This window comes from Anolis sagrei, chromosome 1, assembly GCF_037176765.1.
Source record: "Anolis sagrei isolate rAnoSag1 chromosome 1, rAnoSag1.mat, whole genome shotgun sequence".
NCBI lineage: Eukaryota > Metazoa > Chordata > Lepidosauria > Squamata > Dactyloidae > Anolis > Anolis sagrei.
In genome coordinates this window covers 141612442-141756620 of record NC_090021.1, presented here as the reverse complement: position 1 = coordinate 141756620, position 144179 = coordinate 141612442, and the positions used below count along the sequence as shown (strand labels likewise).

Sequence of the window (144179 nt, the reverse complement as noted above, 5' to 3'; positions counted from 1 at the left end):
AACATTTTACTGTTTCCTTTGTGCCTGTAAAACAATTCAGCAAGAAAAAAACTTGTGTGGGATTAACTCTTTTCATAGTGGGAGCTTTTCAAAATATATATTGCTACAGATTATCCAATTAAAGAAATGATTTGCAGCAATTCCACACATTCACTGCCAAACCGTCTCTCTCTGCATTTGACACAGGTGCTTATTTGTATAAGGCTAGAGGCAAGCAATATTTTTCAGAAGGTTGACAGTGTATTGAGAAAGGATTAGCTTCTCATGGGATACAGGCATCCCCCTTGTCTCACTGTTGTCACTGGTCAAGTAGGTCTAACAGGCCTGAGAAATGTGTACAGATTGTGCATTGTTTTTGAAGATTACAGGAAATCAACCAGTAGGTTGTGATATTGGCACACTGTGCAATTATAGCTCGATATTCCACTTGAACTGCCATGTTTGTATTTTATGTAATCCTGAGATTTGTCACCTGGGAAGGCACTTGAATTCTTAGTACCCTCTTTAAACGACCAACCCCAGGACTCCATAGGATGTAGCCATGAGAGATGAATTGGAATCGGAGCAGTATAATTACATCGTGTGAATGGGTCCATTGTCCTCCACTCTATGGGAGGATTTGTTTTTGAGAGGTGTGGCATTTTCAGAAGCTTTTCTTTAAAAAAAAACACATGAAGAAGCTAAAGCGATTGCAGAAGTATGGCCCTGCAGGAACCCAATGTAAGGACCATTGGCACCACAATAACTTATAACATCTGTTTACCAACTTCCTGCTCACCGTCTTCCCTACACATCAAGCCAACCTTGAGTTTGCAACCAGAACAAAGTTGAACATGCAGGGTTTTTTTTTAATTGAGATCCATATGGAGTCAATAAAATAATATTGGTGGCTCACTCTCTTAGAGCACTGCCCCCATACTCCTGAATTATGACAGTGGCCATAACAATGTTTATGAATTTGTTTGTCTGCTAATTTATGCTGTGATATGGAGACATGGTGGAAGGGGGGAGCTTTGATTTCAGTTTTCTCTAAGGATCTTTTCACTTACTCGGTGCATTGCTCAACTAAAAGAGGGAGGGAGAAATAAAAATTCAACCCAAAGATATCATGGAGAACAATCACATCATGCTGTTATATCACCATAGTGATATATAAGTCCTGCTTTTGCCTTAGCTTTATCATATGATGTTGTTGCTCTCCAGCCATTGTTACATTACTAAATAGTTGAAAATGTTTTTCTCCCGCTGGAAATAATCCCGTTATTTTGCCACAACAATTCAGTAATCAGTTCAGGAGTGGCTATCTCATAATGCTTTCTTCCATGGATGAGCTATTAGTAGACACAGTGTGGTTATGGCCATGTTATTCCTCCCTCAAGGGTTCTCTGCTCCCTCAAAGCAGTTGCTCTACTCCGAACTTAAGAACGGAAAACGGAACGTTGGTGGACAGGAAAAGAAATTTAAAGATGGGCTCAAAGCCAACCTTAAAAACTCTGGCATAGACACTGAGAACTGGGAAGCCCTGGCCCTTGAGCGCTCCAGCTGGAGGACAGCTGTGACCAGCAGTGCTGCAGAATTTGAGGAGGCACGAGTGGAGGGTGAAAGAGAGAAACGTGCCAGGAGGAAGGCGCGTCAAGCCAACCCCGACCGGGACCGCCTTCCACCTGGAAACCAATGCCCTCACTGCGGAAGAAGATGCAGAGCAAGAATAGGGCTCCACAGCCACATACGGACCCACAAGGAAATCCATAATGGAAGACCATCTTACTCGTCCAACGAGGGATCGCCTAAGTAAGTAAGTAAAGGTTATGGCCATGTTATTCCTCCCTCAAGGGTTCCCAGGGAAATCTCTGGCAAAGAAGCCCCAGACAACTTCTGGTCCTTGGGGAGACAAGATCACTTTGTTTGTGTGTTCAAATCACTTTTCACCCAATCTTCTGAATTTGCCTTTTTGTTTGTTTGTTTGTTTGTTTGTTTGTTGTGATATTGTCATAATGACACATCCTACTGTCATGACAGTGCAAATCATGCTTCCAAAGATCAAATATGGCAAGGGCATGACAGAAATTATCAACAATCAGTTACACTTATGAGACTGCCTGGAGCAGATTTCAACTATCTTTCAAGGTCTGTAAGTGATGTAATCTTTCTTTGGATGAAAAGCAGTGCCCACTGAAGTGTGTGCCATTTGGTTAAACCCCATTCTGTTTTCAGTATTGGGATTTTGGTGGACCTCCAGATCCATTTTTCAGGAGCCTCCCAAATTCAGTTGAAGAAAATCAATTTTTTGTGTGAAGGGCACCATTGGTAGTAGTTTGTATGTAGAAAGCAAACTGCTTATTTACTGCTATTTGAGTCAAAAAGCAAGCCAATCCATGCAAAGCTGTGAGCAGCACTGAGAATTTAGATCACTGATCTGTCTCTCTCAGAAACCTGCTCGCAACAGAAAAATGGAAGCCCAGCTTGGCTAAAAGACACATCCTGACTTTCTTCTGTTCTGATTGGATCAATGGGCAGGGCTCATAGGGAAACCCCGTGCGGGCACACAGCAGCCTCTCCATGCTCCACGTGCAACTGAAATAAACAGAAAGCAGCCATGTGGTCTGTTGTGGCTGGAAAAAAATGGCGGCAGAGCCTGTGCCATTACAGGTAGCCAAAAGGGCTGAACCAGCCAACCAGCCAGAGCCCATTTGTAAAAATGAAAATGTGCACAACGCTAGTGCCCACCTAGAAATTTGTTTCAGAATTAAACAGGGGATGGGAATACAACATTGCAGGTAGTTTCAAGAATCATCAGAAAATAGTTTGGGGTCACAGTAATGCCATTTGATTTGTTTAAAACTTCCAAGAACTGCAGTAATACCTAAATACCACAACTTCTCAACATATTTGTTATTATGGAGAAGCATGTGACCTGAAATACTGTATCCAGTTCTGAGCACCACAAATCAAGAAGGATATCGACAAGGTGGAACATGTCCAGAGAAGGACAACCAAAATGATCAAAGGTTTGAGAGTCAAGGAGCAATTTAAGGAGTTGATTATGTTCAGCTTGGAGAAGAGAAGGCCGAGAAGGGACATGATTGCCATGTTTAAATATTTAAGAGGATTTAAGAGGGTGTCACACTGAAGCTGGAGCAAACTTGTTTTTCTGCTGCTCTGGAGACTAGGACACAGAGAAATGGATTCAAACTTCTGGAAAAAAGATTCCACCTACACATTAGGAAGAACTTGAGCTGTTCAACAGTGAAATATGTTGCCTTGGAGTGTGGTGGAGTCTCCTGAGTGTTGACTGCCTCCAAAACTAGGACATTCTGAAGAGTTCAGGTAACTCTCCAAGTAAAACTCTCTTTCTGGTGTGCTCCTTTACCAGAGAGGCCCATCCAAGAATGCTCGTCAGCCGAACATACTGTGACTTCTTTATTCCATGCTAATAATATGATCCAGGCCTATGGACAGAGTGACATAACTTCTGAGTCAAGAGTATCTGTGGTAGGAAAAATCATAAAGGTGACCCTTTAAGCACTTCACCATTTTTCCTAAAGACTTGGTGTCTGCATCTTATAAACATGGGCATCTGCTGTTGCCAGTTTGGGGGCTGAGGATCATGACGGGATGACACAATGGCTTAATGACTGAGGTTATTTACATTAAATCTCCAAACACTTTTTCAAGGCCCAAATGGGAGTGATGTAATATAATACCTATTAAACCATTCTCAAGGGTAGAAAAACTAATGCTGACCTCCAGGCCAAAAGTTTCATTTTTATCTTTCTTAAACACTGAGAGAGAAGAACTCTACTTCTTAATCAGATAGTCCTATGATACCAAAAGGAGTTGAAAACTTTTAATTAAAGAAGAATCCCTTAAAATCCCAGCAGTGGGATCAGGGCTTGATACAGCTAAATCTTTCCAGGCATATGTCAGCCAGCTTGAAAAATGAGCTCCAGAGTAGGATCATTTTAAAAGTTACTACTCAGCACGTCACAGAAAATGGTAGAAGAACAGAGAAAGCGATGGATTTCTGAAAATACAAGACAGAACGCAGCAAATAGACTGAATGATCACACCCGTTTATTTGTTGCAGAGACCTAATGCTTGGAAAATGAGACTAAATGAATTTTAAAAAGGGAATCAAGTGTCTTCATGGAACGTGAATTATTAGATGCTTCAAATGGAACACTGATTCAAATAATTTATTTTATTTTCCAATGTGGCATAAGTATATTTAAAATATATCACTGCCATTCCTGATTTGAAGATAGTAATATGTAGCAAGTAACACCAGTTTTGGATTTTCCCACACTATCTCCATGTTCAGGCTTTAACTCTTAAGATTTTGAGAACCACTAATACGTGAAATAATTCTTTTTCCTTTGTGTATCTAACGTTACACCGTTAAGCTGAATTTCTGGCATCACAGAGGGATTGGTTGGTACCTGCTGAGAGAGCAGTTTAGTTTTCTCAATGTTCAGTGAGAAACCAAACTTTCCAAATGCTTCTATAAAGGTGTTTAAAGTGGCTTGTAGGTCTTCTTCTGAATGAGCACAAATTACATTATCATCAGCATATTGGAGTTCTTTAACAGATGTTGTGACCTTGGTTTTGGCTTTCAACTGCTGAGATTGAATAGTTTTCCATCTGTCCGATATAGGTGATTTCTACACCAGTGGGAAGCTTCCCACCAACAAGGTTCAGAATCATAGTGATGAAGATGGAAAATAAAATTGGGGCAATAACACATCCCTGTTTAACACCTGATTCCACCTTAAATGGGTCACTTTGGGAGCCATTGCTGTCCAAGGCTGTTGCGGTCATTTGATAATGGAGGAGCAGCAGGATGTTCAAAAATATATCAGGGCATCTGATTTTTAAGAGAAAGGTCCAGAGAACATTGTGATTCACTGTGTCGAATGTCTTTGCAAGTTCTATGAATGCCATGTACAAAGGTTGAATTTGTTCCCTGAATTTTTCTTGGAATTGTCATGAAGTGAAGATCATATCCACTGTTCCTCTGGAGGAGATTCAGAGAAGGAATCAGAGAGGATGTCCTCTGAGATAGGTAGAAGGTGGTTTGCAAGAATTCTTGCAAGGATTTACCAAGCAGAGTTTAAAAGGAAGATACCTCAAGAGTTTCCACGGTATGTTATATCCCCATTTTTGAAAAGGGTGGTGATAATGGCCTCCTTGAAGTCTGCTGGGATCTTCTCCGTCACTCAAACCTTTTCAATGAGCAGGTGGAGTTGTTGTTTCAGCTCAGTCCACCCTCTTTAAAGATTTCAAAAAGGATCCCATCAGGTCCATTGGCTTTAACTATAGGTCAGGGGTCCACAAACATTTTAAACAGAGGGCCAGGTCACAGTTCCTCAAACTGTTGGAGGGCCGGATTATAATTTGAAAAAATGAATGAATTCCTATTTACACTGCACATATCTTATTTGTAGTGCAAAAACACTTAAAAATACAATAATTAGAATGAAGAAGAAATTTAACAAATATAAACGCATTAGTATTTCAACGGGAAGTGTGGGCCTGCTTTCGGCTGATGAGATAAGATTGTTGTTGTTGTTGTTGTTGTTGTTGTTGTGTGTTTTCAAGTTGCTTCAGACTTAGGCTGACCCTAAGCGAAGGCCAAGTAAATGAACTTGGAGGGCTGTATCCGGCCGCGGGCCTTAGTTTGAGGAACCCTGCTATAGGTCAACAGACAACATGAAGACACAAACAAATCCTGACATATGAAGATGTAACCAAAAGTTACACTTGCATGTCAGATTTCTGAACTATTTTGGGATTTTGTGGCAGCAAGAATTCACTACTTGTGAAACAACCAAGACATGTTCAGGACTTAATTCCCTCCTGTAGGAGGCCTCTTCCATAACTATTTAGTAGCTGTTGGAAATGAAGGAGCTTCAGAGAAGTCTCTGGGTGTATCTCTACAGCCAGACACAAAACAAAGACATCCTGTAAGATCATCTAGAAGTCCTCCAGAGGTCACACATAATGACATTACCATTAACAGCCAGCTATAAATAGTCAGGTGCTTCTCCAAAGCCCCCCTCTCCATCAGTCACTAAACCACCCTGTTTGGATGATACAAGAGAAAGGGGAGACCTGCAGCAATTGAGAGGGAAGATAGACCATATTTTCATTTGCCTAAAACCTTACAAAATGTCTACCAATGCAAGATTCTGGTTGTAAGCATTCATAAACTTAAAAAACTGCAGTCTTTCATCAGTGCCACCCTTCCACTAGTAGAGAAGATTCATCTTCTGATGACTCTTCTGATGAAAGATTTAAGGGAGATCTCTAGATACCTAGGGAAGGCCTGTTAATAGTCTGCTCCCATGAAGGGGAATGTCATGCTTCAAACATTCCTTTTAAAAAGCAAATGGTTCTGTTAACTTTTTAGTCACTACCCTTGCTCACTGCAATGTTTAAGGAGAAGCATGTTGAAGTCCTCATGGAATTACTTGTTATTTTCGTTACTTTTTTCCTATGTTAGATAAGAAGGTAGCCCAAAACCTAGAACAATTATATTCAATATGTCTATAATATGCTGATGAATGCAAGGAAAATTTCACTCATTTACACAAACATACACATTCGTTTATACTCTGGGACTGTGCTGTCACACGCTGGGCCTGTAGCAATTGTCTATTAACAGGATGTGATCTTTATGTGCCCAGCAGGACGTCGGGGTGCCTCGGCTGAGAGGCCCTATGAATTTCCCTATACAAAGTCTTTAGAAGCTTGGAAAGTTTAACGAAGTTCTTTATTGGTGCAACAAATCAGTCAAATTCTTCTTAGATCTTCAACAAATCAACCAAATATTTCTTAACTTGTCCACAATGGACAGGCAACTGGCTTCATGAACTGTTTCTTTCTTCTATGAGAGAAATCCTTTTGACCCCTCCCTGGGCAATCTGTCTTTTAGGCTTAGCTGACGTGGGGTCCTACTCTCAGTTCCAATTTGTTTTATGGGTACCCGAGTAGATCTTACTGGCTAAAACTGAAGATTTTCCAGCTGGAGTCCTTTGGATTTTTTTTCCACAAATGCTGTGGATCTGTTTCTTTAACCCCAACAAGGGCTGTGCTGTATTTCTTAGTAAAGCTGTGAGAATTGTCTTCCCCAGCCAAGCTTGTAAGAAACGAAGCTTTTCTACAGGAGGGAAGAACTCACACGTTCTGTAGTTGGGCTTCAAACTGTAAGATTGAACAAACTGTCTCCTTTTCCCTCCTGAACCTGGGGGAAAGGGCGGTTCCAAAAACCCCAACAATGATAGGCAGGCTGCCAGCCTATGAATGTAGCCTGGGGAAAGCTGCTTAACTGCAAAATGCCTGGCTAACAGAAACACGTGCAAACTAACCATGCATAGAAAAAGAAAATTTAGCTTCTGGCACAGCTGTGCCAGCACAGGGACAGAAATATCTGACCCACAGGGGATTGAAAATCAAGCTGGAATATGTATATCTAAAGGGTGTATCACTGACTCCAGAGTCTCAAATTATGTTCAACTAGTACCACTCCTTGAAGAAACCATGAAGGACAATCTCTCCTGAATCCCTCAGCTCAGCTGCTATAACTAGTAGCATCATTTATGAGCCAAGCTGTGTCACCCAGCCTCACACAATAAGTTGTGATGGACACACTTGCTGGAAAACTATCGGCAAAGCTTTCAACTGCATTCAACATGTCTGTCTTTATGCGCGATGCATCTTTACATAAACAACAAAGTCATGGAATAGTGGAGTGACGGATTGTAAATTTAACACTAATCCTCAACTATGAAAAACACCATCATGGCATCTATTTGAAACCAACTGAACATCTGGAGATCAAGTTGTAAGAGAAGCTGTCAAAGCGGTGTCATTTCACAAGGAACAGCTAGGACGTTTGCCAGAGTTTTTCTTTCCCATTTTCCCCTTTCTGTGTGTGCGTGCGAGGGGGGCATTAAGAAGTATTACTGGTTTTGGCCTCTTCCAAGGGCAAAAAAGTCACTCCCACCTGTCAGCTCCCATTAACAGGCATGCAACCTTTCTTTTCCCCATCCCTGAGCTATGTGTTGTAGCTGGGTTTCAGGGGAACCCTTGAAATGGTGAGTAATTTGGGAATACTAATCGAAAGCTCACATCTGCCAGCAATTATATTAATTCACCACAGCACAGAGAAATTTTGCTAGCTTGTATAAAATAGCAAATGCAACATGGCATGGGGATTTCAAACATACAGATGAGCCTGCCGCTGCTTCATTTGCACATTGTACTCAGTCAACAATATTGTGATTTGGTAACACACTGGGTTAGGGAAAAGTTCTTCAATTCATAGGATCCTCAAGCTATTTTAATATGGCACATATTGGCTTGGAGGGGAAAGGAGATGTAGCCCCAAAAAGAAATTTCCACCTGCTCTGGGTTAACCAACATTCTCAAATTCTGGGTTAACACCATTGGATTTTACAAAGATTCCACAAGACATTCAGAGAGGCTGTGACTCATGATAGAGGGTATATTTGGCATGCAAAAGATCCCAATTTCAAGCCTGGCAACAAGAAAGTTCCTATGTGGCCAAATGGGATTGCTTGAAGAGCTCTTGTAAGACAAGAGGGCAGTACTGGCCTAATGGACTACTGGTAGATGGCAGCTGCCTCCCTCTCCCTCTCTTTGTATACAAATATACATATGTATTTTATTTAATGTAAATCAACCCCAATGCCTAGGCAACAAAGCAAAAAGCAGCAATCACAGATTCTTTCACATATTGAACTCAGAACTGTATGGGAACCAGAACTAGGATTTTCTATTGCATTCTTAAGCATAAATGAGTCTAACCCCACATGGCAATCTGTTACTGGGAACAGGTCTGCAATGCAGCTGATTTCTAAGCTGGTTCTAATATCAGATCAAATATGTGTGTACATGCAATGTGGGTGATAATGTTATGGAGTATGCTGATGCTGTGTCCCCATCTGTGTGAGTTCATTGATAATAATAATAATATAATAACTTTATTTTTATACCCCGCCAACCATCTCCCCAAGGGACCCAGAGCGGGTTACAAGGGACAAGCCTAAACAACAATTAAAATACACAATCAAAACACTTACCAATTAAAAACATCAGATAAAACAATACAACACAGTTATACAAAACATAAGAGCAATATGGCTGAAAAGAAAGAACATAGCTGAGATACAAATTCAATGAGTGTGATACATTTTACAGGAGCGCAATAAAAGTGTGACAAACCAGTAAATTGGGTGGGAAATACTGTCATAAAACATGACAGTTGAGGTGGACCATATGAGGGCCAGAATAAAGTGCTACACTCAATAGAGACAAGAAAAATTTCTGGTGAGCTGCACACCAGAACATCCAGGTTTTTAGTTGACTCTGGAAAGAGGACAAGCTGGGAGCCTGTCTGATCTCCCTAGGGAGGGAGTTCCAGAGACGAGGGGCCACTACCGAGAAGGCTCTCACCCTCATCCTCACCATCCGTGCTTGAGATGGTGGGGAGGGGGAGAGCAGTGCCTTCCCAGATGATCTCAAGGTACGCAGCGGTTCATAGGGGAAGAGGCGATCGCGAAGATAAGCAGGTCTTTATTATGTAGATATCTTGTAGGCAGCTAAATCCCATACTTGGTGATATTGGCCGTGTTTTGAAGCATTCTACAGGTTGTGAGGCAGTTTCTGCTATTGCCCTGCTTACTTAGCTTCTCCTTTCAGGCCTAGCATATAGTGGACATGATGGGTATCTACTAGTGTAGTACTTATAATTTCCCACTCTCCCTGTATAATGCAAAGACAAGAGTGCTCTGCAAGTTACTGGACCATCTTCCCTGTTCTATGTGAGGAAAAATAAAGTCTTTTATCCAAGTTTGGATTACATGCCAAATGAATTGGCATAGATTACAGGACAAACAAGAAATTCAGTACATCCATATTGGCGGGCGGGGGTGAAATAAGCAAAACTTTTGCATTTTCCTACACTAAATCAAGAATTTTACTGGTTTCAAAAATGTAAGATACCCACAAATCTCTTTCTTTTGGTCTAAATCCCTATCTGCTTGCTAGGAAAACTACGAAAGTGAATGAAACTTTCAAGAATGTAGCAAATCTTCCCCAGCTCTAGTAATTGCAAGTATCCATAAAAGTTGGAGGTAGGGTCCCATAATTCCTTGGCCAAACCCTCAGTCTCAAGGCCTAGGCCCTCTTTTCCAGTATTCAAAGCAAGAAGGAAGAACCTGAATGTAAGAGCACTGCCTTGAAAAAAGCACTCAGTTAAGGTGTCATATCTTCCAAATGTCCCAATTTGACAGGGACAGAAGAAAGTATAGGGTGAAATCTTGGCCTTCCTAGTAAGGTAAAGGTAAAGGTTTTCCCCGACATAATCTAGTCATGTCTGACTCTGGGGTGTGGTGCTCCTCTCCATTTCTAAGCTAAAAAGGTGGCATTGTCCGTAGACACCTCCAAGGTCATGTGGCCGGCATGACTGCATGAAGCGCCCTTACCTTCCCGCCGGGACGGTACCTATTGATCTACTCACATTTGCATGTTTTCGAACTGCTAGGTTGGCAGAAGCTGGAGCTGACAGCGGAAGCTCACGCCGCTTGCTGGATTCGCTTGCTGCTACCTTTGGGTCAACAAGTTCAGCAGCTCAGCGGTTTAACCCACTGAGCCACCGGGGGCTCCATACTGAAAATTCTAAATGCCCTTGTCTAAACTGCAAATCCCACGTAATGTAGAATATAGTTCTATAGCAGTGTAGTGTGAAAGGGACCTTGGTCCTTCCAAAATCTCCAAGCACATAAACCATAGTCACCAGACCTTTGGAAAAAATACTTTCATTGAATATAAACTCCAGAAAGCTTGTGCCTACATGGCCGTAGATCACGCTTGCAGGGAATTCTGCAAATTGCAGTACATAAAAGTAACCTTTCCAAGCTCTACAATTAGCTGACTGCCACATAAGAGGACCCTCACAAGGTTGGTCCTTCTGATCACTGGGCCCCTTAAAGCAGTGGTTCTAACCTTCGTAATGCCATGACCCCTTAATACAGTTCCTCATGTTGTGATGACCCCCAAGCATAAAATTATTTTCATTACTACTTCGTATCTGTAATTCTGCTACTGTTAGGAATCAAAATGTAAATATCTGATATGCAAGATGTATTTTCATTCACTGGACCAAATTTGGCACAAATACCTACTACACCCAAATTTGAATACTGGTGAGGTTGTGGGGGAATTTATTTTGTAATTTGGGAGTTGCAGTTGCTGGGATTTACAGTTCACCTACAATCAAAGAGCATTTGGAACTCCACGAATGATGGAATTGAACCAAATGTGGCACAAAGAACGCCCATGACCAATATAAAACACTGGAAGTGTTTGGTGGGCATTGACCTTGGGTTTTGGAGTTGTAGTTCACCTACATCCAGAGAGCACTGTGGACTCAGACAATGATGGATCTGGACCAAACTTGGCTCAAATACTCAATATGCCCAAATGTGCACACTGGTGGCGTTTGGGGAAAATAGAGCTTGATACTTAGGAATTGTAGTTGCTGGAATTTATAGTTCACCTACAATCAAAGAGCATTCTGAATCCCAATAACAATAGAATTGGTCATGGAATTCCCATGACCAACAGAAAATACTGTGTTTTCAGATAGTCTTTGGCGACCCCTCTGACACCCCCTCATGACCCCCTTAGGGGTCCCGGCCCCCAGGTTGAGGAACGCTGCCTTAAAGAGAAGGGCAAATTGAGCAATTGGCATTCCTGAATATCTCAACCAGCCTTGACCAAGCAGGAATTTGTCCTTAAATGTGTTTTGCAGAAATACTAGCTGAGTATTAATAATGCAACTGAATTAGAAGCATATGTGGTAGGGAAGAAGTGTGATATAATTGGCATGACAGAGACTTGATTAAAGCAAGACATTGACTGGGAGATTAAATTATGAGAAAGTGTCAAGTACGAAGGAGGAATGAAGGAAAGTAGGAGGAGGAGGAAAGCAGGAACGTGGTGTCAGCAGAAGGAACAAAACAAGGAAAGCAGAGTCAGCAAAATTGAGCAATATTCATTTCTGAACAGGGTTGTGCTAGACACTCAAAGCTCTGCTTGAATTGAGAGGCAGGAGGTCAGAAGTGTTTTCTCAGAGAAAGCACTTCTTTTTTCATTTGTAATGTAGACAAACCTAGATCCCTGCCAAAGAACATAGCATTATGAAAGCCAAAGGAGTCTGCGACATATTGATGCCTGAGGTGGAGCAGAAAATGCTGCTTGTTTCCCACTCAGGAAATACAGTCGTGGTGGCCCGATTTGACCAAATCATTTCAAGGGAACTGAGCCCTCAAGTCTAGTCTGTGGGGGAGTGTGAGTTATCTTAAAATGATAAGCCAAATTGGGTCACCCTTCTGTTCCTGTGTTTCATGGTCCATGAGTTTAATCTACGAGGGTTGAATAAAAAGTAATGCCTCCACCTTCATAACTCCTCAACAGATGGCAATACTGGTATGTGGCACTTACTGACTTGTTCAGCAGACTCTCCTCTACAGTTCCATTTTGGTTGGAAGCTTTAGCATTGAACAGTTGTGTTGTTAAAGTGCGAAGTATGGAACCCCACGCAGACGGTCGGTCAATGCGACTTAAGCAACGTGCAGTCATTGAATTCTTGACAGCAGTTGTCACCTCAACATCTTTAAACTTACTCGCCCAGTGACACACAGTACTCACATCAACACAATCACCATAAACAGCTTGCATTCTCTGATGAATCTCCTTTGGGGTGACACCTTCTACTGTCAAGAATTCAATGACTCCACATAGCTTAAGTCATATTGACCTACTGTCTGTGCAGGGTTCCATACTTCGCACATTAACAACACAACTGTTCAATGCTAAGGCTTCCTGCCAAAATTGAACTGTAGAGGAGAGTCTACTGAACAAGCCAGTACCTGCCGCATACCAGTACCGCCATCTGTTGAGGAGTTACAAAGGTGGAGGCATTACTTTTCATTCAACCCTCATATATGCAGACACTGAATAATTAGATCGGTATTACCATACAAGGAGGTAACATACTATACAGTTGGCCCTCCATATCCATAAATTCAACCATCCACAGCTTGACAATAATTTCAAAATAATAAAGCAAACCTTGATTTTGGCAACTATATAAATAAAAATGTAATGTTCATTTGTGGGATTAACATAACTCAAAAACCACTGGACAAACTGACACCAAACTTGGACACAATACACCTATCACCCCTAAACACACACAAAAAACCCAGCAGAATGGACTTAAATACCCCAAAATAAACTATATATACATATACACGTACACTCATATGCATATACACATGCACACATACATACAGACACACACATATATGCACACAAGCACACACAAATATACACATACCTATACACATGCACACATACATGCACATATATTTACATATACACATGCATACATACACCCTTATACATATAGACATACATACACATATATACACAAGCACACACATATACACAATATGCATATACACATATAAACACAGAAATACACAAATATATACACACGTATACACACATATATGCACGCACACATATACACCCATCTATCTATCTATATATTTGTGTATATATTTGTGTATATGTGTGTTTGCATAGATAGAAAGAGAAAGAGAGAGAGAGAGAGAGAGATACACATATACACACACACACAAAACATATAGACAGACTGGACCACAGCAATGCGTGGCAGGGGATGGCTAGTTTTATATAAAGGAAACTATTTCACTATGCTATTGTATATAATGGGACTGGAACATCCACATATTTTAATATCCATGGGCAGGTTCTGTAACTAAACCCAAGCAGATTCCAAGGGCCCACTGTATATAATTTTTTGTTTTGAAGCATCAAGACTTCGGTGAGGCCCCAAAACCTGCATCCCAGGTGTTGGATCCAATAAAAGGCTATTCCTTACCTGTTCTGTAGATCTCATTTGGGTGGGAGACTAGCATGGCTATTAAGACTTTGATCCATTAGAGAAATTTGATTCCTTGGGAATGAATTATCTCTTGCAATGGTAACGGGTGACCTCCTGCCAAAGAACAGAGATGGATGATATCAGCAGGAAGGGGACACAAATGTTTGTGGAGTTAGCGGAAATAAAACATTAAGAAAAGCCAAATCTGTCTCAGCTCAGTTAATCAAAGATAGTGTTAACATAGTTAGATTCTGCAGCCAATGATGCAACGCTCAGAGATTCCAGAAACTCAAGGAGAAGGATTTGATCTATGAGAGAAATTATTGTTCCTCAGAATTCATTTAACATCTTCCGCCCAGAGCTTTGCTCAGGATACCAAGCCTGAGAGTTTGCACTGCCCAGGCTTATTGCAAATGCAAATCGGCACCTTCATATATTTTCCTTTTTTTCATGAAATAGCTGTCTTCATTTAATCTATACAGTTATAAATCAGCAGGCCCAGTTGCTAAGTGACAATGATGCATTTACAATGTCCAAGCACTTAAAAGCAAGGAAATGAATAATTACCAATGTCATCATCAATCTTTCACAAGCCACGTACTAAGTAACAGACTCATTATTCTTAAAACCAAGCACAGAGAAAAGTGTACTTTTACTATTCCTCCAAGGCTGCCCTTGAAAGGTCATGATCAACCTGTGGTTAGCGTATGATGCAGTGCTGGAGCAGCCTCCCCTGAGTGCTAGGATCAGCAGCATAATCTAACACAGTCAGGTACCTGGTGAAACCAAAATGCACTCGTTTTTTGTTTGGTCCTCTATTGGTATTTGTACATTCAAGGAATCCTTTTTGAAATCAAACTTTGAATACCTGGGTTTTGATTTATCATTCATTTTGTGTGTATGTTTTGATTTGCCATTCCTACCTGTAATTCTTCAGGGAGTCACCCCACTGATTCCCTATTTTATGGCATTGTCTAGAAATATACTACCTTCTGTGGGGAGGTGTCATAACTCAGTAGACAAAGTAGAATATACCTTGTCTGTGGGGTAGGATATGAAGAACCAGTCATCCTTTAGGCCAGGGATCCTCAAACTTTTTAAACAGAGGGCCAGGTTACAGTCCCTCAAACTGTTGGAGGGCCAAATTATAATTTGAAAAAAACATGAATGAATTCCTATGCACATTGCACATATCTTATCTGTAGTGCAAAAAACACTTTAAAACAATACAAGAATTAAAACGAAGAACAATTTTAACAAATATAAAGTTATTAGTATTTCAATGGGAAGGGTGGGCCTGCTTTTGGCTGATGAGATAGGATTGTTGTTGTTGTTGTGTGCTTTCAAGTCATTTCAGATGTAGGTTGACCCTGAGCAAGGGCTGGGTAAATTACCTTGGAGGGCCGTATCTGGCTCCTGGGCCTTAGTTTGAGGACCCCTGCTTTAGGCTAATGAGAAATTGATCTTCCCATCACCCCTAGCTGTGTTGTAGAAGCGGATAGACCTGCCTACTTGCGTGACCGCATCTCCCTATATGAACCCACACGATCCCTCCGTTCATCTGGAGAGGCCCTGCTCACGATCCCACCTGCGTTGCAAGCGCGTTTGGTGGGGACAAGGGACAGGGCCTTCTCTGTGGTATCCCCCTGACTCTGGAACTCTCTCCCCAAAGACATCAGACAAGCCCCAACATTGGCAGTTTTTAGGAAGAGCTTGAAGACCTGGCTGTTCCAGTGTGCCTTTCCAGAATAGGAAACTCCCAGTATCATGTCCCAAACGCACTTTACTAGAGATTTAAAATTGCCTGCACATCGCACCTACCCTAAAATCCTTACACTTCACCTGTCATGTCCAGCACTTTTAATTTTATTCATTAATTTGGCTCGGCCCCCAGTTTTAAATGTGTCATGATGTATTGTTTTAATATTTTACTGTTATTGCTTTAATGTTTATTGGTTTGCTCTATGAGTTTTATTGTTGTATTTGTTATGCTGTTGTTTTTATTGAGTTCCTTGGCCTTTGTAAGCCACACCGAGTCCTTCAGGAGATGTTAGCGAGGTACAAATAATGTTAATAATAATAATAATAATAATAACATTCAGCAACACATGCAAGTACCCACATTCCCCTTCCCTTGTTTGGAGGTTCTAGCAGGGGAGCGCAGTTATCGTATACCCGGGACTGAAGACTGGAGACGTTGGTACACTCCTTCTATACCTGGGACATCGTCCTCTTCCACTGAGCATGCAGCTTTGGGAGGGAGGCACATGGAGCGGTGAGGGAGGAAGGGGACAACCACGGCACCTAGCAGCCAGATCAGCCAAGTCAACCCTGGCAATGAATGAGGTGACAGATGTTGCAGCCAGATTGCCCTCACATCCCATCCTTGATAGAAAAGATACCAGTATTTGAGTTTAGGATACTTACATAACATTTGGAAGGACCACAGAGCAAAAAGCTTTGAGTCTATATAAGAGGAAAAAAGCTAATTATAAATAACAATAATGACATCATCAACAACTATGATGATGATGATATCTTATATTTCTTCAGCGTGTGTCCCGCTTGATGGAGGGGTCCACTTTACTGGTTTGTTAGCATCATTTCACCCGGTCTTGTGCCTGATCAGGGTGTATGCCAGTAATCTCCAGATCATTGTGCAATGTGTCCAGTCAGCATTGCTTTGGTCATCCTTTGGTCTCTTACCAGGCACTTCTAAATCGAGAGCAATCTTGTGAATTAACTTGTCTTCACCTCAGAGAATATGACCATACCATCTGAGGAGTGATTCTCATAGTTTGTCAGCAATTGGAGCAATGCCAAAGCGTTGCCGAATGTCATCATTGTGGATGTGGTCAAGGCATGTGACACCATCTGTAAGTCATAGCATCCACATCTCCATAACACTGAGATGGTGTTCTGCTTCCTTTGTTGCTGGCCAACATTTGGCTCCAATTATATATATATATATATATATATATATATATATATATAAAGAGAGAGAGAGAGAGAGAGAAATATAATATATTGTATATACATATAATATTTATAATATAATAATGTAATACAACATAATACTAATAATAATAATATGATATTATAATTATATATGTTATATTACATGTAATGTTACTAATAATATTACAAAATAATGGTATAGTACAATATAGTAATATATAATACTGATATTGTACTATGCTAATAATATAATATATTGTATGTATATGTATCTTGTAAGCCCCTCTGAGTCCCCTTCGGGGTGAGAAGGGCAACATATAAATGTTGTAAATAAATAAATTGTGGCAGGCCTTATGGCAATTCGATAAATTTTTGATTTTGGCTGATCAGGCATCTTCTTGTCTCAGAGTACACCTGCTACCAAGAGCCATTTCATACAAGCCGCATTAATCAATGTGGTGACTTTGTCAAAGAGGTGGTCATCTGAAGTCATCATCAATCTGAGATACTTGAAGATGTTGACTTTTGGAAGATCCACCCTGTCCACTTGGATGGTACAAGTCTCCCCTTCATTGGTCGTCAGATACTCCATCTTTTTGACGTTGAGGCAAAGATTGAATTGCGCCAACCAATCATGCCATACTTGCATTTAACGTTCAAGTTCTTCCTTGTCCCCAGAAGCAGGCATTATGTTGTCAGATACAGCAAAGTCCAAGGTGCCAGTTTCTGCAGATCTCTAGTAACTACATCCATTACAACAACGAAAAGGAATAGAGAGATGGCTGAGCCCTGATGCATACCAACAGTGATTATACTATCTCTAGCCTGGAAATCCTTGATAGCTGCTGCCAGTCAAAATAGGGAATGCTAACCTTCTGGAATACTGTTGGTAGCTCTCAGGTCAATTGGGTAGTAAATCCATTCCAAGTCCATGACTCTGGATTTGGATTTGGATTTGTCTCTTTTAAATTGCCTTTTTACACTTATGATGATGTTTTAATTAATGTTTAACTGTGTTTTTATTATTGTTGTTGACATCTAATGGTTGTCAGTTGTAAGCCACCCTGAGTTCCTCTCCGGGGGTGAAAGGGATGGGATATAAATGTCTGAAATAAATAAATAAATAAGGACTTAGTCTGAACTATAAAGGAGCTATCCAAGGTACTGAACCAAATCTTCTACAAATAGGTTCAGAACTGAAATCAGTCTCCAAACCAAGTGGGGAACTGTTGTTCCACCAGATCTTCCGATCTACAACTCCCATTAGCCTCCACCTGCATAGTTAACAATATACATTTGTAGGAATTTCAGGCCAAAATATGTAAAAGACAAAATACTACTCACTTCTATAGTACACAAACCTCTTAAGAACAACTGATTCAATAAATAAATCAGTAAAATAGTCAACCAGCTAAACTTGAGTTGCCAGTTGATGAAGCTAAGTCAAAGATCAAGAGAGCTGATGCAGTTTTTCTTAGACATAGAGTTCTTTAGCATAGTGAAGAATGCTGAAGAACTACATGTCTACATTTTCTGGAACATGTAGACAAGACTCTCAAAGGGAACACACACACACAATTTGTTGTCATATATAGTTTTCATTGTCATGGCTCATTGTGTCTTTGTCAGTATATGCCATGAAATATAATCCTAAGAAATACTCTGTCTACTGGGTTTTTTGATTTCCAAGATTTCCTCCAATGCACTGAAAATACTTGCCACATTTCAAGCAGAAACTATTTTAAATATTAGAAATATTAACATAGCAAGCAATACACAAAGACAAGTTGAGTATCCATTAACCAGAATTCTAAAATACTCTAAAATCCAAAAGTATCCACGTGTGTGACTGAGATAATGACATCTTTGCTTTCTGGTGGTTTGGTGTTCAATGGGCTTGAAACAAAGTTTGTTTACATGGAAGCATCAGAAAACAAAGGAATTGTAGTAAACGGTTTTGGATTTTGGAATATTTCAGACTTCAGAATTCCAGATAAGGAATAATGCATTGCCACCTCATGGGAAATATTCCAGTTCACTTGTTCAGAACTGGGATTCCAACTCCACTGAAACAAACAATGAAGAGGAAGCAAGTTAAGTGAACAAAGCTAAAATATTCTTGCTCATGTATAATCTTCTCAGGCAAATCAAACAGATCTATTTTTATACTCCCCTTAATTTTCTTTATTAATGAATCACATATGGCTGCTCTTTTCCATTGTTAAGAGTGTAAACTTAAATCCATCCTAGGGCACAGCAGGCTTCTCAAAGTGAGTATTTTTAATTATTCCTTTAAAATAAGATTGATTCAATGTGACTTGGAGAGGTGCAAATGAAGTGAGAATAACAAGGTGGTGCTTAAGATAAGAATAGAAACCCCCATTTATTTATTCTTGAATGGAGAAGATAGCAAGAGGGTTTTGGGCATTTTCAGAAAACAGTCACATTTGCAAAACACTTCCTTTTGATGGGTTACAGATATAATTGTGGAAATTATAATTGTGGCTGCTTTGTTATATTGACTTTTGAAAAGGAGAAAAATTGGGAGAAATGTTGATATTTTATATCAGGAATACCCCCCCCCCCTTTCTGTGCTTGATCCATGTGTGTTCTCATTAAGGAGAAAGAAACCAGATTTGCAAAGACTTCTTGCATAAAATTAAGAAAAGCTCATGGGGAAGAAAACCATTCCTGCAAAACACAGAAAAAATGTATCTGTGATGGTGATTTCTTTTTCAGTTGTTGTCTTCACATCCTTTGTCATCAAGGGTTTTTTTTTATGTGGTGTGTGTTGTTATTTTCCAAAGCTAAGACAAAGCAATGACAACTCAGGCCCCTTCTATACTGCCATATAAAAGCCAGATTATCTTTTTGAACTGGATTATATGACAGTGTGGACTCATATAATCCATTTCAAAGTACATAATGTGGATTATCTGCTTTGATAATCTGGATTATATGTCAATGTAGAAGGGATCACAGACTGAGAAGTTTCTTATTGCAGCTTTCTCTGGTCTAGTATTCTCCCAATGTATTGGACTATATCTCCCATTAACTTCTGCTAGCACAATCATAGTCTATGGGAATTATAGAAATTATAGTCAAATGTGTTTTGGAAGCCAATTGGTTTGGGTGGGGGGAGTTACATTTTGCCATTTCCTTAGAAACATTTTAAAAGAACAGTAAACAGAAAAGCTACTGATTCCATCATTCCTTTTAGTACCACTTCAGTGGATTTTCTTTTACTGTACTGCATCTTTGAAATTTGCTTTTATTCCTTGTTTATTCATGACAATGAACATCAGTTTATATATCCAATCAATCTCCAAAGGCCTTCTGCTACTATATACAAGGCCATGTCAACAAGAATTTCGGTGTTGATGTAATCAATCTGATTTCGGTGTTGACCATCTGGTGAAGTCCATGTATAGAGCCATCTTTTAGGTTGTTGGAAGAGAGTGTTTGTTATACATAGTGAATTTTCCTGCAAAATTCTATCAGCCTACGTCCCACTACATTTTATTGTCCCAGGCCATGCTTGCCTATGATCCCAGTTGTCATTTGACTACCCACTTTAGCATTCCAGTCTCCTGTAATGAAAATAATATCTCTTTTTGGTGTATTTTCCAGTAGGTACTGCAGATCCTTAAATAACTGATCTACTTTTGCTTCTTCAGCTGCTGTGGTTGGGGTGTAATTTCCCCATTAGTGTTTTTTATTATCTTGCTATGTGGAAAGCAATACCTGCTGGATCCCCTCTTCTATACCACAACGAAAGGTTCAGGAGTCCTCTCCAGTTTTTATTCTAGTGCCCTGAGTTAATTCTGTTCATCTTTGTCTCTACAGTTCTGAATCCTTGAATGTATCCACTGGGTCTCTCCAGCAAATCCCGTCTTTTCCTATGGTTCTGTCCCTGCCTGTTTCCTCCCTTGAATGCTCACTTTGCAAGTTTGCTTGTTTGAACTATGATTCCCCCTCCAGCAAGTTAATCCACCTTCCAGAATGTTTTTGAAGAGTACCAAAACCAAGTCTTGGCTATCCCGTCATATATATCTCAAGACAAAATGTCAGTGTGAAATGTGTACTTCAAGCTACATACATCTCTTCCCTACTATGTATTGCTTCCTATACTTGAGTATATTTTTTTACCTATTCAACTGTTCCATGAATTAAAATTGACCCACTTTGACATGAAAAAAATCTGTTAAAGTTACTTCAAAAGAAAACTGTCTGATCAATGTAGTAAAACACTTGTAACAAAAAAGTGCATTGTGATATAATTCAACAGTGCCATCTAGAGTCTCTGAGGATGGGAAAACCTGCCAAGAAGTCTGAACAGGGCAAACTAGCAAGCATTCTGTAATAAGCATATCTTCTTCATAAAAGCCCATTGTGTTCAAAGGCATAGGCTTCTTTGAAATGTAGGTATGCAATTACACTGTATGATTTATAGCTTGCACTATTGTTCATCAGAAATGGAGCTTATCACTGCAATAGATGAAAAAACTGACTCCACAAATTCATTTATTTAATATTCTGCTCGTGTCAGAACCCTTTATTCGTACTGGCCCCGAAATTCCAACCCCTAGGAATCTGGCCACCCACCCTGCCCTCATTTCCCCAATTATTCCCTTGTTGGATTGTGTTTCTAGGCCTCAGGGCAACCCCGTAAGTATGAACTTTTGGCTGGGTTCTTCAGATGTGGTATCATTGGCCCGATTCCAATTCCAGCTTGATATAAATAGCCAGAAACAGGTTTAAAACAAGAACAGGAATAGGTTTGTTAAACACAATATAAAAATATAACAACCTCCAATAATTGCTTCTTTGACCTCTCCAAAACAATGGGGAGTTCTCCCTTCATTCTCAAATCCAAAACCCTTTCTACTCCAGCTCCATTCCCTGTCTTGATCGGCTCAAGATGCTGTCTGTGTCAGCTTCAAACTCTGTAAGTGCCAATTTACTCTGAATTTGCTCATAGGCAACCCTTTGCCTTTTGATAGATTCTATTCCCCTGCAATGCCACCCCTCCCATCACAGTCTCCCAGAGCCATTATTACATTGAAGTCAAGTCCGTCTTATACACACTGCTTTTCTCCAATATGAGACCTAAAGTGGCTAAAAGAGGTTGTGCTTTCTGAACAAGTAAATCCAAAGCTCATTCCTCTGTCCTTTTTTTCACTAGATCCTAGCTAAACTGAGTGAGTTGTAGCAATACAGGTCAGGGACTCTTTAAACAGTTAGACAAACTTACGTGTCATTCAATGGGTTACCATGGCTGAGCAGGGAATCAAACCCTGGTCTCCAGAATCAGTCCAGTGCTCAAACCACTACAGAGCAGCCTGCAGGTGTTGGTGGTGGCCGGGGGAACCTTCGCACAATTAAAACCCGTGCGCCAACTGCGACCATACCTTGTGAAGTCTGACTTGACCATGGTGGTCCATGCCTTAGTTACCCCTAGACTGGACTGTTGCAATGCTCTCTACGTGGGGCTACCATTGAAGACAGCCCAGAAATTACAACTTGTCCAACAGTCGGCAGCGAGATTAATAACTGGGGCAACTTACAGGGAGAGGTCAACCCTCCTGTTTAAGGAGCTCCATTGGCTGCCGTTCATCTTCCGGTCCCAATTCAAGGTACAGGTTCTTACCTATAAAGCCCTAAATGGTTTGGGACCCACCTACCTTCGTTACCGTCTCTCTCTCCATGTACCCTTCGATCTTCGGGCGAGGCCCTCCTTTCGCCCTTACCAGTCTCTCAGACTCGCCTTATGGGTACAAGGGAGATAGCCTTCTCCTCTGTGGCCCCCCGAATATGGAATTCACTGTCCAGAGAGATTAGGAAAGCCCGTACCTTGGAAACTTGCAAAGATACATGCAAAGGAAACAATAGAAGGGTTGGAAAGGACAGGAAAATATGAGGTTGATTTTTTTTTCTTTTTCCAGTAAGCAGCTCCTTGAAGCTCAACTTCTAAAGTAGCACACCTCACTCCAAACCACAATTAGATGCAGGGACAGTTTACTCATTTAGAAGAATCAGCTAGGAAGACTTTTGATAGCCTGCATCTTCCCAGACTGCAGGTGCTGAAATACATACATACATACATACATACATACATATATATATATAGAGAGAGAGAGAGAGAGAGAGAGAGAGAAATAGCCAAAGAGTGTTGCTTTCTCACCAAACTACATATCCCAGGATTCCAAAGTATTGAGCCATGGCAGGAAAAGTGGTGTCAAATTATATTAATTCTACAAGGCAGTTGTACCCTGAACCATTCCTCCTAACACACTTATTGTCTACATAACAGGGTTTCTCATATGAATCAAAATATTTCACTTTCCTCCTTTCTTTCTTTCTTTCTTTCTTTCTTTCCCTCTCTTTCTCTCTTTCATTCACACACACACCTAACCTTTCCTGTAACCTTATGTGTACCATTACAGGGACATATTAGCCATTTCTTTCTTCTGTTAGAAGTTTTAAGTAGTAAGGTAGAAGTAATACAGGTTGTTGTTGTTGTTGTTCATTCGTTCAGTCGTCTCCGACTCTTCGTGACCTCATGGACCAGCCTACGCCAGAGCTCCCTGTCGGCCGTTACCACCCCCAGCTCCCTCAAGGTCAGTCCAGTAAAGAGGATATGGCAAAAGCATAGTTCAAATGAAATATAATGGGAGTAAATGAAATAATTGTATTGACATAAAGAGTAATATTTTCTCGTGGCTTTTAGGAAATACTTTGTAGAGACATTTTGAAAGATTTTTTTAAATTTTGTGCTAATTTCGCATACACACATTTATATGCCTCAAATATTGGACCTGTTTCTGGGTATGTGTGACCTGCTGGTTCCAAAAATGGCACCAAGATTCTATATCAGCATTAATCTTTGAGATACAGAAAATATGCCATCTACTAGTCACCATCTGCTTGCCCATAAGAAATCATGATAACCATAATTAAGGGCCCACCCACACAGCCCTATATCCCAGAATACCAAGGCAGAAACTCCCATATTATCTGAGTGTGGACTCAAAGAACCCAGTAGTGGGATTTTCTGCCTTGGTATTTTGGGTTATTTGGCTGTGTGGAAGGGTCCTAGGAAACTAGAGGTGAATCAGCACCACAAATAACCCCATGAACAGAGCTAAAGATCAAAGACACATTTCTTTTTCTTGTTGGGTGGTGCAATCAATCTTCCCCACCTCCCACTCATGAAAATGCAAAATATGTGCAGTGAATAACATGAGCAACCGTTACTTTAAAATACTATACCCAGTAAGAGGAATGGGTTACTTTTTATGGGACTCTGCAAAGTTTTCAAACTTTGCAAACTGTATAATAAATAGCTTCTATTAAATACTGGAAGTGTGAATGAAGGAAAACCCTGCATACTGTGTCAAATTCAGAGGAGGGAATAGTTACAGGAAATGTATGGAATGAAGGAGACAGTAAGTCATAAGCGAGGAAGGAAAAGGGAGGGAACATGGTGTGTTTGCATGAAGACAGGAAGGAACACACATGGCCTGCTGCAATTTTCATCTGGCACAGACTGGCACAGCTGCTGGAGCAGCCCAAATGTTGGTTTACACCTGCTGAAGACCTGCAGCCAAGTGATAGAACTTCAGTAATGCCAGGAGGAGACAGTGACCCTTCCCCACCCTAAGCAAACAAGAAGCATAACCTGTTTCCTGAGTTGGCTTGCGTTCAGCCAAGTAGAGAAGGAGCCAAACACCTGAGCATTCCACGTGTTAACTGAGCTAATAATATTCCTTTGCCCATCCAAACATAGTGCCAGTCAGAGGCCTTTTAGTAGAGAAACAATGACATCCAGCGGACAGTGCTGTTAATCACAGCGGGGTGTGGGGATATGGAGAAGGTCACTCAATGTTTTCTAACTTTGAAAGAAAAATAGCCCCACCTAATCCTGTTCTCAAATTGGAAGCTCTCCCCTTTGCCAACAATATTTCATCTTGCCGGCTAGAGTTGCTTTTGAGTGCATAGATCTATATTTATTCTCCTCAAAGTTCTTCTATTGGTGTGTGTGGGGGGGGGTGTAAAGTGGCTACAAGGAACATGTTTCAAGAGCTTTCTCCAACCTAGTATTTTCCAGTAGCTTTAGACTCTAAACTCTATCATGCCTAGCCAGCATAGCCAATGGTTGAAAGTGAGAGTGGAATGACATTTGCATGCTACTATGCTGGGAGAGGCAGCACTGGGAACACCAATATCAAAAGAGCTCACTTCTTTAATATTGGATGCACCTAGCAAGGCCTGGGGTTACATGACTGCGTAGGTGAAATTAAAAGTCCAACTGGACTAGCTGTCCTCATCCTAAGTACCTCCACCTTGTGCCAGCTCCTGCCAACATGGCCAGTGGCCAGGAATTACAAAAACTGACATCCAGAGGAAAAGTCTTTTCCATTTTCAAAAAGGACAAAGCATTTTAAAAAGTTTAAGCAGAAACAGTGGTATTAGCAGCAGTTCAGCAGATAAGAAGCTTCTTGTGCTAGCAGTAGAGCAAGTGAACTTCAGCAATACAAGAGCAAAGTCAAGCTTTAAAAGTTATAAAAGACTTTATTCAAAGAACTACATATCTAGATAGGAAAGTAAACACAGGACCTAGCTATCTAGCTAACTAACTCACAACAGACATATTGTCTCTTTCCATGTTCACCGAAAAAAACAAAATGGAGTGCTCAGGGGCATGACATGTACTCAGAAAAAGAGGCAACTCCCTGAGTCTAACAAGAAAAGTTGTAGGAGGAAAGAACAGGATGACAGACAGACAGAAAGGCCAATTGGAGAAGGGCTTTTTCCTACTGGCTAACTCATCTGCTTATCTAAGTGCTTGATGAGGAATACAAACTTGTGCAGGATGTGATTGAGAGCCCTTCTATGCTGTGCTAAAACCCGGGAGGAACTGGATTATTTTAACCCAGTTCCTCCCAAGTTTTTGTCCCTACCCCAAACCGAACCCCAGGCTTTCCCTCAGGGGGAGGAGGGTGACTAGATGCTGAGGAGGGCATCCAGCCACCCCTCCATCCCTCATTTCCCTCTCAAAAACAATGATTTGTAATAATATATGTGTTTGAACTACAGAGATATTTATTTATCGTGTCAGAAGCGAATTGAGAATGCAGTTACAATTTATTGTACAGTTAGAATACAGTTAATTTTATACAAGGATAATTTTATGAAGGACCCCCTGAGACTTGTGATTTTAATGCAGGAGTTCCATGAGACCTAGAAACTATTTTAATAGTTTTTCCAGGGTAAAAAGAGGTGGAGAAAGGTTCTTCTAATTTGATGGGGTTTAAACTAATTGTTCTAAAAAATATTGCTCTTTTGATGGCTGGGGAAATCTTCAGAGGCAAAACTTTGCCCTGTCCACTAGTTTGTCTGCAAGTAATAAGACAGAATATTTTGAAAACCTAGAACGTTTAAGGAGAATTGCTAACTTCCTTGCTAATCTTCCTCCTGTTTCTTTAAGAGTAGCCAGGCAAGCATTCCCTGGCATGGAACTAAAGTGACCAAGGTATCACCTTCTTAATTCGAAAATAAAGAAAAATAAATACTCTGAAAAACATACTGTGGTTTGCCAACTAGAGTAATTGGCCCTACTTCCATGCCTCTAAGAACAGCTTGACACATTATTGATGTTATTGTTGTTGCTACAGTACTTACATTGACCCATGAATAGTTTGACCCAGTTTTTTAGGGTCATCTTTTTTACTAAAATCTCTAGAAGTATATATTTGCATATACAGTGTTTTGGTTTATACTGAGCACTAATCCTAAATATTCAGTGTCACCTTAGATAGAATACTAACATTTTGGAAACACTGTATGAACACCAAGCACAAAGTAGCTGCACATAATAACATCCTGCAGAAACTTACTGACAGCGCATAGGGTGCAGACCAAAAATTAGTAAGAATATCAGCCCTGGTCTTGTCTTATTCGACTGCTGAGTATGCCTGCCCTGTTTGGCACAAGTCTGTCCACGCAAAGCAGGTGAATATAGCACTGAATGAAACCTGTAGAATAATCACAGGATGTTCCAAAACTACACCTGTTGATAGACTCTATAAGCTAGCTGGCATTGCCCCCCCCCCCCCAATGAGCAATGGGAAGTTGTTGCCAACTGTGAGAGAAATAGTGTTGAACATTGTGAAAGCCATCCAGTCTCCTCCCAGTAGACTCAAATCAAGGAAAAGTGTCATGAGAACCACCACTCTGCTTAATGTTCCCCCAGTAACAGCAAGAGCATCCCTCTGGGCAGCTAAATCAGGAAATCCCAAATGGATGCCCCCCCCCCCCCCAACAAGGGTCTACCTCCAGGAGCAAACCTGGAATGGGCAACTTGAAGTCCCTGAACAGACTCAGAAGTGGAGTTGGCAGATCAAAAGACAACATGACTAAATGGCACTACCTAGAAGAATCCTCCACCTAGTGCGACTGTGGAGCAGAACAGACAACTCCACATCTCTATGCTTGCCCACAATGTCCTGCTTCATGCACAGAACTGTTTAAAGCTACAGCCAATATGGTTGCTGTTGCCCGTTTTCAATCAAAAATTATTTAGCCGCTTGTGTCCCCTCTATTTTATCAGTTTTAAACTAATTTATTTATGCAATAGTTTTGACACAAAGTAAAATAACCAATAAGTAAATAAGCCCTTCCTTCCTTCCTTCCTTCCTTTCTTTCTTCCTTCCTTCCTTCCTTCCTTCCTTCCTTCCTTCCTTCCTTCCTTCTCTCCCTATCACCTTACTAGTAAATGTGTGGAGCCAAAGCATTGAACAGACTTTTGAACATGAGGAGGGATGGTTTAAATTGCCTCTCCTCTGCTCTCAACTGTTTCATTGGTTTCACAGACTTCTCCCTCCTTCCCTCCCCCTTTCAAAGTTTACTATAAAAGAAGAAAAATTCCTTGGAGTTCCCATCTTGTCTTTTTATTCCACACATAATAATGAATTTGAGTGGAAAAAATGCTGGTGGGGAGAGGGGGGCAGAAACCCACATATTTGCCAAGAAAAGAGAAGGGCTTCCTGTACTTAATGGTAGGAATTAGCTTTAATGTTCCTGGGCCTCTGATGTGAATACGTATGTATGGGGAACAATGGGTCCTATCTATAGATAATGATTGGTTCTATATAAGCAAAAATGCATGTCAGAACCAGCAGCATAAAGGCCAGGTGTGTCCTATATTGAAACTTGAACAAAACACCTGAGCCACTTCAGTGGTGGGAGAATGTCCTTAATTCCTGGCCATGCTGGTGTGAGAGAATTGGCTGTCTGCAAGGATGTTGCCCAGGCGATGCCCAGATGTTTTGATGTTTTATCATCCTTGTGGGAGGCTTCTCTCATGTCCCCACAATGAGGAACTGGAGCTGACAGTGGGAGCTCATCCGTGCTCTCATCGGATTTGAACCTGTGACGTGTTGGTCTTTCAGTCCTGCTGGTGCAAGGGTTTAAGGGTTTCACGGGTTAAACTGGATCAGCCCTCACGCGTTCTGTGACCACCTGCAAGCTAGTGTATGGTCAGTGTAGGTGTGCCCTGAATGGCACCTTGGGTGCATTTGCAGCTGTTTGACTGACTAGACAGGTCTAAGTCAGAATGCAGAAAGTTGTTCTTAACTTCAAGTTATGGGTGACTCTATGAATGAGAGATCTCAACATCACCCTATTATCAACAGCCTTGCTCCAGTCTTGCAGATGTATGGCCATGGCTTCCTAGATTGAGTCTATTCATATGGAATGTAGTCTTCCGCTTTTCCTACTGCCTTCTACCTTAGCAAACAATATTGTAGAGTTACCATCTCAAAAATAATTTCATCATCTCCCCCCTCCCTTACTTTCCTTACCTGCTTGAGGGAGATTCCCTGAAGGACATAATGTGTACACAGTGCTCATTTTTAGAACAAAGGGAGTGGTGGCTTTTTGTCTGATTGTCTTTACTCACTTCAAACACTCCATTACTTCCCATCTACGTCTCTCCCTTCCCAAGCAAAACACTCCTTGGCTATTGCAGTTTATCCCCCTACATCAACCCCACCCAGACCTCGCACCATCCTGTGGCAAACTCTTGTCTGATTTCCAAGCCAAAGAAGGTTTCCAGAACAAACCTCCAAAACGTCTGAGGTTTCTCCATCTCTGCAAAAGCCACTTTCCAAGAGCACACTCCCAAGCAATTTTGGAGGCAGCCTTATAAACTAACTGTAGGGTAGTCAAGAACATGTCTGGTTATATTTTATAATGAACATCTATGTTTTGGGGAAGTATTAAGCAGCAATTGGCTAACCTCAGACACATTAGCCGCTTTCTGTTTTGATCTACAGATCTCACTTCGTGGCAATTGGGTTAAGGATGGCTTGCACGAAGCGAGACATTTTCCATAGACAATCAGGGCCAGTCCCGTCATGAGGCAGAGGGAGACAGCCACCTCAGGCAGCAGAAACTGGGAGGGTGGGAAGGAATTTAGGATGTATTGGAGCTGTGGGAAGACCACAGAAAGGAATACAAGACAAGAAAGCATTAGCACCCACTGAATGTGTAGCTCAGAGCTTTTAGATATTGCATTAGGCTTAGCTTAAAGCTGCTTGCCCTTGAGTTAAACTAGAGACTAAAGTGGCTACATTAAAATGACTAAGCCACCTTTTTGGCTTCAGGTATGATGGACAGCATTTTCCTTTGGCAGTGTGAACTAACTCTAGTTAGTTTCTTTATATAAACAGGAGTGGGGAAATGTTTTATCTTTCGCTTTAGGCAGCAAAATATCTTGGGTTGCTCTCTTGTCAATACTGGAAGGGTAATTCGTAATCTGTGTCAACAAGTCCTCTCCAGACTCTTGCTAGTCTGGAGGGGACTTGTCAATGAAGTACAGACAGGAGGGGAATATCCTTTGGGGTTTTCCTATGGCAGAGATGGAAACATGTGGTCCTATAGATATTTTTTGAATTCCAACCCCATCAGCTCCAGTCAGCACGACTTAAGGTCAGAGATCATTGTTGAACTTTTACATTTGATACCCCCACCCTTTTCAATGTTCAGTCATTACAGGAGTAATTTTTTTTTCTAAGAGATCATCACATGGAGAGTTTTCTCTGTTATAGGACACTTTAGGTCCATTTCAAGGATGAAGTGGCATGGAGCCTATCAGATGATGTTTGCCTACTTCCAACCGTCATCCATTGCCCTTCATGCTTGAAATGGAGCTGAAGTGTGCTGAAAGGAGGGAGTTGAGAACACAGGTGAAAAATAGTGTTCTGAACCCCTGGCATGTGCCAGAACTGTTGCTAATGCGAAAAAACACATGTGATGGGATCTGATAGATTCGCTAGTGTTGAATCATTTTATTTATTTATTTATTTATTTATTTATTTATTTACTATACTTGTATACTGCCTTTCTCAGCCTTATTGGCAACTCAAGGCAGACATTGAAGTGACACAGAGAAATGGGAATTCCTCAGCATTTTACTTTCACTGCATTTTCTCCTGAATAGTAACTAGCCGTTCCCTGCCACGCATTGCTGTGGCCCATTCTGTGTATATGTGTGTTTTTGTGTGTATATATTTGTGTATATGTCTATATATGTGTGTTTGCATATGTGTGTGTGTGTGTGTGCGATTTTGCGGACACATTGTAATATTTTTGGGGGGGTTTGGCTTTTTAAGCTCTTCTGCTGTGTTTTTCAGTGTTTTTATGAGTGATGGTCACTCATTGGCCTGATAGATGTATTGTTTCCAAATTTGGTGTCAATTCATCCAGTGGTTTTTGAGTTACATTAATCCCACAAATGAACATTACATTTTTATTTATATAGACTAGCCGTCCCCTGCCACGCGTTATTGTGGCCCAGTCTGTGTATATGTGTTGTGTGTGTGTATATGTGGTTTTGTGCATGCGTTGTAATGTATTTATTTATTTATTGGCTTTTTAAGTCTCTTCTGCTGTGTTTTTCAGTGTTTTTATGAGTGATTATCACTTGTTGGTCTGATAGGTGTATTGTGTCCAAATTTGGTGTAAATTCGTCCAGTGGTTTTTGAGTTATGTTAATCCCACAAACGAACATTACATTTCTATTTATATAGATTTGGCTCAAAATTGTGCTCATTGCAAAGGAGTTTAAAATTACACTGGTATAATGAAGGGGAGCAATATCTTGCAAATGAGGATGGTGGCAATGGGGTTTAAAAGTACACTAGTATAAGGATGAGAAGCAATGCCTTGTAAGAGGGGGTCGTAGCAAAGGGGGTTTAAAATTACACTGCTATAATGGAGGGAGGGAAGACCTGAGAAAGACTTACCATCACAAAAGAGGTTAAAATTCCCCTGCTTCCCCCTCCTCCAAATGGGCTGAGATCCATAGTAATCTTGGCTTTCGGATAGTGAAGTTTTCCCTGATTAAAAGAACAAGTAATATGGAGAGGGAAGAGAAAATGATCCATGTGTTATGTTTCTGAACATATACAACAACTGAAGAGAGCAACATGTGTGATGGGAAGACAGAACTTGAAAAGGGACAATTTGAGATCTAATGGTATGATTCCCAATCCTAGGTAGACAGTCGTCAACACTTCTCAAGGCCCATGTGATGAGATCCTTAATTACCTGCTGGTACATTTTTTTCATTTTTATTCACCTTTGTTCTACCACCTCCACATCCCACCTCTCTTCTGCTGAAATCTTTTTGCTTTCCGCTCCTTTAATGACTAAACCTTGAAATGTACAAAAATCCACCCATCTGGATTGCAGTCTACAAAAGGTTGTGCCAAATAAAACATGGCCTGGCAACCTGCCAATGGCTTACACAGGGAGAAATTCAACTGACCATGCACAATGACCAAACTTACACACATACACAGAACTACCTTTTGCCATAATGGGTTGTGTAGGCAGCAGAGACACCACAAGCTGTGTTCCTACAGCTGGACACATAGCAATGATGTCATCCTCAGGGATCTGTCTCAAAACTGTGACTCTGTATGACTGTGTTGGGGACAGCTGCCGAAGGTCAAAAAGATTGCAGGGGAGAGATGATGAGGCATAGTTTCACCTGGCAGAAATGTATACTATGTCTCCGTGATCCAGAATCATGGCCATAGTCTTGAAGGTACCACAAAACGTTTGGCTGCAAAAGATGGTTGTAGTCGTCCATCCATCATCGTTGACCCCGGTCATTGCAATATTCAGAGATTGACATTTTAAGTTACTTAACTTCAGTCTGTAAAATGTATGTGTATTTAAAGTCTATACATTTAACTACAAAAGGGTGTAAAATGCTCTGGAGAAATAAACACAGCAAATATGAAGTATGGTTAGTAGGGGTCATCACATATCCCAATAGACAGAAGAGTGTCTTCATTGGGAAAGTGTCTCAGAAAATAATCCTTTACTCAGAAGTATACTATTGTGGGCAGACTGCTACTCTACATATATATTCAAAGAGCAAATCTGGATGGTAACACCACAGAGAGAGTAGCTCCATTAGGGTTCCCAGTTTAGAAGGTCACTATAGAGATGCCCTGGAGGACTTAAACTTCCCAGAGAATTGTTTTCTTGGAGAGGAAATACTTTTACTCAAAGTTTTCATTTTGTAGGAGTCTTGCACCCTTAACCAAGCCTATGTGGAGGTTTGGCTGTAGTTTGTAGGTGCACACTAATATTTTAAAACATTGAATGTGGGATGGGGATTTTACATGGGATTGTAAGGAAGGGGACAAGATCAATGGTGATAAATTTTGGAGATTCAGTGACAAACTTAAAAGGCTTGCTACATTATGCTGGAATTCGTTTTGTTTCCATGCTTGGTCCTATATTCTAGAAAACTTTTACTCACCTGTCATCTTGCTCATATTATCTCTTCACATTCTTCACACCGGTTTTAATGACAGTGATAATAATTATTGTGTTAAATAGATTCAGAAGCAATTATCCCATGTTGAAATGCTTAATGGGAAGCAAACTGAAGTACACTATGCATTACTCCTGATTTGTTGAGTAGATTACCAGTTACCTTGCGATGGTAGTAGATCTCTCTTAGTGCATTCTTATGTTTAAGGGTGAGAATTACAGTGTAACTCCACTTATTCATGAGGGATTCGTTTGTGAACTTCACATGGATCCATGAAACAGCAGATCATGGTGAATGCTAGGCCTGGGTAACAACGGAAAAAATTGTTTCTAAAATCGATTCGTTTTTTGGGGGGTTTTGCGTTTAGTTATTTAAAATAATTACAAAATTTTCCTTAAAAAAAGTTCGATATTTACAAAATTTCGTAAATGGTAAAAAAAATTACAAAACAATAACAAAACAATAACGAATCGATTCGTTAATGGCGGCCGCGATCATGCAATACGCTAAAAAAACTTCTGAAGCTTCCCTCTCCCTCTGTTGTTGACTGTTGGTGTGATATTATAATTTTTTTTCACTAATTAAACAAAAAACAACTATAAAACTTGCCCCAGACATGCGGAAATAATAACGAAACGACCTCAAACCAATAACGAAACGAATACATAACAAAATACGAAGCATTTACAAAACGTATTTAAAAATTCGTTTCATTTTTAAGTTGCTCCAGAATGGTTCGTTATCGCTTCGTTATTAAAAAATTAACGAATTACGAATTAACGAAATGAAACCGCCCAGCCCTAGTGAATGCTATTGAAATGAAGGACTCCTGGCCCAAGAATACCATAGAATCATTCTGGTTGACCTAAAATATCTAGAGAGGACATATTTTGTGAGATGAGGATAAATGAAACCACAGACAGAAAGCAGACTGATATGGAGATCATAGTGTATTGCAATTAACAATGCATGCAGATTCAACAAAACATTTTTATTGTGCATGTGTTGCCACATTTCATTTGTATTGTATCATTCTATTGAACATATTTTGATAGTTTAGTGGAACTATGATACTCATACAGTATTTTTGAATGCTCAAAAATGCACATTGTCTCCCTATAATCCTTGCAGTAGAGATGGGTGTGTTCCAGTCTTTTTTAGATACTAATAAACTACTGCTGACATCATGCCGAACCACTGGTAGAAATGGCGAAAATCGGTAGTCAACATATACAGGGCCTAGCCTTACCTTTCAACTACTCTATATAGCTGATCATTATTTTAATGAGATCAGAGGCTGAAAAAGCATATCTTACCAAATGTTACTGTAAGTTTATCATAGCAGAGGTTCAATAGGAAATCAAGTTTTCAGATGTGTACTACTTGCTCATAGCAGTGTTGTCTAATACATATATTTGAGTATCCACATGTCCGGTCTTGGTACATGGGTTTCCTTACTTTGTTGCTCTCCCAGTAATGGGGAACATTTTGAAATGAGAGAACCCATCTTGTTTGTATCTAAGACCAAAGGATTTCTGAACCTGTTAAGCAACACTTAGTCTATGAACATTAAAAAAAAGTTCAGGAAGTCCAGCTGAACAATATCTGGTGTCTAATTTTAACTTCTGAGAGGAACTTTTCTGTTTGGCCTGGCCTGAGCAGACAGGCAATGGCCAATAACTGGCGGTAGTGTTAATATGTCAGGAATTCAAGCTGGCATCCCACATCCTTCTGAAGCTGGTAAGGATTTATGACTTCTCGGCATTTTCTGTCTGCTTCTGAAGATGGCCTATAAGGAACTGAGAGAACAGAGGACTTCTAGGGTCAAGTCTTGGCATTGGTGCTCAAGTACTATATGCTTATGAATAAATGTAGTTTCTTGTGTCTGGGCCACCTCCTGATTCTCAGGTGAAGCCAAGGTCATGTTGGAATACAGCTCATCTGGGTATGTTAGATTGCTTCATTTTGTCTCAGAGGCAAGGGAAATATTTATTTGGAGTTTTACTGATCTCAGATTGAACTTTTTCATTCCTGACATGGAGAAAAAGAAGCTTGAGTCTATAGTCCTAGCTGGATAGTTTTTCAATTGCCTCTTTCTGGAAGAGCGTGAAGAAGGATTTACACAAACTTTTTTTCTAAGTACTTTCAAGAAGAGTAATCTATTGAACCTTTTCCCAAGTCAGAAGGTTTGTCAGAAGGAAAAACATATGTAAGGGATTTCTTCCCACTAAAATCAAATAAACTCACAAATACATGGGGGGGGGGGTGGTCCTTAACCCTACATGGTCATCATGCTAAGATTCCACTGTGGCTACCAAATCCTGGTACTTAAAGTTCAGTGAGGGACACTAAAAATTCTCTGCCTCAGACCTCTTGCCTCATCACTCTACAAACTGGAAGCTGAAGTGGGATTATAGTTCTATAACTGAGTAGCGTCACAAGACCCATGGAAACACTGATGATTATAGGACAAAGGGAGATTTTATAATTCAGTTTAGTTATAAGTTGTATGTATTGTCAATCAGTGAGCTGATTACACCAAAGTCCTAGAATCCAGGAGGAGGTTCAATAACAGGAACCTTTATGCATATGTGGTGGGAATGTGACAAGGTACAAAAGTTTTACAGGAAAATAAAAGGTGAAATGGAAGAAATATCTAGGCTAAAAATAGAGCTGAATAAAAAAGCTGTTTTAACCGTGAAAATGGAAGGAAAAAGTTGTAATACATATTGGGCAACTATTATAAAATATATGATAGGAGTGGCACAAGCACAAAAAATGGGAAATAAACAAATTGTATGAATATCTAGCTGATTATGTGATCCAGGATTATATCATTGAAAGGAAAAAATAAGTATATAAATGGATATCATATGGGGAACTGTGTCTCAAACTGGAAAGAACTGATAGTTAAAGTGAAGGGGGGGAAAGAAAATACAAGGAATTAAATGAGACTATATCCATTATCCAGCAATTAGAATTAAAGCCAAAATTGAATCACAAATGTCCCCAGAGGGTGTGGGCAGAGAGAGGACGGGTGGGAAATAAGGAGAAAGGTATAAATAGGAGACAAAGACGGGATTTGGAAGTAGAAAATGAGTTATAGCAGAAAAATGTGTAATCTCCTTTAAATGTACGTATGTTTTAATATTGCTGTGATATAATGGAGACAGTTCCAGTACAGAATGTCCACCATGGACCTTCAAGTGAGTCAAATTCAGACGGGTTCTGATGAAACAAGAATCACATGTTTCAGAAAGACATACATAGAAACAGCACCATGAAGAACACCAAGTGATACTGGAATGGGAAGCCAGACAAAGGTGCCTATATAGAATCATAGAATCAAAGAGTTGGAAGAGACCTCAAGGGCCATCCAGTCCAACCCCCTGCCAAGAAGCAGGAACATTGCATTCAAATCACCCCTGACAAATGGCCATCCAGCCTCTGCTTAAAAGCTTCCAAAGAAGGAGCCTCCACCACACTCCGGGGCAGAGAGTTCCACTGCTGAACGGCTCTCACAGTCAGGAAGTTCTTCTAGCAGCAATGGATTGAATCTGAACCTAAAGCTTTGACTGTCATTAGACTCATTCCCATACTGACTGATGTTGATCCCTTATTAAAGGATTTTGATCTCTTTCAGGAGCTCTTCAATATCTGAAAAAAGTGGCTGCAACCATTTCTATCCTGTTTGACCCAACCAGAGTAGATGCACTTAATCAATGCAGTGTTGACTCAGTTATAGATACAGTGGGTTCACTTGAATTGGGGATAACCAATAGGATTGAGGCCAGTCTCTTTATAACCTGGATTCTCCAAAATGTGAGGTCAGCCAGCCACATTATTTCACACAGAAGTAGAGGGGGTGGATGCGCTATGGACTTCCCTAGCAATGAGGTTCCACAGAGGCGGAAATCTCAAATTACCTTTCATAACACTGCCTTCACCCCAATCTGTTAAATCAGCAACATTGTCTTGAAGAAGAGAGTTGGACTCACACCAGAACATGTTGCCCCAGCTAAGAGACTAAGATAGCTGAATTCAGCAGCTGCCTTTTAGTTGTACTGTCACATTAATGTTCTAGCACAACACAACTCAAGATGATTGATTGATCGATTGGATAGAGAGCTTTCAGCAAAATGAAATAAAGACTGCCAAAGACTGGGATATTAAAATGTCAATAGCATTGCCTTGTAATCTTATTCTGTTGCCATAGGTTTTGGTGGGCAATGATGTCCATGATAACATGATGGCAACAGTCTTGGACAGCAATGGCTCCCAAAGTGACTCATTTAAGGTGGAATCAAGTGTCAAACAGGGATGTGTTATTGCCCCAACCTTATTTTCCATCTTCATCGCTATGATACTTCATCTTGTTGATGGGAAGCTTCCCACCAGAGTGGAAATCATCTATTGGCAAGCTATTTAACCTCAGCAGACTGAAAGCCAAAACCAAGGTCACAACAACATCCGTTATAAAACTCCAGTATGCTGATAACAATGTCGTCTGTGTGCATTCAGAAGAAGACCTACAAGCCACTCTAAACACATTTACAGAAGCATACGAGAAACTCGGCCTGTCATTGAACATAGAGAAAACCAAAGTGCTCTTCCAGCAGTCACCGGGCAATCCCTCTCCAATGCCAGAAATACAGCTTAATGGTGTAACATTAGAAAATGTTGACCATTTCCGTTGCCTTGGCAGCCACCTCTCCACAAAAGTCAACATTGACATTGAAATACAACACTGCCAGAGCTCTGTGAGTGCAGCATTTTTCCGAATGAAGCAGAGTGTGTTTGAGGACCGGGGCATCTGTAGGGATACCAAGGTGCTTGTTTATAAAGCTATTGTCCTCCCAACCCTGCTATACACCTGCGAGACGTGGACAGTCTACAGACGTCACATGCAACTCCTGGAACAATTCCATCAGTGCTGCCTCCAGAAAATCCTGCAAATCTCTTGGGAAGACAAGCGGGCAAAGGTCAGCGTGCTGGAAGAAGCAAAGACCACCAGCATTGAAGCAATGGTCCTCTGCCATCAACTCCGCTGGACTGGCCATGTTATCCGGATGCCCGACCTCCGTCTCCCAAATCAATAGCTCTACTCCGAACTCAAGAACGGAAAACGGAATGTTGGTGGAAAAGAGATTTAAAGATGGGCTCAAAGCCAACCTTAAAAACTCTGGTATAGACACTGAGAACTGGGAAGCCCTAGCCCTTGAGTGCTCCAGTTGGAGTTCAGCTGTGACAAGCAGTGCTGCCAAATTTGAAGAGTCACAAATGGAGGGTGAAAGAGAGAAACGTGCCAAGAGGAAGGCGCATTAAGCCAACCCTGACCGGGACCGCCTTCCACCTGGAAACCAATGTCCTCACTGTGGGAGAAGAAGCAGATCAAGAATAGGGCTCCACAGTCACCTATGGACCCACCGCCAGGATACTACACTTGGAGGACCATTATCCTCAGACTACAAGGGATCGCCTAAGTAAGTAAGTAAGGTGGACAGTTATGTAATGCTCTAGAAAATCCCAGCCATACTCATATTTGCTGGTAGCAGTATGGTAGTATCATAGCCCTAGCTATGGTTATTCTCTTCTATGGCATTAAAGGGTCTTTTTAAAAAACTGAACAAAGAGTTTCAATTACAATTGTAGGAATAACAACTGTAAGGCAAGGATCTCAATAACAATTGCAGGAATAACTGAGAGAACAGAAAAACAATTTGCCAAAATGATTATTAGACCAAATAGACCGATGATCAAGAATGATGAATCTGAGGTTCAAAGTTGTTATTGTCATCCCCAATTGTGAAGTAGACAAAAGAAATTATGGACTTTGGTAATATATCAAAGAAACTCTTTCCGTGTTGATCTTACAGTATCTTAGCCATTGTTAGCAGAGTCCTGGAATATAATTTGCTCCTCTAAACTGAGAGACTGTTATAGATCCAGGAAATATTAAATCCAACTGTTGTGGAGAAATTGTGTTTTATCAACCACTAAAAAAAAAGATTTATCATCTAGACTCAAAGCCTAGACAAAAGCACCAAACCTTTGCTATCTAATGTGGTCAGACATGGACTTGTGTCTGGGCATTACTCACTATGTTTGCATTTCTCCTTTCTCCGTCTAACTCACATGACCCCTCCCTGCTCATTATGGCTTCAGTCTCCTCGATAGATCATAATTTATACATTATGGGGTGAGGCTTCCATGCCTTCATTTGTAACCTGAGCCCGAGGAACTGAGTTATTTTTGCCCCTCCCGTCCTGCCTGTCTGGTGCTCACATCAGCTGGAATGGGGGCATATATTAAGAATTTGTGGCTGCAGAGCAACAGCCAATAATTTAACAGGGTCATTTAATAATCTGCTTCACTTCCTTTCATTGACACAATATGAATGTGCTAGTATTGGATTCTTCTCCTTGGCATGACTTAGCAAAGACAGAAAAAGAGAGAAATGCACCAAGCGCAAAAGACACACTGCTCTCCTGCTCCTAGATGCCCAAGCTACAGACCAAGTTGGGACATTGATCCATCCCAGTCAGGACTGCGTATCCTGATTGGCAATGTCTCTTCAGTGTTTTAGGCAAAGCAATTTCACACTTTCTAAAGCTTAACCTTTAAAATTGTAGTTTAAAGGAGGCTTCTGCATATAAAAAGTGAGTTCTGAAACTGGTCCCAACTTAAGAAGTTCATCATGGGTTACTTCTCCCTCATGTTTGATTTATGCACAAGCTATGTAAACTGGAATTTATGGACTCAGGTTAAGCTACAGTGGTTCTCAACCTGGGGTCCCCCGATGTTTTTGACCTTCAATTCCCAGAAATCCTAACAGCTGTTAAACTGGCTGGGATTTCTGGGAGTTGTAGGCCAAAACACCTGGGGACCCACAGGTTAAGAACCACTGATCTAGAAGTTCACCTACATCTTTTGTGGTCATACTACTATACCTACTATACTATACTTGTAAATCACAAGAAATCTTGTGATTTCAATAAGATGCAAGAGTATTTATTTGTTTATTGTGTCAGAAGCAGTAATAATCATCATCATCATCATCATCATCATCTTTATTTGTACCCCACCACCATCTCCCCAAAGGGTACTCAGGGCAGCTAACATGAGGCCAAGCCCAAAATTACAGTACAACAAAATAGAATACAAACAAGGAAATAATAGCATCAAAATAAAATACATAAAATAGCAAAGTATAAAATAAACAGTTGCAAAATAACATGATAGAGAAATAAAAAACAGTGGGTGGACCAAATGCACAGGATAAAATTCAAGGTGCAGGTTATCACCTACAAAGCCCTGAATGGTTTGGGATCTGCCTACCTTCGTGACTGCATTTCCTTCCAAAACCTGCACGATCTCTTCGATCCTCTGGGGAGGCCCTCCTTTCACTCCCACCTTCATCACAAACGCAACTTGGGAGGAAGTTTTCCGCTGTTGTCCCTCGGCTTTGGAACTCACTACCTAGTGAGATTAGGCAAGCCCCCACCCCGGCAGCCTTCAAGAAAGACCTAAAAACATGGTTCTTCTGGTGTGCCCTTGATGAGTGAACACATATCCCATATTATGTCTGTTCCAACTACAGTTCCGTCCTCGTGGTGCACTTTTCCCCGCCCTTAATGAAGGTCCAACCCCATTGTTCACCCCTTTTGAGTTCCTCTCTTAGACATTTACTTTACTTATCTCACCCAGAGTTTTAACAATTTTATCCTGTGAGAAGTAAATTGAGGGTGCAATTATAATGTATTTAAAAACACACAAAGTCATTTTAAAACTTGGCATTATGCTAGATTTCCTTTGACCAGAAGTTGGCCACTTGGAGTGCCTCTGGTGACACTGTGAGAAGGTCCTCCGTTAGGCATGTGGCAAGGCTCAGACCGCACTGCAGTAAACAGTCTGTGGTTTGCTCTTCTCTGCACCCGCATGTTGTGGACTCCACTTTGTGACCTCATTTCTTAAGATTAGCTATGCATCTCATGGTGCCAGAGCACAGTCTCTTCAGCGCCTTCCAAGTTGCTGCAAGAGATTAACAGTAGTCTATGAAAGCTTATGCTACCAACCTCATTCTCTTTTGTTCTTAGGTGAGATCTTTGAATCATACAAAGTGGTTTTCTTCACAGATCAAACTATTTTATTTATTTATTTATTTATTCAGTGATTGACATCTATGTACTGTCTGTATATTAAAAATAACAACCAAGGAAATGTACAACAAAGTATTAAAACATAGATAAAACTGTAATAAACTACATCTGAGATCAGAAGATGTATCTGTGGTATACGGTTATGTTTCCTGATGCAACCTCCAACCCAGTTTTCATCTGTTACCATCTTAGCACCAATGAAGACAGCTATTTCTGTGTTTGTAGAATTGTGGTAGGGAGCAGCAGAGAATAATCTGGTTATTTATATTAATGCTTGTACAAATTCATGAGACATGCAGTCACAGAAATACGTGTGTATATGCCTTCAACTCACCTGCCAACTGATTTTCTTAGACAAGGAATACTCACCTCCTTCCTCTGATATAGAGTCAAAAGCACCTAGGATTCATTGACAGTCTCTCACCAAAGTCTAACCAAGGCTAACTCAATTTAGCTTCCAAGATCAGACAGAATCTGGTGCCTTCAGAGCAATGATTCCCAACCTTTGGTCTTTCATGTGCTTTGGACTTCAGCTTCCAGAATTCCTGGTGGTTAGCTGAGGTTTCTGGGAGTTGAGGTCCCAAACACCTGGAGGACCAAAGATTGGAAACTACAGCTCTTGGGTATTTAGGCCCAGTTCAACAGATGCTCCAACCCTAAGCTGTTTAGAGCTGGTGTCCATCAAGGAGTTCTCTGACATCCATCACTGCCTATTGTGCATCCATCTGTGGAATATCAGTCACTCCATTGGCTACCACTAAGCAAGAGACATTAGTATATTGTGACATCACTGCAGCCCATACATGAATAAGAATTTCGTGAAACTCTCCATTCAGCTTTGTTCACAGGTAATACCATTTTGGTGCCTTCAAGTCATATTGACCATCACAAGAAGTTATCATACAGTTTTCCTGGTAAGATTTGTCCTGAGGGGATGTGGTATTACCTTCCTTAGAGACTGGGGAAGTGTGACTTGCTCAAGGTTACCCAGTGGGTTTCCTTGGGGGAGTCACGCTCTTTCAGCCTCAGAGGAAGGCAAAACTGGACTAAGCAGAGATTCCAACTCTGGTCTCCCAAAGTTATAATCTAAGAGTCAAACCACTACACCACACTGAATCCAACAAGGCCATCTATAAAGAGGTAAATCCCAAGCCAAATGTAGCTGGTGTTATTTGTGCAAATAAGTGTTTTTCTTTCAGATGATTTTTTTTTCCAGAAATACAAAAAGCACTTCTGCCAGTGGATGATTTTCTCAAAGAGGTGTCTTGATATCATTTCCATTAAGGATGATAAAAATGTGACTGTTCTCTGCATCCTTGTATGGGATAGCCTTCCCCAACCACATGTGTTGGAATATAATTCTTATAATTCTAGCCATTGTAAGCATCATCACCCTTGGTCAAGCTGCTATTAAATAAACTGCTGTCAGGGAGGTGTGGAGTTAACACTCTTCTTCGGACAATACAGATAACAGATTAGAAATGTTGGACAAGTCTTTGATTTCAAGCCATGTTGCCTGTGAGCAGCCCATGGAAAATCACAGAGACATTTTGAATGACACCCTGTGGGTGAAAATTGGTTCAGCCTGAGTAACGACAGACATTACTTCCTGCTTAAAAGGATGATGTAAAGCCTTCAAAAGAAAACTTTCTCTCATGAGTGGAATTTATATATGATCTCACAAAGGATCAGTCAGAGGAATGTAAACAAGGTTTGGTATTTCTGTTTCTCCACATTTTTAAAAAAACCTTTGTTTTTTGTGTTACAGATATTTTTTACTATGGATAAACAAGGAACATACAATGGATAAAAGCATAACACACATACTAAGATATATTTGGTATGTTTTGTTTGAATGCCAACAAAATATTCATTTGTTCATTTGTTTTATTGATTATGATAATTGTAACCTATGTTTTGTATGAAAAGGTTCATAGGATGTTTAAGTTGCATGTGGAATGAAAATAGGATCTCTGCTAAAATTAAAATGGAGTCTAAACCCCATTTTAATGTTAGTAGAGATCCTATTTTCATTCCTTATGCATACAGCAGCAGCCAAACCATGCTGTGCACGTTATCAAACAGCAGTGCTTAAACCTGTAATCAAAGGAACGTCTGCTAGAACTGACTATGTTCAGCTTTCAAGATCAGACGGGATCTGGTGCTGTTGGGGTATTTATGAACTATACATCACCAAATCCTCAGGTTGGCATGACCAATGGTTCTGTGTGGGGGGGACTGGTCTCTCTCCCCCCACCCACCCCCTCCCGGTACCATTGCAAACATTATTCTCCTGGGACACTATGGAATAGTGGTTCCCAACCTTTTTTTTTTTCAGGGACCACTTAACCAGGGACCACTTTGACCAGAGTCCACTCTTCAACATTAGTACCAAAAGGGTTGCGAATCAGTTTTTGGTCAACTTTAGATTCCGTTTGGTTATTTGGGGTGCTGATACAAAAAATTGCATTGGATAGACCACATCAGTTCTAGTTTCTGATACAGAACATATGTCATCCAGTAGTCACCATCTGCTCACCCACAGAAAACCATATTTAATAATCTAGGTCTATGCAATGCAAATTTCTGAATCAGCACCCCAAATAACCCCAGGAACAGGCCTAAAAACAAAGACAGCAAGGCACCCCCACTTACAGATGCCTCATGGAATGGGGAGGGAGGAAGAGGAGAAGCAGCCGTCAGCCTCTCCCCTCCTGACATCCCCATTGCCTTGGCACTATAAGAGGGTTTCATGAAACCAGTTGCTTTCAGTGCCATGTGATTTCGAGGCAACGGTGTAGTAATAGTGAGGCCACAGACCATATTTTCCTTCTTGCGGACCATTGGTGGTTGGGAACCACTGCTTTAGAGGTTATCTATGCTAACAAAAATATTATGCTCACACCATATCCACTGAGATATGAACACATGAAGTCTTGACAATTTGCTTGCAATGCAGTTTTTTGGACTGTGGTCCTATTTTTTTTAAAAAAAACTTTTCTTTTACCCTAGTTTCCCATAAATCTGGATTTTTTTGGCATGTCGCTTAAGTGATGGAGTTTTCAATTGATCCCAATATTAACTGGATTTCAACTGTCTCATTAATAGGATCCTCTTGTGTATAACATAATTTAATTATTATATAGTTTATATTTACTGTGTTTTGTTGTTATAATTATTATGACTATTACTGTTTTGTTTCTGTTTATGTATCATGATTTGCTGATTTGTTGGTTGATGAATTTTGTTGTCTTGGATGGTCCAGTATTATTATGTATGCTGTATTTTTTGTTGTAAGCCTCCCCAAGTCCTTTTGGGGAGAGGGGGCAGGATATAAATAAAGTTTATTTATTTATTTATTTATTTATTTATTTATTTATTTATTTATTTTTGTTTAAAGCAGTGGTTCCCAACCTTTTTTGACCAGGACCTACTTGACCAGGGCCTACTTGAACCCTCTCCAACATTAGTACCAAAAGAGGTGGGGCTAGTTAGCTCTGCGGAAAGGAGCTGAAATAAAATAAATAAAATAAAATAATAAAGAGGAAGGAGGTTCGCGGACCGGATTTTCATTTTCACGGCGCATTGCTGGGCTGCGGCCCATAGGTTGAAAACCACTGGTTTAAAGAAAAGAGACTAATAAGGGATAACAACCATCAGATACAGAATAGGTTATCAGATTTTAGTAGTTGCTTAGTTGTGGTTTAGTTGCAGAGCATAATACGTAGTTGTATAAATCTTGGTAGTTTTATGTATCTAAAATATCTGTGTGTTTTATTTTGTGTTTTTCTTGAATTTTTTAAAAGAATCCGACTGTCCACCATTGTGAACCGGATACTGGATTAGAGGAACACTTAAATCTGGATCCAGCATTGCTCTGCTTATGTTCTTGAGCTTAAAGTTTCTTAGTTTACTAATTTTAACTGCATATTAACACATCAAAATTTGCAGTCATTTATTATAAACAATTTAAAGTTGCTGGGTATTTGAACCAAAAAAAAAAAAGCCAATGTGGGGAGGGGGGAATGCTGAACATTAGAAAAAAATGCTATGTACACATTTGTTAATTTGTTGGAGCATTTCACTTTTAAGACTGAAAGCCTGGTATGTGTTCTTCAAAATATTTCCATATGCTAAAGGTATGTGAGCGTTTGCCAAGAAACCTGGCTATTAGGAGCAACAGGCCAGTGTGGCTTTTTTAAAAGGGAGGAACGGCTGCAGAGACGAGGTATTCACAGAGGAACGAAACCAACCCTAACTACAGTCACCTCGCGATGACCTACAACTCCTCCGATTACAAAAATGAAAAGGTTATTAGTAAATCTGAGGCCAATTAGGGGTTCTTTTTCCTGGAGACATGATGAAATTTCCTGAAACAAAAAACTTTTTGCAAACTCTATAAAATATTTCTAACTTTGGTGGAAAAATAAATAATCTCCTCTTTTAAAAAAATCTTCTCATTCCTGAGGTGCAAAGCCAGCCCATTTCTGTTTATGCAGATGGATGGGAAACACCCCAAGGAAGAGCCAAAGGCAAGATTCTTGGCAGGAGAGAAGCAAATGTGAAGTTGTTTTCAGGACTGCCGATTTGTCACTGAAGCAGGAATCATTTGACTGGGGGGAGTGAGGAAGGGAGAGTGAACAACATGGGGGTGGGATCCATCTAAATGCAGTGGAAGTATAGGACCAAACTGTGTAATCTAAATATTATGATGTATTTTTTATATTTTTGATTGATTAGTCATATTTATTATTCAGTGATCTGAAGGCAGTATATGCAATTTTTGTGGTTCCCATGCTAAAACACATAGCAACACTGTAAGATAAATCAAGAGTGTAACTAGCTCAATATCACCCATCACATTTAATAACTAAGTGCAGACCTTAACCTGGATCTTCCAAGTCCCAGTCCAAACACTCAATACCACCTTTTTTAGAAAATGGAAATCTCCAGAACCTTTTGGAGATTTTATGATCTTTGGAAATGTATGACCTTTTGAAAAATGATGCCATAACCTTTTGGGCATCGTAAAGAGTAGAGACATCACACTGGCAACAAAGATCCGCCTAGTCAAAGCCATCTGTAGTAACCTACAGATATGAGAGCTGGACCTTAGGGAAGGCTGAGCAAAGGAAGATAGATGCTTTTGAGCTGTGGTGCTGGAGGAAAGTGCTGAGAGTGCCTTGGACTACGAGAAGATCCAACCAGTCCATCCTCCAGGAAATAAAGCCCGACTGTTCACTGGAGGGAAGGATACTAGAGACAAAGTTGAAGTACTTTGGCCACATCATGAGGAGACAGCAAAGCCTAGAGAAGACAATGATGCTGGGGAAAGTGGAAGGCAAAAGGAAGAGGGGCTGACCAAGGGCAAGATGGATGGATGGCATCCTTGAAGTGACTGGACTGACCTTGAAGGAGCTGGGGGTGGTGACGGCCGACAGGGAGCTCTGGCGTGGGCTGGTCCATGAGGTCACGAAGAGTCGGAGACGACTGAACGAATGAACAACAACAACCTTTTGGGAAAATGGCATTCATGCAAGGTAATTAGGTTTCTCAGCTGTTAAACTGATGTACCTAGGTATGTCTTTGAATTGCTACGAACAAATATATGCCAATGTTCTCTATATATCTGTCTGTCTGTCTGTCTGTCTCTCTAAATAAATAAATAAATAAATAAATAAATCTATATAAATAAAAATGTAATGTTCGTTTGTGGGATTAACAGAACTGAAAAACCACTGGATGAATTGACACCAAATTTGGACACAAGACACCTAACAACCCAATGCATGTCCTTCACTAAAAAAAAATGATTTTGTTATATGCGAGTTGTAGTCGCTGGGATTTATAGTTCACCTACGATCACAGCATTCTGAACCCCACCAACGATAGAATTGGGCCAAATCTCCCACACAGAAACCCCATGTGGGCCACAGCAATGCATGGCAGGGGACGACTAGTAAATAAATAAAAATGCTCCGTTCGTTTGTGGGATTAACAGAACTCAAAAACCACTGGACAAATTGACACCAAATTTGGACACAAGACACCTATCAGGCCATCAAGTGACCATCACTCATAGAAACACCAAAAAACACAGCGGAAGGGAGTTAAAAAGCCAAAAAACCAAAAATAAATTACAACACATGCACAAAACCACATATATACACAAACACACATATATGCACAAATATATACACACACATATATGCATATATGCACACACAAACAAATATACACAGACTGGGCCACAGCAATGCGTGGCAGGGGACTGCTAGTATGTGTGTGAGTATATATATATATATATATATAGAGAGAGAGAGAGAGAGAGATAGCAGTTTCAGAAGTGTTATTTGTAGTTGCTCAAAAAAAACTACTCCCCCCTAAAATATATATTTGCCTTTAAATCATGCTCTCAAGAGACAAAAATAAGTAGACTTGTTTAAAAGTAACACAGTTGGTTTACTCACATACTTCATGCATTCCACATACAGGTACTTTGCATATCAGTTCAGGTACAGATAGGATTTGAAGTAGTTTCTCTGTGTAGGTAACATGGGGCATGTTTCTTATAATCAACCATCCAAAGCATCTCTCTGTTCTAAAAGTCTGGTAGAGTCTCTGTATAGTCTGAAAGTTCAATGGAGTCTGTGCAGTCTGAAAACATATATCTGTTCTTGCTGTTATCTCTAAGCATACTGCTCTAAAATGGAGTCTGAGTCCTGAACAAGCCCAGACCTGATCACATGGTCTGCAGCCCCTCCCACAACAAAGAGTTAAAGAAAAAACTGCATACCAATATATACACATAAAATACAGTAAGCAATTATATCTATCTATCTATATAATAAAAGTCAATGTTTGTATGTGGCGGAGGGCGGACGTAGGGAGGATGGAGGGAGGTGTATGTGGCAGCTTTCTGATTAGTTGCCACTGTGGCATTATTTGCATATGGTCTCTGATTGGCCAGCCTCAAAACTCCAAGATTCTGAGGAGACAGAGGAGAGGGAAAGGCCTGAGGCTGTGTCAGAAAATTACCAATAGAGACCAAACTTGGCACACAGAGCCCACAAGACCCACTCTACATCCTAGTGCAGTTTGGAGCAGGGTGGACCATGGATGATGGGACTTGCAGTACCATCACTCACTTTCTGAGACTGCTGTGACCCTCATCCAATGACTGATCAAGACCAAACTTGGCACACAGAGCCCTCATGACCCACTCTACATCCTGGTTCAGTTTGGAGGAGGACGGACCATGGATGATGGGACTTGCAGTACCTTCACTCACTTCCTGAGACTACAGCAATATTCATCCAATTACCAATAAAGACTAAACTTGGCACACAGAGCCCCCATGACCCACTCTACATCCTACTGCAGTTTGGAGGAGGATGGACCATGGATGATGGGACTTGCAGTACCATCACTCACTTTCTGAGACCGCTGAGACCTTTGTCCATTGACTGATCAAGACCAAACTTGGCACATAGACCTCTCATGACCCACTTTATGCCCTGGTGTGGTTTGGCTGGGGATGGACCATGGATTATGGGACTTGCAGTACCTTTGTTCAATTCCTGAGGCCACTGCAACCCTCATCCAATTACGGATTAAGACCAAACTTGGTACACTGAGTCTCCATGATGCACTCTACATCCTGCTGCGGTTTGGAGGAGGATGCACCATGGACGATAGGACTTGCAATACCTGCATTCCCTTCCTGAGACCATTACAACTGCCAACAATGATGGATCAGGACCACAATTCACACAGTGAGTCCACATCTACATGCAGTTTGGAAGAATTTGGAGATGCATGATGGGACTTCACTCACTTCCTGAGACCAGAGACCCTCGCCAATGACTGATCAAGACCAAACTTTTAAAAAATTTTTTAACTGTTTATATCCAATTCTGTTTAAATGTTTTTATATTTGTATATTTTAAATTGTATAGTGATGCTTTTATGTTAAGCTGCACTGAGTCTCCTTCGGCAAAGATAAAGTGGTGTATAAATAATAATAATAATAATAATAATAATAATAATAATAATAATAATAGAAGAAGAAGAAGAACTACAAAGAGGAGACGTGATAGCTGTGTATAAGTATGTGAGAGGAAGTCATAGGGAGGAGGGAGCAAGCTTGTTTTCTGCTGCCCTAGAGACTAGGACACGGAACAATGGCTTCAAATTACAAGAAAGGAGATTCCATCTGAACATGATGAAGACTTCCTGATTGTGAGAGGTGTTCAGCAGCGGAACTTTTTTGGAGGCTTTGAAACAGAGCCTGGAGGGCCATCTGTTGGGGGTGCTTTGAATGCAGTTCTCCTGCTTCTTGGTCCCAGTGGTAATTACTGACAAAATTACTATCTGTCAGCTGCAAAAGGCCACCCTACTCAGATCTTCATGCAGTATTCGCCAATACATCACAAAGTCCTAGACACTTAGGAAGTGTCCGACATGTGATCAAACACAAAAGCCAGCATAATGATCTTGTTTGCTATGCCCTCATCTCGTTGTGTATTTAATAATAATAATAATAATAATAACAACAACAATAGTTTAAAATGTAAATCATTATAATGCACGTTGTGCTGCTATTGTAATTTTTTGTTTGCTACTTTTATTTTTGGAAGAAAGCAACAACTAGGGAGTAATGGAATGCACAGAAGATACTCAGAACCATTTCTCAAAAAGCTGGAAAAAAGGTTGTTCATTGGCATTTTGCCCTATGAGTATCCTAGAGGCCTTCTTCAGGGGGTTACTTAGAATCAGACATCAGAAATTTCTGAGTCAGAAACTTCTGAACCATTTATGGGAGGCAGAAATACGTTGGGCTTTTCTACCAATGAAGAACCATATTTTGAGCATCTTTCTCTTTATTTTTAGGGAAATAATTTAGAACCAACAAGAGACTGTCATAAAAGTGGGAAAATCCCCATTAAAATGCTTCTAAAAGTGCCCTATTTTGAATTTTGCTTGCTACACCAATGCAAATATCTTTGTTACCACTCATGTCATGGAGTCCCAGTGGCACAATGGATTAAACCCTTGTACCAGCAGGACTGCTGACCGAAGAGATCAGTGGTTTGAATCTGGTGAGTGGATTAAGTTCCCTCTGTCAGCTCTAGCTTCTCACGCGGGGACATGAGAGAAGACTCCCACAGGATGGTAAAACATCCAGGTGTACCCTGGGCAACACCCTTGCAGGCAGCCAATTCTCTCAGACCAGAAGTGACTTGCAGTTTCTCAAGTCGCTCCTGACCAAAAAATAAAAATAAAAAATCATATTACTTTTGGAATATAATGTCATTAAAATTTAGTTAATTTAAAAATCTGACTGATTACTTAAAAGGACTGAATTTGGGGTGAGGAAACACTCTGAATCTATAAAGTAAATAAAAGGGGCATTGTTTATGAACCCACTCAGAATAAAATAAAAATATGGACAACTCAGAATAAATTAAAAATACGAACAAAGTTTAGAGGGATTTTTTTTATTAAGCACATTCCACAGTACAAAGCCTTATATCAGGAACAATATCTGTACAATTCAACAGTTGTCCAATAAGCTGTTCATACACAAACTTTTCAAACAGGTAACTGGCAAACATAATTACAAGTTAGAATAAGACTATCCCAGTGCTTCGAAACATTAATCTAGCAGTAACATACAGCTGCTCAGTAATGATTAGCGAAACAAAGTCCAGAGTACAGCCAGTACTATCATTAGTCCCAGGAGCCAAGTTCCTTGGGTGCCAGTCACAAACTCCACAGCTATGTTACACCAAGCACAATCAAAAGTAGTTTAGGCTGCGTCTTCAAAGACCATTATTCCCATGGAAAACATTAATTTCATCTTACACATGCATTTTTTAAAGGAAAGGTTCGTTCTCCATAAATATCGTAGTCTTCAGAGCTGCAACAGGAAATCTTCCATATCACAGTCTCAAATGACAATTTGGGGGGGGGGGGAGGCTAAAACCACTTCTGTAACTCTCATCCATTTTAAAAACTGAGAACATGGGGTTGTGTCCTCTTTAATGTATTTGGTAAGATTTAATCATCGATGTGTGCTGCGTCCTGCTTTGCCACGTTCAAGGGGGAGTTTACCAGCTCAGAACAGTGGATTTAGAAACAGAGGAAAACGAAGGGTGGAAGAGCCAGAAGCAGTTCCAGGTACGACTTTTTCACATCTGGTGTGTGCTTCCATTTTGAATTTGACTGACAAGCTGGCAGGTGTGCAAGAGTGATCTCCAACCATAGCTGTTCCACTAAAAAAAGCAATATTCATTCATTGGTCATTTAAACTTGGTTATCAACATTCCTTAACCCCTCAACCACAGGGATGTGAGGAGAGGACAGAAAGTAGAGAGAGAAAGAGAGAAGGAGAGGGCGAGAAGTCAAAAGAGGGAGCCAGAGAGAAATCAAATGCAAATACAAAATCATGACTAAGGAATGACAGTATCCATATCCACGCCCACTACAATTCATAGACCAACCAGTTATTATATTTATTAGGATTTTTTAAAAAAAAATTGTTAGAATAAGCCACTAAAGGATGTTGCCGAGCAATAACTTAGAGATACAGAGAAAGCATTTCAAGAGGGTTTGCTTGCTTGCATATAGGGAAACGTCTGACCAGCTGCCTAGACCAGTCATTGTTTTCAAGAGAGAAGGAATTCCAGTAATATTTGCGCCATTAATTGCTAGGTTCCTAAATATAAATGATAAGGAACATCCATTATCTCCTACAAGGTCACAATGGAATAGTCATCTCTAACTCCTCATGGTTATCGAGGATTATTCTGAATGGATTTTAACCAACTTTAATGTATCTGCAACTTTGGCCGGTGACTTAGTTGTCCTTCCAAATATTGCAATATGGAAGGGGAGTGGGGTGGTGGGGCACACAATTTTGACTTTTACATTTTGTCAAGAGGTTTTCGAAAGTAAGATATTAAGACATCTCATCTCATTTTTCTTTTAAAGGTAGCATCCTAAAGAATACCAAAATCCTCCTTTCTTTCCACAGAGAAATATTTCTAAATACATCCCAACCCTATACGGTGCCAGTAGTAAGAATGCCTGGATGCTTCGAAACGTCTGTCTTGGCATCTGCATACAGTATCAGGAGACCCTGACTCCCAGCACTTGGAGGTTACAGTGTTTATGTACATTATATCTACATGCTTATACGTTACTGTATGGGAAATAATGAGGCAAGCACACGTGAAGGATCCAACTATACCAAATGGTAGGAAGAGGAGGACGGCTGTAGTACAGAGTACAATTAAAAGAAAAGACAATGCTGTACACCTACTTCAGTTCATCTAGCTCAATTTACAATCTTTAAATTAAAGCAAATTACTGGTGCAGACATAAGTAAACTATCATCCAAAATATCACTGACCCATTCAGAAATAATCCTACCAGTCCAATTCATACTCTGAGCAATCTGAACAGGTTCAGTCATCACCAGTCATGAAACAAAAAAGTCTGTGGGAAGAGGAGGATGATCATTATGATGACGGCCGTGACTTTGAAAGCAAAGCCCTGTACATTCTGGGCATGTGTTTGGCACCCACATTTCACTGAGAATGTTTTTCTTCTTCAGAGTCAGATAAAAGTGCAAAGCAAATATAAATTAGGTCAAGTCCTTCCTTGACGTCCCATTTCCTCCAGGAAAAACAAGCCATCGGTTCAGTGTATATGGGCAATTGACTCATGAAGCTTTGGATCTTGCATTGCAGTGAAGGATAAACTGAGTTTCTTCTACCTGGACTCAGTGAATTCCTAGTCAGTTCCTTAGAGACCACTGAGGGAAGGACGACTGGAAAAGGTAGGTTTAGATACAGAATTGTGCCGTTTTGCATCTACACAGCACCTAGAACCACTTCTGACTTTAGCCGTGGCTAACGTCTTCAGGTGTGTAATAGCCAAATGTCCAGTAGTTCAAAGACTGTGGAATCCTGAAAGGAAAAAAAAGATGTTGAATCAATGTTGACATTTCCTGTTACTGTCAGAAAATAAGACAAGAGACTGCAACATCTGCAACTAACAATAGGCTGAGATCTGATGTAAGACAGGAATTCACTGACTCAAAGAGCAGTGAAGCCTCCTTCTTTGGAGCCTATTAAACAGAGGCTGGATGACCATCTGTTCAGGATGCTTTGATTGTGCCTTTCCTGCATGACACGGGGTTGGGATGAATTGCCCTTTTGTTCTCTTCCCAATTCTAGGATTCTATTATTCCCTTGTATATGCATCCAGACTGTGGATTTCCTCATCCCAAGAGATCTGTTTAACACCCTCTTCAGTGAACTTCAGTGTGTTTAGATGATTTACCAACTGTGGAAAGTGTCATTTACATCTACCTGGCTTTCTAGTATTTTTCTTGCTGTCCACTCTGATTTTAGCTGACATTATCAGTGATATTGTGATTATACCAGGCATGCATTTAACAACTTGCCTAGTAGTCAGCATCAGTATGGGATTTCCATAAAGACCAATAACCAAGCTGATGGTTGAGGAACAGCTCTCTTATTTAGCTCTCTACTTGCTTTGCATGCTGATAAAAGAGGAAGGGAGGCCTATATTCTGCAAGGTGGATCAGTAGAAGGTTTTTGTTTACTATAACTTTTAAACATTTAGGCTTCTCTATTTGTTTTCCCTCCTTCCATTACAAGCATGGAAACACAAAATACTAGCTCCTTAGAAGGCTAGTAAAAGCAAAATTACAGGTCAGGGATTTTGCTAGATTATTTACAAGGTAGCATTACCGCGTGCACAAACTATCTCCCCAATTACTTCACAAAACACACAAAATAAGAGTTGTGACAATATCCACAGCTGGATGTGATGGGGGAACAACTAAAATGATTTTTTAACCATAAGGTTCCAACAGGCAAACTAACCCTAATGACCCCTTTTACATTTTGAACTCATTATCGAGAAAGATTCAACACCTTTGACGAACCCTTTAAAGTTTACTTAGCAATATTACACAGTTGCATAGATGCAGCATTTGAGCGAGTTGTCTGAAAACTAATACAACCTCTTGCAATGTTGACCCAAATAATTAAATCTAATTTTATACAGCCTTCTCCCCCCAAGGAAGGGGGGCTGGGGGTGGTATTCAATTATAGCCATGGGAGTTTCACTGCTAAGAGGTTAAGCATTTTTAGCTTTTTTGCTTAAATGTTTAAGTAAAGGATTACATTAGATTATCATATGGTAACAATTTTGATCTTGTTACAATAAAAAAGGAATTCAACAGAAGGCAATAAAGTTTTTTTAATAGCCAAGAGCAGTAGGGTTGTCAGAAGTTATAGATTTTAAAAGCTATATTCACATGGGACTCTAAAAAAAGCGGGGGGGGGGGGGGGGTTGGTTGAAAAAAATTAGAAGATCTAAGTTATTTGGTTGTATAAAAGTATCTTTCTTACAACGTTATGAAACAAAGCAATGTTTCTGCCCTGTGATTTAGAAAATGTTTTCGAACACACAAATTTTACCATCACTGGTCCATTCTTGCCCAACACAGTCCATATTTGGACGAACAGTAACCTACTAAGCAAAGCCCTACTTTCTCTGTATGCTTTCAAGTCGTATGATGACACCATGAATTTCATAGAGTTCATCTTAGCAGAGATGGTTTTGCCACCTTCTTTCCTCTGAAATACAGCCTACAGCACCTGGTATCCACTGACAGTCTCCCATCCAAGTACTAATGAGGGCTGAACCTGCTTAACTTCCAAAGTCAGATGAGATCTGGTACCTTTATGGAATTTGGACTGACTAAGCTCTATTACCTGGATCAAGATACCAAGGGCTGGAAATCAGAACATCTTGAAAAAAAAGCAAGTCATCCCAAGCCAATTTTCATTACTAGCATTCATATATATTTTAAATATATAAATATAAAGGTAAAGCTTTCCCCTGTCATTAAGACTAGTCATGTCCAACTCTGGGGGGTGGTGCTCATTTCCTTTTCTAAGCTGAAGAGCCGGCGTTGTCCATAAACACTTCCAAGGTTATGTGGCTGGCATGACTACATGGAACGCCATAACCTTCCTGCAGAAGTGGTACCTATCGATCTACTCACATTTGCATGTTTTCGATCTGCCAGGTTGGCAGAAGCTGGACCTAACAGCGGGAACTCGCCCCACTTCCTGGATTCGAACCGCCAACCTTTCAGTCAGCAAGTCCAGCAGCTTAGTGATTTAACCCGCTGCGCCACTAGAGGGCCCATTCATTCATTCATTCATTCATTTATTATATTTATATCCCACCCGTCTCAACCTTGAAGAGGACTCAGAGCGGCCTTACAATTGGCAGCAATCCAACAGACAATAGAAAATACACATGTACAATAAAACAAATTAAAAACAATAAAACATTAAACACAATTTTGAAATCACGTAATTTGAGGACATAGTCAAAGGCTGTTCTGGTCGTTATTGCACGTAAGTCGACTTTACTTATTGCATAGCCCTGTTGGTCAAAAGCTTGGTCCCAGAGCCATGTTTGTACTTGCTTCCTGAAGGTCAGGAGGGAAGGTGCTGACCTGATTTCGCTGGGGAGGGAGTTCCAGAGCTGAGGGCCCCCCACTGAGAAGGCCCTGTCCCTCATCCCCAACAGCCGCACTTGCAAAGGAGGTAGGACCAAAAGCAGGGCCTCCCCAGACAATCTTAATAATTGACAGGTTCAAAGTGCAGAAGAAAAATGCAGAAGCAATATAATCCCTTACATTTATCTATTGCAGAATATTCTTGTGTGCACAATTATTATATCTGGAAGACCCATAAACCTGAGCACTCATAATTAGCATCAGTAGCAACTTACAATGAACCCACTTGAGAAAGAGCAATATCCCACTGTTGAGAGAACTACCATAGAATTGGAAAATTACAATACAAATAGCTAACTTCAGGAAATATTCACATAAGCCAATTAAATAGTTACATTATCAGAACAGTTCACACATACTCTTTCGGAAAATCAAATGGAAAGAATTATAGACTATTCTTATTACTAAAAGCCACATAAGATATAGAGGTCGTGGCAAGTATAAAGGAACACCCTTAAGATAATAAAGACCTACCTCAGAGAGCAGTGAATTGCAGACTGTTATCTGGAGATGTACGTGTATGTTCGGGATGGAGAGCGGGTCTCATTTTGTGCGTTGGGGGGCACATTTAAAAAATCCCAAATCAATATGGTATCATCATGGGAACTACTAATGATCTGGAACTCATCAAACTGGAGTCTAAACACACGTCCCGAGTGTTCCTGAAAATGGCAAGACTTAGTTAGTTAGTGAGGCAGAAGACTCATCAGTTTCACACTTGTACTCTGATATTCATATATACACCGAAGTCACAGCATTTAAAAAAAAAAATCCAAGCTTTATGGAGCAGCTGTTTGTCATTGGCACACTGGTTTTCCACACAACAAAGGTCTACACTAAAAGCAGTTGAGAAGTGTGAAAAGCTCCTCTGAGTCCATTCTCTCAATCTCACCACCATCCTAGGCATATTTCTTGAGAATATGGGAGACAGCCTTTTTGATGGCTGTTCCTAAGTTTTAAAACTGCTTTTTCTTGGGAGATCCTGCTGTCTTTTCGATGGCAGAGAAATATATTTTTATTTAAGGAAGCATTTGGTTTTTAGTATATTGTGTCAGAGCTTTTAATGGAGGTGCTTTATTTTATTATTTTTATTTATTATTTTATTTATTTACCCCATTTTATACCCCGCCTTTCTCTGCCCCAAAGGAGCTGACGTATAGGCATTTATTCAATGTCTTAAAACACATACAAAACATTAAGCTTAAAATAAATCAAAATAAAAATGATACATATTGAACACTTTAAAACATTGCATTCAATATTAAAATCATGCCATCCAGAAATCATAGTCCAAAGCTGTTCCATGGTCATTGCACATGTTCCAAATCTGTTATTGCACTGCACTATTCTCCGAAACCCTGATCCCAAAGGCAAGTTTTTACTTTTTTTCTAAAGGCTAGGAGGGAGGGGGCTGATCTAATGTCACTGGGGGGGGGGGGGTCTTCCACAGCCGAGGGGCCACCACTGAGAAGGCCTTGTCTCTCGTTCCCACCAGTCGCGCTTGTGAGGAAGGCAGGACTGAGAGCAAGGCCTCCCCAGATGATCTTAATTTCCAAGGTTCATAGGGGGAAATACCTTCAGACAGGTAAGTTTTTAATATCTTTTTAATATTGTTTTTAACTTTTGCTTTCAAAATGAAAGTTTGGTTTAACTGGGTTTTAACTTTTGTACTATGAGTTTTGATATCTGTATCATGTTTTTGAAACATTGTACAACACCTTGAATGCTGGAAGAAAAACGGGATATTAATTAAATAACTATAATTAAATCTGTTCCTGAGTATATTGATCCTAATAAACCCTTTCCACCTTTTGTTTAAAAGCACTGGAAAAACAAATCCACAGCTACCAAGAGAGTTCAATACTTGTAACCTTTACTTTCATATTGCTGGGATAGGAAAATAACAGGCCACATGTATTAAGAATATATGGAAAGCTTTTCCCTTCCAACTTCCACTTCTACAACTATAAACTTCCAGAGTAGGACAAGGTGCTAAATGCTTCTCTGCATTTTCTCTGAAATTCAGGATGGAGAATGTTTGCACACGAGAAAGAAAGGGAGAGCGCCGCAGCAGCAAATGCAATGCAGCTCAGGTTAAATTGGGATAAGAAGGAGAGGCAGTGTTCATGATTATCATTGTTTTAGCTTTCTAAAGCATGCCAAGCTCCCCCATGAGCCAAGAAAGATTCTTCTGAAAACACCTCTGGTGCAATGGGGACAGTGCTAGTGAGCTAATACAGCAATAATGAAAAATGGAACCATAAACCAAAGCCATGATTAGAAGCACAAACAGGAGTTTATGAAGTATCTCACTTTGTATTTTATACTCCAGTAATTATGAAGTACAAAATACACAGGCATTGTTGACACAAAGATTCATGTTTCCAAAAACAACTCAGAAGAACCCACCTACTTGGAAACACAGAAGCTACCTTACTCAAAGCAGGAAAATTGATAGTTTTAAAACCACAGCCTTATTTTTTTCCACTGCTGAATGTGAATAGTAACTGTAATAAGAGGTCACAAGAAAGGATGGGAACCTCAGCAGTCCATTCCTGTTTAAATACACCTGAAAGCAGCAGCTAACCTCCACTTAGAAATTTAAGAAGGAAACAGATTTTAATTCCTTATGCCTTTCTGCCTTGAGGCGAGACCAGAGTGTAAGATCTGAATTGGTCCAGATTTTACTTTTGTGAAGAAAAGCCTCTTTTTTCACTCCTGGGATTGAGCAGATGTTAAATATGGAAATACAGGCTATTTCTTAGAATCCAGAAGGGACAATACACAGGCTATTTACTCAGAATACAGAATTATTGAAACAATGAAGGAATCATGAAAGCATGAGTTCCTCGCATAAAGATATGCACACAAATTTTTGCTTTTAACTCTTATTATGGAAGTTTTTCAAACTTGAATTCCTAATATATTACAAGATACTCAACAGACATACAAGAATAATGGCATATGATCTAAAAGAAGTGCTGTGCAACTATATAAACTACCAGTATACACTTACCACCAATGTGCGTAAACATAGTGTACTTGCTGGGGCACGGGGGTCAAGAGCAGCTTGCAAATCCCAAACTTTGATTTTGCTATGAAGGTAAAAGAAAATGTTGATGAGAAAACTGTAAGACGTGTATAGTTACTAATCATCTAAAAAAAACAAAACTAAAATGAGCAATCAAAACAGAATATGCTTTAAAACACATACCCATCATAGGCCCCGCTTACAATCCTCTTGTTATCAAATCTAATGCATCTAACCAGCTCTTCGTGTCCTTCTAGGACTCTTAAACAAGCCCCACATTCGATATCCCAAAGCCTGAAAGAAATAACATTATCAGATTTTAAAAAAACAAAAACCTCATACATCTCCGCTCTTATAAATGTACTTATTTCCATTTAATCATGAATAGACATTTTTCTCAGGAAAGTCTGCATTCAACAGAAAGTTGACTGTAGAATCACCCCAAGAACATCCTGTGAAGTTCCCTTGGAAGGACACTCATCTTCCCCTCAAGAGATTCAGAACTGCCCTGCATGAATAGTTAGTCTAATTACCTGGCTCAAAATAATTTAATGTATTAAGCAGAGTATGCATTAGAAAAAAATATTTTCCAGCACTAGTAGGGAAACAGCCATGTAGCATTGTAAGCAGTTACTGAAGAGCTGTCACTCTCCTGTTGCCCTGATCTCTTTTGCCCTGGCTGATGAAGCACACACTTTACCACAGAGGCCTTATTTCCCTTTTCGCAGTAAATACGTCAGATGGGTTTGCGCATGAAATACATATGCAATGCCCTTCTCCTTTTCTACAAGCTGATTGGTAGAAGACTGCAACCTGATATGCAAGCACTCATTGTAGCCAAGGGCTATCTGGTCCAGGTAATCAAGCCTGAAGGAAACCTATGCTGAAATGCCTGAAAGAGCCACATATATTAAGAGAACGCCAAAAAACAAAACAAAACAACCACTCAAAAAAACAAGGGGAAACCTGGATCTTAATTTTTCCTGTGCTTAACAGCTACTGAACCTAGTCATCAATGCTTAACTGGACAATTAGCATGATATCCAAATCTTGTAACTGTAAGACCTAGTTATTTGGTGATTTTATATATACGCCTTAAGTATAGACAACGTTTTGCTTGCTCTTGGAAGCTTGTTTTGCCCTACTTTCCTCCTCTACAGGCCATGTTTTTCATAGGATATGTGGTTATGACTGCAGATACTGGAAGGGAAGGACATCTTGTCCTGAGAAAGTGAGTAACTCAACTAACTTCCTATATGACAAAGGATTTCAACTGCTTACAGACAGAAAAGTTGCAGGGCAAATGTCAATAGATTTAAAAACAACATAAGTGTGTTAAAGATGCATTAATGTAGGCAGGATTTTTATTATAAAACAGATGTGGCTAACACAGGACTCTAGGGACACAGGCAACTCTCAGCTGATTTTGATAGGTCCTAATTTCAAAAGTTGGTGATGCATTCAAACCTTCAACAAGATCAATGTTATTTTCCCACAATAAAGGAAGTTATAGGAAAACAGAAAAAAGCAATGTATAAACATGCTTCTCGGAGAACAAGATGGAAAAAGAAATGAAGGATGTGATTATCAGAACAGAAGGCACAACAGTTCTTGGAGCCTAAACAACACAATGGAGTATACATCCAGACAACTACATAACCAAAATAAAGACATAAAAATAAGGTATGTGGGACAGTCAAACAAGGGGAGAAACAGGCCGAAAGAGAAACATAGCACTTCCCCTTGTAGCAATAGTTTATCCCTAATACAAGCAAACCTGCTCTCTACCTAATAGTATTGTCCGATGATCCACTGACAACAAGTCTGTCTCTGTATTGGAGACAGGCAATCCCTCGCTTGTGTCCATTCAGAGTGCGAACAAATTCACACGTACTTGTGCTCCAGACCTATGGGGAGAAATAGAAGCTTAACTACAAAATATATTTGGGTAACATGAATGTTTTTAAAATTCAGATTATTATTTTAAAGAAAAAATCAGTGCAATTATGAGATGTAAGACAACATTCTTGAAGTTCAATTCTCACTGCATGGAACATTTTGAACTGTTTCCCCCAAAGTCATAATATAGTTATGGTGATCAATTCATCATATAGTTATGGTGATCAATTACACACTGGGTTGCAGTGAAGGTGACACAATGAGGTCTTTTGAAGGTGTTCTCTCCAGTCCTTCCTCTCTATGGAGTCTGCTGCACTCCCTGAAAGACTTCTTTTAAACATCATGGAGCATGTGGGACAAGGGAGACTACAGTGTGCAGGTGAAATCCATAGAAGGCAGAGTTGCAGGGAGCTGAAATGAGTGGAAGCTGCTGAGGCAAGCTGCCACTGTCTGATCTTCAGTTACTATCGTTCTCACTACAGTGCCTCAATGCCACAAGCTCAACATTTCAGCATCCTTCAAGTTCTTTCATTAGGAGACAGAAGGTGGAGAATTTCCTTTATGGAAAAGCTAAACCTACATCTAGCTCGAGAACTCCTGCTATATGAGTGGCCTTCTGCTCAAATGGCATTAAAAATCATTTTCGATAATTTTAGGAGATAGCACATTTTAAAGGATCTACTAGAGACCTTTATGTGCAAGATACAGCGTGGCAGATTGCAGAAGAGTTCAAATATCTGATGACCAAGAGATGAAAGAAGTAGCAACTCTTAAGTCAACTGCTGAAGAGACAATGAAAACAAAGATCCTTGGACACTATTTCCAAAAGACATTTTCATCACCATCTCACACATGCTAAAAAAAAGTATGTGAAATGCAGTGGCAATTTTGAGAAAATATCTACTTACTTTAATGGTCCTATCACCAGAAGCAGATACAATATATTTGTCATCAAAATCGACAACATTAACAGCAGCCCGATGGCCAACTAATACACGGCGCAGAGTGATGTCAGTCGGAGAGGCCATATCCCAGACTGCAATGGATCTATCCTTTGAGCAGGTCACCATTAAACCATTGCTGAAACGCAAGTGAAGAACTGCCTCATTGTGATGAATCAAGGTGTTCAAGACTTCGCCTGTGTTCACATCCCAAACTCTGAGAGAGACAAAAACATATGGGAAGAGGATTTTAGAATTATATGAGACCTATTCGAAGGCAGAAATACATACTCGGTAGCAGCACATTTGGGAAGTGCACTTGCTGTAATAAAAAGCTGAAAAGTGGCAGAATAAAGGAAGAACTCCAGTGAAAAGGCAGGAATTGCAGAGGATGCTTAACATTTCCGCACTAAAATCTTCCTGCTGCAGTTACCTTCCTGCAGCTATTCCAACATGTCCAAATCTCAGGAATGGATGCAATATTATGGAGTAAATGACAAAAGAGGAGAATGAAGTATTTCCTCTAGCTAGTCACTTCTTCATAGCAAACCGATCAATACCAAATTATTATTTAGGGGATGGGTATCTGCAACTAATTATATTTGCTGTTTATTTGTTCAGTCGTTTCCGACTCTTTGTGACCTCATGGACCAGCCAACGCCAGAGCTCCCTGTTGGACATGGCCACCCCAGCTCCTTCAAGGTCAAGCCAGTCACTTCAAGGATACCATCTTGCCCTTGTAGGCCCCACTTCCTTTTTCCTTCCATTTTCCTCAACAATATTATCTTCTCCAAGCTTTCCTGTCTTCTCATTATGTGGCCAAAGTACTTCATCTTTGCCTTTAATATCCTTTTCTCCAGTGAGTAGTCGGGCTTTATTTCCTGGAGTATGAATTGGTTTAATCTTCTCGCGATCCAAGTCACTCTCAGAATTCCCCTCCAACACCGCAGCTCAAAAGCGTCTATCTTCCTTTGCTCAGTCTTCCATATGGTAGTGTTCTCGTATCCATAGGTTACTACGGGAAATACCATTGCTTTAACTATGCAGATCTAATTAATTGTATAATAATGGGCTAAGAATTCTAAAAGTGACAAGTTACAGAACAATTGAGGAGTATGTGATTCTAGATTCAAGCGGACAACACTGTTTTTCTTCTCCTTCAGAGTTTTTCGTGCCATACTTTTAACAATACAAATGTCTACCTCACAGTGGAGTCCGATGATCCAGTTACAATGACTCTTTCATCATACTGCAGACAGAGGACTGAACCAGTATGTCCTGTTAACACTTTCAAACATTCCAAGCCGTTTTTATCCCAGATCTGCCAATGAGAAACCAAAGTTCATTACATGCAACATCATTTTTTCCTACCACTATAAAGCTAAGGTAAACTGAGCCTGCAAACCTATTTGGCCAGAAAAAGGAACATGTTCTGTTTATCTCTCCAGGTGGTTTGTCTTTTGAAAAGACAAAGTACTCATAATATGAATACAGCACCTGAGCAATGATGATGGGAATGGGGGCAGAGAATCCAAAAGTCATAAAAGCAAGACAGTATGTGTAAGGGGGGGGGAGGGGAAATGGACTGTCTCAATAGGATCTGACTAGGACTCTGTTTCTAAAAATTCATATGACATTCAGTTTCTACAAAAGCTAAAAACTAGATCTGGATGAAGTGACAAAATCAACCATTTCCCTTTTCTACCCATTATGGTTTACTGTCCATTAATGGACAGGGCCCAAACTCTCCTTTATTTCATTTCCTAATTTTTAAACAACATGAAGTGCTTGTAGCAGATCCTTTTGTCTTGTTTATAAGTTATTTATTTATCATCTCAGGCAACTGAACAGTGGTATTACATTTTTGTTTATATATTTTTAATAAATTTTATATATTTGTTTATATATTTTGTTTATATATTGTTTAAAAGTGTATTGTATTTCTTGACTTTATGTTTTGAAGTGTTTCAATATCATCTTAGTGGATAAGGTCTTTTAAATGGACAGATATGATACCTATGCTTCAATCGGAAATAAACCTCTGACCAATATTACTTAAAACTGCACCCAGTTTTTCTAATCATTTCTTTTTTATCTTGAGAGAAGAAAATGTAGCAGGGGTTCAATGGGCTGTGCTTTCTAGGCTTCAGATTCTCCTGATAGTTTAGATTTCACCTTTCAGAAATTCTAGCCAATAGGGCAAATAGCAAGGAATTCTGAGACCTGAACTACAAAACAAATGAATGATCCACATTTTAGAGCCACTGTTATGGACTATTAGCAAAGCTGAAGCCAGGTTTCCAATCCCACAATCAAAGAAAAAACTCCCCACAATGAAGAAAGAAATGAAAAAAAAATCCGAACCAAATCCAGACTCAGTGACACCAAGTAAGATCAAGAACAAAGACGTCAAGCAATGTCTTTACCTTAATGGAATTGTCCCTTAGGCCACTAATAATCTTCTCATCATCATACTGTAAACAGTAGACACCTTTACTATTTTCAGAACGACACTGAATTCTTTGCAAGTTGTGTCTTCCACACCGCCAGTTAGACTCTATAGTCTGCAAGAGAACAAAAATTATTTAAGTTACACTCAAGTTTAAGTTGAAAGTGCTTTAGGGTACTTCCTCAGGCTGCAGACTGGAAGCAGAACACCTCAATCAACTGTCACTCCAGCAGCAGCCAATAAACCATGCTGCAGTAGAGAAAGAAACTGAAAGCAGAGCAGAATTAAAACAGAGGAGAGAATGCAGCAAAGGAGAAGACAGCAAGGAACATATTGCATACCTCCTTCTCCCCTTCTGCACTCACATTCCTGCTTGCCTGGCAACTGATAACAGCATTATAAAAAATTCTGGGTCATTTCCATTTGATTTATTTATTTACGACATTTATATGCTGCCCTTCTCACCCCGAAGGGGACTCAGAGCGGCTTACAAGGTATATATACATACAATATATTATATTATTAGCATAGTACAATATCAGTTTTAAATATTGCTATATTATACTATACCAATATTGTAATATTATTAGTAATATTACATGTGATATAAATATATAATTATAATATCATATTATTATTATTATTATTATTATTATTATTATTATTAGTATTATATTGCCTTTGATCAAATGGTTCTGTTCCTCCCGAACTCCAGTTTCGTTTACCACCTGATTCAATGTTTCAAGGCTGCTGGTGAATCTCAGTCTTTTAAATTAAATGCTCAAGGGTTTTGCCATTCTGCAAACCATGGGGTTCTCCAAAGTCTGCTAATATCTTGTACATGAATGATAGTGATTTTAGCAAAACACTCTTACTTAACACTATCCTATTTGGGGTTTAGCACTTTGGATAGTTTCTTTAAAGTCTGAAATAAAAGACAACACAGATTTACTGTGCCTCTGACATGGAAACTATCAGCTAACAAAATGCTATATATTTACTCTTTAGGAAAATCTCATTTCCCTATTATTATTATCAATCCAAACAATATAGGCAGTTACTTTCCAAGTCATTAAAAGTATTATTTTATCCTGTGTCCAGGATACCTATGAATTCTAAATTGATCAATATAATTCTGAATATAATATAATTCTTTCCCTCCTCACTACAAGCAAGTATTTTTGCTTAACACTTGCAAGAGAACACAGACCCCGTGAAAATCCATTTTATGGCTGCCACTTTTACCTATACATATAAAAAGAACAGTGATGGCATGACCACATGTTTTGGATTATGTTCTCAGGTAAAATGAGAACTTGCAGAAAGTGTACCAAACTTAATTTAAACTCTTATCTGCTTTCTCCAACAATCTGAAATGTGGATTACAATCCTTTGATTAAATCAATCTCTGTCTTGAAGTGGATGAGTTAAAGACTTCATCTTCCAAGACTGAACTAATTAAACTGAATTATTTTAGATTTAATTGGCCTTCTAAGGCACGTTTTCAGTTATTTAGAGTTTGCCATACCAACCAAGTGAGCATAAATAAAGGAGATCCAAGTATTTTGGGATATTATTGTTGTTGTTATTATTATTATAGTTATACCTCACTTTATTTCCCTCAAAGAGGCTTAACATTAAAGCATCAGCATACAATTTAAAATATGAAAATATGCAAACATCACTCATTCTTGTGGCACTGCATGTCAGGGCCTGTTCAGCAAATGCAAACCTAGTCAAAACAATTCTAAGGATTCAGAGAGAACCATATGTTCCATTTGGATCAAGTCTCAGATTTTTTTGAAAGCTCTTTTCTAAAGTTACCAGAAGTAAATGTGGGCTCCAAATCAAAGCAACTCAAGCATGTTATTCATTCCTAGGCCAGAGTGCTGTGAACCAGTAAGACCCATACAGGTGCACCCATTTAATTCTATGAGTAGGTGTGATTTCACAGAGAGTAATGTTGCTACTGTGGGAAAATATTTCATATTTTTGAGAATTTGTAAAATCCCTTTTACTGTCAGTTGCCAGTATACTGGGAAAGTAGCCACAATACACAAAAATATACAGCTGCACAGAAATTGGCAGGCATGAAAACATATGAGGAGCACAAAGAAAAAAGATTGGAGAGAGCTAAATATAGCTGAGCGGGGCCATTCTGGAGGACCATCAGCAAAGGGGCCTACTGAACACAACCCGTTGTAGTTACTTGTTTTGTGCTATGAAAATTCTTTGTCATGCAGGAAGATATAACAATGCCCAGTCACCAAATAATGATTTGTTAACTGGGGCACCCTATCCCTAAGACACTCCTTCCTTTTCACAAACACACCTCCATCCTACATCTCTTTTCAAATTCAGCTATCTCTACAGATAGTGCTATGCCATATATGCAGTGACAATTCTGCTATCTATAGCTTGCACACCACTCTCTCATCATGGGTCTACTCACTACCCATGGTCAGCTTGCCCTCAACTTTAGTTCAGTAACATGGGACTGTGGCCCTTGCTGGAAGTAGAGGGCTTTGCCATGCTAGCCATGCATGCCTTGTTAATTCTGTCTTTTTCTGGATGCTCTCAGTGATATTGCCCTTGAAGGCCACTCAGCTGCTGCTAAATCTGAACTCCCATCCTTTGGCTAGGATTACTCACAGGCAGCATATTCTGTCAATTTTCACCAAGCATACAAAACTGGCTAATGGCTTCCAGTCTGCATTATTTCTCACGGAGTGGTCTGTGATGGTAACCAACATTATTTATATGTTTCTGCTAATAGGTACACAATGGTAAAGTTATATTAAAAGAGCAACCTCGCACATTTTGTACAGGTTGCAGAAGTCAATTTTCTTTGGACTGACTATGTGCAGATCTTATTTATTTCAATGAGAGGTGCTCCAAGCTCTACATATAACTATGGAAAGTTTTTTTAAAAAACTTCTAAGCCCTTTCCAAAAGCTAAAGTGATTTATCAGGCTGAGTATATTCCAGTTTTATAAACTGCAATCTTTTGGAAGAAGGGCCTTCAGGTGGCCAGGCCCACTACCTTGTTTTAGGTTGGAGTCTGCTAGACCATCCGCACTTTGTTCAAGATTCTAGCCCTAGTTACTTCTTGCTGCTGTGGAAAGTCTGTATCTGGGCGGAGCCACTTCACAGTATGTGAACATTCACATCATAGGTTTTCCAAATTGGGTGTTTTAATCCACTAATTGTAAAAAGAGAGAAGTATTGTAACTTGAACTCTGCGAGATGCCGGTTTCCTTTAGGAAGGAAAGATCGGTACTATTCTATGGAAAAGCATTCAATCATATCAGACCTCACCTGTACAATAAAGTGATGTAGACCAGATAAAAAGCTAACTGCCTTAGCAAGAACTAGACCTCAAAGCTACCAGAAACATAATTGAGAGAGAATTACTATTACAAAGATTTTTGAAAGACTCATAGTACTACTCTTTGGGGAAGAAGGAGACAGAACTATGTGGGCTAAATTTGTGGTTGTTGCTCTTGCTTTAATTACTGTCACTCTGGTAAAAGAGGGAGGATATCTATAGAAACCCCATAATGCTGCTGTCCTCACTTGTAGTTCAATTCTGAACCCATTCTTTGACAAGCACTCGTCCACAGGATCACCCACAGCACACTGGAGGGGACTCAAGGGCAAGCAAAACAAGGCTCAGAGCAGCCATCTAACTAGGTATTCACTAGGCTACAATTCTACTTATTCAACACAGAGATATGCTAATAGTCTTTTATTTCTGATTTAGTTGAAAAGAAGCATCTTTCTGGAAAATGAAAGAATAAATTGCATATGCTTCAGTGGCCACTTTGATCCAATTCTATCAGAATGTTAAGGATCAATTTCTGGTGTTTCCTGTCAAACAAAACCAATAAGGCTAGATCTCTCCACACCTAGGAACAAATATAGTGAGTCTTTCTTCCTCACCCCACTAGTTCCCAAAACATTTAAGGAGAAAAAGACCAACAAAATATAAACAGAAAGCAGAAGGGGTATAGTGATGGAGTAAGCTTCCACGTGTTACAAGATATGAGGCAAAAAATAACCTAACAGCTCATGAGGAATAAATTATATCTGTACTAATTCTAAAGGAATAACTAAGCAGTTGGCCCAGCCACATGGATAATGTGGAAAAGGCCCAGGGATTTGGAGATTGGGGGAAGGGGGGATCAACAGTACACCTGGCAACCTGCCTATTAACACAGTCTGCTAATAAGAGTCAAATTGTACTACAATATTTTGGGATGGTGTCCAAGCACATGATTAACTGAACCAAGTCAGATTTCCACAAAAACAACTTTTGCATACCTAAATAAAATTTCCTGGGAAGAACTCAAAACTAGTCTTCCCTTTAAGGGAGTTCCTAAAACAGTTAAATCTGGCAGGTCAGCACAATGGAACCGGGCAGCATCAGAAATGACTGGACCACCCTGGATGCAATAAAGCCACTCGTTAAATAGCTTCTTGCCATTGGTTGCCACTGTGGGAAATAGAGGGACAGAGTAGTACCTATTTCCAAACAATTTCCCTACATAGCTGTCCCCAGAACATTCTGCTATTTTTATTTTCTTTGGAGATATTTTAGGAACCAAGATGCTTGTTGAGGAGTGAACTTTATGTAAAGTCTCTGAGCCAAGTAGCCAATTCATGTGACCTCAAAGCAAGCATCAGTCCTGAAGCATGGATCTTTGGGTTCAAATTTAAATGACAATCAAAAGGGCCAAGTTAGATTTGTTCTTTGCTGTGAATAATTTATCTCTGCCACTGTATTTAAGAATTAGTGTTTAAAATTGCAAGATTGAACTGAAGCATAAATTCATTCAACCTTCCTGAACCTGGTGAATTTCCAGATAGAATGCAATTGGCATAATCCATGACCATGCTTATGGGAACAGCACTCTACTCTTAAGCTGTAATTTTTAAAATCGCAAGCCACCACGAATCCCATTATTTGGTAATGACCAGGATATAAATGAATATTGTACAGGAATGCTGTTTAATTTTATTATGTATCCTTCACCTGTAATTAATGTCAAAATACAAATCTTTTTAAAAAATAGTGATTCCTCTGAGACCTAATTCCAAGGTTTTTTGGTTTTATTAAAAAAAGGAGGTTCTAAAATGTCTCTCGAGGAAAGGGATGACAGTTCATCAGTATTATGACACATGTATAAATGTATGCACTGAAGTGCTAAAGAAATAACTCCAAAATCTTCCCCAATTACTTTTGGCAAAGTCAAGGGAAGGAGGAACCAAGTAAGATTTAAAGTTACTCCCTTCCAATAAGAAATTAAATATTCTCTTTATGGAAGCCCAAAGAAACAAAGACACAGCTCTTATGCCTCTACTGAAATAAGTAAAGTAACAGACATCTACAAAGCAGCTTCACGTGAAGAGTTAACACATTGGGAGATTATAGCTAATAACGATTTCTCCTGTGACTCAGTATTATGCTTATACTATATATATTTAATTCAAATCAAACCAAATCATTTATTTCGGTCACTGACCAGCACAGGAAATATGTTTTGCTACTTTCCTATTTCTCATGTTTGTTTTACAGATGAAATCTAGAGGCCAAAATCTTGTGATATGTCCCAGCTAGAGTAGCTCAAATGAACCAATGGAATGTGCCTAACTGTTGACATACCACCGTACTATTGCCTGAATGGGTATATTCTTGTTGGGACAATGGAATATTGAGCAAATCCAAACTGACTCATTGACCGCTGGTTCTTAAAAGTTCTTCCTTAAATTATTCTAAATAACAACAGTCTTACAGAACAGACAGGGGGAAACCCAGGATAAAACACCTAAGTATGATTGATTCAACCAAAAGAGGAGGCCTCGGCCTACCTGACCTGGGCCTCTACCATGACGCCTGCGGAATATCCTGGATAAAAGACTGGATATTACTGGAAAAAGAGGGAACGCTAGCCCTGGAAGGCTTTAATTTGAGAATTGGCTGGCATGCCTATTTGTGGCTAGACCAAGCCAAAAAAGAAAAAAACTTCAATAACCACGCAATTAGAAGACCCCTTCTGAAGATCTGGGAAAAATATAAAAACATCTTATATCTAGGGAAAATCCCCATGTGGCTCTCCCCTATTGAAGCCGAACAAAGGAGATTGTTAGGCTGGAGGAAATGGCCTACCTACAGAACTACAACGATAAAAAAAGACCGAACACTTCACTTGAAAACGAAAGAAGAACTTACTAAGGAATTCAATTCACTTTCATGGCTCCAATACTTTCAGCTAAGGGAGCACTTTAATAAAGACCAGAAAAAGGGATTCCTAGAGAAAGACTTATTCTGGGAAAAGATCTTGAAAAAAGACAAGAAGAATATCACTGCCATATACAATCTCCTACTAGAATGGGCTACTGAACAAGAAAAAATCAAAGACTGCATGGTCAAATGGGCTAGAAATCTAGGCAGGACGATAAGCCTCCACGAATGGGAGCTAATCTGGACGAAAAAGATTAGATACACGTATGCCATTGTGCTAAAAGAAAATTGGTACAAAATGTTCCATCGCTGGTATACAACTCCCCAGAAAATCGGCCAGATGTATAAAACAGCAAACAACAAGTGCTGGAAGTGTGGAGTCCAAATAGGCACCTTTTTCCATCAATGGTGGTCCTGCCCCGTCGCCCAAAGATACTGGAAGAACATTAATAAAATCTGTGAGAAAATACTTAACATCAAGATCGATGAAAGAGCAGAGTGTTACCTATTAGGCATATTCAAAGAGGAATGGAAGCTAGGCACAAACGAAGATATCCTATTAACTTATCTTACATCAGCAGCAAGAATTGTATTTGCTAAGAATTGGAAACTAAAGGAAACCCCGACAGAACAGGAATGGATAGAGAAAGTTTTAGAGATCAAAGAAATGGACATCCTAACCTATGCTCTGAAGGACTCATATGGCCGTCCCCTAAAAAGGACAGATTGGAATCTACTTAATAGATTCCTTGAAGAAGATAAGAAGTAAACGGGAAGATGAGAGAGCGAATAAACCTACGAGCACTTTAGAAATATAGGGAGTAGCCCTATCACAGTAAGACTCGAAGTGAACAGATCAACTCAAAAACGCGGTGCAACCGGATACGGAAGTCAACCCCCCCCCTTCCGCCTGTTTCCCCCCCCCTCCTCCCCCACCCTTCCCTCTTCCCCCCCCCCTTGTTTTTAAGACTTTTTGATACAAGAGAGCCTAACAAATATTGTAAAATTAAATAATACCCCCTGACCGTCCCTGCCTCTACTCCCTTTCCCCCTTTCTCCTCTCCATCCCCGATATACCATGTAATTTTCTTGAAAATGTACTGTAATAAAAATTTATATTAAAAAAAAAAAAAGAACAGACAGAACTCCCATTTATTCAAGTCAAGATCCTTATCACACGGGAAAACATTTTTTAAAAGCAAGCAAAGAAAGTTTCATGAAAATGCTATTCCAAATTCAATGCAACGTAAAACAAGGTTTTCCAAAACATACCTCTATATCTTGTATTATCTTTGGGTACAGTGACCTATAAAATGAATTAGGAGGTCCATCTGTGGGTCTGTTTTTAAACAGGTACTGGTCCCTATAATTAAAGAGAGAGGGGAGGAAGAGGTGAAATTTTGATTACAAAAAACAAACAAACAAACAATTTCAAAAACTCTAAACAGCTGCAGTAACTCATACACTTGCTGAATGGGACCATCAACTGCCACTTTGGCAGAAACGCATCAGGTATGGATGGATTATACCCAGCCAGCCACTTTCCCTAAGGCCACTTGCTTGTTCACAATATGTAAGGAAAGTCAGAGACTCCAGCTCTGACTAGGCCTCTGTGGTGAGTAAATGTGTGTCTGAAGACAAAACTACAGAAGAAAGGGGTGGAAAAGTTTGCTGGTCTCCCATTTTTGCTTTTCTTATATAACTGTACAGCTGTTATGATCTATCTCTTTCCACAGGCAAGGGCAAGGGAAAAATGAAGTGAAACAGTGCCTTGGATCCTGTGACTAATAAGGCCAATGCAAAAGCACAATGGGAACACAACAAATAAAAATTAGGAAGGTGGACATTTCTTCATTTCTAGCCTGGATGACCGATGGCCTATAGATTCTCTCTCATAACGTGCAAGTACAATCAAACCATGTAACTACAACGAGTTAAATAACATTTTCCATTTCACAGCCTTTTCTATGGAAATGTAAGTTGTCCATTACTGATCAGGCTGGAAGTTGCTAGTACATTTTAGAAATACTTCTCTTCTAAAGAAGAAAGAAAGTGCAATTTTGCACATATACCCACCAGCCTCTTCTTTCTGACAGTCCCTTCCAGAGTGGATCAGTTCGTACCATTCTCTCAATAAGCTTCTTCCACAGCATTCCTTCAGAAATAACTCGCTGCCATTCTTTACAAACCAGTTCTGCTGCACAGAGTGACCTGGCATCAAGGTAGGAGAGGATGTTTTCCGCTATGTGATCCAAGCCTTGTTCTATTGAAAGAGAGAAAGAGAAAGAACACAAAACTGTTAGTCTTTTCATAGCAAGCTACCCCCTGCTAAGGCATTGTTTACACTATAACACTGGATTGTCTGGCATGGTCTTACAAAAATGCTTTCAGACTGGTCTTGTACCATTGCGGAGAAGAGCCATGAAAATTGTACATAAAACTGACTTACAGAGCATTATGGTTCACTGTGGAGAATGGAATATATCTAAATGAAGAGTGAAAGAAGCATTCAGGCATCTGGAAGAAAAGTGCCTAGAGATCCAAATGATACTACCGGAATCAAGTCTGGGTCCAAATCCAAATCCAAATCCAACCACTTTACGTGTACGACCTGCCACATTCCTAGGACTGTACAGCTCTGATCAATCCTTGAAAATCTTTAAGATCCCACCTTTCAATCCTTACAAGTGTTGGTTAACTGGTCTCCAAATGTTTTTTTTTTAAAACTAAAAGGCACTTCCCTTCAATAAGGACATCTTCAATCCTGAACACAAGTACAAATAAAGCAACAAAACTACTAAATATAATCTATATTTGTATTGTACTTTTCCTACACATTTTACTGCCTGTCAAAATGTGTATCATATGATAATAAACTGTTTGAAAAAGATCAGGACGATTAAATGTAAAGCAATTTTAACGCACATTTCATTTCAGGAATTTAGTAGGTTATGAACTGAAAGCACATCTATGACTTTATTCTATTTTCAGGCTCAATTGTTGTTGATTTCATAAAACAGTTTTCTACAGTTTTCAAATTAATCAGATTGGAAAAATGAAATCCCTAAGTATAAACCTAAACTGCAAGTTTTTAAAAGTAAGCAGTCTTAAGGGTAGTTTCCAATTTTTTTCAACATGAAATCTTGGTACATATCATGCCTTAGGAAGAAGGAAAACCATGGACTGAATAAGGAGGGTTAGTTCCAACTATTTGATAAATAATTTAGTAATGTCCTTGATAAAATAGCCTGGAAATTGTTTTATTAACATTGACAAGTCCAGAATCCAGCATTCTCCTTTCTTCCTGATTACTATGAGAACTTCTAGTAAATCTTATTTTGGAACTATAAAGCTACATTAAAGGTGTCTTCAATCAAGTAGATGTTCCTCTCTCTCAACTTTTCAGGCACGTAAACAAATGTCTAGCTTAAAGTATCCTCTTTATGGTGTGCAATGTGCCCTTTCCAAAATATATTCATGTGGATATATGTGTTGCATATGTGGGCTGAAGTATGTGAAACAAGTATGCACAACAACAGAACAAGACAAAACAAAAACATTGAATTTGGTGAACTCTCTTCTTTTCACCTTCTCAGAAAGATAGGGGGTGGTAATTTAGGAAACGGATTCTCTACGTCTCTGCAAAGAGATTCAAAGAACTTCATACTTAAAAAAGAAAAGAAAAACCTTCTTTCCTGGCTACTGTTTGCATGGGAACTGATGCTGGCACTAACTCAAATAACTATGGCAGAATGAATACAGTAGCCAGGTACAGTCTTGAACCACATTATGCTCCCTTTTAAAAACCCCAACAAGTACAAGCTTAGCAACCAATGCTATGCATATTCTATGCCAGTCCAGGAAAAACCACCACATAATTTGGCACTATGCGTAGAAGTCAGTAGCCTGAGAATCTGTTTTCATGTTGAGAAAAGCTTCAACATAACATGGCTTAGGGAGAGCAGATAATGCTACATCTCAAGCTGGAGAAGATGTGAGGTTAGATTTCCAGTTGTCAGTAGATGGCTTTTAGCTCTAGGCTTGGGTTTTAGTCCTCGTGCTTCAAATAAGTACAGTCAAATTATCCAAAACATATGCATTTTGAGTGAGAACCATATTTGGCATTACTGGTTACAACTTTTGTTTCTTGAAGCCTTCCTAGCACCAGCTGCACATAGCTCAGGATCAAGCATGGTCCACAAAATGAAACTTTGAGTAGCACTGCATTACAATATAAACTGATAGCCTTTTCCATCAGGGAAGCTCTTCAGATACTGAGCATAAATCAGGGTTTATTCAGTGAGCAGGAAGACGCACACATAACACCTTAATAAAGGAGTAGCTCTTACAATCTCCTATTGCTATGCACTATCGTGTGAACTCTATAATAGGATTTTCCTGGCATGATCTCCTTATAGAAGGTTTGCCATTATTTGAGGCCAAGTGTTTATGACTGTCGCAATTGTTATGGCTGAATAGGGATTTGAACCCTCGTCTCCCAAAGTCCAAGACTAAAACTATTACACCATGGTAGTTTACAAAACACTGCCCATTTTTAATACACCTCTATGCTATATCTTCTGACCCTGTGGTGATTTATCAAAGCAATTTTGTAGAAGGAAACAGAAGCAGGGACTACATCATTACTGCTACCAGCAACAAGGCCTTATGTTTGACATCCTGTGCATTTTTTTCTTTTGGACAATATATAGCTGTACAGCACTTGAAATCAAAGGCTGCTCAACATTAATGGAAGAAAAGAAAGCAAACGTACCAACCGCAAAAGCTATTTGTCTTTTAGTGTGCCAGTGGCATGTAACCAGTACAAGTTTCCATGGTGACTTTATTAGATGGAAAGACGGAAGTGGCAATAAGCTTTTGAGAGATGACAGAAAAATTTTAGAAATGTTAACAGCCTGTGCATTTCAAAAACACTTTAATTTCCTTCAGACTTCACAAGCATCCTTTCTCTTGTGGTAAAGCAAAATTGGCACTGAACAGGTCAAAACAATTCTATAATCCAAAGTTAATGGATGAAACCAAGACTTTACAATGGAAGCTAGCAGCAGCTCACTTTCCAATACTAACATTAGCAATACAGACACTTGGTTGCTTATATAGGCTGAGATTGCTACCTATGAGTAATCAGACCCCAAATTAAAAACCCCAAATGCTATAGTTTCTACAGCAGTGCTACCTAAACACTAGTTTTTGCAGCTCAGTAGGCATGAAAATACACCAGAAACCTTTGGAAGAAAAACATTTCCAATGTTTCTCTCAAGAATTCTTCCTAGGTCTCCTGAATTTTGTTGGTTAAAAATTGGATCATAAAAATATTTTATTTTAGAATGCCAAATAAACATTTAAATACAACTCATTCATATATTACTACCTGGGTTATACTTCTTCAAAATGATTACTAATTAATATAGGAAAGGAATTTTCAAAATGTGGCAGAATATCATGTATTTGGCCCATCGGTGCAATCAGGCACTCTTTGAAACATAATTCAGCGAAACACTGAGTGAACATTTGTGTGACACAGGCTTTTGATTCTTCTTGCCTGCTTCAGAAGTTTCATATAGCAAGACTAGCACTGATTAAAATCATATGGGGGAATGTGCCTCCTTTTGTTGTTATTGCTGAATTAGTGTTTTCTGCACCTGTTTGATCCATTAGAAGGAGACTGAAGTTCAGAATGCAAAACTAATTATTTTATTGAGGTATATTGAAGTTTTATTCCATTTCCAAATTGAACCTTTGGTTACTTTTCACAACTGGCAAGTGTGTAATTGTCTGAATAAATTATGCTTTTAGATGTACTATTCTAAGCTGTATAGTTATTTTATGAGTAAGCCAAATTATGTTTAATAGGCTTTACACACTTAACTCTAAAGGCTGTCAAAATAATAATTTAACTCATTAATTGCTAATTTGGTTAACGTTTTTTCTAATACAGCTGAGATCTTTAGATGCTACATTTTAATAAATTTTGGGCTATTACACTCTGTTAGAGATTGCTCTCTGTCTGCCATATTTAGTAAAACAGGGAGGCCTTAGCAGAAGAGAATTAAGACAAAAGCAAATGAAATGTATGACTGTGCTAATTAGTTATGGAGTTTTTTTGCTGCTCACATGTTACCATAATAGAGTAGCAAGAGAATCACTCAAGGTCCTTCCAGACAGGCGATATATCCCAGGATCTGATCCCAGGTTTTCCGTTTATCCCGGAGTATCTAGCAGTGAGGACTAATGTAATCCAGTTTAAAGCAGAAAACCTGGGATCGGATCTTGGGATATAGGGCCCGCCTGGAAGGGCCCTCTGTCTGTCTGTCTCTCTCACACACACAAGCAGGAACTTCTGTAAAACAAGGCCCACAGGGTATCTTGCTCTGTAGATAACTAATGCTCAAGTACAAGAGTATGGCCTCTAGTTGGCAAGGATTGTAGCAACACAGCAGGGGAGTGTGATCCCAAAAGTATTGTACACCTACCTTCAATGGTCACTTTTAATGTCTGTGCAGTAGCAGCCTATGGCTGCTGGCCCTCTATGGCATCACTGACACTTTCCTCATTCAGCAGAATGACCCTCAACCTTCCATAATTTTGGCCTCAAAACCTATCCTCAATTTATACATGAGGTCAATTTATACATGATGTACAATATTCTAGGCATAACACAGAAAGTGGAAGGTTTTGGCCTATTTTTGCAGCTCCAGCAGCATCCCTATTCTCCTCCTAATACAGTTCTCCCTTCTCATGTTCCATGAAAAACTATTCCTCAATCAAACGTCCAAGAATTCAGCCCAGTCAACTGAAAGAGGATTTGAGGCCATTTCAACCCAACACCTGCAGGCCCAATTACGAGGCTCCGCTTTAGCAACCTTCAGTTAAGCATGTGACACACCGTTTTGCAGACTCTGAAGCACATGCCTTCATCACTACGTGCTAACCACAGAGTAACTTGACAAGAACAGACTATGCAGACTAAACATTCTACCACCTTTCTTTCTTCTTTCGAGAACTCATATCATAATTATCACTTTTTTCCATTAAAACGAAGCCAGAGACCACAAATATTTTCCATTTCATGTGCATGTGGACAGGTGCAAAATCTAGAATGGATGGTAACAAGTGGGAGCTACTTCTGCATTCTTTTAAAAGTTTATATGAGACTATCTTTTTCAGAACATTATATTTTTATGTAGTGGTAGCCAATTATGGAATTAATTCGGAACAGCTGACAGAGTAAAACTGCCAAGGCCATTTGTGTGTCATAATCAAGGCTATGCAAATGTATCAGGGTTTTTTTTTTTTCATAATGTTAAGATTTTTAAGACTCAACCAGAACATAAATCTTTCTATTCCAATTAGTTCTCACTTACAGTGCTAGTAATATAATACTGCCACGTTTCTTAAGACTGCAAAACTCACAAAACCTGACACAGAAGATGGAAACAGCTTTTCATATAAGGCAAAAACTGGTCTTACATACCAAGTCTCAGACATTCTGAAGAAATTATAGACCTTTAATTGGTTAATGAAGTTAAACCAAACAAAACCTTTATATGGCATAGTTTATTCAAAGCCTGATAAGATAATTCTCAAGTTTCTGAAACTTTGGTATTATACCCATTTCCCAGAACTAAAAACATGAATCATGAATGTTAAACTACAATTTTCCAAGTAATAATTTTAAATATTTTATTATCAACTCAAGATAAGATTTAACTGTGAGATCAAAATACACAGACACTGATAAACTGAGTCCAAAGAGCCACAAATGCTTTCACCTTGATGGTTTAAACCAGTGGGTCTCAACCTTTGGTCCTCTAGGTGTTTTGAACTTCAGCTCCCACAATTCCTAAGAGCTGATAAACTGGCTGGGATTTCTGGGAGTTGAAATCCAAAACACTTGGAGGACCATAGACTGAGACCTACAGTTTTAAACAATTTCACTGAAAAGGATTTGGAGAAGGATAGCATAAAATGCAACCTATGCCAGTTCAAGAAAGGAGTAAGGGTTGAAGATTACTGAATTGGTGAATCTCAAACATTAAATCCTTACATGGTAAGAATAGGGGGGTTCGGGTGGTAGAAGGAACATGGCACAAATGACCAGTGCATACACAGGAAGTTTCTATTCTGGGACTGGGATACTGGGTTGATGATATAACAAGTCATGTGACCAAGTGTATGGAAAATTCCAGCATATACCTCCCTTGCTGAAACAGCTTCATTGGCTGCCAGTTTATTTCAGGAGACAATTCAAAGTGCTGGATTTTACCTATAAAGTCTCATACGCCTTCGGTCCAGACAATCTGAAAGGCACATAAATATCTGAAAGATGTATGTGCTTAGCCAAGTCTTATGTTCTTCAGGGGAAGACTGTTGCAATATGCCATCATTGTCCCAGGCTCAGCAGATAATAACATGGGAGACAGCCTTCTTGGTGGTTGTTCCTAGGTTTTGGAACTCCTCCCAAGAGAGGTTCAACCTAGTCCCTCTCTATGGTCTTTTCATCAGGAGGCAAGACCATTTAGCTTAAAAACTACAATATTCAAAATGAAGAACTATTTTAACTAACACAAACTTAGCAGTATTTCAATGGGATGTGTGGGACTGCTTTTGGCTGATGAAATAATCAAGTTAATTGGGATTATTGCTGTGTGCCTTCAAGTTGTTTCAGGTTTGAAGCGGCCCTAAGTCTAAAGTTTAGGCTGGGGACCAGGTAAATGACAATGCAGGGATGTATCTGGCCCACGGGCTTTTGTTTAGGGACCCCTGTTGTAAATGATGACCTTAAAACCCTATTAAGAAGCTTTAACAGCGGGGAAGAAGCAAGGGAGGTGAAGTAGCAATGGAAGCTTTTAAAAAATGATTTAATAATGAGCAGTTGCATATTGAGAAAAATATTCAAGAGTTAAAAGACTTTGGTTTGGGGAGAATTTTACGCCAGTGAAAGCAGTGAGGAAAGCTCATTTCCACCAGACAGATGTGTAGGAGGGAGGCAAGGGAAGTTGATAGCAACGAGCATGTGTATGATGAAAAAATAAGCACAAAAAAGATAGGAGATAGACAAAATAATGGAGATTCAGAAGGAAAATGCAGAAGATAGATAACCATATGAGAAAGATACAAATAACATTATCTCCTCCAGAGCACCTCCTGATGCCACAATGTGTGAACAAAACTTTTCTGCTCTATCTCTCTTTAGCACATTTCTGGATGTCTGCAAGAGTACTGATGTTATTGAGGATGACAAGCAGATGTTTAGGGCAGACAAAGCAAAGCAACTCATTCAAGATCCCAGACAGAATTGCGGCAAATTCAATGAAAGTAAACCAACCAGAAAACACCCTTTTTTGGCATGCTGGTTGAGGTGAATTCTGATGAGTTTAACTGCTTGCCAAATTGAACAACTTTGTCCTTTTGCTGGGTTTTAGGTTCAAAATCTCCTTGCATACAGTATCAACCTGCCATTCTCAACCAGCCAACTCCATCCCCTTTTATTCTGCACCCAAGTCACATCAAAGAATTACATTTTTGTGAATGGGATTCTAATTTTCAATCATATTGAATCATTTTCTTTCTCCCATAGCCTAAAAGGCAGACATTCTTGCAGAAGTTCTCCATATTTAATAGCACATCTGTGAATCTTAGGAGAGACACCTTCTTCTTCATGTATAGTTTCTTATAAGAATTCTCAACTGAGATGTATTTGCAAAACTCAAACAAATGTCATTTTGTCTTCTTAGCTACATCTGTCTGGAGCTAATAACTGAGATGAGAAGTTTTCCCAAGCAATATTAACTATAATACCCTGAGCAACTAAGAGGAACCACAGGAAAACAAATAAGCAATATATTCAAGATACCAGAACTAGAGAACAGTAACTCCATGGATTTGTTGCACAGCATCTATTGAGACAGCCACAAAGGTCTCAATATCTACAAATAATGAATTGACATAGCTTTATTTCTACCTTTTAGTTTGGTGAATTATCAAAATCATTGTATAATGCATTTGGCACCTATCCTAGCAAATTCTAAATCTAAACATGACTTTATTTTCAAATGATTGTTCAGGATCAGAGAATGGGGAATCTATAACAATGGTGTTTAGTTCAATAACTGTATATACATGGAATGTATACAATTATTGAGATCACAAAATACTAAAAAAAGGGGGGGCTAATGAGGCTAGTCTTAAAACCATGGACTGAGAATTAATACTAAAATATCAAATAAGCTGAAAGAGCACCTACACTTCTGAATCAGCTTGTAACAACATGTAGAAAATGCAGTAATAAGTAAAATGCAGTACTAGCCAAATCTTGTATGTAGTGTTTAAGATGCAAAGAATATTAATAGAACAATATGCACTTCAAATACAATCCCATTTTAAAATCAAACCCAAATCCATTCCACACCACCCCCTCCATATGTTTCACAGACTATATATAAATGGAACAATACTGGCATCCAGTGGCCACTGAAATTATTCAGACAAAACTGGGGAAAGTATACTGAACTATACAAGATATTGACTCTATTAATAAATAATGACACATGGTCACAGCAAAGTACAAGATCCAGAATTATACTGCTTTTTTATTGCTATGATGGAACTTACCTGGTAATGCAGTGATGAAATCCCTTTGCAACATGGGCTTTAAGTAAGAATTAATATGTCCATGCTGATAGTGACACATTCGTGAAATAAGGTGTTCCACAAATTCGACCTGATCCGATTCAGACCACTGGTCAAAGTATTTAATGCACAAATCCTTTTCCTTTTCGTAGTTTCCTTCAGATGGTCGTTTCCTTGAGACTATCACAGATGAAGTTCCATTGCTTATCTGGTTTTTTTTAAAAAAGAAGACAAAACACAGAATTAAGTATCAGCATTTCAATTTTAACTATTAAAGTATTAGGGAAATGTCCAATGAGTTTAGACTGGGTATTAAATTTTTCCATGTGACAACATTATCCCGAAGAGTTTGATACTCTTTTAAGATGCTATTAAATAAGTGATAAATAAGAGAAGTTTCTTTTCCAGCAATAATTTGTACATTATTTGGTATAATCTTTCAGCATTTTATTTCTATTTGGATGCATTTTATTTCTATTTAGCTTTAAATTGCTGTCACTTGACTTAAGGTATTCCCTCATAATACAACACATTCAGGAATGGCAAGAGAGCTAGTTAGGCTTATTTCCACAACTATTAACCTTTTAGGACTGGAAGTTATATGTGAATTATATTCCTAATCTCTGATGAGAATTTCCATCATTGCACTCACAGCACCATCTAGTGCCTGTTGAGAAATGCAAGCACAGCTGCAAAAAGGCCTAAAAGACACTTTGATTGGCAAGAAAGCCTGAATATGTGACTGAGGGAATCCATCTATAAAGACCCAGTCCCATCTATAAAGACCCAGACAGTGCAATTAATTGTTAAAAATCTACTGAATAATTTATATATGCTGGATGTCGACATACTAAAATGTAACGGCTATTGGGCTATATATTAATGTATCACTTGGACACTATTCAGCTTCAACCATTGACTGAGAAATGTCAAGTGGCATCAATTCATTTTCTAGAGGTGACATGATAGCTATTGTTTAACTATTTGAAAGGATGCCACATTGAGTAGGGGGCAAAATTGTTATGGGCCCAGAACTCAGCTTAAGTGGCTGAGGGAAGAAAGGAAGGGACCTGAGACTGTTAGGAATGGTGGGAGTTGAAGTCCAAAACACTTGGAGGGAATGGCTCTAGAAACCAGGACATGAAGAAATGAATTCATATTACAAGAAAAAAGGTTCCATCTAAACATTAGGAAGAATTTCCTAATGGTAAGAGCTGTTTAGCAGAGGAATATGCTGCCTCAGAGTGCGATGGAGTCTCCTTCTCTGGATGGTCATCTGTTGAAGATGATTTGGTTCTGTGTTCCTGCATGGCAGTGAGTTGGACAGGATGGCCTCTTCCAACTCTATAACTTTACAGAAGTTGGATGCAGCTGACCAAAGTGTTATTTGAAATTTGAGAACAAGAAACAACAACGATGTGAACACTACAATACCAGTATTACATGCAAGATAAAAGTGGGTTCTTTTTTCATGAACACAATCAATTCCATAATCTCCCAACTGACTGCCATGAACTCAAAAAGGATGAACTGTGTCTATGCAAAGTTCAATACACTGCTCAATAAAAGAGAATTCGAAAAATTTTAAGCATGTTGTTTGGAAGTTCTTATTTCTGTCAAATTTCCAAAGATACAAATAGTATCCGAATCCATAAAATGTGAGTGAATGCCAACACCAATCTTTAAAAGTGGTTTTTAAAGAGGAGAATGAAGGACATACTAAATTGAATGCATTTTAAAATAAAATAAAATAAATCTGCTTACTGGAAATTTTGGGAAGACAACGGAACCTACCTGCCATAGTGTGCTCTTCTTTGGAGACTCATCTTCATTCTGATCCTCCATTACTGAAGTGTTCTAGAAAAAGAGTAGAAAATGAAGCCTTATTTGCCTCTGTATGCATTTCAACATTTTACTCCAATTAAGGAAACAAAAACACAATCTTCATGCAATAAAATATATGCAATAGCTGAGTTGTTGTTTGCTGATACATTTTAGATTCATCACAAATAGATATTATTTAAACCCAACAGAAAATTTAAACCCAACAGAATATTTTCTGGCTATTCGTTAATTAGCATTTTAGTACAGACTTCTTTAGATTGCGTTTCATTCAGCTGGATAACTAAAATTGTATGCAAAGAAAGATATTTTAAGAAACCAAAAAAAAAGTAATTAGCTCTAACTTAAAGTCACCAGTTTAAGATCTACATCTATATTAATACTTCAACTCATTAATAATGATAAATAACAAAAACTAGCTGCTTGTTTGACAGAGCAAGAAATTAGTTTAACACACCAGGAGACATCGTCACAAAGCCACATACATCTCTTTGCTCCTCTTTCTCTGACACTACATTGCCACAAGACTCCCACTCCCCAGCGAAAGAACTATATATTATAGGAGCAATGTTCAACAAGGTAGCAGCATAAATGAAGGGTCAAATTACTGTACACATGTTTAGTCATGAATGAAGAGCAGATAAGCTTCAAGAAACTGCGACTGTGAAACACAAGGAATTCTGGGCGTCAGTCTGAACTGCAGTATATGCTGACATATCAAGAGGAGATGGAAGACAACAGGATCAAAAGCTACTACTGCTGCACCAAGGTTGCGGTTTTTTTTTCCCATGAGCAACTTGTGGTTTGATTTGTATAACACAAAACCTATAAGTAACAGGAAAAGGCTGCCAAAGAGCACTATCATCTACCCAATTTGTCCCCATTCTTCCCATCTCGTCTCTCCATCTCATATGTAATAACTATCTAGAAAGTGGTGGTAGATAGGTTACCATCTATAGCTGTTAAACATAAAGGGGATTCTTGACTTTTTGTATCTTGTCCTAAACAGTGTCTGTCCTAAAAACCCAATTCCTCCAATCCTAATGCATTCAAACCAGTTTGACACTTATTCATTTGACTATAGAGAACCTTGAGTTCTTGTGTCATTTTCTAACAAACAACAATACATTCACTCTGGTATCTAATGTCCTCTGTTGAGAACATGAAAACCACCAATCTCTACTATCCCCCAAGGAAGAGATGGGGAAAATGTGGGTCCATGGGTTGTATGTATCGCCCTGGGCTAGCTTTGTAGCCCGCACATCCAATGCTACTGAGGAGTGTTTGGAACGCATTGATCTACTCCCCCCTTGGGATCCTTTACCTTCTCACAAAGCGTTTTGTCTCAAAATATCTTCTGAAACCAAAACATGATCCTTGTCCCATAAAAAAAGATTATTACTAATTTTGCAGGAGCAAGTTTGGCTCTCTAAGGTGTCTTGGCGGGCTTATATACCACATGCATCTTCCATAGTTGCTCACCCCTGCAAAATAAAACCCCATATGTCTTCACGGTGGCTTATACTATAAACATGGGGGGACATGAGGGAAACCTCCCCGCAGGATTGCAAGATATCCGGGCGTCCCCTGGGCAACGTTTTTGTAGACAGCTGATTCTCTCACTCCAGAAGTGACCAGTGTGGACACATATTACCACACTAAAACAGTGGATGTGGCTCTTAATGAGACATGCCGTATTATCACGAGGTGTCTGCGCCCTAAACCACTGGAGAAATTACACTGTTCAGCCGGTATTGCACCACCTGACATCCGCCGGGAAGTAGCAACCAATAGTCAAAGGACCAAGGCAGTGACATCTCCGGCCCAGCCCCTGTTTGGATATCAGCCACAATGCCAATGACTTAAATCAAGAAATAGTTTTCTAAGATCTACAGAGACACTCACTGGAACACCTCAGCAAGTGAAAGTCCAAAAGTGGCAGGTTCAAACCCAGAACCTCAATCAATGGCTGATACCAAATGAGAGGTTCCCTCCTGGACACACAGAAAACTGGGTGACTTGGAAGGTGCTGAACAGACAGTGCTCTGGTAGCATGAAACACAGAGCCAACCTTAAGAAATTGGGCTACAAAGTAGAATGCATGACATGTGAGTGTGGAGAAGAGGAAACCACAGACCACTTACTACAATGCAACCGGAGCCCTGCCACATGCACAATGGAGGACCTTCTTATAGCAACACCAGAGGCACTTCAAGTGGTCAGCTACTGGTCAAAGGACATTTAATAGAATGCCAAGTTTGCAAACGTTGTGTGTGTGTGTGTGTGCATGCACTTTTAAATACAACACAACTGTTTGGTTTGCTCTGACACAATAAATAAATACCATTAACATCTCTGTTTATAATGCCTGCTCTTCATTCTTCAAATATTCATTCTTTTTTCCTCATCAGCAAATGAATTATCATCATTCTTCATATTCCATGTTAAAAGGAAGAGTCGATTTGATTTAAATCATGATTTAAATTACTTTTATGAACAACTCAAGTTTAATGATTTAACTTTTTGCCTTCCATACTTGTGCATCCTTGCCCTAGAAAATGACATCAGCCTTCAACCTGGCTTATACCACTAAGATCTTCATGGCAGTCTTCCTTCTTCACATATGAATTCTCCACTTCAGCATATAAATGATCCTAATTCCTCATTCTCCATATTAATGGCTGAGTCAACATGATTTAATCACTTCTCTGAAGGATTCATTTTCATGATTTAAATAACAGTTTGTATCAATAGCGAGACTCTACATAATCATTTTAGTAGAAGTAAATTAAATGATTCAGACTATTCAAAATGTAGGTTTCATTAGAATCATTGAGCAATGTAAATTTTATTTGAAAGCACATACACATTAAGTAATTATTCAAATAGCTTTTAGAGTAATTTTGATTAATTAAAAATGTGATCCCTTTCATTTCATCCCAATTCCACCTTCTTGTTCAAATTTACACTGATCTCCACAGATTATTTATTCATTAACTTTCAGCCTTGCTACACGTAGAGTGGGGCTAGCCTAAAAAGAGAGCTTGTACTTCATGTTTGTCACTCCATAGAATGATTACACAGCATAATGAGTATTTCAAATTCTAATCCCCCCGCAATCATTTTAAGAAAATCATTGTATTTTGATTAGGATTTTGAAAAAATCTAGTGTGGATTTTGAAAAATCTGGATTTTCCATTTTTTAAAAACCCATCCTGGTTAAAGGAGAAACCTATACTGCCAAAGACGCAGCTGGGTTAGTCTCCTGCAGTATAAAAAGGAGGAACAGAGAAAAGGGAAGAGAAAAAGCAATATAAAACAAAACCTTTAGTTTTTATTTTAGCATGAGCTTTCATGAATTTAATCCCATTTTCAGGTGTTTGTTTTCAATTCCAAGAACCAGGTTTCAGTAGAAGAGATGAAATAATGAAAACTAATATCCAGAACTCACAGTTGGGCTACTGATGTATCTGATTTGAGATAAATGGGTTTTGGAAGCTAGAAAGTTTATCCCTTCCCTAAGGAACCAAGCAGACCTCCCATCCCAACTAAGGGCTTCCAATAAAGACAAGTGGAGTGGAAAATGTACATATCCTAGGGTTGTGAGTGAGTGGGCACGAAGAGAACTACAGAGCAGAGACTTTTATCACCAAATAATAAAAGAGGAAATGTATGGATTGAAAATAAAGAATTTGAGGTGGGACCAGGGTAAGTAATAAATCTGAAGGGCAACTGATTTCGGGGATAAATCTTGCCAATGTATAGTCTGAAAAGGTTGACTGGTGTTTTTAACAGCAGCATCATACTGATGAGAGTAGCAATAATTGATATAGCTCTGTTTGTCAGCAGAATTACTAAAGAAACAACAGTCTATGTTGCCAGCAATTTCACATAAGATATAGTTTTTCAGTTCCACAAATCTTATGTCAATTGAAAAAAAAAACGGAACCCCAACATATTTTTAACTCCTCTCTTAATTTTAACAAAAATGAAATTAGAAATATCAAGAATATTAAAAAAAAATTGTGACAGGAATACAAAATGCTAAGAAATGCTCTGAAGCCCCTCCTTTTTCTCATGTCAAGAGAGACTTCAGAAACTGCAACTTGTATCTGGTGTGAGAAATTTGGTGGTCTGCAAGGACCTTGCCCAGGGGACGCCTGGATGTTTTACCATCCTGTGGGAGGTTTCTCTCATGTCCCCGCATAAGAAGCTGGAGCTCACAGATGGCAGCTCACCCTGCCGAGCTTTCAGTTAGCAGTCCTGCTCGCACAAGGGTTTAACCCATTGCACCACCGGGGGCTCCTGAAGCCCCTTCTAAAAGCAGCAACTCCCCTGAACTTCACCCCTTCTCCCCAAAAAACAGAGTGGAGAAAGGCATGTTTCCTTCTGGCATGTGGGGGATTAGTTATGGGGAAGAGCATAAATGTTCTGCAAGTTTCCATGGCTACCAGTCACAAAGCTAGATGGCCAAATACAATAACACAGGTATAAGGCCTCTAATGGTATTTACTTCCAACCTCTAAGCCCCTTTCCCTGAAGTACATCAAGAAAGCTTTCAGATTTCCAAATAGCTAAAGCAAGTATGGGAGGGAGATAGAGGGCGGAATAATAATAATAATAATAATAATAATAATAATAATAATAATAGAACAAATGTGTTTATACTCACACATATACAAAACATACATATACAATAGACCAAAGGAGGCAAACAAAGCAGAATTGGTGTGTGTGTGGGGGGGGGGGGGGGGGAGATGGCTGGAACTCAAGTGGGCTGAGAAAGGCATGCAACAGTTTGTTGTTGGGCTCCACTTGCTGTTTAGAAAGATCTCTTAAAATGCACATTAAATAAGTCCTTTGATTGATAATGTTGCTGTTTCAATTGCCACTGCAGATGACTGCAACTGAAGCATTCCTTATAAATAGTTCCTATGAAGCTTCCTGCAAAAGCAGAGGAATAGTGAGATTTTGATGACACAAGACATCTAAAAAGATGCTCATTTGTAAATTGCAACACTTAAATTGTTTTTGGTACGAGGAAAACTGTGTTAAGTGACTGTTTCACAGTGCATAGAATGTGAACATAAGGACCATTACAGTTGCTCCTTCCATACAGTCTCTCAATATCCTAGGCCATCAAGGAAACCTTCCTTAGGATTTTCTTTTCAATTACCTCCCCCACCAACTGAATTTTTGCCCGAGTGGAGCTGGCATTACAGTATGCCCCCCAGTAAGCATCCAAATTTTGGACCCATACCAGTGGAAATTACAGACCTTTATTATTTATTTATTTGTTAATTATATTTGTATACCACCATTCTCAGCCCTTAGGCGACCCAAAGCAGTTTACAATGGCAATGATTCAATGCCCCAAAACACCATAAAACGTTTAAAAACATTAACACATACCATAACAAGAATACTAAAAACATACATCATTTGCATCTCCTAATAAAAACATTGTCCCATCTCATCGTTCAGTCGCTCCAATTCCTGTCTTTTACCTTGCTTTTTCAAACGCTTGCTCAAACAACCAAGTCTTGACTCTCTTCCAAAATGTTAAGAGGGAGGAGGCCTATCTAATGTCCCCAGGAAGGGCGTTCCATAGCTGAGGGGCCACCACTGAGAAGGCCCTGTCCCTCATCCCCACCAAATGTGTTTGTGAAGCAGACCTCTGCATCAAACAAAATAAAATCTGTCTAGGTGAGCAGAACCGAAGAGCATACGTGTTCTAGCTATGTTTCTCAGCTAAGAAACGGAAGACCAAGAATCATTCCACTGGCCTCAAACACTTTTCATTCATTTCTCAACTCATGCTACAAGAACAAACCTTCCTTGCAGGTTCCATACATTCAGGTAAAGCAGTTGGGAAAGTAATGAGATTTAACAGGTTCCTGGAACATCTTAACAGCATCCACCCAAACATCCAATTCACCATGGAAAAAGAAAAAGAAGGAAGACTGCCTTTTCTAGATGTCCCAGTCATCCACAAACCAGATCAACAATTGGGTCACACCGTTTACAGAAAACCCACACACACGGAAAGATATCTACATAAAAACCCCAACCATCACCCAAGTCAAAAAAGAAGCAACATTAAAGCCTTGGCAGACCGTACAAAAAGAATCTGCGAACCCCACTTTCTCCAAGGTGAACTGAACCACCTAAACTGGGCTCTACAGGCCAATGGATACTCCACCTCAGACATCAGAAGAGCTGCAAGACCAAGAACAAACCACGAGAGTAAAGATGAAGATCCACCCAGAGGAAAAGTGTTCTTGCCATACATCAAGGGAACCACTGACCGCATAGGGAAGCTGATGAGGAAACACAACATACAAACCACTTACAGACCCACCAAGAAAATCCAACAAATGCTACGTTCAGCAAAGGACATGCTAATCAATGCTAATCAAGGTGATCAGCTGAAACATTTACACCTAGCCCCAGCAGACAAAAGTCCTTTGTCCCACCCTGGTCATTCCGCAGATATATAAACCCATTTTTCCTACTTCCAACAGACCTCACTACCTCTGAGGATGCTTGTCATAGATGCAGGCGAAACATCAGGAGAAAAATTGCCTCCAGAAAATGGCCATATAGACCGGAAAAACCTACAACAACCTAATGAGATTTATTCAGTAGACAATGCTGAGCAGAGTGGTATATAGAAAGCACAAGATTTGGTTCAGAGACCATTGCGAGAAAGAGCAGTACAAGAAGACAAAAGAGCTCAATGAAAAACCTCAGTGGGGCAGGGTCACAATTCCTTTACTGTTGTAGAAGTACTATGCTGGAGCAGCAGGAAGTTTGTAAGTTTAGAGTTGAACTACTGCATGAATAAAACCATTTCCTTACAAGAGCTAGAGCTGTCAACAAGAAACCATCCCTCTGTCCTTGATGTTCGCATTATATGGAAAAACATGTTTTGGGACAAAAGGAAACATCACCAATTCCCCAAGATCAAGAGCAGCTGCTTAAAACCACTCAATTGTTGTTTTGGGCTATTATGAAAGGCAAAATCTTCATAAACAGTACAGTAATTTCAATTATTGAATCCTCTAAAACACTGTTTTCTAATGTCTCTTATGTAGGAGGACCAGCAATCATTTTTTCTCAATGTGTCAAGGAGGGGGAACCTTATTTGAGCCCACTGGTAAGAACTAATACTTTCTTTTCTGAAACTCAGCAGGGTCTTGCTGCCAGTGGCTCAGTGACCAGGACTGGATCATGAATCTCCAGTTTGAGCAACAGTGCTCTAAAATACTGAGTCTCATTCAATTGCTCAGCATTTTGACCAATAGAAATTAGCGCCAAGAGCCAAAGAATGGCAGCAACCATGATTCCACTGAGACATACTCAACATAATCAAACTGAGAACCAAACCATCCCAGTCCCGTCCCCAAAATCTAGTATATCATTGAACATCCTAAAATCTAGGTACTAAATAAAACAATAATCAATAAATTCCACTTAGAAAATAGCTGTGTAGTTGACTGCTTTATGCCACAACTGATAAGATTCTGTTAGTAACAGAAGAAAGGTTTTGTGTAAGGTGAACAAACCCATAGGTGTCCAATGAAGAAGCTCTCTGCCAACTTTGGTTCTCTAGTCAACAACCTTGCTTTCTTAAAAACCTGAAATTTTCAAGATTTTTACAACATGTTATGGTTCCAGGTTAGAGATATTGAAAAAAGGTACCAAAAAGTCACTCATTCCAGGTGAGAAAAAATGAATGTCCTGATTAGTCCATGTTGGGAGAAATTAAAGCAACTATACGTTTTTACAGCACTCTCAGTCTGAATATTTAGAGATACAATAAAGTTAATTCAAGCTCAAAAATAAAACTGCTTGATGTAAAGGTTTGTGCTCCAAGATATTCATCAGTATTCTAGCTTGCTTTACTCATTTTTATTGAATTATCAAAAAGATACAACTTAAATCCCCCCAATTAAAAATAAAAAGTAAAAAACATAGACACTAAAATAAAATAACCAAAACAATATTCAAATAATTCCTTTGTTCTCCCTCCTCGTGGCTTTCCCCACACCCCTTTAAAAACCTGAAATAAAATTAAAAAAAATTAAAAAACATAAATGACATTAAAGACACAATTGACTTCTCTCCTCTCCACTCAAGCCAAGACATCTATCAGAAAAGCATAATGCACTTCTATGTATTCTGCTAAACACAAACAAATATATTTAAGATTGATACCTACCCACAAATAATGTTATTTGGTATTCTGTTTTTATTTGCAGCCATTATTGCCTAAATTGATAATGTTTTTAAGGGACTGAAAAAGGTTCAGTTACCATGAAAGTGATTGTTTTGGAATTTTCAGTAGTTCTGGTTGAATACAGAATCAGTTGTATTGGATTCTGTAATCCATCAGAATTACTGGAAATTCCAAGCACCCTTCTTCCAGAAGAAAATGTGATTACTCTTGGGACGGAAACTGCTCAGATGTAAGAATTTTAACACAATATGGAAAATAAATACTTCTGTGCCATCTAGGTATTATGTTTTAAGTAAAAAGAGATAACCATTTCAAGATGTAGATGTATATGAAGCTCTTTCTTAGCACACTTGACAGAGTAAATACTGTATATAATCGAGTTTAAGCCTAGATTTTTAGCCCCTTTTTAGGCTGAACCCCCCCCCCCCCCGGCTTATACTCAAATCAAGGTTATTTATTATTTAATTCTTTTATTTTTTATTTTTATTACATTTATTATTTTAATTTACTCATTATTATTACATTTATATTATTTTACTCTATTATTATATTTATTATTTTTCTATTATTGTTGTTTTTACATTTATTATTTTATACTATGTATTATTGTTTTATAACATATATTTTAATCTATTATTACATTTGTTATTTTACTCTATTATTATTGGAAGGATACATAAGCATATTTACATTGAAGAAGGTAAGAATAATGATTTAATCAGAGTTGGACAGTCTTATCTTAAATACCTAAATATTCAAAAACATTTAACCTACTGATGCCTCAGTTAAAGTAACTTTATTGGTATCTATTTTTATTTTGAAATTTACCGGTAGCTGTTGCATTTCCCACCTTCGGTTTATACTCAAGTCAATACGTTTTACCACAAAAAACTGGTAAAACCGAGGGTGGGAAACGCAACAGCTATTGGTAAATTTCAAAATATAAATAGATACCAATAAAATTAGTTAGGTGCCTCAGCTTATATTCGGGTCAGCTTATATTCAAGTATATATGGTAAATCTTGTATTATTTATGAACACTTATGGATGGATATTAGAGGATGTGGAAAGTTCTATATCACAAACAAGTTAACAGCATGACTATTCATCTGCCAGTAAATACCCCTTCCCATCCTGCAAAAAACCCTGCTGAGCAACACCCCCCATCCCCGAAGCCTCACAAAACAGCCATTTACAATACGATATTTCAGCCAAATGGAATGTTATGCATCAGTTCATCAGTAAAACTCTTTAGACAGGTCAAAACATAGTTTAGGCACAACAATACCTAAAACTGGGAAGGATCCAGCAGCTAGTAAGTGGAATTCCACTTATAAATTGGAACTCACCCCATTGCCCTCCCTGAATCTGTTATGAAGCATCATCCAATTCTTCATGGCACATTGAGGGGCAGAGAGAAATTAATGCTGCCAGTAGAGAGGCATGTTTTAATATCACCTTTTTCAATTAAGTATAAAGGCTTGCACATACATACACAGAAAGTTAGGGTTTTCTGTTAAATTTCTTAGTTTGGTTAAGAACCATGGATGAATGTGTTCAATCATCCAGGAACTATAAATCCCCATAGAGAAATTGAAGGGAACTGAGAGCAGAGAATTCCCAACTCTTCTTTGTTTAGAGTATGTAAATTGCAGTAGGGTTTTCTCTCTGAGGGGCATCTGTAATCCCTTCAAAACACACACACACAAACACAGAACAGTGAAGAAATCTAAGTGATTAAGGCAGGGCTGTTGTGGTTGAAAACATCCAGCATTTTTTGTTAAATAAAAACAGGAGGCTTTAAAACTCTGAGCTGTGCAACTATAAACAAACCCTTATTAGCAAAATGTCATGCAAACAACAATTCTCTTGTAGTGTTATAGCAAAGCTTTAGTAATGCATGATTGATGTGCAAAGAAGAAAAAAAGTATTTGCAAAATCAGGGGAACTATAGTTTTAATCCTGAGTTCTCACTAGAAAGGCAAGTGGCACAGAGATATTGTTCCCTTGAAGCTCCTTTCATTGCATCCAGAGGGTTAGAGAATTTAGAATAATGACCCTTAAGAAACTGTACATAGTGAAGGGAAATTGGTATATCTTTCCCACATAAACATTTCATAGGGAAACATTTTACCCTTAGAGTATTTATTTATTTATCGTATCAGAAGTGAACTGAGGGTACAGTTGTAATGTGTTTAAAAAACACAAAGTTTTAAAAAGTTGGCATTATGCTAAATGTCCTTTGACCAGAAGCTGGCCACTTGGAGTGCCTCTGGTGTTGGTATAAGAAGGCCCTCCATTGTGCATGTGGCAGGGCTCAGACTGTATTGTAATAGGTGGCCTGTGGTTTGCTTTTCTCCACACTTGCATGCCGTGGACTCCACTTTGTGGTCCCATTTCTTAAGGTTGGCTCTGCATCTCATGGTGCCAGAGCGCAGCCTGCTCAGCACCTTCCAAGTCACCCAGTCTTCTGTGTGCCCTCTCGGGGGGGGGGGGGGGTCTCTCATTTGATATCAGCCAAGGCTTGAGATTCTGGGGACTCTTGCTTGCTGAGATGTTCCTGCGAGTATCTCTGTAGGTCTTAGAAAACTATTTCTTGATTTATGGCGTATGATATAGGGAAATAACTGTCAAGTGCTTAAATAAAATATTTGGGGTTTTCTTTTCCAAAATAAATCTGGGAAATATTCCTAAAACCAGTTTCAAATAGTATCATAAATATCTAACTCTTAGACCTTAATCTATATATTTCATTTATTTTCAGTCTTAATGCCCAATATTTTAAAAAACCCTTCAAAGTAACTTAGTTTTTTAAAAAACAACAACACAGAATAAAAAGGTTTATAGTAACTCTTTAATAAGATGCCTTAACACAGAGCTTTCCAAATGCTATGCTGATGACACATCTTTTAGATATGTGACACAGTAATTCAGTTTTACGAGCAAATCCGAGATTGAACCAACCCCTTATAAGAGATATGGACAAATACATAAAGTGTAATAATAAAATGTATGGACACGCAACATGCCTCATGAGAACCTTTCATTTATATTTTAAAAAATATATTATTTGTATGGTAACATTTTTGAGTCTCAATATGTTACTAAGAGTAATATCAATGTTACTAATACAAATTGACGCCTTTATTGAGAAAAATGCATGGAAGTTGGTATTGCTTATATCACATAGATTCAAGAAGTTTCTCCTTATGTTTGCGTGACACACCTACACACTGCAGCCGACATGCTAACATAATGTGATACAGTTTGGAAAGCTCTACCTTAACACGTGTAATACACACATCATATAATTAAATACTTATAAAAACCTACAATTTTAGCAATTAACAATTCCAACTCCAGAATGTCCTGGAGACTGTCATATTTTGTATCGGGGTGGAAGTCCTCTGACTCTTCAGATAGTAAACTGCAACTCCCAGCAGTCCTAACGAGGAATGCTTGGACTTGCATGGATTCCCACTGTCCCTTTACATGATTAGAATGACACACTATTTGAATAATTAAAATACAGGTAGTCCCCAAGTTACGAACAAGATGGGTTCTGTAGGTTTATTCTTAGGTTGAATTATTTGTAAGTCAGAACAGGTACATGTGTGTATGTGTGTTCGCACGATAGCACAGGGAAGGGTTAACATTCCTGTTTTGCTGTCTGTGCCCCTGCTCAGAAGATTTCACCTCACTTTCTTTCCCTGTGATCATTGGATTTCTGTCCCTGTGATCATTGGCTGGTTGTGGAAACAACAATTGGTGATAAAGCTTTAGTGGAAACACCTTTACCCCGTGAAAAATCTTTCAGGAGTAAATTTTCCTTCTGAGGGGTAGATTTCTCTCACTACCTGCTGTCTCACCCCTGTTCTTAACTAGGAGTAGTTTCTAAGTCAGATGTTTGTAACTTGGGGACTGCGTATACACTGATTTACTGCTAACTCTTAATATTCTTCTGTGTCTGTAAGTATTTATCAGTTCTTAGGGTTTTTTTAATCTCTAGAAATGTGAGCTACTCGTTGTTTCTTCAGAAATATACTGTTTACACACTGGATTGGACCCAGATAAATGTGCGCATAGCGGATGCAGAGAAGACAATGGCCCAATCCAGTAAGGTCCCTCCAAGGATTAAATAATTTTTTCTGAATACTATGGACTGGGCCAGAGGACACTGAGTGGGAAATCAAGATTCCATGAAAATTGGGTAAAGTCGACTAGGTGGGAGTGTCATTTGTGGAGGTGGCCTCTGCTAAAAAATATTTTCTGGGACCAAATTCACTTTCAGAGAGCAGAATCCAACCTACTGTTGTGGAGTTCAAATGAAACAATCTTCCATTTCACTTAGCTATAGGGCAGTGGTTCTCAACCTGGGGGTCGGGACCCCTGGGGGGGGGTCACGAGGGGATGTCAGAGGGGTCACCAAAGACCATCAGAAAACACTGTATTTTCTGTTGGTCATGGGGGTTCTATGTGGGAAGTTTGGGCTGATTCTATCATTGGTGGGATTCAGAATGCCCTTTGATTGTAGGTGAACTATAAATTCGACCAACTACAACTCCCAAATGTCAAGGTCTATTTTCCCCAAACACCACTAGTGTACACATTTGGGCATATTGAGTATTCGTGCCAAGTTTGGTCCAGATCCATCCTTGTTTGAGTCCACAGTGCTCTCTGGATGTCGATGAACTACAACTCCCAAACTCAAGGTCAGTGCCCACCAAACCCAGTATTTTCTGTTGGCCATGGGAGTTCTGTGTGGGAAGTTTGGTTCAATTCCATCATTAGTGGAGTTCAGAATGCTCTTTGTTGTAGATGAACTATAAATCCCAGCAACTACAAATCCCAATTGACAAAATCAACCGCACTAGTATTCAAATTTGAGTGTATCGGGTATTTGTGCCAAATTTAGTCCAGTAAATGGAAATACATCCTGCATATTGGATATTTACATGGCAATTCATAACAATAGCAAATTACAGTTGTGAAGCAATAACGAAAATAATGTTATGGTTGGGGGTCACCACAACACGAGGAACTGTATTAAGGGGTCGCGGCATTAGGAAGGTTGAGAACCACTGGTATAGGGTAACACTTCCTCAACTTTAGATCTTTCTATGATTTCAAGGAACTACGAACCCCTAAGCTGTTATGAACAAATGCGAAAGCTTATCAGGAGAGCAAAGGAAAAGGGTTTTTTAAGGGAGTTCCAGTTATAGGACGCGTACAATATACAGTATGAGATCTAAATGTCAACATTAAAATAAAGGTCCATGCAAAAGTAAAAGGAAGCAAACAAATTGCAAAATGCATCAAACACAAAGCATCCCAAGTGTAAAGGAAAGAAAATTCTCATTGACAAGGAATTACAAATGAAACTATTACCGCTCATGTCTTGAAATATTGGAGAACTGCTTGAATTGACAACAGGCATGTCAAACATGTTCATCTAAGTGCACAAGTGAACAAATGCCAATATGAGGGTCACCAATAACTTGAGTATCAGCCTACCCTCCTCTTCTCCATCAATCATCACTTTACCTTACCGTACAAGTCCCCCTACCCCTGGGGAATATGTTTCTACATATACAGTAGTCTTGCTTATCCAACATTTGCTCATCTAACATTCAATGTATTATCCAATGCAGTCTGCCTCCCGCCCAGATCCACAGCTGTTTCAATATAGTACAATGTTTTGGTGCTAAATTCATAAATACAATAATTACTACATAATGTTACCATGTATTGAACTGTTTGTTTGGGGGTTTTTTTGTTCATTTGTTGTAAAACATTATGTTTTGGTGCTTAATTTGTAAAATCGTAATGTAATTCGACGTTTAGTAGGCTTTTCCTTAATCCCTCTTCAACATTCAACATTTTCATTTATCCAACGTTCTGCTTGCCTGTTTATTTTGAATAAGCAAGACTCTACTGTACATATACACTCACACACCCCATGGATAATTGAGGCCACAGATAATAGTGAACACTATATTTTGACTATACTAGGGCAGCTAGCATATCAAAGAATAGCATTCGAAGACCTAGAGAAGCCCACAAATTTTGAAGGGAGGTATTTCCAGAGCAAAAGTAAAACCATAGATATTGAGTCTGTACATAGTGAGTTCATGCTGTATTCTCATGTTTTCCCCACCATGTCTCTTTCTCCTCAAATTCTACATTCCATGCTCACATTATTTCAACCAAATGCTACATTCAGGAATATGGATGCAGCACTCTCTCTCAAATAGTCTTTTTGTAGAGAAACAATACCAAACAAACTCTCCACCAGCGCAATGAATGCCTGCAGAAGTGCCTTGTCTTTTCTTTACCTCACTGGACAAGGAGCTTCCATTTAAACTACATGGCAACTTTTGCTTACCAAGCAGCTAAAGTGGCGATTTTGAACTCTAAGCAGGAAAGCACTCCAAAATTGGCTTCTGACCCAATTAGGAAACAACTTAATAATACAAGGTTGTACAGGAAGGAGGACTATAAAGATTTACTTTGTAGAGGGGAACTTACATGGATACTTGAAACCTACATAAGAATTGAGATCTGAGCTCTACCTGCATACGAAATAACCTGGGAAAACATTTCCACAATCACCCTTGGTTATCTACTAATACAGATGCCATGCTAGACCACTTTTAGCAGCTCCAATTCAAATCAAGGTGGGGAGCAGGGTGTCTTCTAACTGTCACAACTCTGTATTGGAGCTAGGTACACTTCTTGTCAGATGTGCGTTAAATTGCTGGCACCAGCTGAAAAGAAAAAGAATTCTGTTCTGCTGAATATTTCTCAAGCTCATTTTACAGCAATACACAATGATTCACAGGGTTTATGTGTATATAGTACAACTTCCATATTCGTAGGGGACACATTTTAAAACTTTATGTGGAAAGAAAACCATGGATAATAGTGAACCCTACTGAAATGAGAACTTCAACTGGAGATTACTACAGGCCTGAAGGGCCTAGAACATTTCTAGAGATATCCGAATTTGCTAGGTCTCCAATGTGGCTCTATGGTAACCTTTGGCAGAACCATACCACAAAACTGCCTGGAGGATCTGAAGAATGCCTAGAGATATGTTTTTTAGGTGTGGGGAAGTAAAATTATGGGCATCATACTGTGTGTGCTTTCAAGTCTCCTGTTGACATGATGACCATTCAGAGGCTGTTTTGCCCATGCCTTCCAATGAAATATAGCCTACATCCCCTGCTATTTCTTGGCAGTCTCCCAAGTATTAACCAAGGACTAACCTGCTTCAGTTCCAAAAATAGATGGGATCTGGTGCCTTTGGAGTATTGGCTTTTTTAGTTAATTTGCCAATCTAGTTGATAAATAACTATTTCTTTAAATGCATATCTAATACCTACCAAACCAAGAACACAAAATTAATATAAACTACATTTCAAATCAATATAACTAATCTTTAAAAGTTGTTTTATTTATGCACTGTTTATTCACCAGTAACAGGTTCTGCACATGCATGTTACATGTTAGCATACTTACAACCAATAACACTTAATGCAACAAAATGAAGTTTTTGGGGAGGGAAGGGGGGAGAGAATGGGTAAGAGCAAGGTATAGAGCAATGGTTCCCAGCCTTTTTTTGACCAGGGACTACTTTGGCCAGGAACCACTCTCCGACATTAGTACCAAAAGAGTTGTGAATCCATTTTTGTCTACCTTAAATTCAATTTGGGATGCTGCTTCAGAAAATTGCATTGGATAGACCACATCAGCTCTAGTTTCTGGATACAGAACATATGCCATCTAGTAGTAACCATCTGCTCACCCACAGAAAACCTTATTTAATAATCTAGAGCCGGGGACCTTATTTTAGGTCTCACGGCCCACTGGCCCACAGGTTGGGAACTACTGGTGTAGGGGATGATTAATTTCTAAACTACAAGACAAAACCCAATCACCTATATAGCTACGAAGCCAACCCCTAAAATCAAAATGGCAATCTTATTACATTTTGCAAGAAATCCAATTAACAATACAATCCCTAAATTTATAGAGAAGCATTTTCTGTATTACAACGTAAATATACTAGATTTAAAAGACTAATATCCTGATTTAAAGAGTAAAAATTTCAAGAACTGTGGGATCTCTTTAAAAATAGTCTCATTTTTCCTTAAATGGCAAAAAAAATTCCAGGGTGACATGTTTTTTTTCTCCCAAATTCAGATTTCCTGCTAAAAAACCAAGTGGTACAAATGTTGACCTATCTTAATCATGTGTGTGCAATTACTAAAAGGAAGACAGATAGACAAATTCCATACCTTGCATAGTTGAGGCCTCCTTCACCCTACACAATTATGTAATTCCACTTTAACTCCCACAGCTGCATCCTACAGAATACTGCTTGCATATCCCTTATCCATAAAATGTTTGGGATCAGAAGAGTTTTGTATTTTGGAATTTTGGAAAACTTGTATTTGAATATACAAAATACTTTGTGTCTGGCCTGCACATGTGCCATTTCATTACCCTTTGTGGGTGTCTTGTTGATTGCATCTCTCTCCAACCTCCTGTCCCACTTGCTCTTTGTGTTTTGTAAAAATGTGTGGCTGGAGAGACTGAGGATCTGTAAAGTGGCAGGAAATTGAAACTTTCTCCCACCAGCCGTGTGCTTTCAGCTTCAAGGTGGCACTTCTGACATGTTTGCTTCTCTATCGCTCAGATTCTCAGTCTCTATCCTTTTGCTGCCAACTGTCTGCTTTTGCCTTCAAGGTGACAATGAAGCATGATCTCGTTCATCACTCCGATCCTCAGTCCATCTTGTGTAGCACGAAAGAGACCTCATTTTCACCCAATAACAACATTTCAGTTGTCTTTCCTAAAAGGAAAGGTCTCGTAGCCATTGTACTTTTGAAATCAACAAGACTCCCCACCATCACCCCACCAAAGCAAGAAGAACAACAACTTTGACCATCTGATTGTTTCTGTTGAAATGTTTTATAAATTCCGACAAGTTTCTAAAGTACAAGACAAATGCATATAGAGAACCCTATTGTTGATGTATCAAATTTCTAAAGCAGATAAGATGGAGAAGGATTCTAAAGCTTTCTGGCAGAACATAGCTTGCAAACTATTGCTTTTAGAAAGTATCTTTTTTGTATTTGAGAAAGGCAGATAAGAAAAAGACCTAAAAGCCTCTTCAATTCAGAGAGTATGCCATCATTTCAACTACTGTTTCACTAGATAGTTTATTATACCTAAATGACAACATCTCTTTGAAAGATTCAGTTAATCCTGCTCTTCCATTTTATCTTCAGGCTGAAAGGTTTCCATGGGAATTCCATCTCATCTTTCCACAGTCTAAACCCAATACTATCTCTATAAAGACTTGCAAAAGTTACTTTTTGGACATGCTAAATGAGGGATTCTGGTAATTATACTTCAAAGTAACTTTTCCAAGAGATGATTTACTCATATTAAAGCATCCTCCAAGCTGGTATAATGAAAATTATAATTATAAATACTCCTGATTCCTGTTACCTGAGGTTTATTGGAATTGGTGTCCCACAAATCCGGAAGACACTATATTATGCACAGGGCTTTAAAAATATATTGTATTTTTCTCCAGTTAATATATCACCAGTCAAGACTCAATGTCTGCTAAGTTCAATGAAGATTAAATATCATGCTTGAATTATTTTCTGGTACCACAGCATCTGCAAAGGAATGTCTTCTGCTTTCCAGTAAGAGAAAGCATCTGGTTAGAAAATATCTCTGGAGGTTATATACATAATAAAAACAAAACAGAAATAAGCCAAACATAAATGCAGGAGAGCTCATACAATCCAAATGGGACAATGAAGTAAGAACTGAAACAGAAGTGACCTAGTTTTGATGCACAATTACTACACAAATGTAGGTCAGTGGGGCACCAAGCAAACTGTAAGGTAGAATAGCAGGTTTTCACTCCTCACCTCTCAGCTCCACTCACGCTTACATTTCAAAGCTCACATTAAGTCTCTACTTTGTACATAATTCCCAAAATGGTTGACTTTACAAATTTTAAAGCATTTGTTTAACACCAAAGTGGCTAAGCAATACACAATAATTGTTGCCCACATGGTTTGCAGTCTAAACTTAAAATGCCACAGAAGAGCAAACAGATATGCTTCTATGACACAAAACTAGAAGGAAAAGGAAAGAAAAACTGTGGTAGTCTTTGAGGAGATTTAAGCCAAGATTGTTATGTAACTTCAAGATGTTTCAGACTTATTTGAAAGCAGAAGACATGCTTTTAAAGATGCTAGGATACTCTAAAGTGACTTGATTACAGGATTTTCTGGAACTGAGGCTGTGCAAAACTCCTCCAAGACCACTCAGCGGGTTTCCGTGGTCAATGGGGTAATCGAACTCTGGTCTCCAGAATCATAGTCCATTGATGAAATTGCTAACCATGAGGTTCTCAACTGCTGTAATCACTTTGCATGCTAATGTGTTTATCCCCAGCTGGGGATTTTGCCATCTTTCTGGGTTTTTAAAGATAACTTCCCTACTTTAAGTATCATAGCTCAACCAGATAGTGCAAGATATATCACACATATTAAGGCCCAAGCCCTGGAATTAGTCAGCCTTCACATTTGCTGGAGTCAGGGGCGCATGCTCCCACAAAAGTGAAAAACAAAACAAAACAGAAATAAAAAAACACTTTTTTTTAACTTGAGAGAGTAGCTCTCTAGGAACAACAAATTCCTCCAGTGTACTTCTACTAACTTTTTTTTTTTGCCAAAGGTTGACTATAAAATCATGTTGGAAGACATTCAAATGCCTGGAAAAGTGATCTGTCTAGAAATATTTAGGTCTTCCAATACATCCCTATGGGGGAAGTTGACCACAGAGTCACACTGGAGAACCTAGAAACATTGTATTAATCCAATCCATTTTTGTTTATAATGTTTTTATTATAATGAGTTCACCATAACAATCAAACAACAAAACACAACATATTATAAGCCATACACAAACCTGAAACCCAACCCATAAAATATAACCACTTTCAATCCATAAATAATCAAATCAACAAGAGTGAAATTTGCAAATGTGAAGGGAAATACATGCAGATGCTAACTCTACAGTCCATTGTTATTTCCTTCATTGAAATCCCTCTGCTGAATGAAGGTGACACAGCTGGGGGAGGGGGCAAAGCTAGGAAAGTTTAACATTAATAGAGGTGCTAACATATTGACATTAACTTGACAATTATTGTTAATATTGACCATTCCTATGATTTTTTTGAAAAAAGAAGTAAATGCATTCATGGTAAGTGACACATTACAAACATGTTACTCTTAAATGCTAAGAAAACAGCAGTACTGTTTACAAAAAATAGCTAGATATGGCCACTGCTGCCACTAAATTAATCAACAAAAATAATGTAAATATGAAATCATAAGTCAAACTGGTAAAATTGTCTTTTAATGAGTAAAATCATGACTTACAATATTGTTGTAACTTTTAAAAACAATTTAGGAGTGACGAAGTAATTTAAACAAATCATTGGAGAAAACCATGTGATTTCTTAATTTCTTCTATTATCTTTTCATTGCCTACACTAAAAAGTATTACTGTACTGTCAGTCTGCCCATTACACATTCTTTTGAAATGGGAGAGGGGGGGACTCTTAACTGCAAACGCAAAATCCACAAAACGGTGATACCTTTATTGGTCCACCCCCAAAGCATAAAATACATCAAGCAAGCTTTGAAAACTTAACTAACTTCTTCATCAGGCAAAGAAGCCAGTGAAGTTCTGAAAGCTTTCATGAAGTTTTTTTTAATGCTTTAAGAGTTGGATTTTTCTTGTATTTAGCTACTTGGCCAACATGGCTACTCCTAAATACCTCTATTGATGGCATAAAAAGTACAAGGAGTAGATGCTCTGAGAGTAATGAAATTGTTCATGGTTTACCCAAAGCCTGACAACTACATTATATAATTCAGTTCAACAGCTGAATGAAATCAGCAGTAATGAAAAGTACATGGGGTTTTGCAACCACAATCTGACATTTAAAAATGTATGACAGAACATGTAAAATTATATGACAACATTGTGGTATTGAACGACACATGCACTTCTAAGAGAACACCTCTATTAATTGCAACACACATACACTACAGATCCTTATCGCAAATAACATCAAACCTTCATCATGTCCAATATCACAAACACAAACTAGGTATGTGGTGTGAGCAATGTCTTTTCAAAGATGACCTTCAGTTAAGGGTTCAGAGGCTGGGGTGTAATGTAGAACTAGAAGATACTGAATGTAGTGAGTAATGTCTCAAACTCAAGACTCCTCCCCACTCCTATCCTGGAAAAACAAGGTGAACTTCCTCTTCTGAAAAACTCCAGGAAAAAGCTGGAAGACCCCAAGGGTGGCAATTCACCTTTTAAATAGATCACAGAGCACCCCCGAACAGTTTCACATAACACAAAATACCACTCATTCAAAGCAGAAGAGTACACCTGACCACTTCTAATGTTTTTTTTAAAAAAGGAAATTGTATTTTGCAGCCCGTGTGCCCCCAAAAGGATCTCAGCGTCAGAATGCCGTCCCCCAGACATGTCAGAGCTGTCTGCTCCTGGATTAATGGGCTGATGACAGGATCAGTAACAGAACTGGAGACAGGATTAGAAGATGCTCAGGGCTTTAAATTAGATTTATAACAGCTTTATGACCCAAATACCTTGAGGAATGCCTCCTCCCATACCAACCTGCCCAAGCCTTAAACTCACTGGTTGAGGCCTTCTGCAAATGTCTTTAATAAGAACAGAGAATTATAAAGGCAGGAAAGACAAGCCCCTTTCTACAGCTGTCTTCCAGAAGGAGATCTCCGAATTTTAGTTGCAATTGCTTAGGTTTTAGTTGCTCTATGTGTCTATCCCACACAATTTGAAGGCTTAATCTATATACTCCTGGGTAAGTTGACAAATTAATTTCAACTCAAAAACATGGGTCAACTTTTCAATACTGAATCTGAGTATTGTACCTTAACTCTTATCTTAAAAGGAGCCATCCCATTAAAGCTAACCTTGGGGGGGGGGGGGGTCACAAGGGGGTTTCAGAAGGGTCATCAAAAAACAGCATAAAACACAGATTTCTGATGACCTTAAGAACCCCTTTGGCACAGAAGACTGAAGATCTCTCTACCTGTCCTTCTCTTCTTTTTTGGAAACAGACAGCATATCCTCCCACCAAAAGCCCTCCTCTTGCTGTAATTGGCCAGCCTCTCAGCCAAGGGGAGGGCTGTTTCTGAGACTCAAAGCAGGGAAGGGAGAGCAGGCATGCTTGGCGCATGGCAGTGTGGTGCATGAGCAAAGGAGACACGTGAGGCTGGAGGGAAGCTCGCAAGTCACTTCAAGGCAGGGGAAAAAGCACCTGCACAACATGGGACTGAGAGTAGCCCAGCAGGATCAGGAAGAGAGGCAGCAACAGAAGCAGCTTAGGTATTTTGTAATGCTATTTATTAGAAAAAAGTCAAATCCCAGCAATTACAACTCCCAAATGACAAAATCTGCCCCCAACCCCAGGAGTATTCAAATTTCAGCATATCAGGTATTTGTGCCAAATTTGGTCCAGTTCCATAGTTTTTTGGGTTCATAGTGCTCTCTACATCTCCCCTAAATCACTGTCAATTCATCCCAAATCCCTCCAGTATTTTCTGCTGGTCAAGGGGTTCTGTGTGGGAAGCTTGGCCCAATTTTATCATTGGTGGGGTTGAGAATGCTCTTATCGTAAGCTACAATCCACTTAGCATGGGCGGTGATAGTTTTGGACAACTTAGCCAGCAATACCACCCCCAACCCTATGACTGGGTGTCCCCTCCAAATACCATGTTTTATATTGTCTTTATGGGTTTTAGATGGGAACTTGGGAGTTGCAGGTTCTAGTGCTAACTGAAACTCACAGGGTGACCTTCCGTTATTCACTCTCTCAGACTAATCCAGCTCACAGAGTTGCTGTGTACAGCAAATGGGAAGGAGAAGACCCATGCTTTGAGTTCACACAAGAAAAGCCCAAATAGTATTAATATATAGTATTAATATAGACAAATCACAGCAACACTAGCAATGCTACAATCATTATTCACCACTACAAATCAAACCAGAGACTATTCCTACTATTAGCTATATAGATATTCATGATTGCCACCACATGGATGCACACAATGTGAAGTTGGAATAAATGAATGTTCCACTAGCCCTTGACTATGTACTCCAAGACAGAAACCACTCTCCAGAGCTGCCAACAAAGGCCTTTCTCAACACAGGTTCCCTGCAGAAAGCAGAGATTAGGTTCTGCAGAAAGAAGAGATTAAGCCCTGGCCATCTGCTGACTGTCAGTGTGGGGAAAAATGGCACTGCAGCCAGGCCACATGGGCAGAAGCTTATGAAATGAGCACAACCAAAGCTCTGCGCCAAACATGTTTGTAGTTTTCCCTGTCCATGAAAGTCAGTCGGCTCTTTCCTTCATGCTGCACTTATTTTTAAAGATGTACTCGAAGCAGAGCAAACCATTACACTAGCAGAGTTCACCTCCTTTCTTTAAGCATTAAATTAAGATGGAAGAAAATAAGGCAGGAGCAGATACTTATGCTGTGTCACAGGAATATAGCACACTGCAATTGTACCACACAGTTGGCACCAAAGAAATGTAAGAGAAAATGGGAAGAGAGAGCAGGAAGTGTGTGTGGGGGGGGGGGGGGGGAGGAAGAGGGATAGAGAATCATTCATTGTTTTCTGATTTATTTTTCAGTAAGTTGTTCCTTTTATGTTATTCCTACAATCTTTTTGATGATTGTTCATCTCATATACAAAATTCAAACAGTGAAACACTTTTATTGTTCAATCTGCTGTCAGTTAGCAATTCTTGTCAATGACCCTTAGTGTTTGCAAGAAGCATCCCCACCCTTCACCTCTACCACAACGCAATTATCATGGTCTCAAAAGCAATATTTCAGTCACATAAGCTTTTCTTGATCATAAAACACATAATGCATTTCCCTATTTTTGAAAATAGCTCCTCCTGCCTATGTTACACTTTTCGAGACAGCAGCAAGATTACACATAATTATCTTAACATGGATTCATCTAACCACAAGCATATCAGTGAAGTTACAATGGTGGGATTTTTGTCCTTTCATGAAATGATTAATACAGGTATAGAGCATGACTTCTGTATTTCTGAGAACCATATCCACACTGGAACTCAATAGCTGCAATGTATAAACTATTTTACATCTCCAACCAATTGCCACAATCATCAAGCCCATTTTAATGTGGGAGATTTCAATATGCATAGCTGTGTCTGGGGCTATGATGAAGATGATAGAAATGGCAAAGCAGTTCTAATATGAGCCGACAATAGTAAAATGAGCCTTCTCCATGGCAGTAAATTACCACCATCATTTAATAGTGGCCGATGGAAGCATGGTTATAACCTTGATCTGGTTTTTAGTAAATGATAGCATAGTCCACCAATGCATTATATTAAACCCAATACTTAATACTCAACACAGACCAATATGCTGCCAAGCATACGCAGCTGTAAGACCAAAAATGCCCCTTTCCATAGAAGATATAATTTCAATAAAGCTAACTGGACAAAGTTTACAGAGAACTTGGAAGCAGCTATTTCTGATATAGAACCATCTATAGAAGTATTGTAGAAAGTTTTCATGGCCAGAATCACTGGGTTGTTGTAGGTTTTTTGGGTTGTATGGCAATGTTTTAGAAGCATTCTCTCCTGACGTTTCACCTGCATCTGTGGCAGGCATTCTCAGAGGTTGTGAGAATGCCTGCCACAGATACAGGTGAAACATCAGGAGAGAATGCTTCTAGAACATGGCCATACAACTCGAAAAATCTACAACAACCCATCTATAGAAGGCTATGATCTGTTTGTAGAAGCTGTGAAAAGATCCCCCTAGGGGTGAGAAAACCGGTATACAAATACTGTAAATAAATAAATAAATCCTCGAGGCTCTCAATCCCTAGAGCAGGCATGGGGAACCTTCGGCTCTCCAGGTGTGGTGGACTTCAACTCCCACAATTCCTTGAGGCCAAGGTAAGCCTTTGGGGTGAATGCCGAGCCTCAAGGAATTGTGGGAGTTGAAGTCCACCACACCTGGAGAGCCGAAGGTTCCTGACCCCTGCCCTAGAGGCTGTTGCACAAGCTGCCTTTGTTGTTCATTCGTTCAGTCGTCTCCGACTCTTCGTGACCTCATGGACCAGCCCACGCCAGAGCTCCCTGTCGGCCGTTACCACCCCCAGCTCCCTCAAGGTCAGTCCAGTCACTTCAAGGATGCCATCCATCCATCTTGCCCTTGGTCGGCCCCTCTTCCTTTTGCCTTCCACCTTCCCCAGCATAATTGTCTTCTCTAGGCTTTCCTGTCTCCTCATGATGTGGCCAAAGTACTTCAACTTTGTCTCTAGTATCTTTCCCTCCAGTGAGCAAGCTGCCTACCAGGCCTAAATGAAGAATCGCTAAACCAGCTACAGGAATATCTCAGACTATTTCAAGAAAATCCATACATTAATGAGGCTATACCAACAAAATTATCTACATCCATAGCTAATGCTAAGAAAGAACACTGGATATAACTGCTTGAGAATCTTGATATGTCCAAGAGTGGCCGAAGAGCCTGGCAATTGCTGAGACACCTGGATAGTGACCTTCTGGTCCACTGTGAACAACAGACCAGATAGCACACCAGCTAATTCAGAATGGGAAAACCAAGTGCAGCAGAGTAAAGGTGAAAATCAACAGGGCACCAGAACGTGAAACCCATCAGTTGTCATCTCCCCAAAACCGGAAAGAACTCAAAGAAGCTGTTAAGCATTGAACTAGTAAAGCACCTGGCCTAGATGTCTTAATGACGGAGGAAATCAAACACTTGGGCCCTAAAGCTAAAAACTGGCATTTGAAATTTTACAATCAATGTTTGACACACAGATTCCCAGACTATGCAGGAAAACAAAGATCATTGCCATTTTAAAACCTAGTAAAGACGCCTCCAATACGGACCAATCTCTCTTTATATAAAGTATATGGTAGGATGCTATTAAATTGATTAGGACCTGGTATTGAACTCCAGCTTACTGCAGGTTTCAGACCAGGGAAAAACTGTACAGCCCAAATGCTTAATCTGACTGAATATATCGAGGAAGGATATGAAAAAGACTGCATCACTGGAACAGTTTTTTGTCAACCTTATAGCAGCCTATGACACGGTGCAACATAGGCAAATGCTGCTGAAAGTCTGCCGTATTACCTGGGACTGTGATTTTTACAAAAACTCTCCAGACCCTCCTAGAAAACCGTAGCTTCTATGTGGAGGTTCAAGGCAGGAAAAGTAGATGGATGAGGCAAAAGAATGGTTTACCCCAAGGCAGCGTTCTTGCATTGGCCTTGTTTAACTCTTTATTAACTATCAGCCACAGTCGCCACTCACAAAAAGCTTTATACTGTATATGCTGATGACCTTGGCCTAACAACACAAGCAAAAGCCTTTGAAACAATCAAAGTCCAAATGCAAAGATAACCACCTGAAGCCTAACCCTGCCAAGACACAAGTGTGTGCTTTCTAGCTACGGAACCATGAAACCAATAGGAAATTGAAAGTTCCCTGGGAAGGTCAAGAGCTTGAACATTGTTTCCGTCCTAAATACCTTGGTGTCACCTTAGCTCGAACACTAACATATAGGAAGCACGGCAGGAACATCAAGCACAAAATAGCTGACTGCAATAATATCCTGCGGAAACTTACTGGCACTACAGGGGTGCAGATCCAAAATTAGTAAGAACATCAGCCCCAGCCTTGTCTTACTCAACTGCCGAGTATGTCTGCCCTGTTTGGCACAAGTCTGCCTACGTGAAGCAGGTGAATATAGCATTGAATGAAACTTACAGAATAATCACAGAATGTCTTAAACCTACACTTGTTGATAAACTCTACAAGCTGTGATGGGAAGTTGCTGCTAACTGAGAAAAATAAGGTTGCACGTTGTGAAAGCCATCTACTGCATGGTTATCAGCCTCCTCCCAGTAGACTCAAATCAAAGAAAAGCTTCATAAAAACCACCATTCCCCTTAACGTTCCCCTAGCAACAGAAAGAGTATCCCTTTGGGCAGCTAAACCAGGAAATCCCAATTGGATGGCCACCCATGAGGTCTGCCTCCAGAGGCAAACCAAGAATAGGCAACTTGGAAGTCCTTGAACAGACTCAGAAGTGGAGTGGGCTAAATGGAACCTAGAAGAATCCTCCACCATGTGCGCCTGTGGAGGACAACTCCACATCTGTATGCTTGTCTGCAATGTCCTGCCTCGTGTACAGAGGAAGAATTGTTTGAAGCTACAGACAATGTGGTCATTATTGCCCATTTTTGGTCAAGAGATATTTAGCCGCTTGTGCTCCTTCTATTTTTATCAGTTTTATACTATGAAATGCATTTGATACGAAATAAAAAAAGAAAGTTAGTCATTACATGTTTCATAATTCCAGGTATCACTGATTTACCTATCTGTGCATATTTCAAGGAGAGACTCATGTATTTACATGTTTGGAATAAATCCAAACAAAACTGGATTTATTCAAATGATAAGACACTTATGAAATAACCATTTGTGTTCTAATATGCATTCCTTTTCCAACTGCCCTGTATTCCATAAAAGCGACTGTAAATATTTGATAAGCCTCAAAACCTGATTGGGAAAAACACATACATTGGGGGGGGGGGGGCATAAAACATTTGTCCGCTGAAAAGAATGAAAAACAGTTGATACAACACTGTGGGAGGAACACTAAAAGTTATCCTTAAGTTTGCCATTTACTCTGTAGTTCTATATCAAAAAATGTGGTATGTTCTCCCTCTAGGTATCTAACATTCTGTGTGATTCAACAAAATCCCATTTATTTATTTGATTTATATCCTGCCTTTCTCTCAAAGATAGGGTTCAGTATAGTCCCAAAGTTATTTTTAAATGAATAAATCAAAATGTATCATATTAGAACACAAGTGAATTAAAAACAGTTTAAAGGTCTGCTAACTTAAAAATAGAGCATCAAAAGTCAATCACCAAAAGCCCACCAAAATAAAAAGGTTTTGGGGTTTTATTTTCTTTTTTGCCTGTCCTGAATTCCTGAATACTGGGCTACTTGGATCTAAGTTTACTTTAAAATGTATATAAACATGTGGCACTTGTATAAAGGTCAACACAAGGAACTGTGAAATAATTACGTGTTTTCAAGAATTCCTGAGGTATAACATTTATCCATGTGTCTCTCTAAATACAACTTAAGTAGAATATCAATGTAAACAGTGTACAAATGATGGAGTTTTCAGTAGTACATAATCAGCTGGACAGACACACATACAATATAGTAAATAAAACATAAGAGTGGACTTCTCTTTATTACTGTGACTATTTGTTAAAACTCCTATAAAGCTTACTGCAAAAAAAAAAAACCCCAAAAAAAATCCAAAACCCAGATTAATCTGAAACAAAAACCCCATAGAAGGAAACACATTGTATTTGCAGCTAATATGAATGACTGCAATGAAGGGTTAGAAGCCAGATATCATGATGTATATAGATTTCCGTCGACATGCAGGGAAAGCAAATAACATGCAGTCTTTCAAGCATGGACCCCAAAAAAATGATTCTGCAAGGTCACAGTGGCAATGTCCAGAATGCAGGAAAAAGAGGAAACACCATTTGCTGGCTGTTCTTGTTTCAGTAAAGAGAGTTGTCATTGATTTAAATACAAATAAGTTAATGAGAAAGAAAATGACCACTGCCACTCTTAATCCTTATTCTTTGACATTATGACAATATCTTAGGTCAGCAACTTACTGGATCTTTTAATTCAGTGAACTGAATGATATAGAGGAGAATAAAATATGTTTACCATTCTACTTATACAACAGTTCACCAATGACCATGTAAAATCAAGCATTGCATACCACTTGCTGTCAAACCACATTCCACAGTTCTCTGAAAACATCACTGATCTATGTTTCAGAGGACTTGTGGTTTAGAGTAAATGAAAAACATCTGAAAAGAAATTTCAGTGATATGGGGTGAGAGCAGAGTTGCAGTGCTGTATCAAAATACTATTTAAGAGCATACATTTCTATAGTTAGGTTTACAAGCTTCATTGCACCTGAGTTAAACCAGTGGCTGGTCCTTCTCACATTCCTGAAAGTGTGTGAGAACAACACAAAAGTTTATCTTGGCACTATAAATACTTTATAATATCCCAAAATCCCAAAGAACTCTCTGGTATGCTTAGAATATACTTTAAGGTCCCTTAGTTTAATTTGTAAAATGAATTCCAAATTTTGAATCTAGCCACAAATAAATGTGAGACAATGTATTTTACAAATAACTACATAATTGTAACAGTTCAAAAATTTACCAATGTAGTATAACAGAACACTTTAGTAATATGCTGCAGAAATATTACAGCCTATCAGCAGTCATCTTCCAAACTATAACTGTACTGCAAAATATTTATATCCAAAAATACAGAACATGACACACCTGGTTCATCTATTTTGTCAAATAATTTCATTAGACATTAGGAACTATCATTGCTGCCACATGCTGCTAATATAAAGTTAAAGTTACAATTGTTAGAAAAATTGATCTAATGTTATTAGTACATATTTTGAGTCTTCTCTATATATAAGAAACAGATATGTTTATCTCAATGATATTGATCAACATTATGCTAATGCTGCCATCACAATTTAACACTGGCAAAAAACTGCCATTTATCTCTTTTCACTAAATACTACAGAAACCCTCTGTAAAGTATGTGGGGAGAGCACTGAGCAGCCAGAATCCTTGAGAGCAGAATTGAATTGATTTATAAAATCTTTATTTAATTGCCTACGTATTGATGAAAATGTAGCTACTCACACCTCCACTTCAAGTCAGTGCATGAACTCAAAAACAAGCAACATGCAACCCTCATTTACAACTCAAATTTGTCAAAAGTGATGATGATGATGATGATAAGGACAAGCAAAATGCTTTCCACTTTCACACTGGAATGACTGGCATCATACAGAATCCTCTTAAGGAGAACTCTCATGTGAACTGATGGAGGATCATACAAAAAAAATTCATGAGACTAAACAATTTAAATTGAATCCAGAGAGATTATAACAGTGACCACAGCATACGCATAACACATTTACAACAAGAAAGAAGAAAGGCACCTGGAGACATCTGACACTGGGCATGCTCTGCAGGCATCTCAGTGCGCACATGCTCTCTACCAGGTTGGAGCAGCCTAGCCACAAAGACCTTGGCACAGAACACTGCAGGGTGACAAAAAGGAAGGAAGAGAAGAAGCAGTTAGAGGCCACACGTTACTAGACGCAGGTATCTTATTAGTACGTTACAGCGGACATGTAATTAAACCAGTGGTAAGCAACCATCATCATCACAACTCATCCTTATCTGCTTAGCTAAATCACGAATTAGGAGTTTAACCCACAAAAAACTAACAATTATATGTATGAGCTACACATTCTGAACTGTACTTTGGATTGCATGAAGGTCATGTTGCAGTTAACTCCTTCAATTTGTGGTGGCTAGTTTTTCTCAATGGAGTCAAGTGTAACTACCTTAATCTGAACCCAATCCATTGAATATTGTTACAAACTACAATGAAAAGAGCAGTTGCTGAGTTGTAGTTCTCAATGGTAGGTGCTCCAAATTGTCTAGTAATTTTTCACTGGTCTTAACGCCTCAACATTTTTGAATTCACTGGAAAAAAACTGGAATTGTGGCATAGGAAGGGAAGCACAGAGCGCCTTTTTGAAGGTTCATTTATTTTTTAATGGCTGGCATTACTATGGGTCAACAAACCACCCCAAAAATTGAAAGTGAATCTGGTACTCAGAGATGAGTTACAGACTTAATTCCATTTTCTATTCCCAAATTTCTCACTATTTTAAAAGCTGTACTAAATATAACTTGCTATGGTATTACGTGTAACTCAGCATGAAAACAGCTACTTTATTTGCAACTGTTTCCTAATTCCAAGTCTTGTAGACTTTATTAGGCATGCAAATACAGGTGCTCATGATGTGTCTGTTATGTAGAAAATCTAATCTTATGGACAGGATGGTATTTTTTAAATGACACTTTTTAAGTGCAGATGCCAAGAACTTTCTGTTATTTGAGGATATGTTCTTGCCCCTTTCTAAAGAAAATTTCAACAAATGATATGTGCTAATGGGCCCTGAAAAATTAACAACTGACATTACATACATTCCCTATGAATTCTGAAATAGACAAAATATTTTAACAAGAGGTTGTCTGGCCAAGAAAACGTCCTGCCAAGTCATTTTGCTGAAAGCTATAGCATTACTTGCCATTTTCAAAACAGGTAAATTCAAGATCATGCTCAATGTGTTAAAGTCAAACTTACACCATAGAAAAGGGTCTTCTTTTTAATCTCCTTCTCCTACAGCCAAAAACAAGACCCCACCATCATCTGCTTGAGGATATTCCAACTCTCTAGGGCCGAATTGGGGGAGCCACAGAAAGGAAGAGAAATCTGTTCCGCCTACATTTTCAGTTCTGGTAGTGGATGACCAGCACTGGATTATAGTATGGAACCATAATGGTAAAGTTTTAAAAATGGGATATGAAGCTCCTAATTAAACTGAATACAAAATGTGATGTGTAGCAGGTGAGTTTGAGTAGCGCTTGACTGCACTCTGATCTGAATACCTTCAAGTATCCTATATTCAACTATTAGTACATTTCTATAATAAAGCAATATGTAAACATTAAAGCCATAAGATATTTTATGTTCAGCTCAAAGGGTGGCACATACACCCTGGAAGATCTACTGGAGGCAGCCTGAAAAACATAAATCAATAGTAGAATGGAGTACAAATAACTAGTCAAAGTGGTCCGAATCTGCAGCCAAGCATTAGATGCTTGATCTAATTTTTAAAAAATCCTTTTTATTTCCTTTTGAGCAACATCCACCTCTAGAGAATCCCTTAGAAAGTTTTAGAAGTTTCATATTGAGGAGGCAGGCAAGGAAGGGTGGTGATAAAGAGAAGGGCAATGACAAGGAAAACGTTTCTAATTAAAAAGTAGTTCAGTTTGGAAATCTAAAAAATGGCTCTGCCAATCCACTGCCATATTGGACAGAAGTGTGATATCTCACCCAATGACCTAACTAGGTATAATCAACCTAGGTGTGTATGCGTGTGTGTGCGCGTGCGTGCGTGTGAGAGAGAGAGACGTGAGAAAGGACTGACATGTAGAGGAAAGCTAGCATATCAAATAAATGAACAAACAGTGCTTATAAAATAATGAGTTATTCCAGCTTAGCTTTCAATGTAAGACCACACTGATAAATTGCATTGACATCAATCAGGCTGACCCTCTAGGGTTCAGTTGTCTAGTGACAGTAATACTGTTTATGCTCAAGAAAGTTTAGTAAACACAATGACCCCAAAAAACCTCAATTGGTTCATTCACTGGTCAATCAAAGTACTGTAACTTACCTCTTATCAAAAATTCAAAAAAGGACCAATAGCCTTCTGTGAAAGATGAGAACTTCCAGACAGGCCCTATATCCTGGGATCTGATCCCAAATTTTCTGTTTATCCCAGATTATCTGGCAGTGCGGACTCATATAATCCAGTTTAAAGCAGAAAACCTGGGATCAGATCCTGGGATATAGGGCCTATCTGGAAGGGCCCTCAGTTCACACCAGGTGAAGCTGAAACAAGCACTGACTCACTCTGCCATGGCCTCACTTCTGGCCCTTTTGGAAGCTTGGGCAAGAAAATGGCAGCCCCCTGGTGCTTCCCCTCAGAGGAACACTGAGAGGATAAAGGAAGTCACTGCTTCTTTTCAGCTCTCTCGGGATAGATTAAGTTCTTGCCTTCAGCTCTTCTACATGAAGGAAATTGTTCTGTTCTTAATAAGAGTTAATATTGTACCTTAACTTTTGTCAAAAATGAACTACTTCTGTTCCCTGAGTAGAGTACCAAAAGGTCTTTGGGAAAATCTGGCCAAGAAAGTGGTGGCATCGGCAGTTCAGGGATGGCTAGGTAATACTGGCACTTTCCCATCTCTACTGAATGACCCTTAATTTATCCATGAGTCATGTAAAAATCAATTATTTTGGCTCCAAACCTGACTTATTCATAAGCCAAATTATACGTCAATATAAACAACCTGTCATATCGCCTTGAATATCCAAACCGACAAGAGGACAATTTCAGGAACAAAGCCTAGTTTTAAAGCTCCTGTTCAACTATGGGCTTATCCTCAAAACAAAAAGTCCAAACACTTCTTCCCAGGAAAAAATTGTTATAACTTGGACTTTCCTAGCCTCCGACCTCCAAATCCTCCTCCACACAGCTGAATAAAATACCACATTTTCTGCTTTGAACTGGAATATATGGCAGTGTGAACACAAATAACAGGTATTATTGGATTTTCTGCCTTGATATCATATATCTGTGTGGAAGAATGCAAGATTAGTGAACCCCCCCCCCAAAAAAAATTCCTTATTTTTAATATTAATTTTGGAAAGGTTTAAAAGCTATTCTAAACAGACAGGACTAATCATATTTCACCTCCTCCCTTTAAACAGAGATCAGGTCATTATTTGTTGGGCATGCTTTAACTATGGATGTCCTGCATTGGTAGAGAAAATATCTATAGCTGTATTGTCAGAATTGTATGAATTAATCTGAATCACAGTGGGGTATTAGCTACACTGCTTGCACAGATGTCAAGGAAAGTGAAATCTATACTTCCAAGATAAGGCAAAAAGGAGCCCAAACCATTCTTTCCATCATTACAAGCCAACCTGACCTAGGCAAAAACATCATTACAACTGAATTGTGGAAGACAGCTAGTACACACAAACGTATTTAACATTCCATTGGTATAAACCTCACAATTTTGTATATTATAGGGAAGTGTTTCAGTGTGATGCTTTTGCCATGAACAACCAAAAAGGCTGAAATCTAAGCAATGTATTCCATGTGTGCCTGTGGACAAATGAGCAAGCTACCTCGGCAATAGACAAAAGTTTGATGCTAGATATGCTACAATAGACTTTAGAACTGCAATAGATGAGCAGGGATTTCTAATGCCAACTGTTACGGCAACTGCAGCAAGAAATCGACTCCCCATTCTTTTCCTAAATGGTACTTATGAAATGAAGAGAGCATGGAGGAACCAGGAATGGATTTTGACGTGGAAGTACTATTACTGTAAATTATTCTGATATGCTGGATTCAATTCCTTCATTCAGGTACCACTTTTTAATCCAGGCTCTAGTTGATGCATTTTGAGAAGAGATAAATAAATCCCACAAAAGTCTGTTTCCTCCTGAGCTATCTTGCTTTTGACCGAACAGACAGCATACACAGTAATGAAGAAGGTGGGCATAATTTTTTTAGTTCTAAAACTTTACACATTACAATTTTGTGACATAATTAAGAAACATGTGGCCCGTCTAAAAAGTGAGATGAAATGCAGTTACAAGATTGTATTTTGTGACCGAGTTAATTTCTACAATAAACTGAACCTGCACTATCCCAGTTTAGACTTTTCAGGAAGAACCAAATTTCCTAAAATGATCAACAAGCAAAGTAATAAAAAAGTTGTTTTATGCACAGCTTTGCTTTCTAATTATCAAGTGGAGAGTCAAAGTTACCTTTCAAAACACAGGCAATTCTATGCCAACTTGAACTTTAGGCTGCTCCTTATTGTATTTTGACAAATAATTTTTGAACTAAAGACCATTTTACTTTGATGCAATGTGGCTAGTCCACTTATAAGAAGTCATGCAACAGTCTGGAGTCCCTCAGGTTTTACTTTGAACTCAGCAAGCTCTCTGTCATTACTGCCCCAGAAGCCATACACTAACTTGAGTCCTCTACCCAATGTTGTTGACTCCTTTTGATCTCAATTCTAACACCAGGGATGTTGAGATTAAAATTAAACAGTTTTAAAACTGTTATCTGCAGGATTCAGATTGGATGATTTCAGTCACTACTGAGGAATATTTTACTTACCCATCATCTGTAACAACATCTGAATAGAATTCAACGGTATGTATAAATTTCATTAGAAGATGAAGACATTCAAGGGTGTGTATATAAGTTTCATTAGAAAGTATATGTCACAGAGTTATTTCAGATTAATTTTCAGTAAGGTACATCCAAAATGGGATCCTTTACATTTTTACCTAAATTCCTTCTTTATAATTTTTTTTCTATGAAGAATTTAAAATTTAATTCTGCATTTAAAAAAAAACCATACAAAGTACTCTCAGTCTCTCAAAACATGGTTATCAAACAATATGGCATACTACTGCTTGGTGGGGGGGGGGGTGTCTTAATGCTCCTTAGGTTCATGGAGTACATTCCAATGTTCTTGACATTCATACCCAAGTGTCCCTTTCAGCTCTGGTAAATCTCTTTCAGTTTCAAGACTGCTGACACAGGGAAAAGAAGGAGCCTCTTTTGCATGAAACCTTGTAAGTAACATTTTTACAGAAGATGGGCAAATTATACAGGAAGATGCAATGCATCATTGGGGAGGGAACATCTAATTTCCCTTAAGATTTTTGCACATTGTGGGCGCATTGAAGGTCCGGTCATTAGATGAGCTCAACGGCAGAGAAAAGCATTGGTCAGATGTTGCCTGGTGAGATTTTATCTAAATTCTGAAACTCTATTGCATGTTATTTATGTAACATCCAAATAATTAATAATCCCCTGTCATTTATAAGGGAGAGACGGTAAGAAAAAAGGGAAATTTTCACCTTAAAGCATCTCCCTTCTGAATTTTATATACAGTATGCAATACATGCATACATCTACAGGCAATCTTATATGCCTGAGCTCACTACCCCACACAAGATATAGCTGTACATTTTAATTATGAAGCAATGCTAACCTTATTATGAGCTCAGTGGGCAATGGGGCAGACTATTTGCCAATTAATAATTTCTATTTCTTGAGGGTTACTGACAGGAATTCAAAAGCAATAATATAAAAAAAATCCATAGAGTAACAGAAGTAAAATACTGACTGCACAGAAATATGAAACCTCGTAATTTTTTTTGTCATGACTTCATTTGTTGTGTGAGAAAATACATCATGGGAACTCTTCATCTCAGCAAGATACACCACACCTAAAGTCAAGCATTGTATGACAGGTGGAAGGGAAATATCAAGTTGCCACATATATACAATAAAGTATGACCCACCGCAGCCCATGGAGGACATATTCCAAGATCCCCTGCAGAAATTTGAAAACATGGGTAATAGTGAACCCTTTATTTTGACTTAACTGGGCTGGAAGTTTACAACAGTATTGCACTGGAGGGCCTAGAGCGGCCCACAATTTTTTTTGGATGGGTGGGGATTTTTTGCTGTAAGTGAAACATGGATATTGAATAAGTGGATGGGGGATGTCATAACTGAATCCATTTTAAAACTATGTTTTCATCTGTTGAACTGTCACAAGAGTACAAAAAGCACTACAATGCCAGAGCACACTGTTCTGAAGTCATAAATAGTAGTTGTGTTCTTCAAAGTTGAGCTGCCTTTTCCTTTCATGAAAGACAAGCATGTTTAATAGTCAAATGGTAGAAAACACCTGCAGGTGAAATGTGACACAGAACTACCCGTTTTCCCAGGAACTCCCTACCCAGTGATATTGGACAGGCCCCCACGCTGTCCTCCTTTCAGAGGGACTTGAAGATGTGGCTCTTCAATCAAGCCTTTGAGAATATTTAGCCCCTAGTTGTCCTATATAGTATTCACACATCCTGCACTTTATCCCATGCCCTCTCTCCATTACTGCAGGTGGCAATTATTTTATTTCAATGTTTACAGCCCAGCTATGGTGCCAGTAATTTACAGCCACAGTTAGAGGATCGCAGCTTGACCAAGTCTGAGTTGATGTTTTCATATGTGCATGTGTTTTATTTTATTGTATTTTATATTGTGTTCACTTCTATGTTACTTTTAGGTATTTTGTGCCGTCTATAAGCCGCCCCAAGTCACTTCGGGGAGATGGTAGCGGGATATAAGAATAAAGTTGTTGTTTGTTTTATAGCCCATCCACAATCAATGCAGAACAGTTTCTAGGGAAAGTTAATATTAATTTACAATAGAAATCTAGCTTCATAGCTCATCCAATACAATGAATGTCAGTTTACCCAGGTTTTATTTTTTGTGGCTATTTGTTGAAGCACAAGAGAGGTGCAGTGAAAAGTAGGATATTACGTATTTATTTGGGTTTCAAAAGCCTTCCCTTTTCCTACACTGATCAGCAGATACAGAATATCTTCAGTTCTGTCCTAAGCTGGGTTTTTTTTGTTTTTGCTTATCAGTATTTAAGCAAAAAAATGTATGAGCTTGCATTACTATGCTAGAATTTCATAATGGCACTGCAAAAAGTATCACAAGCAATATTGAAGAAATATTACATACTGAAGTGTGGTTTTTCACTAACACTCCAGTGCATACTGAGGAATGATGCAACAGGGCTTTTCTTCCCCTCCCATATATGTCTCTGCAGAACAGCATGTGTGCCTCCCACATTCTCATCCAGAACCTCTTCCTTGAATCCTGCACATCAAACCCCTGCCTTGAGCACAGGCAGTGTATAAAATACAGAAGGGTCCAAATGAGTCATGCTCCTAATGTCTTGCTGTATATAAATGAGCTGAGGGACAAACTCTGTTCAGCTTTGCAGGAATCCTGCACAGAACTTCTTTTGGGACTGCATGTGCAACATTCCCACACTGTTGAACATTTCTGGGAGCTACTGTCCAAAACAGTAATTTCACCATTTGTTCCAATACAGGCCCCAATGATAAAACAAGGATATCTAATTCTAAAAGCAAGACATATGAATGGGGAGAGTGGAACTAACTTCTTGCTTCTCCCATACTCTAATTCCCTCATAAGTCTTTCTCCTGGTTGAACAAACTTTTAGTATCAAAAATCACCCTAGACAACTGAAAGTCCTGTTATGGTCAGGTTTAGCCTGCCCTAAAGAGGCCCATATTACCAGCTGCCCCTTGTCAGGCACTTCTGCCAGTTATGCATGAAGCAGGCAGATTACAGCTTGAATAAAATGGGTCTTCCATTATCACATCTGTTTTACTCCAAATCCAGATTCAGTACATTTTCATAAATGCTTCTCCTGATGTCATTATACTGCAAAGAAGAGGAGAGACATAGTGGAACAAGAAACTATAATCTATTCCCAAAACAGAAGAATTTGACAAGCTGGAATGTTTCCAGAGAGAAGGGTGACCAAAATGATCAAAGATCTGGAAGCCAAGCCCTCTGAGGATTGGCTGAAGTTTAGCTTGGAGAAGAGAAAGTTGAGAGGACATAATATCCATGTTTAAGTATCTGAAAAGGTGTCATATTGAGTAGGGGGCAAGTTTGTTTGCTGCTGCTGTAGGAACTAGGACACGGAGCCATGGATCATATTGCAGGAAAAGAGATTCCACTTAAACTTTAACAAGAACTTCCTGACATTAAAGAGCTATTTCACTGTGGAATACGCTGCCCCAGAGGGCAATGAAGTGTCCTTCTTTGGAGGTTCTTAAGCAGAGGCTGGGTGGTCTTCTGTTGTGAGTACTTTGATGACATTTTTCTGCATGGCAGGTGCTTTGGACTGGATGGCCCTTGTGGTCGCTTTCAACTTTATGATTCTTCAACTTAAGTGTTGTTTCAATATTCAACAATTAATTCAATATAGTCAACTAAATTAATTGATTCAATGCATTCATGTAAGTATTGATTCAATCAGGTCATGGTTACCAATTTCAGAAAAATTACTGAAAATGCAAAACTATTCAACTTGTGGAGATGATGACAGATCCGTTACTGAGGCCAGTCTTTGCAGCAAGTTTGGTGAGAAATTGTCAGGGAAATTATATTATTGCAGTTAAACTATATTTTCAAGACACAGGAATATATTCATGGGTTTAATTTAAAAAAAAACCCAATAATATCCTACTTGTAGTCTACAGTAATAGAAGATTTGAACAGGTCTGTTCAAGATAATCTAAAATATAAAGTGAGCATGACATGCAAATAGCTACACTTTGTAATTAAACAGAAACTAACTCAAAGGCATCACTTTCTTGTTTTAACAATCCTGAGGAATAGCATTTATAATATAGCACATTATACATTATGCTGTGATAACAATGACAAAAATTCTAAGCTACCATTACCCTCATTCCAGATGGGAGGAAGAGGTACAGAAGGGACGGGGGGGGGGGGGGGGGTCTGACTAAGACAAATGAATAAGTTCATAATGTGTGGCAATATTCAAAACAGGAACACAGCTTGATATATTATGAAATCATCTAATGCCAGCCCTCAGAAGAAGCAAAGAAATCAGTTGCACATGCTGTCTCAGCAATGTACTCATATTTCGGAAAATGGCACCAATATTTCTGTGCTGAAATATCTTTTAAAAAATACAAGTTTTACAAGAGTGAATGGATCTCACTGAGAAAAATGCAAAACATAAATTCAATAAATAAACAAATTTTAAAAATTGAAGCTACTGTTTGCTAAATCTAAAACTATTATGAGTTGTGCAGTCTGTTGCATATACTGATCCTTAATATTTACAAAAATATAAGTAATCTTATTTCCCCACAGCCTAAAGGTATTTTTAAAATAAAATTAACAGAAAATGTGCGAAGCTACTGAAAAGGTTCCAGAAGTGAGCAAAATTTCAGACAATTCTGCAGATGGTAAGAGGAGAAACATTTGTGTCTGTTTTTCTCCTTAAAGTCTATGTCCAAACATGCTCTGCAGAGCTGGGCAATGCCAGGATCACTTTGCGGAATACTTCAGGTTGGGAGCCTTAACTCAGTTTCAAACCCCTCCACTACTGAAATGCAAAATCTACAACATGGTAGACCCATTCTTGGATCCTGGACCTGCAGACCAAGGATTGAGGATCTTCTGGGCCTCCAGAGGTCATTGGCTGCAAAACTCAAAAGCTTAACCAGTAGTGCCACTGGTGCAAAGGAAGAATTTCTATGCACCTAAGCAGGTTACAAACACACAATCAAACCTTCCTTAACTATTAAATAAACATCAGAAAACTTACTCAAAGATAGGAATTTCCCTACTTCTACAAATGCTGCTGACGTGATTGAATCCACATCAAATTCCAATTCTAAGTGGGGTAACTGTCCAAAATACTAAAACTATATACATGGCCAAAGCCGTATTGTGTAAAAAGTCATGACATTTGTTATTCCGGCTTTCTGACGTTGTAACTTCTAAAGAAATTGCCTTTTTAATTTTTCACAGCAGACACAAAGAATCCTGAGACATGTTAGTTAGTAACAAATTTACTGTGGCATGAACTTGATGAAGGCAGCTACAGTTCTTAGACACTAATGCAAGAACAAACGTCTTAGCCTGTAAGGTGCCGTAGGACTCTGGTTGTTTTTTGCCATTATAATGTCACTTTCGATTGAGAGGTGGATGTAAAAGTCACTGTGCAGAATTTATTATTTATAGACTCTGCCTCTGGGCTAGTTGAGCAGCCACCCTGAAAAGTACTTGATGCCTGACATGCTCAGGAATGCAGCAAATAAGTAACAACCCTAAAGAAACATGGGGGAAGGCAACAGAAAGAGAAGACTTTAAGGCTGTGAACACGTTCAAGGCCAAGAGTGAATTTTTCACTGATCACATGCTGAAAATTTCTTGCCATTGAGTAGCCAGGTAGAACTATCAAGTAGCCTGGTAACTTTCAGGAGGCACTTAAACAAAAGTTTGTCACTGTCTTAATTACACGTTAAGAGCTTACGAAAACATGGCCAGCAAACAACTTTTAGGCACCCGCTTCATTCACAGTATAGAAGTGGGAAATCAGAAACTGGCCCTTCTGCCCAGTGATATATTCAGCTGTTACTGGAATGTTTTACTCTAAGCCCAAACATTTAAAACAACTCAGTATTCCTTTAGTAGCTAAGAAAAACCTAGCTCCGTGCTTGTCGTAGAGTGTGTAGGGAAGTAGCTCTTAATTTCAAAAAATCAAAATTCGGAGGCAACTCCTTTTTGAAAAATTTAAAAATTAAAACAAGATTTATCTTGTTTTAGAATTTGCCCTTTTCTTCTGCAGAGCAGCCATATGTGGATTCAAGACATTTGCAACTGGGGTGTTGCAAAAATACTTGCCATCATCAGTTGTTAAGGTCTGAACCTAACTGATAGTCCCAATTAGAATACACCTGCTAAACAAACTGTTAAATGATGTGTGTATGTGTGCCTTCAAATCACCTGTCAGCTTGTGCCAACTTCATTAATTCCATACAGTATTCTTAGACAAGGAATAATCGGACATGGTTTTGCCAGTGCAAACGTTAATCACACTGATTAAATGGAGTCACACTAATTGTGACTACCAACAGGATTCAAGTGCAAAATTGCAAACTCCACAATTTCGGGATCTCCCAGGTTGACAAGGCTTGTTTGCACTGTAGACATATCAGTGTTGTAAAGTGTCACATGAAGACCAGTTTACAATCAATAATGTTATAAAGAAATCAAAAGAAGGAAATGTTTTGAACCATAAAATTTTATCTTTTTGTTATTATTGTGGAGGTGATCCACAGCTCCTTCTTGTAAAATATATTGGGTACAAACAGGACAAGAAACTATGTAATAATTTCTAAACTGGTACCTGTATATAGAAAACCAATGATTTTAAAGGGTTAATTAACATAACATGGAAACAAATGACTGCTGAAAAAAATATTTTAAAATAGCAAACTTTTAAACAATACTTAGGTTTTGATTTTTAATAACACTGGTGTTTATTTTGCAAATAAACAATTTCAGTAATTTTTGTTTAAAATAAATATTTTTAAACAAAAATTAGCAAAAAGAATAGTGGTGTCACTACTAGAAAGTAAAGGCTTATAAACTAGCAGCCCATTTCCAACACTTACGTTGTGATCTTAAACACTGTTATATTCTAAGAAGCAAGTCACTAAAAATAGTGGGACTTTTTCTTGTGGCTAATGCATGCATGGCATTCAAAGGCATTCTCGTTCTCCTGGGTTCAATCAGTGAATCTCCTGGGGGTCATTTCACGGTTCTTAATAATGAACCTGTTTAATGCTAGCTAATGTTTACTGTTTTATCAGGGGAGGGTCAATTTTGATGTTTTATACTGTTTTTATTGACGGCATTGAATTGTTGAAAACACTGTGAACCACCCTGAGGCCCTTCAGGATTAAGAAGGACAGTATACAAATACAGAAAATAAATAAATAAAAGCTAAGGAACTGCCAAACCCCACATCTGAGTATTCCTTGTCCAAGAAACTACTATGAAAGATTGATGGGCTTGCCATAGGTTAAGAGGCAACTTGAAGGCACATATACAAGTGTTACTTGTTAAAGGTGAGAACTCCCACTTGGGTTATGAAAAGTGGATAACTATTCCCTGCACCCATGGAAGTTTAAAACTGTACTGAAGTGAGTCCCCAATCCATTTCATCAGGAGATAATTCATAAACCCTATGAATGAGCAGGGATGCTCAGTAAAATAAATATTGAATAAATTGTAATATATCTATTATGGTAGTTATATACCTATAATAATTTAAGGTTCATTATTTTGTGGATTTCATGTACCAAAAAGTTCTCTATTCAGCCAACTACACATATGTAACACTATTTAGTATGTGGAATTTCTTACCTGAAACTCTGTTTCTGTGCTTCAGATCCACCAATCCAAAATGAATGGGAATTCGAATGGGGTTTCCTTTTCACACTTGTCTGTCAAAAGAGAGCAGCCAATCATCTTCAGCTTGGTGTATCTACTTCTTTTCTTGAACGAAATCCCAATATGCACTCCTAATGCTGTTAGAAAGACAAGGAAACCTGTACATCTGGCAGATTTCCAGTAGGCATTAAATCAGATGGTTCACCGGATTGGTGGATCTAAGACAAGAAACTAAATTAAAGAGAAGAAATTGTGGTTCTTCATAGGTGAGTCAACCAACCCTGAGCACAGCAATTTGCCATCTACATACATTGAAACACACAGTTTGATCTCAAACATAAGTTCAGATCTAGGAAAGTCACAAAAGATCATTTCAAGATCCAAGCATCGTCTCAAAATGCCAATGTGCACATAAAAAAGCAGCTGCAATCCACAGACATTCAAAGAGTTAAGCACATCCAAATCAAAACCTACTTCTGAAACTCCTGAGTTTTGAAAGTCATTTGATAATGTATTGTGGTATACAGAGCAATATTTTTCAAAATGCTTCAGCCAAAACTTCCCTTGGGCTCAGAGAGCTAGTTGCTTTGTTCTTTGGATCATATCCTATGTACATTTCTCTCTATCTTTCAGGCCACAGGGTAAATTATCACTGTCATGAGCTCATTTTAACCAATGACGTATACAGCTAGATTCAGATATAATGCGGAAACCATCACTTGACGTTAGAGCTGAATGCCAAAGTAAACATTACCAGCATAATCTTTGTCAAAATATAAGATCACAATGAAGCAAGCATCTGTTTGCTAAAATGACTAATGGTGCGTCCACAACAAGAAAATATGCCATCACTATAAGCCCTGTGTTTACCAGAAATTAAAGAAATAAAGGGGAAAAATACTGTTCCCAGATCCTAGAAATAGACATCAAGAGATATAGTTAGCAGATAGTATACAAATGAATAAATAAATGAAACTATGTTTCTAAGATGAAGATTTTATCTGTGTCTAGTATCAAATCAGTTAACTCAACCTCTTGACAAAATCTTCAATGAATTATTTCATTTATTTTATACTGCTACTACAAACTAGCACCTTTGGTCTATAAAGAAAAATACATATCATTATCAAATAACATTAATATACCAGTATCCTAAATATTCATAATATAAAAACTCAATACAATTATGACTTAATATGTTTATATAGATTTTTCTACAATGAGATACATATCTACTTTGGTAAACAAAATCATGTACATCTGAGTATCATTTATTTTAGCAGAAAATTTGGTAGCAAAGGCAGAAATACCATGGAAAGAACAGGGAGCACAAAAAAAATTAAATGAGTTTTCGTCAAATTTTATCTGAACATAACAACATGTACTTGTGGAATGAATCAGGTTGGGTAAGCTTGCCTAACATTTTGAATCATCTGATCACATGGAAAACATTCAGGGATCCCCCCCCCTCAAAAAAACTCACCATTCTCTACTTTTCTTATGATTTTCATTTTGGTCAACACATTTTAAAAAAACATAGTAGGGATATATGTTAAAGGAGGATAATCTGCTTTTTTCCTTTCCCTCTGATTTTCTGTTCACATGTGCTCAATAAGGGATTCTAGAGGCAGCTGCTGTTTACCTCCTACATTGCAAGCAGGTGCATACAACTATGGTAGGATCAGCTGAAAAAAATCACATTATTTCCTAGTTCAAGGTTGAATCTCTGCTTGTCTACTGAAACGCACAGAGTGACTCTCTCTGCCTTAAAGGAAAGCTATGTCAATCCTCTCCCAAGTTAATTTTGCCAAGAAACTACTAAGTCAAAAATGACTTGAAGGCATGCAGCAATAATAATCACACAATAGTGACACTAGAACAGATGACTTTTCAGATATGGTGAAAGTTCCTTAAGAAATGATTTATAACGTAAGCAGAACCAGACTGCTAGTCCATATCTCCACCTTCAGCCAGTTCCTTAAATGTTGGAACAAATGCTTTCCACATACATTAACGAACATACATGTCATTTTAATTCATAAAAAATAAAATATTAAAAGTTCAGAATATCATGGGTGAACATTGGATCATTTTAAGAGCCATTTCTACAAATAGTACATCTATATTATGAATACTCTTAAGTCAAGAAATATGTTTTATCTTTCTCTCCTTCCTATCCACTATTCCTTCACATTTCAATACATCAGGATGAGTGTGTGTGAGAGAGAGAACATAAAAGAGCCTGCAAAGATACCATGTGCATGTAAAACACAAGAGCTTCATATCAGGAACACAAAATAAACCACAATACTTTTTCCTTTCTTTGGCAGTGGTTTGTATGTATGCATATAGACTGACACATAAGTCACTTCAGACTGACTGTGGAATCAAAACCTACAACTCTTTCTGACAAGTAATCTATACTGCACAAATTCCTCATGACAGAGTTAACGACAAAGGGAACAGAATGTGCATACAAGTAACTTGGTAGGTTCTTCATAAAATCCATCAAGGCAAAAAGCAACCAAAGGCCATCAAGTTTGGTTTCTGTGATCAGAGGCTTCTAAGTGGCCCACAAGAAAGGCCTAATCTTCTCTTGATGCCCTCTGAAAATTTCATTTTGCTAACAACTTTTAAGAAACCTCTTTTTCTCCAGGACTTTGTCTGATCTCCTTTCCCAGCCACTGAGCTTGGGTCTTTTATCACATCTTGAAACAGAGAACAGCATTAATTAATTAGACAAAGCAGGAAGGAATTCCCTTTTTTCCTCTCTTGAATCTACTACCAGTAACTGATGGTGCCCAAATTGTAATCTCCAAATGCTACTGGATTTCGGGATAGCCAAGTTCCCACTTCAACATAATTACTACTTGTACTATTACTGTTAAAAAAATCTGTAAAAAAGGGGGGAGTGAGTTATATCGTTCTTTCAAGTCTGGCAGGATGTGGGAGAAGTTACCCATGATCATGCTGAACCACAGGTTAGCATTCCTTCTGAATGCAGGCACCAAGGGATCTGCAAGTATTTTCAGTATTAACAGCAAAGAGCAGAATGTTGAAAAAGAATATACAAAGAATCATACAGAAGCAGGAAGCTTCTCGCCTTCTCCTACTTCAGACTAGTTATTGAAATGGTAACCCTTCTTTGTAAAGGACATTACAACCCAATTTTGAAAAGGGAAAGTTGGATCTGTGTTGACTGAAACTTTAATGAGTGAAACAGGTTTCATTCTGCAACCATTCAATGAATTCTCCCTTTCTGCTGCGACCCGTCTCAAATCTGCTGTAGAAATTGCAGGACCATACAGAACTGATATGGGACAGTCAGGCTTGGAAAACCAGGAATTCATTCATGTTGCCTTGTATGTCACCTACCATTTTTACATATTTCTAAATATTCAGAAATAACACTGAATTTGATTAGTTGAGTAATGTGGTCATGTTACAAGAAATTGTTAGTCTTTAAGAAGTCACAGAAAAATGGCTTTGTTTTGTTTTGATAGCAAATGTTATCCAGACCAAAAATTAAAACAGAATCCAAATCCCTATCTTCCAGAAAATTAACAATATAAATGTAGTTTAATGTTTTGAGAGGAAAAAGAACTGTGAAGAGCCATAGAATGAATCACAAATTAAAAGTAAAGGTGACATTTCATATTTTATTAACTTACACAAAAGTGTTATGTAAGTTCATCCAATTCATATCAGGCAATATCTGGTCTGATAAACATATAACATATAAAAAGGTGAGACTGACATTTACAGTGTAATTGTAGAAGAAATATAGCCATAATCACCTAGTCAATCACAATTTGTGAGTCCCTGTTATATGTATTGCTCAGTGCTAACATGGATCTGAAAAATAGAAGAATGTGCCACCTAGCTGGCCCAGATTATTATAAGTGGTGCCATTTTTCTTTTTAAAAAATGAACTGGGAAATTTCCCACTTTTTTTTTTGATTGCCTGTGCAACAGCATGGTAGATTTATAAATAACATTTGTTGCAAAGGAAACTATAGCATATCAATTTTATGTCATGCACAAATATCTGACCAGTTTTTCCCCACTTCACAATGAAATGTAATTAAACACAAAATATCATAGGGGCACATGAGACAATTCACACTGCAGATACATTGTTATGTTTAGACAAATTCAGAGATTCACTTGCATATTATAATTCTCATTATTTGCAAGTATTACAGTATATGGCATTACTAATAACATGAAAAGTATTTATACGACAGGGATTTTAAAAAGAGAAATGAAGGTATCTTTTTGAAAGTAGTCTAAGCATGAAGGATATTTCACATGATCAGTTGGTTTCCTAACTGCTTTTGAATTTCCAAATTGTGATTAGTTGTATATATTTATGCAAAGGAAAAAAAAGAAAGAAAGCTATGAAAAACTCATGCAACAAGATTTTAAAAAAGGTGTTTTGCTGAATGGCTAACTTAGCTAACGATATGCTTCATGGATTTGAAGATAATGAATGTTGCTAAAACTGAGGAACTTTAAGAAGAAGCAAATGGAGTGGGACTTCAGATTTCTACCTCCAACAATGATAAAACTTTTTCATTTCAATTACAACTGGCATGTTTTTCTAGTCTTCAGCATCAAAAAGTTCTTCGACATGTATCAAAGTCTTGAGAAATTCAACATTCTCTGTCTATGAAAGAGACAGTGTTGCATAGGAGAGATATAGCAATAATCTCAACTGAAGTTATTTTGCTGCTGCTAATGAATTAAAAATTGACTGTCTTTACTGTCAATTGTCCCAAGTTTCCATATGTCCAAGAGGACTGGTCTCTGCCTGCCTCTATATATTTGCAAAACATTATAACTGACAACACAAAATCAACTCAAGCAATATGTATTCCTACAATTGTAACACTTGACACCTTTCTTCTCCTGTAAGATTTTGAACTTCTTTGCCTGATGAAGAAGCCAACAAACCTTCAAAAGTTTGCATGTTCTTTTTTCTGCATTTCAGTTGGCCTAATAAAGGTGTTGCTATTCTTTGGATTTTGTTGTATATTGTTCAAGGCATTTTACCAATTTAAGAAACACGTGAAATGACAGATAAGCTGCAAATTATTTTTAACTAACAATTTTAATTTCCTCCTCTTCCTGTTTCTCATTGACATGTGCTGATCCTTGAAATATAATGTACTGAAAGAACGTGTCTCACAGATTATTTATTTCTGAAATTCAGTGCCATTCCAATATATTGGATTTTTATTACAAACAGCAAAATCATTTCCTCACAGAAGTTGTACAGCAAGATACAAAGTAAGAATGGTAACAGGTACAGGCATGAAGACATTGCATTATGACTCTTCTTGTGGTTATAGTACATCTTTGAACATTTCATTAAACTCTGTTTTTCTGGTACAACAACTCTATACTCTTTTAGTGCATGTGATGAAAACAACCTGATACACAGCTAGGTAAATAACAGCACCGTTTTATACATCCCACAAAAGCCCCTTTCTCCTATACCATGTTGTGCAGAAGAATAAAGGATAGGTTACCTTCAATGCATTATGCTAAAACTGTGGCCTGTCAAAGTGAAAACATGGTTTCCAAGTTTTGTGATTAAAATGAAAACACAATCTACTATATAAAGTTGGTATCTTTTAGTTTAAATATGCGTTATTCCACATTATAAGATTGCTGTTGCATTTTTTCCAGCACACAAAGCTACAAACTGGGAGACTAAAGGAGAGAAATAACAAAAAGGAAGAATATGAGAAAAAAGAAAAGATACAAACTGCTGCAAACCACGACTAGTAAAGGAGACTAAATAGTAACAACAATTAAACACAATGTAATGATGTACAAATCAAAACTTAGAAGGAAAAATGTGAACAGAACGAATGACTGTAAAATTTTGCTTAGGTAATACAGAATTAAGACCACCTTTATGAAGACAAAACTTGCACATTTTCTAAAATATGTGAATAAAGTCATTTGTTTCATCTAGTCAGTTCTCTATTAAGTTCCAAAGCACTTAATTTTATTACTACATCCTCTTGCTGCCACAATATCAGTAGGTTACAGAAACTATCCATTTGACTAAAAGGAAATGAATACAGCCTTCCCACTAACTGATCATCATCAATCATTCAATCACATGCAATGAAGTTTTAGATGTAAACAATTCCTCATAAAACACAAATACAATATTTATGTACCCTTATCTTCTTCATTTTGACTCTCTTCTGCACATGTTATACTAATATTTGAGGTTCATGGCAGTTAAGCTCTCTATCATGATGATGCATGTGCAAAGATACAACTACATACTTCAGTGTGAGCTGGTTTCTGAAAGTACATGTGTCTTGCTCTAGGTTAAGCTTCATCATAAAGACAACTTGCAGGCTTAGTCAAAATAGGGTCCCCAATTACTCTAACAAGTTCCAACTGCTGAGCCAATTTTGTACATGTAAATGCTTCTCTTTCACTCTTTATAGTCAGACACCCAAAAAAGGCATTCAAGGCTCTTTTGTTTCCTACTATAAACTGAGTTTCCTTATCCAGAATTCCTTAATCCCAAATATTCCAAAATTCAAAACTGTACAATAGGTAGTTGAGATAGTGATAACTTTGCTTTCTGAAGGACCAGCATACACAAACTTATGTGTATACGGTGTATATGAAACATTAATGAATTTTGTGTTTAGAATCGGATACCATCTCCAAAATGGAAGTTTATATCTAGACTTCTGCAAAAACATGGGGCAATCACCCTATGCGCGCCCCTTCTAAAAAAAGACCACAGTCCCAAGTTAATGGTGCTACAGTCTGCACCCACTAGTGTCCTTTTATTATAATCTAAATGGAGAGGTTCTAGTCAGTAGATAGGATTTGCCTAGATAAGAACTATAAAAAATGATGGGAAAAGGCAACCCTGGAACGACATGCACCTCTAAGGCTGTTTGGCAGCACTTGAGTTCTCCAAGAATGAAAGATTTCCTTTTCCTAGCATAATACATACATAAACAAAAAGTGAGTTGACTCTTCCACAAGTCTTCAGAAGCAGAAATCCGTCTTTTAATAGACAACAAAATCTCCCTGCACTGTTTATTATTACTTTCCATTAACCTGAAAGGGCTGACAACTAAATGCAAGCTTTTGCTGTAATCTACCTCCTTTTTGTAGAGGTTCTGTGGGTATACTTTCTTTGCTTTCTAAGAATGTGTCTAAATAAGTTGTTTTACTATGAATGTAAAAATTATTTATATTTAAATTCAATTCATGACTCAAGAGAGGGCCCTTTGGAAAACCATTGTGCATCTATTCTGATCTCCTAAACAAATGCACTATAAAAAACCTAGCATACAGTAGCTAATCTTTCTTGATACTTGGGTTCAAAATCAAGAAATTTATTATTGTCACCTTTTTCTAATCACTAAACTGCAAACACATCAAAACAAAGCTTACATTTACTTTTGCTTTTAACATCTTGACATCAATGCTTAAAATTAGCAATGGCAAAGGTATGCTGGCTGAAACTGTCTGCCTGATTCATCATACCTGTCTGTTCTTATTTTACAGCAAACATTTCCACATAGCACCATTACGTCTGACACTAAAAAGTATTAATACTTTCAGCATTACAAAACACCACACATTTGTAGATATATGCTGACACAACATATTTCAAATGCTTTCATATTTTTTCAATATTGATCATTCTACTACTGAAAGCAAATGCTCCAGTTAATTGAGAAATTGACTGAAAAGGGGAGGGGGAGAATGCCTTGATCCTAACCTTATGTCTCCCAGTATCATATTTCATACTACAATAAGAATACATGAGGAACACCAACTAGTACTTCATATAACCATAATGTTAATATCTGTCTTGAATTTGAGCTCCAATATGCAATATTCAGCTTATACTGACAGCCATCATACTAAAATAAAACTACTGATAGAAATCACAATAGGTTTCTCCAAAGAGTGCTGCATTTTGCAATATTACAGAAAATATTCATACAGAACAACTGAGGGCCCTTCCCCACAGCCCTATATTCCAGAATATCAAGGCAGAAAATCCCACATTATCAGATAACCCAGTTCAAAGCAGATATTGTGGGATTTTCTGCCTTGATATTATGGGATATAGGGTTGTGTGAAAGGACTCTGAATAGCAGGTGCTGTGTGTTGTATCTCAGAAAAAAGGAACTGGCAAAATAAATTCTTAGTACTCCTTGCTTAAGAATTAAGGGTTGATCCAAGTCAACAGACAATTTGAAAGCACAGACACACATTACTAAATAACACTAAAAAGTTCAAGAGGCATATACAAATGTTAAACGTTTTCGGAAATTCAGTTCACTTACTTCTAACTTGCAATACCATTTATGAGGGCTTATTTATACCATTTTTCTATTTGTTCTCAAAGGGCCTTGCCTTTGCAGACACAATATACAGAAAAGACTATCAAGGCTTTCAAAGTAAGACATTTCTACAAGCTCTCCCCACCATTTTACCTTTAATACTATAACTGGTTTGGGCTGTCTTGTGCCTATACAAAATCATATGAGAATGGGATTCATTCTTATCCTCCTCTGGAGTTGTTTTACAAGTGCACAAAGATTGAAAACATCAAGACAAAATCTTTATCAACTAAAAAGAAGACATCTGGATCAATCTAACCATACCTCTGATAGCTATTGCTTGAATGATAGTCAATATTCCACCCCTTCCTCTCATAACTTTCTGAAAGACTTATATTGTCAGAGTGTTCCACTGGACTGTCTCCATGGCTGAGCTAAAGACACTAATTAATAGAGTAGGAAACAGCAGGGATTCCTGATGATTAGGACTAGAACTTCCACAATTTGTTTCCATTGGTCAAGCTTTTGTGAGCTAACATTCAAAACATCTGGATGGCAAACAGCACAATAGGCCCTTGTCTTTCCTCAGCCCCAGCATAGATCCCAAAATCAGTGGATGTTCAAGTCCCATTATATATGTCGTGAACATGTGTCCCTGATATGAAATGGATTGGGGGGGGGGGGGTTTCAAGTCATGGGTGGTTGAATCCGTGGATATAAAGGGACATGAACAGAAGCTAACCCTGGGTCTCAGGAGAAAAATATTTCTAGTTTTATTACTAGTGACCCTTTAACTGAAAGTTTCTGAAAATATGTATGAGACAAATGAGCTTTGCTACTGAGGAAAGACTTCTGCATCAGTATGGTAGTGACAATATGTGTGACATGTTATTGGGGGAGGAGGTGGATTTCTTAAGATTTTCTTGGAAAAAATGGATTTTGGAAATATTTTCTATTAAAAGATGTTTAAGACAAGGCAATCACATATCTACTGCCCAAGAACATTTCTAAAACGACGTATAAGCAAAACCTTTATGTAGAGCTAGATACAGTATCATAGCATTACAATTCCTTATCTTGGGTCCTTTTTATGGGAATGAGTGTGTTATGTCTGCTTGAGACTAGTGACCCACCTACACTAATCATTCACAACAGTTCAAAGATAGCTTGAAACTGTTGCAGCCAGACAACAAAACTTCCACAAAACTCTGCAAAAGAATGCCTTTAATGTGCATCAGTGCTCTGTAGTTTATGCAATCCCCATCTGGGCCTCAAACTGGTTTTAGGATTTCCTCTGTAAACACCTGAAGAACGAAAATACTTCCTTCAATGCTGGTTTGAAGCTGCATTAAATGCGAGGTGTAGATTGTGGCCTATGAAAAACCAGTGACAAAATAATGTCCTGTTTTACTGATCTTAATGTTCCCTTTGGGGGGGGGGGGGGTGACATAAAATGCTTGGGTTGTTGTAAGTCAATAGGCAACCTGAAGGCACGTATACTCACACAGACATACACAAACTGTTCAAATTGCTAAAGCCAAAAGACTCCTTATAGTTGAAGTTTTCATTATAGTTCAGGACCATGTAATTCCATTTGGAACACAAAATAAATAATACTTTGAAAATAAAAATAAAGGGAGTTTAAAAGGAAGCTTGATTTGTAATTACATTCACAATAAATTGTACTTGCAATATGTCAGGCATGATATTTTTATGCCAAACTAAATCATACATAATACATGTTCTGTCCTAATTACAGCAATATGACTTTCAATCTGTAAAGGGCGCTTCTATTGCATTTTCAGCTTTTCCTACAATGTCCTTTTTTCCTCCAAAAAGAAATGAAAATAAAAAATAGTTTTTTCAGTGGCTTCCAAACATGAAGAAATCTTACATCTCTATTAGTGAATAGTGTATTGAGCCTGAAAACATGCAACAACTAGATCTATGGAAATCACAGTGACCAGCTGTATTGCTGTGCCATAATGATACATATCACTATCTTATTACTGTCCTTTTGGATGATAAGAATCATCATTTTATAGTCAAAAAGCAACATTTAGCATCAAGCATTCAGGAAAAAAAATCCCTATAAAATTGGATATCTATATGATTAGTATTTACTGAACATACAATACTAATTTTACATGCTTTTTATGGCACAAAAACTGCTTAAGTAGGAATTGTATTCACACACTCAAATAGTAAAGGTAACCCCAAAATCATAAATATTTATGCTTCAAATTCTTCACATTAAAATGGTGCTTGTATATATGAAAGAATTAATGACTGACAACAGAAGAGTCTCCATGTGATACTTCCAATATTATAACCCCTCCCTTAAGAAAAATGGGAAGTCGTTCACACCTTCCCCACCAAGAGTTGGCAGATTCAGATACTTGTTTTTCCGTATAATGCACATGTTAAACTTTGAAAGCCAAAATAATCTCCAAAGAATCTCAATGAACAAAAGAAACACAATCTGATCTAAATTGCATATTTCACCCTTTTGTAGACAAAGTACAGATCAGAATAGATGCATTTAATAGTTCTGCCGCATTATTTTGTTTATCAACATTTAAAGACTACAATTCCAGGTTCTCAATGCTGTTCAGGTAATTTACAGGTAAGTCAAATATAAAATTGACATTTCAGTTCAGACTTTCTCCATCAGACTCAGGACTTTTACATGAGGAATAGAAGCATCACATTCTATGTAACTGCAGGACTATACAGAACAGCTCTCACACAGAAGCATAGAGATGGAAGAGACTACAAGGGCCATCCAATCCAACTCATTACAGCTATTAGTGTATTTGAAATCACATCTTTGTAACAAAAAAAGGAAGGAAGACCTTAGCTAGCTACATGTCTACATATTTAAGTAGGCAAAGGACTACAGCACACAGCCATGTAACCCAGAATATCAAGGCAGATAATCCACAATATTAGCTTTGAATTGGGTTATCTGAATTCACATGACCATATAATCCAGTTCAATATGGATTTTATGCAGCTGTGTGGAAGGGGCCACAGACTACATTTTAATAGAGAGGTGATGCTATCAACAGAAAACCGAAGTACTTTTTAAACCAACTGAGGGTCCTTCCACACTGCCATATAATCCAGAATACCAAGACAGATAATTAACATGTTCTGCTTTGAACTGGATTATCTGAGTCTACACTGCCAGATAATCCAGTTCAAAGTAGAAAATCTGGAATTTATACATCTGTGTAGGAGAGGCGCAAGTCTCAGCATCTCCACACTTAGAGAAGCTCCCATTTCACTTTAGTCTAAGAGAAATGCAGAGTGCAAATACAATAAAAATAAACAATACTTTTAGAATTAATCTCAGTATTTAGCCAGTTCCCTATTTTATCCCAGTCTGGGAAAAAGGTAAGATGCAAATCCAATAAAATACATAATATTTTTAAATAATAATAATCTTAGTATTTAGAGCATTCCCTATCTTATCCCAGGGTCCTATAACACACAGCCATATAACCCTGAATATCAAGGCTGATAATCTACAATATCTGCTTTGAACTGGATTATGTGAGTCCAAACTGCCATATAATCCAGTTCAATGTAGATTTTATACAGCTGTGTGGAAAGGGCCACAATCTGAACAAAAGGTGGGATATTGATCCAATAAAAGAAATAATATGTTTTCCACGTTAATCAATGCTTTCTGGGTGCGTGGGCGTCTTGCGACTTTCAGCCAAGAAGCAGGAGGCAGTTTGTTCTTCAGAACAATGGTCCCTTGCGGTTAGGAAATCGACAGGAGGAAACGCTGGGTTTGGGAAAGACTGCCTGGGGCAAGGAGGATTCTCATGCAATGTAGGAGAAGGTATACATTGCATATTGGGAGGCTCCTTTATGAGGTCCCTTCCACACAGTTGAATAAAATCCCACATTATCTGCTTTGAACTGGAATATATGGAAGTGGACTCAGATAACCCAATCCAATGCAGATATTGTGGGATTTTCTGCCTTGAAATTCTGCATTATATGGCTGTGTAGAAGGACCCTGAGAGAGAAAGCAGGGTACACAGGCTCTCAAAGATCATTCAACCCATCCAAAAGGGGAGAGAGGAACCCAAACACTTGCCTAGGCAGCTAAGGGTCCTTCCAAACAGGTTCTATATTCCAGGATCTGATTCCAGGTTGTCTGTTTATTCCAGATTATGTGGCAGTGGGGACTCATAAAATCCAGTTTAATGCAGAACCTGGAATTAGATCCTGAGCTTGTCTGGGGGCCCTTCCACATAGCAATATAACACAGAAGATCAAGGCAGAAAATCCCACAATATCTGCTTTGAATTGGGTTATCTGAGTCCACACTGCCATATATTGCCAGACTGTTTATTGGATAGTATAAATGTACTTGGGCCTTGTTAGATCACATTAGCCCACTTAACAACTTTGGCCATCCAATCTATCCACACATTTGTGAACCTTCGTGTTGTTTTGATATAGTAATTCAGATTTTTTTAATGTTCAAGTTCTGTTATAACTTTCAATTGATGTTTTATTTAAATTACATGCTTAAGTTGCCCTTGGGGTTATCTTGGGTTTTTATATTCGTATTTACTTTTATTGAGGCATTGACTGTTTGCCTTTTTGTGTATTGGAATCTGCCTGAGTCCCCCAGGGGATATAGGGCAGAATATAAATAAATTATTGTTATTATTATCATTATTATTATTCCAGTTCAGAGCAAATAATGTGGGATTTTATTCAGCTGTGTGGAAGAGGCCTTAGTTCCATCCTGAGAAGCACTCACAGACTGGGCCAAGCTGGGAAGATGACAAAGGTCCGGATATGGAAAGGAGCTCAAAGAAGCCCCACCCCCTTCTTTGGGGGACACTGGGGCTTTGTGTGCTGAGCATCCTTTCTCAGGCAAGTCCAGGTGGATGTCACCTTCAGTCCTTGGGGATGTAGGGAAGGCAGTGAGATGGAAGGAGGGGGCCGCAGGGAGCTTTCTCTTTTGTCTGAGGGCCCACACAGCCATATAACCCAGAATATCAAGGCAGAAAATCCCACAATATCTGCTTTGAACTGGGTTATCTGAGTCCATATTCAGATAATGTGGGATATTCTGCCTTGATATTCGGGGATATAGGTCTGTGTGTAAGGACCCTGGGTTATCTGAGGGCCCTTTCAGACAGGCCCTATATCCCAGGATCTGATCCCAGGTTTCTTGCTTTAAAATGGATTATATGAGTCCACACTGCCAGATAATCTGGAATAAGCACAGATCCTAGGATCAGATCCTGTGATTTAGGGCCTGTCTGGAAGGACTCTAAATCCACACTGCCATGTAATCCACAGCCCTTCAACACAGAATATCAAGATAGAATAACTCACATTATCTTCTTTGAAGTGGAATACCAGCGTCCACACTGCCATATATCCGAGTCCAAAGCAGATAATGTGGGATTTTATTCAGCTGTGTGGAAGGGACCTCAGTTCAAGGTGGGATTTTATTCAGCTGTGTGGAAGGGGGCCCCAGTTCAAGGTGGGATTTCATTCAGCTGTATGGAAGGGGCCCCAGTTCAAGGTGGGATTTTATTCAGCTGTGTAGAAGGCGCCCCAGTTCAAGGCGGGATTTTATTCAGCTGTGTGGAAGGGGGCCCCAGTTCAAGGTGAGATTTTATTCAGCTGTGTAGGATGGGCCCCAGTTCAAGGTGGGATTTTATTCAGCTGTGTGAAAGGTGCCCCAGTTCAAGATGGGGTTTTATTCAGATGGGCCCCAGTTCAAGGTGAGATTTTATTCAGCTGTGTAGCTTGGGCCCCAGTTCAAGGTGGGATTTTATTCAGCTGTATGGAAGGGGCCCCAGTTCAAGGTGGGATTTTATTCAGCTGTGTGGAAGGGGCCCCAGTTCAAGGTGGGACTTTATTCAGCTGTGTAGAAGGGACCTCAGTTCAAGGTGGGATTTTATTCAGATGTATAGAAAGGGCCCCAGTTCAAGATGGGATTTTATTCAGCTGTGTGGAAGGGGCCCCAGTTCAAGGTGGGACTTTATTCAGCTGTGTAGAAAGGGCCCCAGTTCAAGGTGGGATTTTATTCAGCTGTGTAGAAGGGACCTCAGTTCAAGGTGGGATTTTATTCAGATTTATAGAAAGGGCCCCAGTTCAAGGTGGGATTTTATTCAGATTTATAGAAAGGGCCCCAGTTCAAGGTGGGACTTTATTCAGCTGTGTAGAAGGGACCTCAGTTCAAGGTGGGATTTTATTCAGATTTATAGAAAGGGGCCCCAGTTCAAGGTGGGACTTTATTCAGCTGTGTAGAAAGGACCTCAGTTCATGGTGGGATTTTATTCAGATTTATAGAAAGGGCCCCAGTTCAAGGTGGGATTTTATTCAGCTGTGTAGAAGGGACCTCAGTTCAAGGTGGGATTTTATTCAGATTTATAGAAAGGGCCCCAGTTCAAGGTGGGATTTTATTCAGCTGTGTGGAAGGGGCCTTTGTCTGAGAAAGAGGCCAAACTCTTCTTCCTCCTCGGGAGAAAAGAGGAGCCTGTTTCGAGGCGGCCCCTTTAAGAATCGCCTTCCGACCAAAATGGAGAAGGGGGAGGGGGGCGCGCGCTCCCTCCCTCCAGCGCGAGACCCCTCCCCCTCCTTCATAATGGCGGGGGCTACGGAGAGCGGCGAGGCCCAAACCGAGGCCTGCCGCACCGGCTTGCCTGCCTGCTTCCTTCCTTCCAATCTTTCCGCGGCCGCCTCCCCTCCCCCACTCCCTCCCTCCTCCTCCTTTTTCCTCACTCACCATCAGCTCGATGGTCTTGTCCTCAATCACCGACTCCGGCTCCATGGCGTCGGCGGCGTCGGTGGGAGCGGCTCCTCCGCGGCGGGCCGGTGGGGAGGGAAGGACCCCCGTAGTGACCCCGGGCTTCCTTCACTCCAAAGAAGCAGGGGGAGGGAGGGAGGGAAGAGGCCGCCGCTAGCGCCACTGACTGACCCGCCGCCGCCGCCTCCTCCGCCTCGGCCGCGCGCCCGGAAGCGGAAGTGATGTAGTAGCCCGGGCGTGGTGGCGGTTGCAGCAGTGTCGTCGCCTCCTTTCTCTCAGCGCCGCAGCGGAGCGGCAGCCCTTCCTGCCTCCCTCCCTCTCTCCCTTCCCTGTCAAGGCGGGCTCTGCGCGTTTCCTAGCAACGGTGGCGAGAGGACTGCATTTCCCAGCATGCCAAGGGCTGCTTTTGGGCTGCCCGCCCGCTCACTCCGCGCCATTTGCGGTGGAACTTGCTGGAAGGAGGAAGCGGCCGTTGCTGCAAAGCGGGCCTCTCCGCCGCCTGGCCTCGGAGGAGGAGGAAGAGGCCCGTTGTCCCGGTGAGGGAAGAGGAGCGGGAGTTGGCGTTTTCGCCACAGGAACGCAACACAGGCAGAAAACAATGGGAAATCGGATATTTCAACGCAGCCATAAAACCTTGAATATCAAAGCAGAAAAATCCCAACATATTTGCATGGAACAGGGTTATCTTGAGTCCTCACTGCCATATATTCCAGGTCAATGTGGATTGCATACACGTGTGGAAGGGACCATATATATACACACATACATATGTGTGGAAGGAGCCATATATAAATGTGTGTGTGTGGAAGGGGCCATATATATATATATATACACACACAAACAGATGTGTGGAAGGGACCATATATATATATGGAGAGAGAGAGGATCATATATATATATATAGATGTGTGGAAGGGGCCTTATATATGTATATACACAGATGTGTGGAAGGGACCATATATATATATATATAGAGAGAGAGGACCATATATATATAGATGTGTGGAAGGGGCCATATATATACATATATACACACACACAGATGAGTGGAAAGGACCATATATATATATATAAGAGAGGGGGGACCATATATATAGAGAGATGTGTGGAAGGGGGCATATATATATATATATATAGAGAGAGAGGACCATATATATATATAGAGATGTATGGAAGGGGCCATATATATACATATATACACACACAGATGTGTGGAAGGGACTATATATATATATATAGAGAGAGAGAGAGAGGACCATATATATATAGATGTGTGGAAGGGGCCATATATATATATATATATACACACACACAGATGAGTGGAAGGGACCATATATATATATATAGAGGGGGGACCATATATATAGAGAGATGTGTGGAAGGGGGCATATATATATAGAGAGAGAGAGAGAGACAGAGAGGACCATATATATATATAGAGAGAGAGAAAGATGTGTGGAAGGGGCCATATATATATGGTCCCTTCCACACATCGGTATGCAATCCAACATTGACCTGGAATATATGGCAGTGTGGACTCAGATAACCCTGTTCAAAGCAGATATGTTGGGATTTTCTGCCTGTGGAAGGGCCCTCAGGTAACCCTGGTCCTTTTAATGCTCTCAACACACTCTGGGAGACTACTACAGACACCATATAAAGCAGTGGTATTCAACCTGTGGGTCCCCAGGTGTTTTGGCCTCAGAAATCCCAGCCAGTTTACCAGCTTTTAGGATTTCTGGGAGTTGAAGGCCAAAACATCTGGGGACCCACAGGTTGAGACCCACTGGTTTAATGAATAATACTATATAAGGCCCTTCCACACAGCCATACAACCTTGAATATCAAGGCAGAAAATCCCAACATATCAAGGTTGAAAGTCCCACCATATCTGCTTTAAACTGGGTTATCTGAGTCCACACTGCCATATATTCCAGTTCAAAGCAGAAAATGTGGGGTTTTATTCAGCTGTGTGGAAAGGACCTCAGAGCATAACTTGCCCTTCCACACAGCTGAATAATATCCCACATTATCTGCTTTGATTGGAATATATGACAGTGTGCACTCTCATAACCTAGTTCAAAGCAGATATGGTGGGATTTTCTGCCTTGATATTCTAGTTTTTATTTATTTGGGAAATGGTTGCCTTTGTCAAACAGACTCATGGATGTTTACAACCACATAGAAACATGCCATTTATTTATTTACAACATTTATATGATGCCCTTCTCACCCCAATGGGAACTCAGAGACTATAGAATAGACTATTACAACTAACCCAAATACAGGGTGAGGCAGCATAACTTCCTTTTTTCAAAACTTAATAAAACCCATTGTATGAATTAGATTTTTTTTATAATGTAGGCGCATACCTAAAGTTTTGTTTTACGTAGTTTTGAAGATCAAATTAGGTAGGTGATGTCCCCCATTCTCCATACACTGAGTAAACCGATTCCTAGTGTTTGTCATGACTCTTGCCAGCATAGCAGGCATTATGTTGGCAATGTCTTCCTGGATGTTGGTCTTCAAATCTTGTAGGGTCCTTGGATGGTTCACATAAATGGGATTTCAAAAAACCCCATAGAAAAAAATCACAAGGGGCCAAATCTGGAGAGCGGGCCAGCCACTCCAAATCTGCTCAAAAAGTAGGCCTCAATGGCAAAAGCATGCTCCTCACTGTTCCAGCGCATGATGGCGACTGAACTGTATGTTGTATGACCGAAAGGTTGCCAAGGATTGGTGCAATGTCTCTAACTGACCTGTGAATCGTAGAATCCTGAAGTTGGAAGAGACCTCATGGGCCATCCAGTCCAACCCCCTGCCAAGAAGCAGGAATATTGCATTCAAAGCACCCCTGACAGATGACCATCCAGCCTCTGTTTAAAAGCCTCCAAAGAAGGAGCCTCCACCACACTCCAGGGCAGAGAGTTCCACTGCTGAACAGCTCTCACAGTCAGGAAGTTCTTCCTAATGTTCGGATGGAATCTGCTTTCTTGTAGTTTGAAGCCATTATTCTGTGTCCTACTCTCCATGTCTCCTCTCAGCCTTCTCTTGTTCAGGCTAAACATGCCCAGCTCTTTAAGCCGCTCTTCATAGGGCTTGTTCTCCAGACCCTTGATCATTTTAGTCATGTTGCATTGGAGTATTCCAAGGAATGTAGATGCTGATGCAAGCAGTGATAATTTAACAGTTCACCCATTCTGGTGAATTAATACAGTCTGAGCCCACTTTAACTATCACGGCTCAGGTGTACTTTGGCTCTTTTTGGCAGAGAATGCTGAAGACCTTATGAAACTGCAACTGCCCAAAATAATAAATGTCTCAAAGAAATAAAAGAACCCTATTGGTAGATCAACAACACAGATTGAGTCGCCTTCGGGCTGAGAAAGGCGGGATAGAAATATCATAAATAATAAATACATTTGACATAAAAAAATCCTTAGTCCTGGAATATCACCACTGATTTTTGTGTGTGTCAGGAGCGACTTGAGAAACCGCAAGTCGCTTCTGGTGTGAGAGAATTGGCCGTCTGCAAGAACGTTGCCCAAGAGACGCCCGGATGTTTTGCCATCCTTATTGGAGGCTTCTCTCATGTCCCCGCATGGGAGGCTGGAGTTGACAGAGGGAGCTCATCCGTGCTCTCCCTGGATTTGAACCTGCGTCATGTCGGTCTTCAGTCCTGCCAGCGCAAGGGTTTAACCCATTGCACCACCAGGGGACCCCTCAGTGGAGGAGCCCCCGATCACCACTGATTAGAGTTATAGATCTAAAAAAAAATCCAGAGAACCTTAAGACAACTCACAAAGGACATGGAAAGAGCTGGAGTATTGTGATATTTCAAGACTAAGTATTGTTTTAATGTTTGTATTGTGCGTATTTTACAAATGCTGTTAGCCGCCTTTGACCCTTCAGTAGGTAAAGGTGGGATAAAATTGCCTAAATAAAATAAATAGATGATTGTATAAATAAAGTTTCTAGAAAATATAACAGAAATATTTAAACAGAGTAGAATATCTTGGTATAACGTTCAACAATTGGATTCACAAAATAAGAATTAAATCAAACAACCTGGGAAATGCAGACAGTTAACAAAATTTGAAGAATTAATAATACAGTTAAAGCAGAATGGTACAGATGAAGTAGCCAAAGGACAAATAGGTAAAATTTATAAAATAATGTTAGAAAGTGCTCCAATACAATTCAAAACAAAAAAAATAAATGGGACCTAGGAATCAATATTACAGAGGAGGAATGGTTAAATATTGGAAACAAGAATTATGAAATAT

At 39.0% G+C, this 144179-nt stretch overlaps 1 protein-coding gene and 1 pseudogene across 4 annotated transcripts; both read right to left on the bottom strand.

Moving 5' to 3' along the window:
* Nucleotides 1-16599: 16599 nt before the first annotated feature.
* LOC137096020 (uncharacterized) lies at nt 16600-17725 on the bottom strand (annotated as a pseudogene).
* A 32731-nt stretch (nt 17726-50456) lies between these two features.
* FBXW11 (F-box and WD repeat domain containing 11) lies at nt 50457-140067 on the bottom strand. 4 transcript variants are annotated; one of them, XM_060786316.2, is made up of 15 exons: nt 139873-140067; nt 124723-124802; nt 112174-112275; nt 82619-82681; nt 80807-81032; nt 72248-72434; nt 71444-71534; nt 63905-64042; nt 62681-62799; nt 61446-61695; nt 60427-60545; nt 58822-58932; nt 58624-58702; nt 56082-56269; nt 50457-52947 (listed from the first exon to the last, which is right to left on the bottom strand). In XM_060786316.2, exons 3-14 carry the CDS (start codon nt 112222-112224, stop codon nt 56108-56110), a joined length of 1596 nt encoding a protein of 531 aa, XP_060642299.1. In that variant the 5' UTR covers nt 112225-112275; nt 124723-124802; nt 139873-140067; the 3' UTR covers nt 50457-52947; nt 56082-56107. The 4 variants fall into 4 exon arrangements, with proteins under 4 accessions (XP_060642299.1, XP_060642316.1, XP_060642291.1 ...); XM_060786333.2 differs by lacking the exon at nt 112174-112275; XM_060786308.2 differs by lacking the exon at nt 124723-124802.
* Between the last annotated feature and the right edge of the window lie 4112 nt (nt 140068-144179).

Coding starts and splice junctions, on each gene's coding strand:
- FBXW11 (XM_060786308.2), bottom strand. CDS start 139,917: ATGGAGCCGGAGTCGGTGATTGAGGACAAGACCATCGAGCTGATG. Junction 61,696..62,680: donor TCATCGGACTCCACTGTGAG/GTAGACATTTGT, acceptor TGTCTCTCTCAG/AGTTTGGGATGTGAACACAG. Junction 58,703..58,821: donor GTAAGCGGGGCCTATGATGG/GTATGTGTTTTA, acceptor TTACCTTCATAG/CAAAATCAAAGTTTGGGATT.